Consider the following 144,179-nt stretch of genomic DNA (forward strand, 5'->3'; position numbering starts at 1 on the left):
TCCCAAAAAGTTGGGACAAGTAGCAATAAGTGTCTGGAAAAAGGAAATGGAACATATAACAGCTGGAAGACCAATTAACACTAATTAGGTCAATTGACAACATGATTGGGTATAAAAAGAATTTCTCAGAGTGTCAGTGTCTCTCTGAAGCCAAGATGGTAAGAGGATCACCAATTTCACTGTTGTTGGGCAGAAAGATAGTGCAGCAATACCACAATGGTGTTACCCAGCGTAAAATAGCAAAGACTTTTAAGTTCTCATCATCAACCGCGCATAACATCATCAAAAGATTCATAGAACAATTGCTGTGCGTAAGGGTCAAGGCCGTAAAACTCTACTGGATGCTCCGAGCCATTAAATGTCACTGCACCTCAAACAGGAATGCCACTGTCAAGGAAATAACAGAATGGGCTCAGGAATACTTCCAGAAAGCATTGTCAGTGAACACAATCCACCGTGCCATCCACTGTTGCCAGCTGAAACTCTACAGTGCAAAGAGGAAGCCATTTCTAAGCAAGCTCCACAAGCTCAGAAGTTTGCACTGGGCCAGGGGTCTTTTAAAATGGAGTGTGGCAAAATGGAAGACTGTTATGTGGTCAGATGAGTCACGATTTGAAGTTTGTATGGAACACTGGGACGCCATGTCATCCGGACCAGAGAGGACAAGGATAACCCAAGTTGTTATCAATGCTCCGTTCAGAAGCCTGCATCACTGATGGTATGGGGATGCATGAGTGCTTGTGGCATAGGTAGCTTGCATGTCTGGAAAGACACCATTAATGCAGAGAACTATGTTCAGGTTCTAGAACAACATATGCTCCCATCTAGACGTCATCGCTTTCAGGGAAGACCCTGCATTTTTCAACTAGATAATGCCAGACCACATTCTGCAGCAATCACAACATCATGGCTACGTAGGAGAAGGATCCGGGTACTGAAATGGCCAGCTTGCAGTCCAGATCTTTCACCTATAGAGAACTGTTAGAAGCCTGTATTAGACATAAATGGGAGAGCATTCCTATTTCTAAACTTGAGAAACTGGTCTCCTCTGTCCCCAGACGTCTGTTGAGTGTTGTAAGAAGAAGGTGGGATGCCACACGGTGGTAAAAAATGGCCTTGTCCCAACTTTTTGGGATTTGTTGACACCATGAAATTTTGAAACAACATATTTTTCCCTTAAAATGATACATTCTCTCAGTTTAGACTTTTGATCTGTGATTTGTTTTCTATTCTGAATATAATATTAGATGTTGGCACCTCCACATCATTGCATTCAGTTTTTATTCACAATTTATTTAGTGTCCCAACTTTTTTGGAATCCGGTTTGTATTTAACAGATTCTTATTTAAGTTTCTATTTCAACTTTTAAATGTTTCACTAAGTTGATGTTATCTTACTTTTTTCAATTTTATGAATAAATGCCATTACTTATTCCAAATTGTCATATTCAATCATTTAAGTTCCATATTAAATGAGTCAGTTTACAAGGCTAATACTAATCCACCAGCTACTTATTTAAATTTTCTGTTCCACATATTACACACTTTTTTTTTACACACAAACCATGGCATTTACATCTTTTACCCATTCATTGGACTCTGTACTGTAATAGTCTTTTGAAGATTACTTTTGACCTGTTCAGGACAAAACAGGTACATTTTCTTGTAGTCCTGTTGACTAAACTGTCTTCATCTTTCAAATGCATCACCAATATTTATTCTCGCTTCAGTACATCTCTGGTCATGGGGCTTTTTAGAAGGATGCTGAAACTGTCCAAGTCCGGTAGAATCTCACTATCTCTGCTCACTTGCTCTCTTCCATGGCTACAGCATGCTGTTTATTTCGGCTGCTACTGTGTTTCATACCTGGCAACCCGGAGTGTGAAAACGGTACTGATATACAAATATCTACTCAGGAGACACCAGTGCTTCAACTTTGCATGTTTCCTCAATCTCTGATGACACACAATTGTCATTTTATGATTTAGTACAGTAAATATATTGAAGATTACTGCTTTTACTCATCCATGGCAGAGAACACACACACACACAAGGAGCAGCAGGCAGCCACCTTGGCACATGGGGAGCATTTTGGGAGTTAGGTGCCTTGCTCAAGGGCACCTCAGCTGTTGGTGTGAAGACTGCTTCTCTGAACATTAGGCCACAGTTGCCTCCATGGGGTGGGATCAGAGAGGGCAAAGAATACATAAAAGAATACGTTTCCTGGGAGGCTGGCTCCCCCTTAAAGCTGAGAGGTTCTAGCATTGACCCGTCACTCTTCAAATACACACAGCTGGATAGGGTGGAGTTTGACCTTCTCTCAGTTCCACTAAATCCAGACAGAGAAGTGTGTTAGTCATCATATCAGATAAAAAGTATTTATTCTCATCATAAGATGCTTGTGTAAATGTTTAACACTGTGTAAAAACTGTGGTTCCAATATTTTCTGAAAAGCTCCATAAAAGTAAATGACGCCTAATTGTGTGTCTGTAGACAGGCATTTCACTTTTGTCCCTTTCCCACATTCACAGTGATCCAGAACTGTTCCCGAGTTTACCTGCAGGAGCTGTGTGTGTGAGTGCGACCACCTGCAACATTCATTGCGAAAATTACCCGGACTTTATCCTAGTAGCACCCTGGTAAAGACTCACGGTAAAGTCAGAGTCAGTGCATTTGAGAACGGTGTGAGAAATCTTCCGGAGTTTCTCCTGCACACACTGCACAGGCTCCGCCCCCACGCCTAAATCCCATGTTTCATTTCCTGCTGTGAGAGCACGCCTGACTCAGAAAATCTCCCGCTGTGAGTTGCATGTGAGAACCACCGCTCCGGGACATCTCCAGACCTGATGCTCCAGAGTTTTTCTAGAAATACTCCTGAGATCATGTGTGAAAGAGGCATTTGTTTCACATTGGTGTATTTTTGGTGCAGCACAGTATTAACATCTGTTCTTATGTTCATGTCCCTGTTTGGACAAAGCAGGCCTTTCTTGTCCAAGCTGAATGACAAGACCTTAGATTTCTAACAACTTTCAGGAAAGAACAGACAACAAAAGGGATGTTTTTATATGTATGTGCATCTTTGGATGGGATAAAGACATAAGTAAAATATAATAAATACCTTTCTTGAGAATCTGGTTCCCTCTTAAACATGAGAGGTTCATGCATTGACCGATCACTCTTGAAAGACACACAGCTGGATGGAGGGGAGTTTGGCCTTCTCTCTGTAAAACTAAAATCAGATAGAGGAGTGTTCTAGACATAATGTATAACACAAAGCTATTTTCCTGTCTCAAGATAATTCTCAAACTTAGAATTATCATCTAAAACATTCATATTTTAAAAACTATATATCATACATAAAAATGCTAAATGCTAATTACATTCAAAAGTTGTGTGCTCTACATTCAACAACAGCAATGAGTACTTTACTCTCTGAGAAAAAAGATTAACTGGATTGAAAAAAAGACTGCTACCTTCATGGCTGTGGTTTAAATATTTAAATATATCTGAAGCCAATAAAAAACAAATGACACATCCACATCATTGTGTGTTTGTAGACAGACGATACATTTCTTCTCATGGTGTAACATGTACTCAGTTCTGTTCACTGTCTTGAATTGGTTTATGGTTGTTCCCTTTATGGGACCTCCCTAGTCATGTGATCTTCCTGCCCTGGTGCTCCATAGTCATGTGATCTTCCTGCCCTGGTGCTCCATTGTCATGTGATCTTCCTGCCCTTGTGTGTCACATATCTTGACTGCAGTCCAGGTGTGTCTTGTATTGTGTGTCTTTTTATAGTCTGTGTTGTAGCTGTTTGGTTGTCTGACAATCAAGGTTGATTTGTGTTTTTCTAGTCTGGTTTGTCTCTTGTGAAAAGTTGTTCTTTAATAGTTTTATGTTAGTCTTTCTTGTTTAAGGTATCTTCTGTGTCTCTTGTGTTTTAGTGTTTTTATCTTCCTTTGTGTAGTTTTGCTCAGTGTGTTCCTTTGGTTGGTCTTCTGATATAACCTTAAGTTTCCCTAGTGTTTAGTGGTTTGTCTCTGTTTTGTTGTTGTAGCGGTATCTAAGTTCTTAGGCTGTGTCTGATACAATTCCTTTGTATTTAGATTCCCTATTTTTTTACTAAAGCTCCCTTTAGTATGTGTAACATTTTGTCCTCTGTCACTTAATCTCTAGTTTGTTGTCAGTGTATCTCTAGCATTTATTACTTTTGTCTGTCACTATTATTCATTCATTCATTATCTGTAACCGCTTATCCAATTCAGGGTCGCGGGAGTCCAGAGCCTACCTGGAATCATTGGGCGCAAGTCGGGAATACACCCTGGAGGGGGCGCCAGTCCTTCACAGGGCAACACAGACACACACACACACATTCACTCACACCTACGGACACTTTTTTTGAGTCGCCAATCCACCTAACAACGTGTGTTTTTGGACTGTGGGAGGAAACCGGCGCACCCGGAGGAAACCCACGCGGACACGGGGAGAACACACCAACTCCTCACAGACAGTCACCCGGAGCAGGAATCGAACCCACAACCTCCAGGTCCCTGGAGCTGTGTGACTGCGACACTACCTGCTGCACCACCATGCCGCCCTCTGTCACTATTAAGTATTTTTTATTTTATTTTATTTTATTTTTTGCTTGCTCTGTTTCATCTGTGGGGTAGCACGGTGGCGCAGCAGATAGTGTCACAGTCACACAGCTCCAGGGACCTGGAGGTTGTGGGTTCGATTCCCACTCCTGGTGACTGTCTGTGAGGAGTTGGTGTGTTCTCCCCGTGTCCGCGTGGGTTTCCTCTGGGTGCTCCGGTTTCCTCCCACAGTCCAAAAACACACGTTGGTAGGTGGATTGGCGACTCAAAACTGTCCGTAGGTGTGAGTGAATGTGTATGTGTGTCTGTGTCGCCCTGTGAAGGACTGGCGCCCCCTCCAGAGTGTATTCCCGCCTTGCACCCAATGATTCCAGGTAGGCTCTGGACCCCCGCGACCCTGAATTGGATAAGCGGTTACAGATAATGAATGAATGAATGAATGTTTCATCTGTAGCCTGTGTCCTGTTGTGTATGGTCCATGTATATGTTTCTTTGTGAGGGTTAATAATTAGTTATTCTTGTCTGTTCTAGGTTACTGTCTTATCTCTGCCAATGTTACTGTCTTGGTTTGTCTCTGGATGTATTAATTTGGCTAGTGGTTTTGTCTTTGCTTAGCTGATATTTTTTGTTTATTTCCTGGTATGTATATTTTTGTTAATGATAAATACTGCATCTCTGCATTTAATTCCATCTCCTCAGTTCCTCACACCACACCCATGTGTCACATGGGTGTATTTGAGGTTTGTTTCATATTAATTTGTGCTTTATCGTTAATGTACAGCAGTACAATAAAATCAAATCTCTGCATGTACAGGAGCAGATTGTAATACTGGTAACAAATGTGTAATTCGTCCAAATTAAATTCCTTCCCTTCCTCCCCAGACGTAAAACTCATGTGGGTTGCCTGGTTGAGAGGACAAACTACATGAGCAGTTGCAAGACATTTGGATATATTTGGCTAAACAGAATATGCAATAATCAACCTCTTTACACAGAACAGTGCACATAATTTCACTAAAGTTTCTCCTTACACCACAAATGAACAAGTCTCTACCATTGTTCTTGTATTGTACAATGCCACAAACCGTGGCATTTACATCTTTTACCCATTCATTGGCCTCTGTACTGTAATAATTTTTTGGACAAAACAGGTACATTTTCTTGTAGTCCTGTTGGATAAACTCTTCATATTTCAAACTCATTGCCAATATTTACTCTCACTTTAGTTCATCTCTGGTCATGGGGCTTTTTAGAAGGATGCTGAAACTGTCCAAGTCCGGTAGAATCTCACTATCTCTGTTCACTTTCTCTCTTCCATGGCTACAGCATGCCGTTTATTTCGGCTGCTACTGTGTTTCATACCTGGCAACTTGGAGTGTGGAAATGAAACTGATATACAAATATCTACTCTGGAGACACCAGTGCTTCAACTTCACATGTTTCCTCAATCTCTGAAGACACACCATGGTCATTTTATGATTTAGTACAGTAAATATATTGAAGATTACTGCTTTAACTCATCCATAGCAAAGAACACACACACACACACCAGGAGCAGCAGGCAGCCACCTTGGCGCATGGGGAGCATTTTGGGGGTTAGATGCCTTGCTCAAGGGCACCTCAGATGTTGGTGTCTGCTTCTCTAAACATAAGGCCACAGTTGCCTCCATGGGGTTTTTGGTGTAGCACTGTTGAGTAGAGATGAGGAGGCTGAGATGCATGTGCGAAGTGATGTAACTTTACTGTGCTGTAATATTTGAAGAAGCAGCTTATCATAATCCAGAAGCACAGAGAATTGCCCAGAGTTGCTCAAAACAGTCTGACAGGTTTGTGACAATGATCGTGGTGAAAATTCTATATTTATTTTACACACATTACAGTCTATGTCTGGCTCAAAAAACTAATTTAAGAAAGTTCCTAAATGCTGTGAGAATGAAATAAAATAAAATATAGCTTACTTTATCACATATATAATTATAAAGCTCAAACATCTACGTTCTAAGCAAGACTTTATTTTTATTTATTAATGTACGTATGTATGTATGAATGTATGTATTTATTTATTTATATGTTTGTGAGGAGGGGGGTGAGGTTTAACAGCGCAGCTCCTACAGACAATACAGTTGTTTGAACGGCACGCAAGAGATTTGCATCATGTGAATGACTGCGCAGTCTCTCACATTCCCAGGATTCATTGCGCGAGAGGCTGATGAGGAAGCAGCACAACTGACCACATGTTTCCCCATTGAAAACAGTGGGATCACTGGGTGCAGTTTATATATACTGTCAATGACCAAAACACACAGGACAACAACTAACTATGACTACTGTATTGACACCCGTTCTTATGTTAATGTCTCTGTCCTGTCAATGTATGCAGTTCCTAGCCACACTGATACCACTTACAAGTTGAAAGCTTCGGCCATTGTCACTAGGTGTAGGGGTACATGATACAGGATTTAGGGCACTAAACGACTGGCAGAAGAACACCTGGTATGATGTGATGGATGCTGAGGTGAGAGAGAAATATAAGAATAATTTGTGTCTCCTTTGTACTCCCAAATCCACATGACTAGGTATTGACCATGGGCCAGGACTTGATTCAAACCATTAACGAATGTTGTAGAGTGTAGATTGTAAAAGATATAACCACTGTGTTCTGTGAGCTCTGAAATAAATATTTTATTGTAAAATCACTTTGGATGTTTGTAAAAAAAATGTAATCACATTGTTACTCTGCAAAACCTCATCAATTTATTGAAGGTGTTTCATCGTTATAGAGCAGGAAAAAAAGTGTAATATAAACTGCTTCTGAAAACTTCACCATCACACAGTAAACACAGTAACCTTACACGTGTTGTGTAATGTCAGTAGATCCTGTATCACTGCTGCGGTCCTTACTTCTCTTTTTGGTTCTGATTCTATGTGGAGCGCATCACGTCTACAGATGGTTTGTAGTTTGTAAAAAGAAAAATGAACTCATTTTTTAAAACAAACAAAAAAACAAGCAAACCCCAGCAGACTCTAATTCGAGGCTGGACTTCCACCATACTACTCTACCTTCACTCTTTCAGTTTTGTTTTCTCACAAAGCACATCTCAGCAGTCCCTCCCCCACTTCCTCACTTGCAGGGTTCTATAATAGGTTTTCACTGGTCCACCTCAGCCAACATGGTACTAGCAAGTTTTTATATCGGTTAAATATTAGCACCACATTTACAAGCATACAGTCCTCCAGGATCAGTGAGTGGATGTGGATAAAAGTGCATCTGAGATGTACAACCCACTAGGATTTAAATTGATGAAGTCATTGAAAAGTTATAAGTAATTTTTTTTCTATGATATAGAGTGAGTTCTCCCTCACACTCAGAATAAAATATGAAAAACAACCAAATTGGGAGGTTTCTTGTGTTAGGATAAAACTGTTGTTGACATTCTACAAGCATCAATAAGAAGACCTCGGACCCAATAAAGCACAGATTATACAGAGGTTCCTGTTACTAGCGTCCTCATCATGTTACATATTAAATTCTTTAGAAAAAAAAGTCAATCCAGGTGACATAGTATTTTTTACTGTTGTAAAAAAAAGAATGTTCTATACTCATCCACTGCCAGGTTTTTATTAAACAAAATTATAATTGAAGTTATACTATAACAGAATTTTGGGAGTTGGGCCACGCCCACGCTCCTCCCCCCAGGCCTATTTATACCCTTCAACCTCACGTAATCTCCGTGACAATCAAGTCGCTAGTCTTGCGCTTCCTGCTTGCGTCACTGAGTTGCCAACTGCTACCATGGATCTCGACCTGCTCGCTTCTGACCACGAGCTCTTCTCTCCTTCCCCTACTCGATCGCCCAAACGCCACCCCTGTCATCAGCACTAAGAGACTGCGTTCGGCAGTCGTCGTGCCTGCCTCACCTGCCACTTCAGCTGCTCCTTCCCGCTCCACACTCGCGGGTTCTGCGCGCGGACGCCGCTCCTCTCCGATTTCTCCTCCTCCCCAGCGACCTCATCGCCGCGATCATTGCGCTCGGCAGCCCTCCTTCACCGTCGGACGAGTACAGCCCGATCCGGCTTCACGGTCCAGTCGGAGATGGACGGAGGCGGCCCCCAGAGAGTGCTCCGAGAGCGCGGTATCCCCTTCGCTCGTTCAGCCAACAAGGGGACCCCTTTTTTCCCTGTTTTCGGCTTCTACCCCGGAGGATGGGGTCTTTCCCGCTCAACCTACGCCATCGCGCCATGACGTCACTGCACCTGCGACGCGGCGCCGAGGACGCCCCGTAAGGGCCCCCCTCACCAGCTCAGTGCCCCCTGCTGGTGCCACAGATCTGGCTCCTGTCTGCACTACTGGGCCCGACCCTGCCCCGACTTCCGTTTTTTTTTTTTCGTTTGTCTCCCCTTTTACGTGCTTCTGATCTTCCTGCTCTCTCTCTCCCTGCTACTTCTTCCACCTACCCTGTTTTTCCCTTATCCCAACCCCTTTCCCTTATCATCCCAACCCCTTTCCCTTATCATCCCAACCCCCTACCCTTATCATCCCAACCCCCTTCCCCTCAGGGGCACGCAGTATCCCGTTGTTTATCATAATGATTCTCTCTCCGCAGGTTTTGCAAGTCAACCTCTCGCTCCGGTGCCCTGAGCTCCTGACATCACATTCTCTATCTTCATCACTGCTCCAGCTCCTCCTCCTCCCAATGCTCGTGTCTTCAATCCACCCCTGGTGCAGCCTACCCTTCGTCAGCGGATTCTCCAAGGTGCAGACGTTGACCTGTCCTCTCTTGCTTCCCTCAGCTTCCTGTACAGCACCTCGCTCCATTGACGTGGAGGATGTGACCCTTTCATTGAAGACTTAAGAGCACAGAGCTTCCAAGCTCCTCACAACTTCCGAATTCGCACTCGCATTTTCCGTCTATCGCGACGTGGTGTACTCCTCCTTCCCTGCCCGCAGGCAGGAATTGGACAATTACCTCTCCACCATCCTCGACCTCTCAGTCCGCTTCGGAGGCTCTGGTTTTTACGACTACCATCGGCTCTTCTCCGCACAGGCCGCCGCCTGCTTGCAACAGTGGAATATTCCATCCTACTGGGGTGCACTCGACTTGGAGCTCTACTGCCGCATTTTCGCTGGCCGAACTGTACTTTCCTGCGGGTTGTGCGGCAACCCTACTCATTCCACTTCTGCGTGCTCCCAGGTCACCCCGGTGCCCACTCCGGGCCCTAATTTTTCTTTCATCCCTGACCAGGCCCCCAATCAGTGTATCACCTGTTCTAGCTCCCGTGATGCCCGCGGTACACGCTTGTTCTTTCTTAATGGCTCTATGATCTGCAATAATTTCAATTCCGCTGGCTGCTTTGTGTCTTCCTGCAGGTTCCTTCATGTATGCACCTCCTGCGCTCAAGCGCACGCTCGGCCAAGCTGCACCAAGCGGCCGCCTAAGTTCGGTAACAGCTGACTGATCCGTTTTCTCTCCACCCCTGTCAACGTTCCTGAGCTCGCAAGCTGCCTCTCGCACCACCCTGACCCCGCATTCGTATGTTATCTCCTTGATGGTCTATTGTTTGTTTTCTCCCCAGGTTTGGTGGTTTTGCCCGTCTCCTCGTTCCATGCCTCTAACCTTCTCTCTGCTGAATCAGAGCCTGATGTGGTTACGCTTTCCATCGCCTGGGCATTCCCTTGTTTTCCGAGAAAACTATTGGCCCTGCTACCTCACTTGAGTTCTTGGGCATCTTTCTGGATTCAGTTTCTTTTCGTGCTTCACTCCCACACGACAAGCTGGCCCGCATTACTGAATTCCTCCCTGAATTTCTTACTTTTCAACGTGTCCCCAAACGACAACTCCTCTCCCTTTTAGGGCATCTTAATTTCGCCATGAGTGTTGTCCCACAAGGTCGTTCCTTCATCTCTCATTTGCTGCACCTAGCCTCTTCTCTCTCTCAGTTAATCTCCCTGGACCAAGCCTGCGCTTCAGAGCTACAATTCTGGTTGCTCCTCCTCCACAGATGGAATGGCATCTTTCTTTTATAATGACGCACTAGCTAACCCAGAGGACGTTTATTTGTTCGTCGACGCAGCCCCGTCCGTGGGGTGTGGAGGTTTTTACAAGGGACACTGGTTCGCATCTTCCTGGCCTGATCAATTCACCCATCTAGTGCTAGACTGCGGTGACTCCATTGCGCTCTGCGAACTCTTTCCCGCTGTCATTGCTGCAGTTCTTTGGGGACATGAATGGACTGGCCGAGTCATCCTTCTCCAGCCAGATAATGAATCAGTCGTTCATATTATTAATAAAGAACGCTCCAGTTCACCCAGTCTCATGCCATTCGTCCACCACCTCACTTGGCACTCAGTCGACTCTGTCTCGTTTCCAATTTCACAATTCTTCTCAAATATTTCTCTTTAAACTCCCTTCCCCTATAGGCCCCTATGAACCTTACACGCTAACTCCAGCTTAGATTATCTCAAGGTACCTCCCAATCCGATCCATTGTTTACAACTGAATCAGGTTCGGTCGCCACTCGCCACTGGTTTCAGTCCCACTTACGACGAATCCTTTCACGTAGTAATCTTAACCCATCACATTTTCCGCTCACTCTTTCAGGATCGGTGCTGCCTCTACAGCTTACCACCAAGGCCTTTCAGATCGTACCATTCAGACACTCGGCCGATGGACCTCCCAAGCACATCATTTATACATCTGCACCCATATCCGTGATCTCTTCGAAACTCACCAACGTATCGCTTTCCTGTAACTTTTGGGGGCCTGGTTCTACACACGCTCAAAACTGCTCCGAACTCCATCCCAAATTCCTCTGAGTTCGCCCCCCCCACCCGTTCCAAACTATAGGGCGTGGCCCATACTAGCAAAATAACTCTTAAAATCTACACTTGGCTTCTTCGCTAATTGTTATTTCAGCCACTTGACTTTAGGTAATGGAAATGATTTGCCTTCAGTGTTTTTGCCTTCGTATTTGGAAATGTTTCTGTGTCACACGAGCCTTTCACTTTCTGCTCTACATTTAAAAAAAACCTGAAAGTACTCATGAATGAACAAATGGCGTTCAAAAGGATTGGCTTTCAGGACCAGCAGGTGGAGCTCATTATCTTATTTTAAAACACCGCCGGTTTGGCTTTGGAACGGCATAAAATACGGCGTTCTGGAGGTCCAAAACCATTTTTTTAACTGCGTTTTGAACCTTAGTATTTTAACGGCGTAAAAAAACGTCTGTATTTATACTTTTACGGCGTACTTAACGGCGCCATGCCGAGAGAATATTAACGAAATTAACGGCGCTATGCCGAGAGAGCGTATTTTTCATCGTTTTATAAAGTAAACGCGTCTTTTAGATGCCCTCGCGTTTTTTGCACAATCGTACAGCGTTCAAAAGCCACACTGACAGCGTTATAAATGGCGTTTCGAAATAATGTAAATCTAATAAGATTTGAGATCTCATTACAAAAATGAACATGCAGTGGCTTGAAAAAATATGTGCTGATTCCACATGTACCAAGACAACACACTTGTTATTCAACTTGAACAACTAATCTTATTAATATTAACTATATTTACACAATGATTCTGCTATCGTTACTATAGCTTATGATCTTTGTATAACTAATGGTAACTATACAATAATCCAGTCATGTTTTTACTGTAGTTTATATTAACGATGTAAAGTTAACCTTGGCCGTGTCTGAAACAGTGCCCTATTCACTATATATATTGCACTATTTTTGGTCCTGCCATTTTGTAGTACTGTCTGAAAGCATGCACAGATTTAAGACATTTTACAAATGGTGTAACCTAGCAGGTAGTGGATGTAAGTATCCTATATGTCATACGTACTCTTATAATACCTTTCACAATGGATGTTTTCGCAAATCATTATATATATATATATCTCACTGTGAATGATCCACCGCCAACTCATACCTGCTCTGCGGGGGACCTGACCATTGAGGATCAGAGAGAAAGGGAGCTAACAAAGTATGCAGAGCAACAGATGGACTACAGTCTGTAATTGTACAACTACAAAAGGCTCCATTGTGGTCAGTAGAGCTGAGAGAGTGTACAGTAAATGAACATGACGGTCATATTATGAGATGACTGTGTATATACATGCACTGTAATCAGGGTTGGGCCTTGAGTCAGTTTCACATACAGTTGTTGTTGCAGATTTGTAATAGATTGAGCCCAATAAAAAATTCTAGGAGTGTATTTAGAAACGGACCATGTTTTCTGGCCTACTTAAAGCTCCAAGCTGGGGATATCACACATAAACATAAACAACTAAACATATATTTAGTTTAAAATCAAACTTGTCTGAAAAAGTCTGGTCATTCTGTTATTGGAGCAGAAGGTTAAAAATAAACTTGTATATTTTCTCTCTGTCAGATCATATATGTTTCATAAGCAAGAATATTACAATAAATAAATAATTGTCAGCAACAGATGTGCATGTTCAGGTGACATTTATATTAAACTTGAACACTGAATACAACATTGACGGTAAAGAGAATGTTATACATTACAAAATCTACATCTATATTTACATATACGCTTAGTTATTCACCTCAATTTAAACACAGTTCTACACATTCCTGTATGAACAGTGTAAACAGAGATTTAGATTCAATAGGATAAAATTCCATAATTATGTCATCTTTTCTTTCTCCTTTGTGAACTGCTCTTCATCATTTCCTTTTTACTGGAGTTTCCTTTCTCAGTCTTGTCTGATTTTCCTCCAGTCTGACCCACTGCACTTCTCTGTCTCTGTTCAGCCCTTGGCTCATATCCCGAATATCCACTTCTCGGACCCTCTGCACCTGGGGTTGCTGGCTCATATCCCGAATTTCCACTTCTCGGACCCTCTGCACCTGGGGTTGCTGGCTCATATCCCGAATTTCCTCTTTTCGGACCCTCTGCACCCGGGGTTGCTTGCCCATATCCCGAATGTCCTCTTCTCTGTCCCTTATCACCTGGGGTTACAGGCCCATATCCCATATTTCCTATTCTCAGTCCCTCTGCACCCTGGGTTGCTGGCCCATATCCCAAATTACCTATTCTCAGTCCCTCTGCACCCTGGGTTGCTGGCCCATATCCCATATTTCCTATTCTCAGTCCCTCTGCACCCTGGGTTGCTGGCCCATATCCCAAATTTCCTATTCTCAGTCCCTCTGCACCCTGGGTTGCTGGCCCATATCCTGAATTTCCACTTCTCGGACCCTCTGCACCTGGGGTTGCTGGCTCATATCCCGAATTTCCTCTTTTCGGACCCTCTGCACCCGGGGTTGCTTGCCCATATCCCGAATGTCCTCTTCTCTGTCCCTTATCACCCAGGGTTACAGGCCCATATCCCATATTTCCTATTCTCAGCCCCTCTGCACCCTGGGTTGCTGGCCCATATCCCAAATTTCCTATTCTCAGTCCCTCTGCACCCTGGGTTGCTGGCCCATATCCCAAATTTCCTATTCTCAGTCCCTCTGCACCCTGGGTTGCTGACCCATATCCCGAATGTCCTATTCTCAGTCCCTCTGCACCCTGGGTTGCTGGCCCATATACCAAATTTCCTATTCTCAGTCCCTCTGCATCCTGGGTTCCTGGCCCATATCCCAAATTTCCTATTCTCAGTCCCTCTGCACCCTGGGTTGCTGGCCCATATCCCAAATTTCCTATTCTCAGTCCCTCTGCACCATGGGTTGCTGGCCCATATCCCGAATTTCCTATTCTCAGTCCCTCTGCACCCTGGGTTGCTGGCCCATATCCCAAATTTCCTATTTTCAGTCCCTCTCCACCCTGGGTTACTGGCCCATATCCCGAATGTACTCTTCTCTTTTCCTCTTCACCATGAGTTACTGGCCCATCACCCAAATTTTCTGTAGTCAGTCCATCATTCCCATATTTCTGAGTTGTATCTGACCTTCCCCGAGAAAATAATGACTTTCCCCAAGACAACCAAGACTCATCAAATCTGCAAGAAAAAAGATAATATATTACGTATGTTATTTGATGCTTAATTATGAAAATCAGATGGGGTGACTGACAACCAAACCACAAAATGTTGTTTTGCATCTATTTGTAGTGCAAACAGCAGATAACAGTGACTGTACATTTATATTGTGATAAGGTTACATACTTCAGTTTGCATTCTGATGTTTTCAGCAGATCTGAAAGTGCTTTCACTGACTCTCCTAGTTTATTCTCACGGAGATCCAGCTCTCTCAGGTGTGAAAGGTTTGAAGTTAGAGCTGAAGTCAGAGCAGTAGTATCTGTTATACTGCATTTCTTCAGCCTGCAAAGAGACATTTCTTAATTCCAGATCACTACATAAATCACTCAGCATCAATTGTCATGTTATGTGATGTTACAGTTACTTACAGTAGTTTCTGAAGTTTGCACTGAGAAGTCTTAATAAAACTACAGAGCTGTTTCAATCCTGAATCTCCTAGTGTATTGTCACTCAGATTCAGCTCTCTTAGGTGTGAGGGATTAGTACACAGAGCTGAGGTCAGATCAACACAGGATTCCTCCATTAATGTCTTAGCTAGGCTGCACAGAGTGAGGAATAAGGCAGAGGGATTAGAAAAACAAAACTAAATATGGTGTATGAGATTTAAAAAAAATATGTACTAGAACATGTACAATATCAATGAATAATATTACAAATGTATGTATATACATCTCAATGGCATTTATTTATTCAAATAACATTAAGCATAATGTTATTACAAATAGCCACATTGACTGTAATCATACATGAACATCTTACAATAAATGTTTGAGAAATTAATATTAATAATGAATATACTATTTGAGCCCCATTCCAGGTGACCTGCCAATGTGTGTTTTGGATAGTGTTAGGAAACCTAAGCACCCGGAGGACACGGGGAGACCACACCAATGTCCCCACAGACACCCGGAGCAGGGCTCAAACCCACAACCCCAGGACCCTGGAGCTATGTAAAAGCGACGCTACTTGTTGTGCCACCATGCCACCCTTATATAAAACGTGTTGTTAATTCCTTTAATGAGAGAGTATTACTCACTTCAGTTTCTCCAGTTTACTGAGAGGATTCTTCAGTAAATTGCAGAGCTCTTGCAGTCCTAATTTGTCTACTTTATTCTTGTTCAGATCCAGCTCTTTCAGTTGTGAGGGGTTTAAATTCAGTGCAGAAACCAGAGCTGCGCAGTCTTCAGCTTTAATACTGCCTGATTTATACAGCCTAAATGGGGCAAATAAAAAAAGAGGACATCAGGAGTACTGCCATGTAAAATGGCTCAAACATATTTTTAAAATGACTCACAACTCAAGACTTTTGCTCACTGATCCAAGGCGGCCAGAACCAGAGGAGTGAGCTGTTATGCTTTGTCTCTCTGTCCTTGTCTTATGCTTTGTCTTTGTTCTTTCCCCCATGTGCTCTGTGTTTATGTCAACCATGTTCTTTTTACTCATGTGATCTCTTGCCAAAGCCCCTTCTGTGTCATGACTGGTGTTCATAACTGTCTCTCCTTTCCCTTTATGTATAAGCCCTGTTCCTTTTTTTGTCTTGTTCAATGTTTATTCTCTGTCTTAGTTCTGTGTTAGTTTTGTAGATTCTCCTCTGTCTCTATTTAGTCTATAGGTCTTTGGCTATCTCTGTCTAAGGGGGGGACTCTAGGCTTTGCATCTCTCATCAGTAATTATTGCATAGGCATGAGCAGGTCAATGTAGATGTGGTCGATTTGGAGCCCCATGTCTTCTTAGAATCCCCACATAGACTAGGGGTAGCCACTGCTTTAAATGCTTTAAAAGCTATTTTCTCAAAAGTATTTTTTTCTCACACTGAGGCAAAAATGTCCACTTCTGTAGCACTTACAAACTAATTTTCAGTTGTATCCATATCTATATTCTGAAGGGTTTCAGAGTGGGGATTGATCATGTTATTCTTTGCCTGAGTTGTTTAACATTTTACATATAAAACATGGCTTAAGGCTTAAGATCTGAGGTTTAACAATGTAGATGGATGTGGGTTCACTAATTGACAAACAGGTCATTGTTGCCCTTTCTACCTATGTGTTGTAAATGATTATTAATGAATTTTAATGTGTTTACAACCTAATTAATAACAATTAATACACAATTTGTAAACCATTTACAGACCTTTATGAGTGTAGTCTTATTGTAAAGTGGTACCCTAATATGCCAACAAAATAATACAAGAGTTTATCCATAGTTCAGATTGACATTTTTAAGATTTATACAAATTAGCAGATATTTCAGTAGACGATACTTCATTTGCACATTTAAACATAAAATTTGAGAACATGTAATACTAAAAAAAAGACCTTAATCCAAGTAATCCACTAAGGAAATTTCATTGTGGCGGCTAGAAGTTAAAATTGACCTTATTCACATTTAGGCTTTTGCCTTAAGGAAAATGGAACTGATGTTTCAAAATTTCTGCAAAATTCAATTACTGAGTAAATAGACATGTCATCTAGAGTGGTTTTGTGTAAGATAGTTGATTGCAGAGAGTGAAATCTCTTTACAGCTGTGGTGATTGGAACCAGGGCTCATCATGTCTTCAACATAAATACAGCCATTTTATTTGTTGTCCAAATACATCAGTGTTTTTTGAGCTGAAAATCTAGTAATTACATTTCAAAATGAGATATGAAAATGAAATGTAAACAACTCGTTTCAAACTACTCATGCCACAGGGACATGAGTTCAAATTTCAGTAGCATACATTTTGTACCCATGTGTGGAGTAATGGTGCCACCCCTGCATTAACCTGAGAGTCACTCTGTGTTCATTTGAGTGTCCAAAAATAAAATTTTATATTTGATGATACTACTAGGATCTTTGAATGCCTTTGGGGCATTACATACTTAAGAGTATGTATTTGATAAAAAAGAAACTTACGCAAACTTTTCTATTCTGTAGTGTGGATCCTTCAGTAGAGCTGAAAGCTGCGTCACTTCAATATCTTTTGTTTGTTTTTCACTGAGATCCAACTCCCTCTGTAGTAAGGGATTTTTGCATAAAATGCGTTCAAGACATCTACAGGCTTCCTGTGCTTTATCTTCCAACAGCCTATAGTATGAAAAAGAGAACATTAATGACTGTATAGTGTTTGTATAACATGAAAAATTACTTCCTCAGTTTTAGGATAGTTGCTTTGCCTTTGTCTAACCACAAGAAAACTAACACCTCTTCTATCATAGTACAAGAATGTATATAGCATTCCTCCACTTATATGTTAAATAATGTCATCAAATAATTTCAGTTAAAAGATTCAATACAACTACATAATTCAAGAACAGTATATGTGATGGGTGAGCGAATAAATATTTGTCAGAATAGAATTAATGTGTACTTTTAATTTCTCACCTCAGAGATTTCAATTGTTCCCTAAATACATCAGTGAGCTCCTTCACTCCTGTGTCTCCAGGATCGTTTCCTCTGAGATCCAGTTCTAATAATTTTGATGAGGGTTTTGATTTTAGAGCTGAAGCCAGAGCAGCATATCCTTTCTCTGTTATACTGCAGTACGAAAGTCTAGGAGAAAAAAAGTTTGTTGCATTCAATGTAAGGTTATTTTGCTTTATCAAATAAAATTCTTACATTGGAATTTTGTATTAGATGCATCAGGTGTGTCATGAAATTCTGTAAAATGTCCATATTGTACCCATATTAATAAGTTTTGTTTTCTTAAATTGGGTCTCACCTCAATGCTTTGAGTTTAACATATCTTATTAGAGAACAAAGCTGCTGTACTCCAGCGTTTCCTAGTTTATTTTTACTCAGATCTAGTTCTTCCAAATGTGAAGGATTAGAGCACAATGCCTTTGAGAGAGCAGCACAGCTTTCCTTTGTAATATTGTTGCCATGTAACCTGTAAATAGAAAGAAGTATTTGAGTTAAAACTTACTAAATGCAGGACCCTGAAGCTGTGTGACAGTGACAGTACCTGTTGTGCTAGTGTGCCTCCCCAGTTTTTCAATATGCCAATATGTTTTAAGAATATAAAAAAATACAGTAAACAAAAAAATGACAAAATGTGTCATTGCATACATAAGTTTCTTAATTCTGCAGTGGGAATCTTCCAGTAGTGCAGAGAGCTTATTCACTTCTGAGTTTCCTTTTATTTTTCCACTTAGATCCATTTCTTTCAGCAGTAAGGGGTTTGTTCCTAGAGTGTTAGTCAGATAACCACAGAATTCCTCTCCAGCAGAATCTTTTAGCAGCCTACAAAGACGGAAAACATAGACATGTCTAAAAATTTTAATCAAGATAGTTTTAAGTTTAACTCTTTGAATTGAGGCAGGTGAAGGTCTGTCCTGGGACAAATTCAGGAAAAAGTCAGATTTTTCATTTATTCATATTTTTGATACATTTTTGTTACTTTTTGTTAGATTTCTTCAGGATAATTTCAGAAATAATACAAACTTACTACAATTCTTTAGTTTTTAACATGTGTATGTGTATGCGACGATGGCGCTAATAACCTGCTGCAGTTGCATCTGTTGCACACACCTGTGAGTGAATGGAAGCCAATTTCGCTGCAATGTATAACTTTGTATGTGACAATATAAATCCTATCATATCATTGTATAAACACTGAAAAATGTGACTTTTCATTAGTTACACCATATGATCTATACTTTCACACTACCTCAGAGTCTTCAACTTATATGATGAACTGTTCTGTATTTCTTTGAGACGTCTGACTCCTGATTCTCCAGGATCATTTCCTCTGAGATCCAGTTCAGTCATGGGTGATGATGGGTTTGATTTCAGAGCTGAAGACAAGGTTTCATATTCTTTCTCTGTTAACCTACAGAATGAAAGACTGGAGAAAACAAAGACATGAAAAAATGAATTCAGAACGTACACTGATGCATGGTTATGTTTAAGTACTAACTTTAATTTTGCAAGTTTGCTGGGTTGCATTTTTAGTAGCTCAGACAGCTGTTGAATTCCAGAGTTTCCAGGTTCATTCTCACTCAGATCCAGTTCTATCAGATGTGAAGGGTTTGAATGTAGAGCTGAAGCCAGAGCAGCACAACCGATCTTTGTAATACCCCCTTTATTTAGCCTGCCGAAAGAGAACACATTTTTATATTATGTAATCTCTTTTGCATATTGATGAATTTCAGTGTATAACAGACTTCCATTGCATTCAATACACTAAAGATAATTTGGATTGGCTCCAATACTAGATATTTTAAACCTGTTGTATAAAATATAATGACAACAATTGTCATGTTTTGTTTTTTTAACCTTTAATTTAACCAGGCAAGTAATTGAGAACAGATTCTAATTTACAATGGTAACCTGGCAAGCAGCAAGGGCTACTTGAGTAAAGAAGGTTTAAAAGAAGATAAAAATAAAGGGAAAGGAAAACAAATTATAAAACATTTGCTTACATGATTAGATGCACAGGAGTGTAAAAAATAAAAATTAACGTATTCAAATAGTTCAATAATTTGCCTGTCATGTGTGCCTTGTCTCCTAGCCACACCCTGTACCTGTGAGCCCTGAGCATGTCAGGGTTCATAGGTGTTCCTAATGTGTTATGCTATATAAGCTTTTTTTGTGTCCTTTATCTGTTCATTGTTGTTTGTCATATCATGTTCCAGTGTGTCTGTTTTTAATAAAGGTCCACTTCTGCATATGCCTCCACATTTCAATCTCCTTCATTTGGTAAACATGACTGCAACGGACATTTAAAATATGTTCTTCAAGCATCACACTATATAGGACATAGAAATAAACAAAAAATCGAATAACTTACTTAAGTACTTTCAATATACAATGGGAATCTTTCATGAAATCAGAGAGTTGTATTACTGCTGAGTCTCCTTGTATTTTTCCACTCAGATCCATTTCTCTCAGAAGTAATGGGTTGGTTCCTAGCCTTTCACTCAAAGATTCGCATGCTTTCTCTGCAGCACTGTTCAGCAGTCTGCAGAGAAAACAATAAACATTATTTATTTATGTCTCAGTCTTACATCTATTTTACATCATTTCAATTTCAAATTTTAAACTATTCAAGTAAAATGAGGAGTTACTTTATTACATTTAACTTTTTTTAATGAACATCTATATTTAGGAGTATAATTATCTATTCATACACTTGATACATTTATTAACAATGAAAACATGTATATATATTTATGAAACATATATAAAGGATGGTACATAAAATGTTTTAAAAATATAAAACTTCTGTTTGTTTCTTATAATTATGGATTAATAAATCATTCTAGCTCAATTTAACTGCTTTAAACACAACTAATGTTGTAAAAGATTAAAAAGTTCACCTCAGTGAGAGTTTGCAGTCTTGTTCATTCTTTAAATCAATAAATAATTCCACTCCTTTATCTCCAGGATTGTTCCCTCTGAGATCCAGCTCTTTCAGGCACGATGCTGAGTTTGATTTCAGAGCTGAAGCAAGAGCATCATATCCTTCTTCTGAGAAGCAGCAAGCGCTGAGACTGAACATAGAAAAGTTTTCAGATAATATTCTGAACCAGAAGTGAACACAGTCATACTTCAGAATCAAAATTGGGAGCTAAAATATCAGATCAAACATACCTCTGTTAAAGGCACTTAAAAGAACACTGTGTAGTATTTATACCTTAAAATTACAGCCGCTAAATAATTGTCATGTTTCCTGGAGCTGTAATAGGGAGAATAAAGCCTCTGTGGCTGCTACGAGAGGAGGACTCTAACGAGGATCTTTTAATGCTTTACGGCACATATCTCCTAGCTAGAAGAAGAATCTAACTTGGTATTCCCAGACATTTTATAGCAGAGAGAGAGCAAGGAGGAGAAAGAGAGAGAGAGAGAGAGAGAGAGAGAGAGAGAGAGAGAGGGAGAATGTACAAGAGTTAATACTGGACTGAATTTACACAGTAGAGTGATCTGAAACAGACAAGGACACAAGTTGGAACAGGAAGTATTTGTTGCCCTTTTTTCATGTGTTGTGGTATTGATGGAACACTTTGTATTGATGGAACACAAGCTTTGTTGACGACACAGTGTTAGAATCAGGTTCTTGAGAGTTACAGATGAACTGAATGAGACACAGAGAGAGAGGTGCCTGTGTGTTTGTCTGTGAGAGAGAAACTCTCAGGTAGAAGCCCTGAGAGCTGCTCATGTTTATGTGAGAGAGAGGTGTGCGAGACTTGATTTCACAACAGTATTGTAGACGTGAATTACACTCAGCAGCAGGTAGATGGTAGATGGTGCTCAAGAGACAAAAAGCCAATTCTTACATTGTATTCCTTTAAGTTCATACTCAGGGTCTTAATTGTACAGAAAAAGTTACAACAATTGAAATAAATAAGAAACATTTCACTCACTTCAATTTTTCTACTTTGCAGAGTGCGTTATTTAGTAGTTCAGAAAGTGGTTTCACACCAAAGTTTCCTACTTTATTTCCACTCAGGTCCAGGACTCTCAGATGTGAAGGGTTTGTTTTCAGGGCTGAGGCCAGTGCAGAACAGCCTTCCCCTGTTACACTGCAATTACTCAGTCTGCAGACAAAAGAGCAGTTTCCTCATTTATTTTACTAGGTAATACTAATATAATATAATATAATATAATATAATATAATATATATGTTTAATGCTTTTGATCATGTTGCTCTTTTAAATCTCAACTTACTTCAGGGCCCACAGCTTGAATTGTGTATTTTCCAGCACATCACAGAGATGCCTAATTCCTGACTCCCCTAAATTATTGTCACTCAAATCCAGCTCTGTCAGGTGTGAAGGGTTTGATTTAAGAGCTGAAGCCAGATCAGCACACCCACTTTCAGTAATACAGCTGTTATTCAGCCTGCAAACATAAAGGTAATAATTTAATGATTGAGAAACACATGTTTTAAATTTTATACAAAAAATGGAAGGCAACATTTCATATAATTTTTGTCTTGCCTAATGCATTTACATAATATTGAGTTATATTTTTTGCATATATGCTTTCAATAAAGATAATTCAAGCACTTAAGTGATTACGTATATTATGGAAATACTAACTTGAGTTTCTTAGGTCTGCAGTGTGAATCCTCCAATAGAGCAGAGAGCTGCTTCACTTCTGCATCTCCTCTTATGTTCCTGCTCAGATCCAAGTCTTTTAGTAGTAAGGGGTTTGTTTTTAGATTTTTAATCAGAGAACCATAGATTTTCTCTGCATAAGGACTTTTCAACAACCTGTAAGAGAAAGAATACACATTTTCAATTTCCTATAAAATCATGTCAGATATAGGTCAAAATGAAAAAGCAGGCAATTATATAATTTTATATAATGCCCAGGAAAATTTTTGTTTTTCAGAAATTTTATAGTAAACTCACTTTTAATTTCTCTCGACACTGTTAAAGCCTGAGCCATCAGTCAATGAAAGCCAAAACAGAAAATAATGTGCTTTTTGTAGATTTTGTAGTTTTTATGGATCTTTTAAAAAAAATTACTTATCATAATTATATTTGCTACAGAAAATATAACATTTCAATGAGAATCTCAGCAGAAATTGCAACATATCCTTTTGGAGTATGCAATTATAAAGCTAATTTCAGCAGTATTACTCAAATGTATTATGTATCTAACTTATTTTTCATTTATCAGGCTTTATCATATCAAATATTCTTCTAGTTTAAAAGTCTAGAATTTAAACTATTGGCATAAATAAACTTCACCTCAGTGTCTTCAGATTACAATGTAAATCCTCTAGTTGGTCAATAAGCAGTTTGACTCCAGATTCTCCAGGATCATTTCCCCTGAGATCTAGCTCTACCAATTCTGATAATTTCAGAGCAGAAGCCAAAGCAACATATCCTTCCTCTGTGTTGTTACAGTCCATGATTCTTGAAAAAACAGAACAAATACTCTTGCATATATTTGAAATTGTATTTTTCATCCATACACTGTAGTGTATAGTCTAATCTAATTTTTCCATTAACTACTACTGCGGTCAAGACCAGGCAAGTGTTATGTTTATTTCCTACTTCATCCATGCAGTCTTTAATTACTGCAATATATTTATTAAAATTCATACATTTTCACACCTATGTAGATGCAGTGTACTGTACACAAAAAAAAATCATTTAATTTAACAATGAAAAAGGTAATAAAACATCTAATAGAAAATGTCACTGGAATTTCATAGTATTGCAAAAGGCATATGAGAAAATGTCTTTTAAACTGGTTGATTTGAGTAATAATAGGGTGGCTTCCCAGACAGGGATTAAGCCTAGTCCTGGACTACACGGCATTTTGAATGATGATTTACCATTGAATGGATGATATAGTCCAGGACTAGGCTTAATCCCTGTGTTTAACCATGCCATTATATTTTTATGCAGTTCCAGTTGAGATTAATAACATGTATTTGTCAGGAGAAATGCTTACTTCAGTTTTTGTAGCTTACAGTTTGAATTTTTTAGTAGTTCAGAAAGCTGATTTACTCCAGAGGGTCCTATATTATTTCCACTCAAATCTAGCTCTATTAAGTTTGAGGGGTGTGTTCCCAGAACAGAAGCCAGAGCTGAAGATCCTTCCTCTGTTATACTGCAGTTACTCAGGCTACAGAAAAAATCAAAAGATATTAGTTCAAATATTCCACAGAAAATTGTACTGAAGAGTATACTTTGTCTATATCTAAACCCAATTTAAGGAATATTTGAATTGTTTTACATATGTATTGGAGTAATGTAGTAATTTGCTAGTACAGACGATGCCCATAGAGGGTGAAACAAGGAGGTGAACTCAGAAGTTTTCCAGAATCTCTTAGTGGCTGCCTGGAAGTCATTCTGCATGGCTTATGTAAACTCATCCCATGCTCTAGATTTAATTTCTGCAACTGGCTAATAAGGATTATTTTTGACCAGCTGACCCTATTAGCTTATGGGACAATACAGTGTAACTGCAATGTGTAAATAAAAGAGCTTTTCGCATTTGTGTAATTTTGTTACTGTGTCATCCTATCCCGTTTCATGGTAAAAGACATTACACTATCTCCCAAATAAAAGGAATTCAGTTTTTGTAAGGTGTTCTACCTTATGTTACTTATGTATTAAAAAATCATACTTTAATAAGCTTATAAACGGAAACAATAACCAGTACCATGATACAAATATTAATATAATTATAAGGAACTTTAAACAGAAAAATATTCACCTTATTTTACTGAGTGTAGACTCTGGATTATTCATTCCAGAAGATAGTTGCACTACTCCAGAGTCCTGAAGATTATTGTTGCTCAGATCCAGCTCTTTCAGTTTTGAGTGCTTTGAGCTGAGAACTTCAGCTACAGATGAACAGCTATCCTTCGTTAATTCACATGTACTAAGCCTAAATATAAAATCAGATAAACATTCGTTCACATTTACATACTGAACTGTAAAAGGAAAAAAAAAACTAAAAAGAAATAATTTAGCATATGCAAATGATGCCTTAAAAACTGTATTACATCAGAATCTCCAGTTTACACTTTTGATTCTTCAGTCCAGTGGCTAATTTCTGCAGTCCTGAATCCTGCAGACTGTTGTTACTGAGGTCCATCTTTCTCAAACTGGAGGAATTGAAAACTTTGGCTAGAGCTTTGCAGCTTTCCATAGTTATATTACAGTTGCTCAGCCTAAAAGAAAATATGAAAAAAATAATAATAAAAGATAGCAGTAGCTTGTTTATTGGTCATTTGTTATTATGTGAATGTCAGTGAATGCTAATATTCCTGGTATTAACAGTAACCTGTGTATCAGTGCTCTTTTCTGGTCTGCTGCCTTCTGAATCACATATGTTCAAACAGGATCATGTGCAAAATGTTCAAAAGGTTTGATATATTATTGATCTCTTACACAAAATGTTGCATTTTGCCTGCATCAGTTCATGAAATACCTGAATGTGTTAACTATTAAATAAAAACTATATGCTATAACAGATGTTCACAGATGTTTAACAATATGAGCAGTTACAAATTGATGACATTGTGTTCAGCATCTATCAATAAACTTAGAGAGTATTTTAAACATAAATATACTTTTGTAATGCTGATACCCTTAATCTTAGCCTGTAACATGAAAATATTTTATACAATAACATTAAAATAAGAATAATACTAACCTAAGCTCCTTTATTTTGATGTGTGAATCTTGCAGTAAAGAACATAGCTGCTTAATGTCTGTATCACCTTGCATTTTTCCACTCAGATCAAGCTCTTTCAGTAGTAAGGGATTTTTATTCAGAATATTTTTTAGGGAAGCACAGGCTTCCTCTGCAGCAGGAGTCTTTAACAGCCTTCAGAGACAAAAATAACATTTTCCTTAATGTACATATTCAAAGTAAATATTTTTGTGAAACTAAATGTATATACAAATCTTGGCACAACAAATGAGGCATTAACCATGAAGATATGTGCAAAATATATATATATATATATATATATAGGTAGCTTCAGTGCTGGTAGAAATAAGTCTGTGATGGCCAGATGGGAGAAGTTGTGGAAAAACCCAACAGAAGAAAGCAAGGGTGTGATTATATACATGCTTCAAATGAGTGAAAGATAATTTTATGAGCTTAGTAATTAATTTAAAGGGAACCACTGGCTGAGTATAGAAAGTAATTAATTTTATAAAGTAATAACTTACTTAAGTTCTTTCAGGTTACAGCATGGATTATCTAAGACATGTGTGAGTTTCTCCACTCCTGATTCTCCAGGATCATTCCCTCTGAGATCCAGTTCTCTCAGTTGTGATGAGCGGTTTGATTTCAGAGCTAAGGCCAGATTGGCATATCCTTCTTCTTTTACACTGCAGGATGAAAGTCTTCATGGAAAACAAAATTAGTTCTGTTGAATTTAAACAGTCAAAAATTATACAAACATGTATGATGAAACATAATATATCCCACTTTTAAAGACTCACCTTAGTGTTTGCAATTTACAAAGCGTTAGTAGAGGACAAAGTTGGTTCACTCCAGAATTCCCAAGGTTATTATGACTCAGATCAAGCTCTATCAATGATGATGAATTTGACTGAAGTGCTGAAACCAGAGCAGTGCAGCTTTCCGCTGTAATTTTGGTGTTGTTTATTCTGCAAACAAAATAATTGCATTTATTTTAAGAATGAAATAATTTCAAGAATATTATCACAAATGTTATCATAGTAAAAGGAATCACAATGTGCAAAACTGATATATTTACATTAGATAGCATTTTAACATTTCATATTTCACTTTTAAAACAATAGCTCAAATTTAAATACATTTGTATACACACTTAAGTTTAATAGGCCTGCAATGTAAATCCTCCAGTAGAGCAGTGAGCTGCTTCATTCCAAAATCTCCTTGTATTTTACCACTTAGATCCAGCTCTCTCAGAAGAAGGGGGTTTGATCCTAGAGCTTTAGTCAGATGAGAACAGACTTCCTCTGCAGCAGGATTTTTCAACAGTCTGTAGAAAATAAGATGAAAGCCATCAATATCAGTTTTAAATTTCTCCAACTCATTAAGTTTCTACTCCATTGTAAGAGTATTGCAAACACACAATATATGACCATAGGTGTGTGTGTGTGTGTGTGTGTGTGTGTGTGTGTGTTCTAAATAATCACTACAATTACACAATCTCAAAGTTATTTTATTTTCTGATTTAGTAAACAATTCACCTAATTGTTTCCAGTTTACAATTTGAATCCTCTTGTAGATCAATAAGCAGCTGCACTCCTGATTCTCCAGGATCATTTCCTCTGAGATCCAACTCTTTCAGGTTAGATGAGTTTGATTTCAGAGCTGAAGCTAGAGTAGCATAATCTTCCTCTTTTAGACTGCAGAATGAAAGTCTGGAGAGAAAACAAATGCTGAATACAGTTTAAAAAAGCTTATTCTCTAGGTTCATTCATATCATGTACATAAACATGTATTTGTTAATGTTTCATCTACAGTCCCATCATTACAAAATAATAAAACATGCAAATAATAAAACATGCATAACTCACCCCAGTTTCTGCAGTTTACAATCCTGATTGACAAACAGATCACAAAGCTTCTGCACTCCGGAGTTACTTAGATTATTCTTACTCAGATCCAGCTCTAACAAGTGTGTAGGATTCGAACGAAAGGCTAAAGCCAGAGCACCACAACCTCTCTCTGTAACACTGCTCTTAACCAACCTGCAGCCAAAAATAGTGGAAAATTTATTTAATTAAATTTCCTTCAAAACAAATGTTAAAATAATTTAAAACTACAGTATGGGAGAAACTGTAATTTATTGTGCTTGCATTAAAACTAGGTAATACACATTAAAAACTACACACTTAAGTGTATTTGGTCTGCAGTGTAAATCCCCTAGCAGGGCAGAGATTTCATTCAATCCAGATGCTCCTTGTATTTTCTCACTCAGATCCAGCTCTTTCAGCAGTAATGGGTTTGTTTCCAAAGCTATAGTCAAAACATCAAAGGCTTTCTCTGCATCCTTACTTTTCAAAAGTCTGCCAAAAATGAAAAGATACATGCTAATTACTGACGAATTAAACACACTGATATTTAAGAGTAATTCAAAAAATAAGAAACCATCACAATTGTATTCAGCAAATTATTCTGTAAGCAATTAATTCCAAATTTGAATAGTTTGCTTATTGTTTTTGTATAATCTCTGTTTTAAAATATACATATATATAAAATAATCAAATATGTACCTTAGTGTCCTCAGTTTGCATTTTTGATCCATTTGTAGATTGGTGAGAAGCTTCACTCCTGTTTCTCCAGGATCATTTCCTCTGAGATCCAATTCTACTAGGTTTGATGAAGAGTTTGATTTCAGAGCTGAAGCCAGAGCAGCATATCCTTCCTCTGTTACACCACAGTATGAAAGCCTAAAGAAAGAACAAACATTTATACCTCGTTGCATACTGCACATTTGAACAGTTTCCTCTATAAAACCTGCACTATTTCTAAACTTGTGATGTATATTTGGAGACATCATTTTTAAAAAATATTGCTGACCATATAATGCCAACTACTAAAGGGTTTCTAAACATTTTCATTACACATAAGTGCAAACACTGTAAAATATCAAAATGTAGCCTTCTTAAATTATTTGTTTGGTCTTAAGCTGTGGACCAGGTATGCACATATCCTGTCCTGGAGTTGTTCTAGTTTCCAGCAGTATTTCAAAGCTAATTAAATATATATACACTGTATTTTTAAATATTCATAAACTTGATGAACTCACCTCAGTGTCTCCAGTTTGCATTTTGAACTCTGAAGTCCTGCAGACAGCAGCTGCACTCCCTTGTCATGTAAAGTATTACCACTTATATCCAGCAGAGTCAGCATGCAGGAGTCTGAGCTGAGAGTTTTAAACAGATTTGAGCAGCTTCTCTCTGTCAGGTTACAGTCACAGAGCCTGAAAGTAAAAAAAAATGTAAGACAGGAATGTTCAATAAACAAAATATCAATCCTAAAAAACATGCTAAAAGGAAAAGTAGAACACCTGCTTTAGTTTTCCAACTGTGGGATAAGACGTTTTCAATACATAATTATATTTTACAGGCTTCAATTTCTCATTTAAATTAAATACTCTCATTTAAATTAAATAATTATTTAAATACTCAAACAATGATTTGAATTTCGGTTCTCTTTTCCATTTTACCAACAACTATATTAGTATGTTATTATTATAATGTGCTTGTATAACATAATTGAAATAGGTTCTGACAACCTATGATTTGATGGATGTCTGAATGATTAATTAGTTAATTATATAAAATCCTAACCTGCCCTCTGTACTAACAGACAAGCCCCCAGCTTTAGAAGGCACTACAAAACGTGAATGGGTGGCAAAACACATTTCTGTTTTACATGAATCACAAAAGGCTTTTACAGAAACGGAATGTTCAGAAAGAATAAGGAGAGCACTGCAGAAACAGATGTCAAACAGATGAGAAGTATGAAATAGATGATAAAATGTACTACAAACGAGTGGATTTTCCAGAGTAGAAAGGACCAGGAGTTGTCATTGGTCAGGATGGTGCAGTGGTGTTTGTTAGACATGGAGGTACATGTATTAGGGTACATCACCTCAAACTAAGGAAAGCAAATATGGAGTGTGTAGTGGAGGATGGATCTAGATCATGAAATGAAAAATTAAGACTCTGACTCTCCATTTTCTTTTATATAAAAGGAGAAAACGGAACACTGCATTCCACAGAGTGTGCGTGCTGAAAGACTACGCACCCCCCCCCCCCCCACACACACACTCATGCACACACATATATCTGATAGCCAGAAGGCTAAGCAGAACACTTTTCAGTGACCCCCAGGATGACACTGAGTGGTCCTCTTCAAACTTTATGATGACTGGATGACCAATAAACCAAAAAATCACTCACCAGAGTCTTGGGAACTGGATTATAAAACTCAACCAGATGGAAGACCCCAGAAACCCCGAGCATTTTATCACCCTCCGTGTCGAACTGTCGGACTCTTATCTTATCGCAAGATCGGCAGATGGCCCCAGGACTGCGCTAATGGTGACTTCTCAACCCAAGTTCAAACCAGACAAACAGCATGGACCAACAGTGCCCCCAAGTGGATATTTGCGAAATCATATGCCACCCTAATCATTTCTCTCTTTCTCAAAAGGGAATTATCTTGGACGCATATGTTTCTGCTGAATCTAAGCATGTATTATGCAATGTGTTATTAATGTTATCCTCTGTTATTCTCAGGTGACTGTCTACTAACTAATCGAGTGATGTAAATTAATGTTTTAATCACAAAGAATGATTCCTATCAAGTTAAAAGAATGTTAATTAATCTCTAGTAACTATTATAGTTGATGTAATTGCATCAGTATACTCATTATGCTATATTCAAGTATATACGAAGTATTAATTCTAGGATGTTCTATTTTCGCCAAACCATAAGTGATTTTTATTTCTCTGGAACTTGAGACGGTCACGTGGGTTCCCCAAACCCAGGAACCAATCAGAGAACAGTGACCTCCCAAGTGGGCATGACTACGCCACCTATGAAAAAGGAGTCCCTCAGTTCTACACTCTCTGCTTTTTGTTTTCTCTCTCTGCTTTTTGTTTCTCAATGCTGCTTTTTGATTCACTCTCTGCTTTTTGCTTCTCAGCTTTTTTCTACGCTTCTACGCTCTTTCCTTTCTGAAGCTGACAGAGCCGACTCTCCCAAAAGACTATTAAAAGACAGATCTTCATGTGAACTAACAGGGGATGCCTTGTGTCAGTTAGCATTGCAATACAGAAGTTAAAACAGTGAAAAGGTCAATTAGCTCTGTCAGTAACTTTCAACATATCTTTTATTTTGTGTTCATCGTTTTGTAGCCCAATCGAAGTTTAATTTTATGACTGATCAAAGCAGGTGAAACTTATTTTGGCCAGAATAAGAGCCACCGCTGAAATTAGTTGAAAATTTGAAATTAGTTTTAGTTATTTACTTCGGAGAACATCGCTTCTGTGAATTAAGGAAACAGAGAGCTTTTATTCTGATGTCTCTTCCTTCTGGAAGTGAATCCCAATCAGGACAGCGAGCCAGAGGAGCCCTTCAACTGATGTCACAATGCTCTGAGGGCGCCTGAAGCAGCCTGCCTCGTAAGTGACAACTTCTAAGCTAACCCAGCCTCAACGCTCCCACTAAAAAAACTGCAGAATCCAGGCTGGCCTCTCTACAATCACCTCAACGCGCTGCTGTACCCATCGATTGGGTGAGTTTGAAGCTGATGTCTAATGAAGTTTCTTGATAAATTTACATACTAATTAAATCTCATTTAGCAACACATATTATTCACAAGTCATATAGCCTAGCCAATTATTAAATTCGGAATGGTCTCACCTGCATTGATTCCATTGAGATTTTGATGATTATGCTATGTTTATCAACTTATTATCATTCCTCTTAATAAAGTATTTCTATTATTTGAAATAATACAGTGTGTGGAGTCTATTTCTAAGAGTCAGAAATTCCTGAAAACTCACAGCTAGCGTTGAACGTTATTTATCTAAGATTTCAATCTTAGATAAATTTTAATGTTGTTATCTAAATTCAGTAATAATAATAATAATAATTATTATTATTATTAATTTATTATTATTATTATTATTATTATTATTATTATTATAAGTGATAATCACCATTACCTATTTCAAATACTGTTACTACACTACAAGTGCGAGGATCAACATGTCATACAGGAAGATGCAGAAAAGGACACAAATATTGTGCAACGACAGGAGATGACAGAAAATACTTACAGAACACACAGATGTTTTGAGGAGTTAGAAGTGTCAGAGCTGCAAAAGGATTCACCTACATGTGCTTCGGAGTCACTTCGGCTACTTTTGGCAGTTATTTGTCAAAAAAGATGGACACTTAATTCTATCGATATAAAAGCTGCATTTCTATAGGGAACAGCACTGTCACTTGATATTTATATGAAGCCTCCCCCCGAGGTTGATTGTGAAAAAATATGGAAGCTCAAAAAGTGTGTGCATGGTCTGGCAGATGCCCCATTGTACTGGTACAACAGAGTTAAGGAAATAGTGCTGGGAACAGGAGGAAAATTGTCTAAGGTTGATCCAGCTGTTTTCTATTGGCTAGATCATGACTACACCGTAACTGGGGTACTTGCCTGTCACATGGATTACTTTATTTGGGGATGTACACTGTAGTGGAGTATGGACCAGATCAAGAAATGAAAAGTTTAAGACTCTCCACTCTGATAAGGATTTTTGGAACAGAACCCCACATTCCACAGAATGTGTGTGTGTTGAAAGACTCTGCACACCCCCACACACACACAAGCTCACGCACACACATATGTCTAAACCCAAAGACTAAGCAGAACACACTTCAGTGACCCCAGGATGAATGAGTCACCACCTTCAACCCAGATGACTCCTAACCCAGGGTTATTAATATTGGAAATTTTATCTTCAAAGAAGTGTAAGAAGGAGTTACAGAGTTCAGAGGAGGGTATCATGTTGCTGCCAGGGGCTTTGAAAAGTTTAGAGATTGTTGTAAAGAGATTACGGGGGTTAGCATTAGGCCTATTAATAAGACCTGAGAGATACCTAGACTTGGCGGTGTGTAAGGAATCTCTGTATTTGCGCATGTGTTGCAGATAAGCATCAGCATGCACTGTTAATTTGTTTTTTTTTTGTATAGCCTTTCAAGCTGACGACCGGCTTGCTTCATAGTGTGCAGCTCAGTGGTGAACCAGGGAGCAGAAGTGGTGAAAGAGACCAATTTGGTTTTCACAGGAGCAGATGCATTGAGGGACGCGGAATGAGCAGAGTTAAGCATTGTGGCATGTACCTCAGGAGAGGATGGAGCAGTGAGAACAGGAAAGCTCATATTGATGGACTGAGCGAAGGAACAGGGATCAATAGATTTAATATTACGGAAAGAGATAAGTCTTTTAACAGATTGGTGAGCTACATTCATAGGGACAGAGAATAGAAGGAGCTTATGGCCAGAGAGTGGGAACAGGAGAGGATGAATGTTGTGAACAAGGACAGAAGAAGAACAGACTAGGTCAAGTGTGTGACCTTTGTCATGAGTAGGAAAATCTACATGTTGAGTGAAGGAAAAGCAGTCAAGGAGAGCTAAAAAATCAGTCACAAACTTGTTGTCAGGAGTGTTAACATGTATAATTGAAGTCACCTAGTAGCAACAGTCGAGAAGAAGAAGAGTTAGCGAGAATGAGTAGCTCAGATAGTTCAGAGAAAAAGGATGAATTAGATTTGGGGGGGGGCGATAGATGAGGAGTACAGTAATAGAGCCAGGTGTTTTGACTGCAAGATACTCAAAAGATGATGGTGATGAGAAAACAAGTTCAGTAATTCTGAGATTGTTTTTAAAGATCACTGCCAGACCGCCCCACGGCCTGAGGAACGTGGTTTTTGCACATAATTAAAGTTGGGTGGGGTTGCTTGGTTGAGAGAATAGTAATCACCTGGTTGTTGCCATGTTTCTGTTAGGAAAAGGAGATCAAGTGAATTGTCCAATATTAATTTTTGCAACAGATAAGAGTTGTTAGTGAGTGAGCGATTTAGCCTTGAGCCATGGTGAAGATAGCGTCGCCGGTTGAGTATACCAGCTCTGCAGGCAGCAACAGCAGAATGTTTGGAAAGAAAGTTAGAATACCTATATTTACGTAGTTCATCAGCCGTATCACTAACAAACAGTGAGTTGAACAGGGGGTCGGGGTTCATGTGGGGGCAATCAAGGACGGGAAAAAGTGGAATAGCCAGCAATAGAGTCATAGCAGATAGCAGGTGCATTGTCAGTGGGTTGGAACAAAGTAATTGCAGAGCCGCAGAGCTAGCAGACATTGTAGGCGGGAACCGCAGATTTGGGGCAGGACAGCAGCGAGGGCAGCTGGAACAGAAGCCGAGATCCGCGAAGTTAGAGCAGGACAGCGGCGAGGCCAGCTGGAACAGCAGTCGAGATCCACAAAGTTGGAGCAGGACAGCGGCGAAGCCAACTGGAACAGCAGCCGGGAACTACAGATTTGGGCAGGACAGCAGCAAAGCTAACCGGCCGGAATCCACAGAGCTAGGGCAGGACAGCCTCGGTGCGAACCGGCCTGAATCCGCAGGGTTGGGGAAGACAGTCAAATAACCGCGAAGATTACAACCGGGCTCTCTTCTTTTCGCTCGTTTGTCTCCTCTCTACGCCGACAAGACGACTCTTCAAAAGAAATCTCTAAGAAAAGGACTTCACGCAACTCCCAAGGGATGCCTTGTGTCAGTTAGCAGTGCGATACAGAAACTACAGAGTAACGTCGAGTAATTGTCAGTAATCTTTTCTTTGTTTATTTGTGTTTGTGTTTGTAGCCCAATCCAAGTATTTAATTTTACGACTGATCAAAGCAGGTGAAACTTATTCGTGGTCAGAATAAAAGACACTTTTATTCTGGGATTTTATTCTAGAATTAGTTCTGGGAATTGGAGGAAAACAGCAAGCTTTTACCTATCGGGAAGTGGAAAGTCCAGCCAAGCCAGCAGCTCTCTGTGAAGGGAATCCCCGACTGATGTCACACCGTCCGAAGGACGTCGAAAAGTGGCTGACTCACCCGGGAGGGAATCTCCCCACTGATCAGACTAACTTCAGCCGTGACAAGTCAAGCCCCAGAGAAACAACAGAGCAAAGATCTGCGGGACATCAGCGGCTGTGATCATAAAACCCGAAATCGGCAGAAAAGTAAGCTAAATTCCTCATTTTCAGAGCTGAAATTGAATTAAATCTCTTGATAAAATCATATCTTGATCAGATTAGATCATAACAAGCCTCACTCCCAAGCCATATCGCCTATCCTATATCTAAATTCAAACCGGTTTCACCTGCATTGATTCCGTGAGATTTTGATGATTGTGCTATGTTTATCAAATATTATCTTTCCTCTTAATAAAGTATTTTCATTGTTTGAAATAAGTGTTTGGAGTTTGTTCATTAAGAGTCTGAAAATCCTGAAGAACTCACGTAGCGGTGACAGTATTCCCTCTCTAATTAATTGTTAATATTTTTGTCATTTAAGTCAATAATAATAATAATTATTATTATAAGTTATAATCACTATCAAGCTCGAATACGGTCACTCCCCTACAACACAAAGTTTTGCTACAACTGTACTTCCACATCTCAGATCTATTTTTCAAGTTGGATGTGAAGCCCATGATAACTTCTGTTATGTGGGTATAGACCTTGTAACTGTTGACGAAAAGGTACAAGTACACCAGGAAAACTACATTCAGCACATGCAACCCATACATATAAACCCCTCACGAGCAACATGATTCACCACTCTATGGGGAGGAAAAAGACCTGCTTAGATTGATGATAGGCCAGATTCTCTGGATTGCAAGACAGAGCAGACCAGCTGTTATGTTTGATGCCAGCAGCCTTGTATCAAGCTTCAAAACAGCAACTGTCCAAACACTCAATGAAGCAAACGGAATAGTATGCAAACTTAAGTCCAAGAACATAGTTCTGAACTTTCAACACTTTCAAAAACTTTATGTTCAGCGATGCCTTGTTTGGAAATCTTTCAGATGGTGGCACTCAAGGAGGGCACTTGATTGTTCTAATGGGAGAATGTGGAAAGTTCTCACCCCTTTCCTGGCAGTCAAAAGAGTTAAGAGGATTGTACAGAGCACTCTTGCTGGAGAAACATAGGCAATGTCGGAAGGAATTGATAATGCTATTTTTCTGGCAACACTATACTCAGAACTAACTAAGGGTGATGCTGAACATGCCCTACCAGTAATTTGCGTCAGGGATAATCATTCACTTGCTGATTCGCTGAAGTCCACAAAATAAGTCTCTGAGAAGAGACTCTGTCTGGAAATAAGCAGCATTAAAGAACTTTTGCAAACAAGGAAGGTTGAGCGGGCACTATGTACAGCACAAAAGAACAACTTGCAGACTTACAAAAAATGGGGCATCATCTTACAAGTTACTTGAAGCACTGAATGTAGGACAATGGAATCTGGATTAAAATAACAACATCAAAGTGCTGTTGAGACATACCAAGTAATGTTCAGTATCTTCTGTTAACAGTAATCGTTTTTTTTTTAAGAAGTAAGGGAGTTTGATAATGTTCATATATGTTTAGTTATATAATTAGTTAATACTGTGTATATACTTAAACTGCAGTACAAAAGGAGGACTTTTATTCTGGAGGGAGTGTTGTTTCAAAAGTTCATCTTTTCTTGTGTTAACACATCCATGTCTTACAGTGTGTTCTCCGAACTTTACATAGTACTACATATGATTGGTGTTGCTCAACATGGCCAATGAAAGTACCTACAAAGGTATTTTTCATTCAAGTTAGTACCATACTATGATTTATTTCAGATCAATTTTAGCAAAAGGATTATAGTGCCTAATCAATTTAAGGGACAGATTGAGAAAGTGTAAAGCTGTATTTGGCACACATTTTGACAGCTGCACAATTCCATATAATACTATTTTAAAACCTGAATTAATTAACCTTTAATTAAAAAATATATATTTTTTATAATCATCTGCTATTTTTATATTAAAATCTTAATTAACTGATCCTGTTTGAACTATGATTTAAAATACGGGAACACCTGATGAAAAATAGTTCAGATTTTTAATTGCTATTAAAAAAATGCATTAATAACTAGTTTGGAGTAATAAGTCTCACTTACAAAGCAGTTGTGGCATCTTTGACCACTGGCATTAGTCTGTGAAGACACTCGTCTGATTTGATGAACTTCTGTAAATCAAATATTTCCAGCTTTTCTTTCGATGTCCGCAGCACAAAGACCAGAGCTGACCACTGCGCAGGTGAGAGTTCAGCTTCAGAGAGACTTCCTGAGCCCATAAGATTCTGGACCTCTTTAACTAGAGAGTCATCATTTAGCTCATTCAGGCAGTAGAACAGATTGATTGATCTCTCTGGACAAAGATTGTTTTTAAATGAAGATTTGATGTACTCGACTATGCCTTTCTGGGAGTCAGTCTTATCTCTTGTGTGTTTCAACAGACCTCGGATAATTGTCTCATTAGACTCCAGCGAGAGACCCAGAAGAAAGCGAAGGAAAAGGTCCAGGTGTCCATGTTCACTCTCCAAAGCCTTGTCCACTGCAGCCTTGAGCAAATCAATGACTTTCGGTTTTTCATTTTCTTGTGATGTGGACTCAGATTCAAAAACATTTTTGTCATCATTTCTGAGGCATGTGTATGTAAATAAGGCAGCAAGAAACTCTTGAATACTCAGATGCACAAAGCTGAAAACGGTGCCAAGAAACTGGACTGTCTCCTGAGTGCACAATCCTGAGTACACCGATATCTTACTGAGGTCAATTTCACATTCTTCTAGATCTTCTGTGTAGAAAATCAGGCTGTTGTTTTTCAAGTGCTGAAAAGCCAACTTTCCCAGAGAAAGAATGCCCTTTTTATCCCAGGGTACATCCAAGGTATTCTTTCCAGAGTACTTCAGGTTCCCCTGTATGGTCTGAAAGATCAGAAAGTACATGTACATTTCCGTCAGTGTCTTTGGTGTTTCTCCACCCTCTGGTGCTTCTAAAATTTTCTGAAGTACTGTGACTGAGATCCAGCAGAAGACAGGGATATGGCACATGATGTGGAGGCTTCTTGATTCTTTAATGTGGTCAACTACTTTGTTGGCCACTGTCTGATCACTGATTCTTTTTCTGAAGTATTCCTCTTTCTGCTCATCATCGAAGCCACGCAACTCTGTCACCTGGTCAATAAACTCAGCAGGGATCTTACTGGCTGCTGCTGGTCTAGTGGTTATCCATAAAAGAGCAGACGGAAGCAGATTTCCCTTGATGAGGTTTGTCATTAGAACGTCCAGTGAGGCTGAGGTTGAGACATTACTCAACGTCTCATTTTCATGGAAATTCAGAGGAAGCTGACATTCATCCAAACCATCAAAGATAAACATGACTTTAAACCTATCTGTGAATCTCATGCCTTTGGTCTCTGGGAAGAAAAAGTAGATGATATCCATCAAACTATGATTTCCCTTCTTCAGATTCAGTTCTCGGAAAGGTAGTGGGAATATGAACTTGATTTCTTCATAAGTTTTACCTTCAGCCCAGTCCAAAATAAATTTCTGCAAACAAATCGATTTTCCAATCCCTGCAATCCCTTGGGTCATCACAGTTCTGATGGGTTTGTCTTGGTCAGGTCGAGGTTCAAACATGTTGCTGATTTTGATTGGTGTGTCTTCATCAATTTGATTTGCATTTTTTTCAACATTTCTCATTTCATGTTCTTTGTTTCCCTGTCCTTCAGTGATGTACAGATCTGTGTAGATGTTGTTTAGTATGTTGGACTCTCCTTGTTTTGCAATTCCTTCATGCACACGTTGGCACTTTTTAGTTAGTTTCCTTTTGAGTTTACGTTGTTGAAATCCAATCAGGGCATCTACAAAAAGAATTTTAAAATTAAATTAACTAGTGTGAAACAGAATAGAGACCATGTATAATAATCTTACATCACATTTAAAACTATTAAAATCCATTTCGCAGTTAGGAAACACACTATAGGGCCATATATTAGCGGAAAACATGTCATTTAACATTCTTCCTTAAATCAAGAGTGCTAATATAGAATTTGTTCCATTTTTGCTTCAGTAACAATAAATATAACTTAATATGTTCTATTTTTTTGGAACTATCTATGATGAGAATACTACTGAAGCTGATTTTTGATGTGATGATTAGATCTAGAACTGGATAGATCTTGATCCCACAGATACTTCAGTGAAGGTACATTGCACCTTCACTCCAGTTAACAGTTCCACTGTTTCAGTCTAGTTAAAAGATGGTAAATTCATCATTATAAGGAGTGGCTTCAGTCCTTATTCAATCTGAACATTCTGTGAATGTATTGACATCTGTGGCCCTCTCACCTTGCAGGGCTTCCGCAAGGTCCTCATGGTTCATCATCTTCAGGAAGAAGAGCCCCATATTAAGAACACCCTCTCGCAGGTCCCACATCTCTTCCTTCATATCCCCGTAATAATTAGTGTTCTCTTTTCTCAGAAGTTTCTTGTACATTTCCAATTCATGTTGTACAAACACAAAGATTTTTTTCCGAAGATCCTTAAAAAATGATAATTAGGTAAAAACATTATATATGTTTACATTACATTATATATATATATATATATATATATATATATATATATATATATATATATATATATATACACACAATACAATATATATATACAAACCGGATTCCAAAAAAGTTGGGACGCTAAACAAATTGTGAATAAAAACTGAATGCAATGATGTGAAGATGGCAAATGTCAACATTTTATTCGTAATAGAACATAGATGACAGATCAAATGTTTAATCTGAGTAAATGTAACATTTTAAAGGAAAAATATGTTGATTCAAAATTTCACAGTGTCAACAAATCCCAAAAAAGTTGGGACAAGTAGCAATAAATGGCTGAAAAAAGAAATTGAGCATATAATGAACAGCTGGAAGACCAATTAACACTAATTAGGTCAATTGACAACATGATTGTGTATAAAAAGAGCTTCTCAGAGTGTCAGTGTCTCTCTGAAGCTAAGATGGTAAGAGGATTACCAATTCCACCATTGTTGCGCAGAAAGATAGTGCAGCAATACCAGAATGGTGTTACCCAGCGTAAAATAGCAAAGACTTTTAAGTTATCATCATCAACCGTGCATAACATCATCAAAAGATTCAGAGAATCTGGAACAATTGCTGTGCATAAGGGTCAAGGCCGTAAAACTCTACTGGATGCTCGTGATCTCCAGGCCCTTAAATGTCACTGTTTGCACTGGGCCAGGGGTCTTGCAAAATGGAAGACTGTTCTGTGGTCAAATGAGTCACGATTTGAAGTTCTTTATGGAACACTGGGACGCCATGTCATCCGGACCAGAGAGGACAAGGATAACCCAAGTTGTTATCAACGCTCCTTCAGAAGCCTGCATCACTGATGGTATGGGATTGCCTGAGTGCTAGTGGCATGGGCAGCTTGCATGTCTGGAAAGGCACCATTAATGCAGAGAACTATGTTCAGGTTCTAGAACAACATATGCTCCCATCTAGACGTCATCTCTTTCAGGGAAGACCCTGCATTTTTCAACAAGATAATGCCAGACCACATTCTGCAGCAATCACAACATCATGGCTACGTAGGAGAAGGATCTGGGTACTGAAATGGCCAGCCTGCAGTCCAGATCTTTCACCTATAGAGAACATTTGGCGCATCATAAAGAGGAAGGTGCGACAAAGAAGGCCCAAGACGATTGAACAGTTAGAGGCCTGTATTAGACATGAATGGGAGAGCATTCCTACTTCTAAACTTGAGAAACTGGTCTCCTCTGTCCCCAGACGTCTGTTGAGTGTTGTAAGAAGAAGGGGGGATGCCACACAGTGGTAAAAAATGGCCTTGTCCCAACTTTTTTGGGATTTGTTGACACCATGAAATTTTGAAACAACATATTTTTCCCTTAAAATGATACATTCTCTCAGTTTAAACTTTTGATCTGTGATTTGTTTTCTATTCTGAATAAAATATTAGATGTTGGCACCTCCACATCATTGCATTCCGTTTTTATTCACAATTTGTTTAGTGTCCCAACTTTTTTGGAATCCGGTTTGTATATATATATATATATATATATAGCTATCTTGTGCTGGAAGAATAATATCTAGTAATATATTTTAAAAAATATTGCAGGGCATACATATATTAATGACACATATCTTTTTATTTATATTTAAAATCAAAAATACTTACATCAAAGATATTGAACAGATAGTCTGTACGCTTTTTTTGCAGCTTGTCACCAGTCACTGGAGAGTTTGAATCTTTATGGTCTCTGCAATCACAAAACAATTATATTTGTTATGTACAGCCCCTATGGGGGTTGATCTGTCGATAAAATGTTTCAAATAAAATTCAAGAGATCATTAAGAAACTTCTTTACTGCTTTTCTTTAGGTGGGTGTTTTTTTTCTAAGTATTGACTTATTCAATAGCTCATTCAATTTGTTCACAATAACGACAAGAGCAGATTATTGGCTCTACCTCAGAATAAGATCAACAAGACCTTTATCAGCAGACTCAGTGCTACTTGTGTTTAGTTGTGGTCTAGGTGATTACTGTTCCTCATGGGAATAGCCATATTATGTCTGTATTTGGGCAGTTTATGGGAGAGTATCTTACTCTCTATGGAAGTTGAAGTAACTATGGGAGTTAAAGTAACTATCCATCCATTATCTGTAACCGCTTATCCAATTTAGGGTCGCGGGGGGTCCAGAGCCTACCTGGAATCATTGGGCGCAAGGCGGGAATACACCCTGGAGGGGACGCCAGTCCTTCACAGGGCAACACAGACACACACACATTCACAGACACTTTCGAGTCGCCAATCCACCTGCAACGTGTGTTTTTGGACTGTGGGAGGAAACCGGAGCACCAGGAAACCCACGCGGACACGGGGAGAACACACCAACTCCTCACAGACAGTCACCCGGAGTGGGAATCGAACCCACAACCTCCAGGCCCCTGGAGCTGTGTGACTGCGACACTACCTGCTGCGCCACCGTGCCGCCCTTAAAGTAACTAATATACCAAAAATGTCCATATACTCATGCTAATTTTTTGTTATGGAAAGAGCCAGCATCACACACAGAACTAATCGTTCTTAATAGAATGATGGATGGTAATTCTTATGGCAAATAAAATACAAATGTTAAGTTCATATTTGGACAGAGGAATAATGAGCTCCATTAGTACTGTGACATCATTACACCAGCCTTTGCTGTTATTAAAGCAGATTCTGCCACCACACAATTACTCCAAAAAGTTGCAGGTCGAAATTTAGAGATAAAGCCAAAATATTGGACAGAATTTCCAATGACTAGAATTGATTAACTAAGCTTATTGTGAATGAAGCTGCTTGTGATATTTTGAGCAAGGTTAATATATTCAATTTAAATTTAAGACATATTTTAGGCATATATAGTGATTGTATAAAGAAACAGTTTGTGGAGCTGCGTGGTTGTTCCTTGTGTTTTGAATTAGCCTAATATAATTTGCACATTTGACGATTTTAGTAAAAACACGGCATTGTCATCTAAGATATTAAAGACTGGCAGAAAGTGGATATAACTTGAGAACTTCTGAGGCAATGTACCATACTAAGAGCAATACGAGTAATCCTTCCCTCTTTAGATAGGGTGACCAGACGTCTCCTTTTACCCGGACATGTCCTCTTTTTTAGACTTAAAAAAATGTCCGGGAGGAATTTCACAAACGTCCGTTTCTAGAGCTTACATAGAACTTTGAGAAGCATTTCGTTCACAAACTAGTCCTACCCTCCCCTACTCCGTTTGGTTCGCTTCAGCGAGAAGGGGTCGTGGTGAAGTAGCCTAAAATCTTCAGATTGGACGGTCTGACTGTAGAGGTACCGTTATTGGTCGATAACCTTCTCTGTAAACATTCAATTGGTCAGTCTGCACGTCAGTAGTCGTCCACCCCCACCCCCCGGAGACGTGTCCTCTTTTTCACCATCTCAAATCTGGTCACCCTACTTTAGAGTGTAAATATTCTCAATCAAATATTCTCAACCCATTTCTAAGCCTGCATCTGAAGAAGAGATAAGTAAGAGCAATGAAATGAAAGCAATACCTTGTCTGACATAATGATCCTCTTCTGATGGAGTCTGTCTTTGACTGGTCAGTTTTCAAGGACCAAGTGCTGGATGCAAGGGAGGGTAAAATTTTCTCAATTCTACCAGGGAAATTGTAAAAAAAAGTGTTTGAAAGTGTATGTAACAAAAAGGACTCAATGAAAGCATTAAAAGTAGCTGTATTTTCTGAACTCTTATTTAACATCATCTATTTACAAACTAAATTACAAACATGATAACTGAACCAAAATTGCTGTTTTAAATCAGTCTTAAAATAATATGAATTCTAACAGGAAAATCAAGGGCAACATACACTTATTACATACATATAATTATAGTTTCATTCAGCACAAAATGGAACTTTTACATTTGTGCTAACACACAATATCTGAGTTTGTTTATACAGATCTTCTCTGAACAAAAGTCGTTAACATGCATTTACGTTAAGACTGTAATCAGAAAATATGTAGTGTAGTGTTGCCAATTGTCAAAATTTTCCCGTATTTGGACACTAAAAATGCGTTCTGTTTTGAACTGATACGGGACATGTTTTGTTACGTATTTTTGAGGTCACACTTTTATATTTGAGACAGAAACATGCAGCTTTCTCTCAGCCAGAGCGAGGGGCAGATTCTCCCTGGCTCCCAAACAGAGAACACGCTTTTTATTTGTCGTCACCTTTATTTAGCCAATCAGCAGTGAGTTATCATTCAGTGTGCAGCCAATGGAGACACAGTCCCTGCTACAGCGATTTGTTTTGCTGTGGCGCTGAGAGCTGAAACACTGGGAACTATGGCTCTGCTTTAGATAGAACTAATGTTATTTTAGCTCCTTGTGGCCTTGCTTAATGTGTACCTCGTCAAAGAAATTAGCTGCTATGAGGCAATTACCCCAGACTCCACTGGTTAAATCTTAGCCCCTTAATCATTCATCTCTAGTGATGGCCCTGGACAAGAGCAGGTTTTCCAATGACTTACAACTTAGGACACAAACTGTTGTGAACATGGAATTCTTTCCTGTTCTTACTTGATTTAACTCTTCTGCTTTTCATCAGTCTGAGGTTCCAGATGACCCAGCATATATTGCACTACACATTTTCAAGAGGAGTAGGATCTAGACAGCAGGAAGCCAACGTCCCACCTGTACAACCTTAAGCCACACTCTTGAAATGTGAAGACTGTGGCTTAGTGTTGTTTTACTGAAACAAGGGAATTCCCTGATGTATTAACTCATTCATTCATTGTCTGTAACAGCTTATTATGTATTCAAATATTTGATGTACACATTAGCATTAATGCTGCCTTTCTCAAGATATCCATGCCTCTAATACATGCTGATACATGACAGACGCTGGCTTTCCTATTAGACTTTGGCTGAGGGAACACGATATCCTTGATATGTCCCGTTACAACATTTCTGAGACCTTCTGCAAGTAGAAAAATTAAATATAATCATTTTTGCTAATACATAATGTGTTCTAGGATGAGTAAGGAGAAAAAATGTATACCTTTCCTGAGGGGTTGGTTTCACCTTCAGGGTGAGAGGTTCTGCCATTGACTGGTTACTCTTCAAAGACTGCTGTGAAAGAGTGCTGTGAACAGGGGAGCCTGTTCTTTTCTCCAGTCCACTAAAATCAGACAGAGAAGTATGTTAGGCTTTGTGTCCAAAAAGTCTGAACGTACTCCCATTGCATGATACATTAGAAACAGAAAATTGTCATCTGCAATAACTATAAAAAGGCTGAAAAACTTTTAATACTGATCTACAGAGATTGAAACTAGTCATTCTGACACGAAAAGCAAAGAATTTTCCACCTACAGATGCCTTCTATACCTAACAGTACATTAATTAATCTGCAAATTAATTTCACCAGATTAAAAAGGGCTGTGACATTCATGGCATTCAATTTTTAAGTTTTAGTTTTTATTTATAAGTTTGAAAAATAATCTGAAAAGATTAGTAGCAAATAAATAGACCATTGTGTATTTGTAAGCATGCATATAAATGTGTTAACCTGTTTTTTTTCTTTAGTGTAGCAAAGTTTTGCCAGTTCTTGTTATTATATGATTGACACAGACCAGGCTGAATGACAAGATTCACAGACTTTCTAGCAATATCTCATAAAGAAGGAAAAAGAGTCAAGACTAAGGAATTTTTAATATGCATTTTTGGATGGAAATGGGACGAGCAAAAAACATATAGGAATACCTTTCCTGCGGGGCTGATCCCCCCGTCAATGTGAGAGGTTCTGCCATTGACTGGTTACTTTTTAAAGACACACAGCTAGACACAGGGGAGTTTGACCTTTTCTTAGTTCCACTAAAATCAGACAGACATGTGTTAGGCCTATTATTCAATAAAAGCAATTAATCCCATTGCAAGTTACTTTTATAAACCCATTACATTGTGTAATTATTATAATCCAAAAAGAAAAAAAATCTTAACCAGTTAGTTGCAAGTAAATAACAAATTGTTTCACACTGGTGTATTTTTGGGGCAGAACTGTTTTGACAGCTGATATGTTACTCTCTCTGTCCTGTTCTAGCAACATCCAAGAAAGATCAGACAAGACAAGATTGGATGATAGAAGGACAAGCAAGTAAAAAATAATTGAATACCTTTCCTGAGGGACTGGTTTCCCCTTCAAGGTGAGAGGTTCTGCCATTGACTGGTCGCTCTTTAAAGATACACAGCTGGATACAGGTGAATTTGACCTTTTCTCAGTTCCACTAAAATAAGACAGGATACTGTTTCAGGAATTATCATTGAAAATCATTTAAAATAAATGTGTGACAAAAACATTCAGTAGCGTACTTTAAAATAGTTCTACTAGTTGCTAGTTACTGTTCACATTTGCCTTATCTGCCAATTGCCAATTTGCTTATAGATCCAAATACAATCACTGATTGGGGATAGTTTTTTAAACTGTTTGGCAACATACTCAACCATGTACTTAAAGAATTATTGCTCTCTTGAACTCTCCCATCACACGTCATCACTAGGAATCAAACTTGTAATAGATGCAATATATCTAAGAACCTGAGAAAGAAATTTGAAGACGTGAAGGGAATACCTTTCCTGGGGTTCTGTTTTCAAAGTGAGAGGTTCTGCCATTGACTGGTCGCTCTTTAAAGACACACAACTGGATACAGGAGAGTTTGACCTTTTCTCAGTTCTAAACATAATCACACAGAAAATTGTTCCATACTAAGAATATTTCAGAAGCATTCATAACAGACAAGGCAGGAGTTTTGAATATGCATTTTGGGATTGGATCAAGACAAGCTAGAATAACATAAAGGAATACCTTTCCTGAGGGACTGGTTCCCCCTTCAAGGTGAGAGGTTCTGCCATTGACTGGTCACTCTTTAAAGATACACAGCTGGATACAGGGGAGTTTGACCTTTTTTCAGTTCCACTAAAATCAGAAAAGTGTTTTAGGCATAATATCTAATAAAAATGTGTTATACTATTCCCAAGATATTTTTATAAACACATAACACTGCATAATATTTACTGTTCATTTCAGTTAAATATAGACTGCCAACAGGATTATTATGACCACAATCCAAAGAACAATAACCAAGTCTGAGGCTGCCTTATGTTTGGGGCATTGGAAATGTTACATTAAATATTGTTTTTATAAGAGTGTAATTCATTATGCTATTGCTATTGTAGGTTTGCTGCTCATTGTTTAATACATGGTTCTTGAATAAGCACTGTTCCTGTAATCTGTAAAATTACTGATTGTGTTGGTACCAGTGGTATGTTTAGCATTTAAATGATACAGGATATAACAGTGAAACAAATGGAATTTTGAATATCATCACTGTCCAATGAAAAACGTCCCAAAATACTAACTTTACAGGAGAAGGAATAAACCTTCTTAGTTTTCAATGGAAGTCAAAGTAAAAAAAAACATATCTTTATAAGTAATTCTGGAGCATTCCTATTGGTCCATTCATCATAAAATTTTCACACAGCTGTTGTGCTCAAATGATGCAGTAAACTAAATATCCACAAACATGGACATACATGTTTTTAATTGGACAGTGACAATATCCATTTTTGGAAGGATAAAGACAAGCAAGGAAGCATATAGGAATACCTTTCCTGAGGGGCTGATCCCCCCTTCAAGGTGAGAGGTTCTGCCATTGACTGGTCACTCTTTAAAGATACACAGCTGGATACAGGTGCGTTTGACCTTTTCTCAGTTCCACTAAAATAAGACAGGATTGTGTATTAGGAATTATATTAAATAAAAATCAGTTATTAACATCACAAGCTATTTTTACTAGTAGTCACCTGTTAACATTTACCTGCTTGCATGGCCAATTTGCTTTCAAATTAAAAACTATTTGTTTTAATTGTTGTACTTTTAAGAAAAGAAACTCATACCTTTCCTGAGGGTTTTGAGGTTCTGTCATTAAATGATCACTTTTCATGGATACACAGCTGGACACAGGTGAATGAGACCTTGCATCTGTTCCACTAAAAATCAAAGAGGCATGTTCAAAATGTGCAGGGATCATAAAATGTTTCATAAAGCAATAGCAATCAACTTGGAAATGTTCCCAGGAGAAATTAATATGTTCATAAAGCAACTAGAACACCAAGAGAACTTTGACCTGATAAATGAAGTTTGGCAACAACTACTACACAACTAACTGCATTCAGCAACAAAGATCATGAAAGTTTTTCATGAAACATTTCAGTATGGTCGTGGATCTATAATGGACTGGAATATTCAATTATAACCCAACTAAGCATCCCTCTGAATCCAGACAATTGAGTATCTCCAGTTTCGATAGCATTCAGCTGACTTACACTTTATTAAAACCCTTGGAGCAGGGCTAAAGTGGAAATTAGACACTGAATGGAACAAACACTGAAGTTGGAAAACTTTCTTTACAGGATTTTTAAAAACAAATTATATATATATATATATATATATATATATATATATATATAATGCATAAATACAGTAGAATAGTACTAAACTATCTAAAATTACAGGTGTGTGAAAAAGGTTCTCATACTTCATATTTGAAACTATTTTTAAAGTTTTTGATTGAAGGATCCCTACAATTCTGGTCAATGTACAAGTGTTCTAGTGGTATAATGCTAACATAAAATATAAATGTTCTAAACAATATTCCCTATAAAGAATATAAGCATGCTTTTGGAATCCACAATACCTTTCCTGATGGGCTGATCCCACTTTAAAACAGTCATCTTCTGGCACTGACTGGTCATTCTTGTCGAACACATGGCTGGATACAGGATAAGTGGACCTTTTCTCATTTCCACTAATATCAGGAAAAAAGCACATTTATCAAAAAATGTGTCGTACAAGAATACAGGCACGCAGAGGGATGAGTTTTAACTTTAATTAGTTGCCTCAAGAAAATGTCTAGTATTTCTGTGTGCAATAGTGTGTTAGATCTGTTATAGCAAATATTTTATTCTGACTGACTGCTGAAGAGATATATTATAACCAACATTAAACCCAAATATATAAAAAAGAGGACAGAAGTTTTTAGCATTCACCATACTTACCTTTGACCTTGAGGACAGTGCTCCTCTTGGAGACTCATATCAGAGTGTTTAATCTTCCCAGACTCCCCCGACATTATTTTAGAGAGAAGAGTGTATGCAAGAACAACACATCAGCACCAGGTCCACTGGTACTAACTTTCAGCTTCATCTGGAGGGAAAGATAGTTTTGATTACTATTGATACTCTGAAGTATTTTTTTAAATTTCTCTTATTAAAAAACTTGATCTGACAAGGCTAAGTTGTTTCTTAAAAATGTCCTGGATGTAGCTCCATCCCTCTAGAGTACACAGTGCCAGGGTGTTTTATGGCCCTGTAGCCCATGCTTGGCATTGGACCTTAGACTCATATGCATTATTATGCTCATGCTATATTGATTTTTATGGAAATAATACAAGCTTTGTGTGACTGAGCATTAGTGTTTAAAACACCATTGAGAGGGATGTCTGGATACTTTTGGACATAATATACTTTTAGTAATCTCTGGGAAATGTGTTGCCAAGTTCTTGAAGAGGAAATGATTACTCTTCTTGTTCACAAGATTCAGATATTTTTAGGAGAAAATAAATGCATTTATGAACGTAGTTGACGCTGCATTTTTTACTTCTCGTGCTGAACTAAAGGTAAGGAAATGCAGTTTAAAAACCCCAGATTACGACAGGAAAAAAGACGGATTACCAAAATTAGGGGATTACCAGAGAATGTGACAGACTTCAATTAAAAAAAAAACACTTATGTGAAACGAAAGCATGGCTAAGAAACAGGAACAGTGTCTTTTTTGTTGTTTTTGTTTTCTCACTGATTAGTTTAAATGTGTCTTTTGCCATTTTAATTCCGTTAGTGTTTTTTTTTTTTACTTTTTGCCATTTCTAACTCCACATTTTTTGTTTAAAATTTTCAGTACCTTGTTTTTGTTCAAAGTAGTGGTCCATTATGAATAAAGAAAAATTCTAGTTTTAAAAATTGGAAACAAAAACGTTAACAACGAAAAGTAACCACAAAACCATGCTTTGTAGTATAACCTTTGCACAACGCACATTTTACGTTTCATTATTTTGTCAAACCTTAGAAGTCCAGCAAAAGCTAATCTGATTTATGCTCAACTGCTAATTAGCATGAAAACACGACTCCACCTGCAATTTTCAGTTCAGACTTCAACACAGTATCAGTGGGAGCGTACTGGGACGTCTTAGTCAGTAATTGTAGCCTCGTTGTCGCTGTTCTTACCTTTTTTTCTCGTGGTTCTGCGTGGAGCACATCGCGTCTAGAGAGATGTCCATTTGAGTTCGTACAAAACAAGCAGACGCCTCTAAGCTTCTCGCTCCGCTTAGCTGCCTCTCTGTGCCGCTCAGGGACCGTTAACCCTGCTTTCACTCTTTCAGTTTCTTTTTCTCATAAAGCACTTGAACATTCATGTATCCCCCTCCCCCTCCCACTCCTCCATCCCCTACTAACTGCTTATGGGTTTACATTTCGAAACCCTGCCCATCACAGTTCAACACACCAATGAGGGACACAAACGTGCTGCTCAACATGTTTAGTCTACAGTTTAAATATTGAATTTCATCCATGGGCAGTTATGGGACCAGGATGTGTTAAACATAGGATCCATTTTGGCTGTACATTCCAGTATGGATTTAATCTACAACCATAGCAGGATTTTAATACAGAAAAAAAGGTTTCATTCTAAAGTATGCATTGCACCTTCATTTTTTACCAAACCATATTAGACAGTTCTATATACATATTATTCCCTCAGATAAAACTGTTGTTTGCCCTTCTCCAAGCTCAAACCAAGACTGGACCTTGGACCCAATAAAGCAGTTTTAACAGTGGTTCCTGTAATCATTGTCATAATTCTCCTTTGTTCTGTTAAACATTACAGATTACAACACTATGTCACATTTTTACATTAAATTCACATCTTAAAAATCTGTGTGTTGCTCCACTGAGCTGTAACAGGTAGAATAGGTCCTCTGCCATTGCTACTCTGGGCTCAGAACTGCAGAAACTGAACTATGTAAATTTGGAGGTGGGTAGGAAATGGGCTGTCTATACTGTGATATTAAAGGCATAGACATCATAGATGATCACAAGAACTGAACATTGAATATGTTTGTAACATTATATTACGTTTGTTATATTACATAGTTTGTAACAATACATGACATGTTCTTTGACATTAAAAGTGCTTTACGTTTATAAACTGCTCTGTCTGTCATTTGTTTTTGCTGTTGTTATGGAAATTGCATCACGTCACAATGCATTTTGGATTAGTTCTGCTTCTGAGGTCGACATAAGTGTGGACTCATTCGCTCACGTTCCACACAGTGTATTTAACACACTTCACTTAATGTGGAAGTGGAATGACCCTTAAGACCATGTCAGGGATGAGTTAAAACCAGAACTGAAACTCAGGGCCAGTGTTCATTTAAGTTTAGGAAAAAGAATAAGTACACCCCAGATGACACAGTAAACATTTAACTCTCGACACCAAAGCAACCACAATCAGTACAAAGGTAGCTTTATTAGAAAATAAAAAAAAATCAAAGAGAAAATGAAACTCCATATAAAATACACTGCCTAAAATTTGTAAAATTATAAGTGTTTGAATCTGTTGGTCATTGACATCAGTTGCCTCTCTGTGATCCTTGGAAATGCCTGGCTCAGATCGGCATAGATTAATTTTCCATTACAAAGTTCCATTTAACTTTGCAATTTTTGTAGTTCAAAGACAATAGAGCTCTGTACAATACCTCTGGATTTTCAGATGTTTCTGCAAAGTTCCTGTTTGTGCAGCTCACCAAAATGTGTCCCCCGTCATTGTTGTACACATTATATAGTTTTTTCTCAAAGTAATGGATAATTAAAGCAGCTTTCATGCTTGAACAGTAACCTAGATCTAGATTTTGCATAATTTAAAAAGGCTGTAAGAGTGAACAAAAATGTCCGTAACATTTGTCTTGGATATTACCAGGAATTTATCCTGCTGGTCTCCTAATACACACCCTGGGTATAGTCAGAGTGAGCCACCATGTGAATGAAGCCGCTAATGTTCCAGAGTACTACGCTGTATCTCCTGCACACACTGCACAGGCACCGCCCCCTGCCTAAAGCACTCTGAATAAGTAAAAATGGCTTAAGAGTTTTCATGTGTTACCCCATAATTTTACCCGAGTCAAATAGACATTCAGGTGCACACTTTTCTTTGAACTCTTAACAGGTGTTGCTCTGTGTGTGGGAGGAGTCAGAAGTGTAGGTGGTGCTCTGAGAGTGGGCGGAATCAGAAGTGTATGTGCTGCTAGTCTTGGAGAATTTCAAAGCACTGAAGGAAACCTTCATCCTCTTGGCTGTGCGTTCACTCCGACACATCAGTGTATTTTTTACATTCTGTCTGAACTCCTCAGAGATAAAATAATACACAAACGGATCCAGGCAGCTGTTGAGACTGGACAGGCACAGAGTGATGATGTAGAAGCCATAGCCATTGTTGGGAATGTTCGCAGCCAAGAGAGAGTAGTGCACAATAAGCATGATATTACTGGGAGTGAAACACACCAGGAACATCACCAGCACCGTGATCATGAGGACTATAGCCCTCTTTTTCTTCTTCATATTGCCAGCATCTGTTATAGATCTCCCGAGGGAGCGAAATATCAACAAATACGCTACTATACACACCGCACAGGGTATTATATATCCCACAATGCCCATAGTCAGGAAATATCCAATGGGAATATTTGATTGACTTGGGCGTGTCACGTCGTGGCAAGTGATGATGCCAGTATTAAGGACTTTAACAGTCTGGTCATAGAGATACAGAGGGGTAGTAACAAGCCACACCACAATCCACACACTAACACACACACACACAGTCATCCGGTTACTGATCTTTTCAGACAGTGGATGGACAAGGGCCCAGTATCGCTGCACACTGATCAACGTGATGAAGATTGTGGAGCAGTACATATTCCCATAGAAAAATCCCACTAGGACTTTACACAGCTCCTCTCCGAAGATCCAGTTGTTCCCATTGAAGTGGTAGGAGATCTTCAGTGGGAGCCAGATGATGAAGAGCAGGTCAGCCAGGGCGAGGTTGGCCATCAGGATGGACGCTGGATGCTTCTTCTTCGTCCTGAAGAGGAAGACCCAGATGGCCATGGCGTTGGTGGGTAAACCCACTATGAAGATAATGATGTAAACCACAGGGAGGAAGACACTGCTGAGACTGCCTTTTAAAACATTTATGGAGGCGCTGTTCACACTCACACCCTGTTTATTCTCTGCCAGCACATGGAATCCATACAGGCTCCAGGATTCTTGATTGTCTGAGAGTGACAGAAGGATAAATGAGGTCTTACACAGGGTTGTATATGTAGACTTACTGCTACTCAAAAACACAGTGAATAATGGAATAACATCGCGGTGGGTCCAAAGCCTACCTGGATTCACTGGCCGCAAGGCAGGAACCCACCCTGAGTGCCAGTCCTTCACAGGGCAACACACACTTACACATTCCCTCACATGCTCACACCAAACTCTTCACAGACAGTCTCCCAGAGCGAGGCTCGAACCCACAACCCCAGGACCCTGTGTGACAGCGACACTTCCTGCAGCACTACTGTGCCACCCGTACATGAATATATTTTTGTGTATTTTCATGTAGAATTATTTCTATTGGGTCCTTCTTCATGACATTTTCACACAGTGTGAAGGACAGCAACTGTGTTCAAATGACGTAGTAAACTAAACATTCACATATATGGACAAAAAGTATTTTTCTTTGGAAAGTGAATATATAATGAAAGACCCAACCAACATAATGAAATAACATGAAAAATAATGCAGAATTAAATACAACGCACAAACGTAAGACACATTTATTATGATAAAAATAACATTTTATGCCACACAACCCCCAGAAGCAAAACAGACCCAGATCTATGTGTAGTAATTTTCAAATCCAGATCTTGTTTTTCTCCAAACATACCTTAGGTGCCTGTGGCGTAAAAGTTTAATTTTTAATTCCTTAGTCTACTGTAACTCTACAGAACAGTGCTCCACCTCTACTATGTCAATAACGCCTCCATATGAGAGTAAATAATGGGCAGGAGAGTTTGGCTGAGAAAGAGGTGAGGGGTGGTACATCTTTGTAAAGTGCTGCACCGATCTCAAAAGCCTGAGGCTCATGAAAATGGGAGATCTAACTCACAATCTAATCATAAGAGCCTTCATCTGGAGTATTCAAGTCAGTGATCATAATCATCAGTACTGTGCAAAGTCTTAGGAACCTGAGAAAATGATATTTAAAAAGCTATTTATCTGAAGAGTAAGAGTTTATTTCTTCAAGAAACAAACTCTAATATGAATTATTACAGGAAGTATGATATATGTGTATGAATGTGTCCATTTAACCCTTTCTACATCTTTCTTTACTTAGTTGTCATCTGGTTTATCAGTGTCATCTGGAATCAAATGAATGAACATGCAAGAAAAAACAAAAAAATGTAAAAACAAACAAACAAACAAACAAACAAAAAAAAAACAGGCTAGTTCCAGTTTTGGATCTGTTCACTGGTTATAAAGAAAATAAAGTAACAGACCTTGCAAAGATTGATCTGAGCTCTCTAATGAATCCATAATCTTCAGAGATGAACAGAGACCTGATAAATATAAAGATGTTTCCTTGAATTCTTTTCTGGAATCGAAGTTTGAGTGGTGATCTCGAGTGTTAGGGAACAGTGTACGGGAGCTTGGGTAGGGTTTCCTGTTCCTGAGAGGATTTTTCACCTTTAGCCACAGGTGAGCACACACACACACACACACACAGAGTCTTATCTCCATGGTTTGTGATTACACAGAGGAAGATTCATCTGCTTTCATTGAAATGTGAAGCATGCTGAATTTTTCATTTTCTCACTGATTTTTTCAGGGTAGAAATGATAAAAGTGAGAGTAAACAGACAGTGGTTGTGTGTGAACAGAAAATCCAACACACACCATGGAGTAAATATAGACTTTGGTATAAACATGACTTCCTGTCCTCAGGTTTTGCACAGTTTCCTCCACTTACACAGTTTCCTGTTGAAGAGAAAGATTTTTCTGTCATATGTCTACTATTATAATAATGACTACTCATTATTATGTTTATTACTATTTCTATTGCTTTTTGTTTTTGTTTATTGCTTTTGTGTACAGTGGATACTCTTGAATGATCACGCTGAACTGTTTTGTTAGTGCCTTTTTTCAGAGTAGTTCCTCCTCTGTAGCATCTCATTAATATCTCTGTAGTTCCACTTTAATATCTCATTAGTGTCTCCTCAATGTCTGTAGTTCCACGTTAATATCTCATTAGTGTCTCCTTAATATCTCTGTAGTTCTTCTTTAATATCTCATTAGTGTCTCCTCAATATCCCTGTAGTTCCACTTTAAAATCTCATTAGTGTCTCCTCAATATCTCTGTAGTTCCACTTTAATTTCTCATTAGTGTCTCCTCAATATCTCTGTAGTTCCACTGCTGTACTGTCTCCATAATATCTCTGTAGTTCCACATTAATATCTCATTAGTGTCTCTTTAATATCTCAGTAGTTCCACTTTAATATCTCATTAGTATCTCCTTAATATTTCTGTAGTTCCACATCAATATCTCATTAGTGTCGCCTTAATATCTCTGTAGTTCCACATTAATATCTTTTCAGTGTCTCCTTAATATCTCTGTAATGTCTCCTTATTATCTCTGTAGTGTATTCTTATTATCTCTGTTATGTCCCCTTAATATCTCTGTATTTTCTCTTTTGTAATCACATGTCACTGTCTCTAGAGTGTCTCTTGGACAGATGGAGATAATATTGGAGACATTAGATTTGTCTCCTGCTGCTCAAGTGAAACAAACTCCTGATTCCCTTCATTTCCAAAACAAATGCTGGATTGCTACCCTGTGTTAAAATAAAGCTCTGATTCCTAAATACAAATACATTCTTCAGCTGGCCCAGAGAAACGGTCACTGCCCACTTGCAGATCAGAGGGTCCATGTGTGACATAATCAGATAGGAATGTACTTCCTCCAGTGTGAGACTCCCACCGCTGTCTAGCGACGACAGAGAGACCACATAGCGCATAGCCACTACCACACTGTAAAACCTTTAACAGCTTTTCCTTATTAAGCTACTCTTACTTTAATTAAATAGGCTTCATAGGAAAGTGCAGTATTACGATGGATGTCCAAGTTGTTCTGGTTTTTATTACAGCCCTTCCAGCCGTTTGTGCCATTTCCAACAACGGTATGTATTTTCAAACATGGCTTTCTTAACAGTAATGACACTGAATAGGCATCGAGAAAGTGATTAGGCCTTCACCCAGAGTGACGTCAGCAATAATCCGTTTTAGGGCTATGTTTTAGTGGTCAACCTTGGCTCTGATGTACTTTTCATGATCATAATTTTTGTTGAGGATGTATTAACAGTAGATGTTTGATCCCAGATCTGTTCGGGGGTGAGGTTTGGGAGGAGTTCTACCAACATGACGTAGTGTTTTGCAGCTGTCGAAAACCAATCCTCCAGTCAGGGATATTAAATTCTATTTCTGAGAGACAATCTGATCTCTGTCTGACATGTCTTTTCATTTAATAATTTCTCTGGAAAAGTGGGGATGTTAATTTGAGGTGTTGATTTTCTAAGTAATAAGTGACACATCCTGTATTCACAGATCTAACACATCATAGATAGATAGATAGATAATATTTTATTTTCAGATCCAAGATCTGAATTTTTCAGACAATGTGTAGTGTGTTCAGACAAATCATTAGACAATGTTGCTGTTTATTTACTCAAAACATATGATGTGGCATGGGTTTAAAAGCTATGGTACTCCTAATATATTAATTTCAAGGCCACAATTGATCTTGTTCAGTTTAAAGTATGTGTTAACATATTTATACTTTCTAAAAACTACATTTCACATTTAACAGATAGATGTAAATATTGCACATGATAGTAGCGCTGTTATATCCTGTTTCTGAAAAAAGACCCACTCCTAAAAATAATGATATAATGTTAAAGGAGCAATCTGTAATACTGACAGTAAGTGTTTAATGGCTACCACAGTCCTAACTCAAAATAATGGAGAGATATTTCTGCCCCCTTATCTTCCTTATTGATTTTTCCTTCCACCTTAAAGTCAGATTATGTGACAGACATTTGATATTTATTCTCAATTTAGCATTCAAACATTTATTCCCATCTTAAATGTGATCTGTTTACAAGGCTAATATTGGGCGTGATTCACCAGCTTCTTCATTGAGCTCAAGAAATCCAAATGTTGACAAGCATGAACTGAGATGAGACTATTACTCTATTCCAGGTCCATACGTGGATAATATGGGTAAACTGATAGCTGACAACTGAGCATTCCCGGAGCATATACATTCATGTGTACCAGGGTGATAAATAATTTGAGAAAAATGTTATAGCAGATCACAACCATGTTTAATTTTCTTATTATAACAGATGAAATTATATGTTTTATTTTTCAAAAGCCTACAAAAGGCAATGCTATTAAAATAATATTATTAGGCCTCAAAGTGCCCCCTGTCAGTGCAAGGCCCTTAGAATTGTCCTAACACACACACACACACACACACACACATACACATCTGTACTTTTATAGTTTTTCAGAAATAAATTTCAGCAGAAAACCAATGAATTAGGGATGAAAACAATTTCAGGTTCAGGTCATGATTCAGGTCATGGTTATTTCCAGACCAGGCCTGGGAAAATATTTGCTACTGTGTGAACCCTTCACCAAATGCTTCTTTACTTTGTTGCTGTAGGCACTGGCCCACGTGGTTTTGCTCTCTCCAAGCACACAGAGACCTTCACCTATGAACCCTTTGACTACCCATTTCCTGAAGAGAGAACAAGGAAAAGTCAAGCTAGCATTCCCCACCTAAGGAACATTAACGTCAGTATTCGACATGGTGACCTCTGCAACAGCTCTTCGAAGATCTGCATCAGAACTGTGTTCAACGTCTCGGAGCAGGCGGAAAAATTCCTCCAGGGAGCTCTGGCCACACGCTTCATCCCTACCATCTATGCGCTAGTTTTTGCTGTTAGCGTGCCGCTAAACAGCATAGCACTGGTGGCTTTCTGTTGGAGGATTGGCCAGAAGAAGTCGGTGGTGGTGTACATGACCCACCTGGCTCTGGCGGATGTCCTGTTTGGCGCCCTGCTGCCATTAAAGGTGCAATACTACGTCCGGGGCTCAGACTGGGTGTTCGGAGAGGCAGCCTGCCGTTTCATCACCGCAGCATTTTACTGCTATATGTACTGCTCTGTGCTGCTGGTGATGTGCATGAGTATAGACCGCATGCTGGCTGTGGCAATGCCCATTGCGTCATCGTGTTGGCGCAGGCCCCACAATGCTGCACGGCTGTGCGCTGGGGCCTGGATCCTGGCACTAGTGGGTGCCACACCTTTACTGACCATACAGCAAACCATGGAGATCGAAGAGGTGTGTGAACATGTGCAATATCTTACAGTATTCAATATACAGTACTGTGAAAACTCTTAGGAACCTACAATTATTATTATTTATAATGATTAATCATCTCAATAGGCCTGGTGCTAGTATACATTTATATATAATTACAACAAATACAAAAAAAACAGTAAAAGTGTTTTACAGTGTGTTTTGTGTCGAAATGTTTGTAGAAAACCTCAATAATCAGTGATTACCTCTACGTTCAGCTCACTATCTTCATGTAACTTTGTGTTGTGCCCACTCTTACAGATTGGCACCACCTGCCATGACGTGCTGGACAACCCTCTCTACCAGCAGCTCTTCGCCTACATCATCTGTATCCTGTTCATCCTGCCACTGGTTGTCACCATGTCCTGCTATGGGGTCATCTTCCACTTACTCAGGCCCAGCAGGTTGCTCCAGAGGGCTGTGGCATCTTCACTGCTCGCAAGAAAGAGGAGGAGGAGGGCTGCTGTCATGGTGGCCGCCGTGGTGCTGGAGTTTGTGGTGTGCTTTGCTCCGACTAATGCCCTCCTCTTGCTGCACTGTGCTCAGCTTATGATGAGGAGGGATGCTGACAGGAGGGATGCTGACGGGATGTACGCTGCGTACATGGTCTCCGTTTGTGTGGGCAGCATCAGCACCTGTCTGGACCCTCTGATTTATTACTTCGGCTCCTCGCAGTGCAGAGAGCAGATTAAAAGCACGTTTTGTTTGAAAAAGAAAAAGCAAACAGACAGTAATTCACACTGCAGTTCATCACTGGGAATCTGTCAGTACGGCAAGCAATGCAGGACACGAACCCCACTCATCAGCTAGAGGACGGACACACAGGTATCGGTGCTATGAAAATCAGTGTTATTACTTTATATCACATAGACATACTATGTAAATCTCATTTATTTGAACAGCAGTTAAGCGCAAGGAATCTAGAGGGGGTGTTGAGAGGACTGGTCCATGGGAAATGTGTTCTTGGGAGTGATGGAGCTCCATCCAATGCCTTTAGGACAAGCTGGAGTGGTGTTTGTGACTCAGAAATAATTCTCCAGCATCAGTCCCTGACCTCACTAAGGTTTATGTGGCTGAATACCATTAAATCCTCATAGACATATTCTAATATCTACTGTAAATCATGCTATCATTGGCTGTTGTTATTTTTATTCATCCAGAATATAGCTCAGGTTTATAACTTCAATATAACTTTTGTTTATTTGTGCGGCTTAGTTAGCACGTATGGACAATTCAGACTTTGGAGTGAATAGCGAGTTTTACCAAACATTAACAGCGTTTATACTGCTGCTGTCTGAACAAAACCTCCCAAATGAACATTTTATTAGAGAAGGGAAAATAAACACTCTTCAGTGTAATGGACGTTCATGTTATACATTCAGAAATGTTTAAAATTATTTAAAAGAGTTAAAAAGATCATTTTTTTATGACAGCAACATTTCCACAATATTTACATATTCACTCAACATTTATACAACATTCTTCTGAGTATAATATGTTTACAGTGAGGAGCAGCTCTTGGACTGAGGTGAATTTCACTGTTCTGTGTGATGCTCAGTGTCCGTTCAGTAGTATTATAAGGGATATATATATATATATAGTATTTTAATATATGTGGATGTTGTATGTGAATCCCCAGCCTTTATACTTGGATAATTATATATGTATAAATTTGTGAAGTGTATAAATTTGCAGATTGAATTTTGATACATTGTTGTTGTTTTGCTATTGCTATATGTATGTGAATGTTCATATATTTGTGTATTTGCCTGAAAAATAAATATACCCATTATTACACTCTTACTTTATTATTAGATTCTATTCTTCATTTTTTTTTAAATTGCAGGATATGTTTTTTTTTTCTAAATTCAGTCTTAACCAAAATCCAGTTTATTGATCCTTTAACGTCTGCTGGTGGTAATTCTACATTCGTCCAGCAAGTGGCGCTCTCGTCAAACATTTACACGAGGCAACTAACGACAATACAGTGTGTCTTATAGCTGTAGTTTACCGTTAGTGATTTCTTTAAGAGAATATAAGGGACACATCCTCAAATGAAACCACACGCACACTTTAATGCACAATCACGGGTTTATTTACATAGTTTAACATGATATAAAGGACAAGATAAAAGCTTGTGCAAAGTTATGAGAGGTTTTAAATGTTGGTCTATGTATAATGTCAATGTAAATATCAGTCAAAGAAATTGCATTGAAAGATAATGGTGCGTTTACTGTTATTTTTCCCCTTAACCACAGCTATGTTGGGTTCATAAAGGGAACCAGCAAGTGCACAGGTTAAATACTGGCCCCAAAAGAGGATGCTCTCCATGGTCAGTGATAGGACCAAGATGGGTTAAAAATAGGGAACATTTGGACCCCATAAAAGTCGCTCTACCATGGCTGCTCATAGCCCTCCCTCAGACTCATACGAAGAGCTGCTGAGCGGGAAATGATTTCCGTTAGGAAACCAGTCAGACCTGTTGTTTAATGCAGGTGGCTGTTCCACAAAGCCTGGTTTCTAAAATGTATCCACACAAATTATGCCCAAAGTCAAACCTGTCCAATACTTAAAGACCTTGGGACACGACAGTCAACACTGGACTCAGGTAGTCCGACTAACTGAATCCTACACTGTAATTAGTGTGACGCTGTTACAATATGACCGTGACGCAGAAACACCTTGACGCTGAAGAATGAGGTGGGGATTCACGTACCACAACACACTCCACACACCTGTAGGGTCTGAACCAGTCTCTGTCTCTCTCCCTGTTTCTGTGGAGGATCAATATGACGAGCAAATCACTCTACATTCGCGTCCTAATCGCATTGTTTTGCGTCGATGTGTCGTTACAAGGTAAGTTTAGGAATCCTAAATAAACCGATAGCCTGCTTTTGGCTCGAATCACCACCGAGTCCATCTACTCTACATATTCAGATATTACGGCGTCTGGCCTGAAAATGTCACGTACATTGTTGTGTAGTTTAGCGGTTTCTCAGTTAAACTAACCAAGGCGACCTGTGGTTATTTTTAAGCCTGACTTTCACTGTCCTAGGGGAAAGATTTGTCATGAGCCTGTTTTTAAAGGAGTCCTGCCAGGTCTCATCTCTTATGGTTTGGTAAATAAACAGCAAAGTTCTCACACAACAGGACATTCCAGAGAAGCGTCATCTCTCCTTGACATAAATTACCTTCTTATCATTAAATATAGTGACGTAATACAGTGATATTTTTTAAATCACTTAAGCTGTGCCAACACAAGTTGTGACGGAACCGTGTTGTGGAAAAGGGTTTAAGCGGGAAATGTGCTAATCAAAATCACAACCAAATAAATAATGTTTAAAAAAGGAATTTCCATGTTATTGGTTGAAGTTCACTGAAATTCAGCCGAAATAGAGCTAACTATTAATGAACCTAGAGTTTTAAAAACATGTATTGTAATGGTCTAAATGTGTGTTTATAAATTGTTTGTCTTACAGAATGAGGTTAGAATCAGGGTTGCCATCAGTCTTGACTGTTTTGAATGTGATTAATTGAATTTCCATTTAACAGTATATGCTCGGACTTTGGTCATGACCCGTGTGACATTTCAAAGTGGCTCATAAAATGGCGTTAGTGTTTATTCTGGATGCCTGTTTTCCCACTTAAATATGTAGGCATGCGGAATAAGGATTAGGCCTATTTATAAAACTCTTTCCCACATTTAGGGTTTCTATTTCATACTGTTATAACTAATAGCAATTATTATTATTATTATTATTATTATTATTATTATTAATTGAAACATACTGTGGCTGTCCAAATAAAAACATGTATCATAATGTTTGTGGATGTTTAGTTACTGTTTGACTGTGTGTAAATTTCATGATAAGGGACCAATAGAAATGCTCCAAAATTACTTGGAATAAAATCTTTTTACATTAACTTCCAGTGATTTGGACATTAACTTCCAGTATTTTCCTTCTCCTGTAAAGTTACTGTTTTGTAGATGCACGTTTCTTTGGACAGTGACGAAACAATTATTGAATTATATAATGTCTTTTATATATATATATATATAGTGTGTCTTTTTCTATGTCTGTGAGAGAGAGAGAGAGAGAGAGAGAGAGAGAGAGAGAATGTAGCCTAAATGTGCAGAAGGTTTGAACATCCCGCCTACAAAAATATTCAGCTAAATAAAATATCTGTTGGACTCGTGTTCCTGAGTGATTTAATTCATTGTACAAATAGCTCCTTATATTAGCTTATGATATGACGTTCCTTTTGATGTGATAACTAAAACATGACAACCCAAACATTCAAACACATACAAGCCTTTAAGAAACATTTTGAACATAAATGGTGTTTAGATAATACATATCCGGCATTATAAATTATATTCAGTTTGACAGAATTCACAAATCATTTCCTTTTTTTTTTGGGGTGGGGGGGGCACTTAACTACAATACATTATCCAACCTGCATTATCCAAAAGCAGAATTCAACAAATGGTATTCCCCTGATGATGTAGGTTTTGTGATTGTTTTCATTTTGAATAGATGAATCAGAAGTCTCTAAGACTGCTGCCAAAAATGGAAACAGGATTCTCTCTTTCAAGTGTGTCGTTGTAAATCTGATGCAAATATGACAAGTAAAAAAGCTTACAGTTTTGCATATAATCAACAGTATAAAAGAATTTACAGAAAAGGTTCTGGCAAGTAAACCTGTTTCAGTATGTTATGTGAACATGCCTCACTCAACACACCTCAGATCTCCAGGAAGTGAGATTTTCAAGCTTTCAATGTTATCAACTAAGTGATTCCTTGTTAAAACACTGTTTTCAGAGTAAATACATGATTATAGGGAATTCAAAAAGAAGCCAGCTGACTGTTTATTAACTATTCTAACACACTGTTTTATGGGCTACCAGTTAAACTAATCAGGCGCGTCCAGTACATCCAAAATTCAGCAGCCAGGGCTTTTACTTTTACCAAGTGTAGAGCTCATATCATTCCTGTTCTTTAGTAATTGCACCGGATTCCTTTTAAGTCTAGGATTGATAGATTTTCCACTCTGGGTGGGAGATCTTTTATTGTCGCTGCCCAACAAATTTTGGAACTCTCTTCCTGCTGTTCTTCCTAACTGTTCGACCACGTCTCACTTCAAATCTCTGCTCAAAATATTTGTCAAGTCCTTAAACTAGTTTTTTTCTCCCCTAGAATTTTAAAGTGTCATTGGGTTTGTAAAAGGCACTGAATTGAACTAAAGTTTATTACTTACTATAGGTTTTAAAGTGATCCTCAATAGCTGTACCATGCAAAATATGATGATGGGTGAAAACTCTTAAAGACAAACCAAACACTCCTAACTTACCTCAAAACAAAAAGGCTAAGGGATGAAGCACAGTATTTTCACAGAGAAATACATAACTTGACATTACTATGGTCATTTTATTAACATTTTATAAACAAAAATGGAGGCCTTTGGATGTGATTTTATGTAAATCTGACTGAATGTTCTATGAAATTATATTTTTCTATATTTTTTCCACCCCAGGATCAAAGGTTACTATTAATGCCCGAGGGTTTGATGGTGTAGAGACTCCAGAAGGTGTAAGCGTGAGCGTTACTGCCCAGAATGTTCTGAACAGCAATCTCACCACAGTCTTCCTCCCTGTGGTTTACATCATCATCTTCATAGTGGGTTTACCCACCAACGCCATGGCCATCTGGGTCTTCCTCTTCAGGACGAAGAAGAAGCATCCAGCGTCCATCCTGATGGCCAACCTCGCCCTGGCTGACCTGCTCTTCATCATCTGGCTCCCACTGAAGATCTCCTACCACTTCAATGGGAACAACTGGATCTTCGGAGAGGAGCTGTGTAAAGTTCTAGTTGGATTTTTCTATGGGAATATGTACTGCTCCACCATCTTCATTGCATGCATCAGTGTGCAGCGATACTGGGCCATTGTCCATCCACTGTCTGAAAAGATCAATAACCGGATGACGGTGCGTGTGTGTGTTTGTGTGTGGATTGTGGTGTGGCTCGTTACTACCCCTCTGTATCTCTATGACCAGACTGTTAAAGTCCTTAATATTGGCATCGTCACTTGCCACGACGTGACACGCCCAAGTCAATCAAATATTCCCATTGGATATTTCCTGACTATGGGCATTATGGGATTTGTTATTCCCTGTGCGGTGTGTACTGTGGCGTATGTGCTGATGTTTCGCTTTCTCAAGAGATCCATTATAGATGTCAATATTGGTAAAAAGAGGAAGAAGGCTATCATCCTCATCATCACAGTGCTGGTGATGTTCCTGGTGTGTTTCACTCCCAGTAACATCATGCTGATTGTACACTACTCTCTCTTGGCTGCTAACATTCCCAACAATGGCTATGGCTTCTACATCATCACTCTGTGCCTGTCCAGTCTCAACAGCTGCCTGGATCCGTTTGTGTATTATTTTATCTCTGAGGAGTTCAGAGAGAATGTGAAAAATACACTCATATGTCGTAGTGAACGCACAGCCAAGAGGATGAAGGTTTCCTTCAATGCTCTGAAATTCTCAAAAACCAGCAGCACCTATGCCTCAGACTCCACCCATGCTCAAAGCTCCACCTACACTTCTGACTCCACCCACTCTCAGAGCAACACCTGCTGAGAATATAGTAAGCATATCAATATAATATATCATATACTGTCTTAACCAACTACTTAACTTAGGCCCTCTAATGGGAGTATGGATCTTCAGTTTCAGGAAATCTCCACTGGAAAGTTACTGAAACCCTGCGGTAGTTTCCTTTTGAAACAGACAGGGCAGCACAACTAAATACTGAATGATTTTGAAAGCACTTGAGCAAGTTTATGTCTTTAACGTGGTCCTGAATGGTGGGTACCTCATGTCACTGTCCTGCATTTAACTATGAACTAATGGTGCTTTTCCACCACATGGAACCAACACAACTCAGCTCTTTTGCTTTTCCACTGGCCGTTTTTTTTTTATTTAGTTATTTATTTTTTTTGTGTCCCTGCTCACTTACGGTTCCAATCGATTATATGTCTTTTACAAACCCTTGAAAAAGTATCTTAAGGACTATGTTTCTCTGTTGCTGTGAAAACTTGGTAGATGAGGTTGCCATGGCAACAAGAAAACATGACCATAAGCACATTCTGCAGGTTGTGTCCTGCTGTCTTATTTATTTTCCACAGTTTTAATGAATGCTGCTCAGGGTTGGGCGATAAGGCACTAAAAAAATATCGCAATATTTCAGGGTTTTTTTTTAAGCACCACTGATATTCTTGGTGCTGAAAAAATATTTTATTAATTGACTATAAAATAAATATTAGTGTTATTCTTGTTTAATGTAACAGTTTCAAATATTCAGTAGAAAAATAACATTTGTTAAAACCTGTAAATATTTGGTTATTATTTTAACAAAAATAACTTAAGTGCAGAAAATTTTATTCATAATAATGAAAACAATTTCCAGTGTACATGCATTTGCTGTACCAAATAATATATAATGTATTAACAAATAATGTACCAAAGTGACTAACTTATATAATGCTATTATATGAACAAATCAGAATATCACTATTACTACGCTATTTTTTAAACACTTTTTTAAATGATATATTATTGCCAGTGATATGATATGGCACAGCCTTACTACTGTTAATATTATATAATATAAAGTACATTGAGAATTTCTGATTCTTGAAAATGCATTTATCTGTTAAAGCACTGAAATGGGGGGTGGGGGGGTTCTTTTTGCACTGTCCAAATACTTGCCAAGAAGCTTGTGTTGTCTGCAAAATTCATCACAATGTGAAGTTAGTTTACTTGCTTCATAAACACTATCTAGGCAACAGACTGTAGATCAACTGCTCATTCAGAATGTCCTCTGATCTCAATTTTAAGAATGGTCTCCATTCTTTTAAGAAGGTTATATTGGATGTTGAAATATTGTTATGAGGATTCAAAAACATTAGTGAGGAATGGAGTCCACCACTCATAACCCAGTGCTGTGGGCATATTAATACCTCTCTAGCCAAGACATGGCACAGGGCATGGCGCCTTTCTAATAACACAGAATTTCTGTGGTGATTATAAAAGCCTTATGGTGATCTCCTTTAGCAATGAGATCAACTTAAATGAACAAATGACTGTTTAAATAAGTGTCCACAAATGTTTGGACATATAGTGTAAGTATTTAGTGTATGTTTTAGATACACACATTCTGGGAGCAAAAGCTATGGCGTATTTTGTATTGTTTTATTAAAATAAAGCGCTGCACACTGCTTTCAGGTCAGTTAATAGAAATATGTATTTATGAGAGGCATTAAGATAACCACTGAGAGGCATTAAGATAACCATTAAAAGTGTGCTGCCTTGTGAATCATACTGTTTTATGTTTACAGGACTACAGTGCCTTAGACTGACTATTTACTTATCATATATTTGCTGTATTATTTACTCAGGTCTGTTATCCTCTAATATCTCAAATGTGAATTATTATTTTTTTTAAATAAATGTGGTTTCCATGATAAAATGCCTTGTTCTTGTGTTCTTAAACTTACAAAGGCCTAAAATTTCAGTTAGAACCAGACATAGGTGGAAAAACTAGAGGTTTGGTAAGGAATGTGCTCCATGTGACCATGACACCAAAACACAGAAGACGAAGATCAACAAATTGTTCCAACCTGCACTGTGCCTTTTCTTTTTTTCTGGAGTGTAACCACTTGAAGACAGCAGCATGGCACATCTCCCAACAATAGTTTTGAAGACGTGTTCATATTTGTATACAAATGCAAATGTGAACATATGCACTAGGAGGCAGCACGCACACCAAAGTATAAAATTAAGCAATGTCATTTCTCTCTTCACCATCCTGATCACACATTGTTTGTCCTCTCTCTGCCAGAATCTGTTGAATTAATCTAATATTCTTGTAAAATAAAGGCAAAGTCCTAAAATATCATAAAATATTAGGACGAACAATCCAACAATCCTGAAAGTGCTCTATTTTGTTCACGGTAGTTCCTATCAATTACTGTTGGGGTGTGATGGGGCACAGTACTGCATCATCAGACGATATAAACTTGATCCACAGCTTCACAGTATCAGCGTATCTGTGAGCCTCTACAGTGTGCAGTCACCCTTGATTATGATGCAGAATATTTGTGTGGAGTTTCACAGAAATGCAAACAAAACTGAAATTGACTGATGGTTCATTCAAACAGTTTGCATTAAGAACCAGCTTAAATACTCAAGGATCAATTGAGCTGTTGCCAAGAACAGTGGAAAGCTGGCAGATTTCCTCCTGATGACATACCACAGACTTTCTGTTTCCTAACCTAAAATGGAACCATGTAACATAGAATCATAACATCAGGAAAGAACATAAACATCAATTCAGGCTGCCTTAAATACTGCAGTGATATATGAATAAATATTTTAATTGGCTTTTTCTGCAGGCTTACTTTACCTTCATAAATAATCAGGTTCCTTCTGTTAGCATGTGCTAATGCTATTTCAACTAGTGGCTTTCCAGTTAGATTAATCAAAGATTGTAACAGGCATTCAATTAATGTTTTTTCTTTATTTTTGTTTTGTCTTGAAAAGGGAAAAAGAAATTCCGTCGCCACATCTTCTCCCAGCATACACTGTGTGCATAGGGTTGCCAACTTTCTTACATCAAAATAAGGAATGCAGGGGACAGGGGATAAGTATGCACTTGTAAATCCTTCTGGACTGTAGTCTATCAGACAAAGCATCTTTGTCGTCAGACTGTTCTCAAACATTTTTGTTAAGCCAACTGCCATCAGGACAGTCAGTGCCTGTCCACTAGCCTTTTTAAATAATGGCAAAGCAGAGTCAAAATATTGTAGAATTAATTGCTTATTTAAGACTCTTATTTGTCTTCCACTTTAATAAAAAAAAAATAAGCACACAGCATCATAAATATAGCCAATTATCTTCTTCAAATCTGAGGCCTCATGGACTTCATCTCTTGCCCCAAGCAGAGTCAGTCAATTGTGGTGTAAAGACTTGATGGTTATTGTAGATAATTCATGGCACAGGATTCCAACACACACACACACACACACATTATATGGCACATGAGAAATTCCTCATGTTAATATATCTGTAGGTTTCTGAACTGCTCTGTAATGTAATGATTAATATTATGCAATGTGCCTTGTGTCTGAACACATTAGAGCTGCAATTTATGATTATTTTGATAATTATTAGCATGCTAATATGTTTTTAATACCAATTAAAAATGACTGATTGTTACAGAGTGTCTGTGTTGTGCAGTGTGTGTTTAACTGTACTGGGAAACTTAATTTGAAACTGATAATGTGGCAAAAATAGTCCCAGCAACATTATCTCTTTGTCGTATCTCAAGGCATTCCTTAATTGCATGATAGTCTGTTTATAATTATCTACAACTTCCAAGGTCAGAAGACCCCAGACATGTAAGCAGTTTTAAATTGCCCAAGAAGCAATTATCTTGGGACCCTGTGGTTCCAGGTGGACTCCGGACCCATAGTGCCCCTGAAGTGGATAAGCGGTTATAAACAATGAATGAATCAATAAAACATGGCCATTTATTAAAGTGTTTGAGTGGGTTTTCACACCCTCTTACATTATTTTTTACATTGCAAGTGATGCATAGAGAGGAATGTTTTTGAGGATTACTTTGAGGATATCTTTGAGTCTGTTTTGAAAAAGCAGTCTCCTGACTACAGTTCTGAATATGCTCTTCAGATGATCGTTATTTGTGGTTCTTGTTTGATGTGTTGTTTGGAAAAAGCTGTTGATGTTGTCCCTGTGTTTGGTTATTTTGTTGTTTTTGTCCACATCTGGGACTTATTCAGTCAGCCTCGGGTGTCTCAGAAAGACTCAGAGTCAGAGCCAGGTTGATGACCTATATTTCACTTGAAAAACAGAGGTTAACAAAATAAATATAATAATAATAGTATATACATTTAAAGGCAAGAACTATGAAAAAATGTTTTGCACTTTTCATCAACAAAATTAACTAAAAAACTAAACCAAAATATCTATTATTTCTGATCAGAAAACCACAATATCACAAGGAAATTGGTTCTGTGCATTACAAACTGTGACGTGTTTCCGTTTGGGATTATACCGGCATCGTCGCTTCCTTTCTAGGTTTTTAGCGATTCTTTTAATGGTGTGTCTAGAGTTTAGCGGGTGTTTTGGAAGATGAATATCGGCAAGAGTGCTTTTCAGAAGCAGGAAGAGAGTGCTTCGGAGCATTGTTCAGTGCCACTGCTCTGTTTCGTCAAGGTATAATTCAGTGCTGAGTTTTCATTCTTTCCCTGAGGATGAGGTGCTTCCGAAGAAATGGCTGGTCAAGATACGGTGCGAAAACTTCACTGTTACAAAGAACACCAAAGTGTGCAGCACTCACTTTAAAGAGAGTGATTTTGCTGTGGACACTCAGCGAAGACGTCTTAAAAAAGGCTCAGTTCTGACCATTTTCGAATGGAATCGACATACCATAACCGAGTCGTGACTCTCTGTTTGGGAAAGAAGAGAAAGACCCCCCGCCCCCCCAAAAAAACCCCACAAACAAATAACCCCTCAAAACACAGTCCTTTATTTTGTCCCCTTTTCTTTTTTGTTCCCAGCCTATAGGAGCATGGGCTTAGGTTTGGGGAGATCCTTAACATAATAGGAGATAATTAGTCCCACCAGTTGTACTGCAGTCCAGCATGTGGAAGACATAAAACTGAAGGAATTTGGGTACAGCTAAGCCTCCAAGCAGTTCTCAGTCCAAGCCACCAGCACATTAAGAACCTCCGTAATGAGCCTGAAACTCAAAGTTTCTCAACTAGGAGGTCTTCCAAGCAGAGAGTAAATGTGCCTGTAGGTCAACTCTCTCTCTTACCTGGCTTCACCTATTTATACCCCTAGGCATGATAACCTCCCTCCCCCTAGAGTATAGGAGGTATATCATAGCTAGTGACGCGGTTGGTTACAACAAGGTGAGTTATCTAACCTAGCTAACAAAGTTTGTGTTTCTCAGTCCATTTATTATGGTACAGCTGAATTTTTGCTTTAACCCAGGACACATGTATTAGATATTCAGTGTATGAATAGATTGGCCGTCTTTGTTATGAGCTGGGATAGAGACAAAATATGTATTATATGAACACTTGCAAATCCTTTACCTTCAAGGGTATATTAACATGCATATTTGAGTTTGTTCTGTTTTAAAACAAGAAAATGCTCCGTTTACTGTTGAGTTGACTTCCAAAGAAATTATTCTTTGAGCGTCTGAGAGTCACTGGTATGAACTGTTGGCCAAAGATTCAGAGAGTTCAGACGCATCAGTTCATGACTTGCTAAACAATATCCCATCATTCACTGCAGCATCATAAATTAGCTTTTTAGTGACTCCTTAAGAAAGTCCTTCCAGATTCAGAAGTCAGATTCAGAAGCACTGTTGCGTTTTGTTTGTTGTGTACCTTTTATGGACAAAAAATACAATAAATTGAGGGCACTTGAGTACCACCTTCTTTACTTTAAATATATGTTTTTTTTTCTGAAATCATAAGCTATTTATTTGAGATTTGAGTATGTTAGATATGTAAAAATAAATGTAAATACAAATGTTTATATATAACATGCAGATTCCTTTAAATTCCACTTATTACTGGGTTATGTTTCCATTGGGTGTGCTTTTATCTCTCTCGTTGTGCCTTCTGTTTTGATTTTCATCTTGTCCCGTCTTGTGATGCAAGTTAGCTGTCCTGCCTGGCGTCTAGTGCCTGGTTCTGTCTTAGCCTCCCCTTTTTTCTCTATTTTGAGCGTTTACGTTTGTGTGCCTCTGATTTTGCACTCCTAGAAAAGGGTCACTGTCTGTTCTGATTGGTATTGTTTTTGTTTCCCGGCCATGTGCTTGTTCTTTTGGGTATTCTGGTGTGTGACTACATTCCTTGTTTTTTTTTCTTTCTTTGTTCCTGCCTTTGTCCTGACCATGCATTTCCCTTTTCACTATTTTCCTTGGTATTTAATGTGTTTGCCTGTTCCTCACAGGTCTTGTTTGGGTACATATTCTCTGTCTTCCTTTGTGCTTGTGTTCAGTGTTGCCTTTCTCTGTGAAGCGCTGTAGTGGGTGTTTTTGTGACATGACAGTAATAAAAAAAATTGAGCCCCTTTATGCAGGGGACCTTAAGAATTCATTCCGTTTTGTCCTGCAATAACCATACAACTGCTTATGTTTGATGATCCAATATAGCAACAAGTATTTTATAAAGCTTTAATCCATATGCCCAATAACAAGGCACCAGAGCCTGATGGTTTCCCTGCCGAGTTCTACAAACACTTTTGGTCAAACTTAGCCCCAATGTTTAATAGACTGATATTAGAAATTAAACAAAATATAGAAACTGCCAAGAAATATGAATACTGCAACCACCTTCCTTCATCTTAAACCAAACAAAGATGCTACTTTCTTTTAGGATTACAAGCAAAGCTCTAGCCAAAAAAATGTAAACCTGTATCCTTGATACATCTTGACCAAACAAGTTTTCTCAAAGGCTGACAATCATTCATTCATTCATTCATTATCTATAACCGCTTATCCAATTCAGGGTCGCGGTGGGTCCAGAGCCTACCTGGAATCATTGGGCGCAAGGCGGGAATACACCCTGGAGGGGGCAGGCTGACAATCTTTCTCTTATAATCAGCAGGATGCTGTATATATCAATTACACCACTCATCAAAAAATACCAATGACAATTGTCACCTTAGATGCAATAAAAGCTTTTGACAGTTAGCTGAAAATTTGTATTCACCACATTACATAGATTTGGATTTGGAGAATAATTTATTAAATGTATTCCAATTTTATATACTACACCTAAGGCCACAGTTAACACTAACGGATTAATATCACAACCTTTCACATTACACTGAGGCACTAGGCAAAGATGTCCACTCTCTTCCTATCTCTTCAATATCTTCACTGTACTATAAACAGAATAGACACATTATATGGCACATAAAATTAGTCTATATGCAGATTATATTTTTCTTTTCTTAAAAGAACCATTAATTACAATAACAGCAACCACTAAAACCTATCGAAATTTACTAAAAAATATCGGATTAATCGATAAATTGGACTTAAATATGAACAATTTTTATGATACAATTAGCACATTACCTATTCCTCTGAACACTAATCACATCTATGTCCCAAAACCCAGTGAGCTGCCTGAGTAGGCACTGACTGCATAGACAGCCGTTTAAGCAGATAGCGTTCTAGCGGTCGTCTGTCCTCATAAGGTAGATTATTGAGATGCTGTAGTTAGACAGCGATTGCATCACGGCTTGTTCTCGCCCACTGCACACAACCGAGGTTTACTTACCTCAGCCGCTGTAAATCGCACATCGCGATAACATTCTGCCAAAATAAGATATCATAGTATCCTTTAGTATCCAGTCCTTTCCAGCAGGCCATAATGGCCTCTTCAAAAATCCATTAGTGCGCTATAGCTTCCCCAAAGGCTGCTGCCAGAATATTAATTAGGACAAAGATAACTAAGATAAGTGTAAGTTGGCCTTAACGGAAATGGAAGGATTTGTGTGCCATAAAAGCTACACTTTCCATTACAGCACAATTAAGAGAAACCCACAACAGTGGGATAAATGTTCCTGGAATCAGGCGTGGCGTAAATACAATAACAATGATGTAAATGCAGCTTCATGCAAAGATATAAGAAGTATGAATACAGCAGGATCACCACCCTTCAGACTTTACTAAACAAGACCAGAGTCTTGGGCTTGGAAACAATAGCTGGGATCTAATGGATGCTTTGTTTAAAGGTAAGCAGTGATATATTTCTCTTCGCGACTGTATATTATACAATATATGCATATTATACAGTATATCCATATTCAGAGATGTAACATTTATCAGAAGTTATAATTATTACATTATGATGTTGAAATCAGATCTAGATCTTCTTTCTCTCCAAACAGATACATTTACTGGTGATGATATGGACACAATATCTAATGTGTCCCTTCCTAAATTTTCACAGAACCCCTTTTTAAATCCTGGCCCTGGTAAGTTCTCACTCTATTTATACTCAACAGCATATGGAAGCCACTCAGAACTGAACGCATCAGCAATGTACCTAATAATAATCCAAAATAAATAAATAACAAACAAAGCTACTGATTAATTCCTAAACCTGTTCAATTAATTGGACTTGAGAAGCTAGACCATTTGTAAAAATGTCAAAGTCAGAGAATGTAGGAAAAACATTATCTAGGAAAATGAATGTCATATTTGTTTATATTTAGTTTGTATTGCCATACACAGGCATATACCTGCATAAAGATATGCTACATTTTAGCATCAGGAATGGTGAATATGGCCTTCTAATGAATAGTGTATGTTTTAAGATTTATTTTTGTAATTTTCTTTATTTAACAGTGGTCTATTTCTAGCAGAGAATTCTGAGAAGGTTTGATTCCCAGTTTGGGAACACAATGCTATACCAGAGACATTATTAGCCTACCCCTGTTACAAATCACACAGGATGCGTCTACATTCTAAACAGCAATTATCGGGTCCAAGCCCTATGCCCAATTATGGAACAAAAAAGGATATTACTGATTGTCTGCAATTAATAACCTGTCAAAATTGTACATGTGGTCCATTGGTATAGTAGGCAGTAAACACATTTATTTTTTGACAAATAGGATGATTGGTTTACATACACTTTATTAATCCCACATTCATTTATTCGTTCATTCATTCATTCATTGTCTGTAACCGCTTATCCAGTTAAGCGTTGCGATGGGGCCGGAGCCTACCCAGAATCACTGGGCGCAAGGCACACAGAAAATTCACCAGTGTTAATCAACACTAATAGTATATCAACACAATAATATTAATCAACACTGATTTAAATTCTCTTCTGTGAACAATGTCGTTGTACTTTTTCACTACCTTCGGTAGCCAGCAGCATTCTGTGCTGAGGAATCTCACCACACTCCCTTCCTCGCCACACTTCCTTTATTTAGGGAAGAGCATGCTGGAAAAGGGATGGACACGAGAGTTGCTGCTGTTTACAACAACAAGCAGTCCCTCACTCTTTTATATGGGGAAAGGAGCCAGTCACACTGGACATTTTTTTAAATGCCCTGATAGTGATCCCCATAGTGATCCCCATTTTAGATTGCACAGTTCAGACTAATACATGTTCATAACAACTTCATATTTTCCAATAAATAAATAAATCAATTAAAAGGTATAATGTTACTTTTGGGCGGCATAGTGGCGCAGCAGGTAGTGTCGCTCTCACAAGGTTGTGGGTTTGAGTCCCGCTCCGGGTGACTGTCTGTGAGGAGTTGGTGTGTTCTCCCCGTGTCCGTGTGGGTTTCCTCTGGGTGCTCCAGTTTCCTCCCACAGTCCAAAGACACACGTTAGTAGGTGTATTGGTGATTTAAAAAGTGTCCATAGGTGTGAGTGTGTGAGTGAATGTGTGAGTGTGTGTGTTACCCAGTGAAGGACTAGCGCCCCCTCCAGGGTGTGTTCCCACCTTGCACCCAATGATTCCAGGTAGGCTCTGGACCCACTGCGACCCTGAACAGAATAAGCGGGTACAGATAATGAATGAATGTGACTTCTCCACCTAATGGAGAACATGCTTGACTCTGCTCGACTCTACTCAGCTTTTCTGCTTTTCCATTAGGTAAATTTGGTCCCTGGTGCCTGGAACCAGGTTCTTTCTAGTCCCTCCAATAGGAACTAAATCGTGACATGTAAAGTTGCAGAGCACTCGACGCTGCACAAACACTTCATCTGTAATATATCCACCTACAGCAGAGATCACATTATTTTACCCACAACAGCAGCTTGTATAATTACTCTATTTGATCTGTCTGATGACAGAGCTGTGTTCAGTCCCAACAACCACATGAGAAAGGGTTTTGAGACAATACTGGGCACAAGCCGGGGGGGGGGGGGGTTGGGGGTGTTAGTGGTGGAAATGTGACCAGTGACCAGGGATAAAAATGTGAGTTGAGCCGAGCCAAGCTAGGAAGGTACCATACGGTGGAAAGCATCATAATAGTGCCATGAAATGTTGATAAATAAATGCTTGGGATAAATTTGGCAGGGGATGCAGATCAGGTAATGCCGGACCCAGCTAATGTGTACATCATTTTCACTATTCATGAGTTGTCAGCTCTGATATTTTTAACTTCTTGATTTGGATTATATTTGGTCTAGTGCTACAACATCACGTTCCAAATAGTCAATGGTTCATTCACTCAGACTTAATTTTAACAGGTGGATTTTACGTGGTGGAGGATACTGATGAGGGAGCAAGGGTTAACCGTATTACCCAGGAAGTTCTCCAAAGCTACCTCACTACAGTCTTCCTTCCTGTGGTTTACATCATCATCTTCATAGTGGGTTTACCCACCAACGCCATGGCCATCTGGGTCTTCCTCTTCAGGACGAAGGAGAAGCATCCAGCGTCCATCCTGATGGCCAACCTCGCCCTGGCTGACCTGCTCTTCATCATCTGGCTCCCACTGAAGATCTCCTACCACTTCAATGGGAACAACTGGATCTTCGGAGATGCACTGTGTAAAGTCCTAGTGGGATTTTTCTATGGAAATATGTACTGCTCCACAATATTCATCGCGTGCATCAGTGTGCAGCGATACTGGACAGTAGCTCACCCACTTTCACGAAAACAAAAACTCAGAACAACGGTGTGTGTATGTGTTTGTGTGTGGATTGTGGTCTGGCTCATCACAGCTCCTCTCTACATGTATGAACAAGCTGTTAATGTCCTGAATATGAATTTAACCACCTGCCATGACGTGACACGCCCCAGCCAATCAAGTATTCCTTCTCTATATTTCCTGACTATGGGCACAGTGGGATATATAATTCCCTGTGTGGTGTGTATAGTAGCGTATGTGTTCACATTTCAGTCCCTCGGGAAATCTGTATCAGAATCTGGCAGCAATAAGAAGAAAAAGAAGGCTATGGTCCTCATGATCACAGTGCTGGTGATGTTCCTGGTGTGTTTCACTCCCAGTAACATCATGCTGATGGTCCACTACTCTCTGCTGAATGCAGGAATTCAGAACAATGTATATGGGTTCTACATTGTGGCGCTGTGTCTGTGCAGTCTCAACAGCTGCCTGGATCCATTTGTGTATTATTTTATCTCGGAGGAGTTCAGACAGAATGTGAAAAATACACTGATATGTCGAAGTGAACGCACAGCCAAGAGGATGGAGGTGTCTTCCACACCTCTGAAGTCTTCCAGAGAAACCACAACACTTTCAGAAACTTAAATGTGGTACTTCAACAGATTGCAGAGTCTCTTAAGACAAAAGCCTAAACCACAGAATTATTGGATATACAAATGATTCCTTAATAAGAAAGCTTAATTACATTACTTTTGAGTAAACTGTAATTTCTTTCCTGATTTACACTGAAAATATATGCTGTGGTATTAAACAGTTGACATACCAGAGACACATATTTAGAGTGACTTGTTAAAGCACTTTGTTATCTACTCAGAGAATGCATTCCAGAGTTTTGAAAAAGGAAGTTACCTTTATTAGTTTCAAATATGCTTGTAAGCCACACTTTTGCAGGTCCTACACCTTTGGCTAGGTGAATCAGGAGAGAAAAGGTGTGTGGCCATCACAGTTGAAAAAATTAACTTCTGATGTAATCCTTCAGATTGTTTAAAATGTCTATTCAATTGGTGCAACACCAAAAACTGATATACGACCGTGGTTCCTACATTTTTCTGCCTACCCGGAATCATTGGGCACAAGGCAGGAACACACCCTTGAGGGTGCACCAGTCCTTCACAGGGCAACACACTCATACCTATGGACACTTTTTTGAGTTGCCAATCTACCTACTAACATGTGTTTTTGGACAAAACCGGAGCACCCTGAGGAAACCCACACAGACACAAGGAGAACACACCAAACTCTTCACAGACAGTCACCTGGAGCGGGACTCAAACCCACAACCTACTCAACCCCCACAAACCCCTACCTGCTGCGCCAGCTTTGCGTAAATCAGCTACATCTTGATATAAAATCTGAGTAACATGTATTAAGATTCAAATTATATCTCTGGATAGACATTATTTAATTCCATGCTACCCTTTGACATAAAAAATATTGAAGTATGTTCAAAATTATTGTCAGTGTGTAACTTGAACAAAACAATATAGCTGTGTGCTGCATAAGTGAACAACCGTTCCGGGATATCTCTGCATTCTGAAATACTTCATGTGTGAAAGAGGCATGATGGTCCAATGCCAAGCTCTGAAAAACAAACCCATAGCATTATCCCGCCACACAGTGACGTCATGATTTACTGGCATTCATCAAGCCCAGACTTGTCCAACCATCTGCCAGACAGATAAGTGTGATTTTTACTGCTAGATTCCAGTAGTAGCATACTTTAAAACATTCAGCGTGACACTCTGCATTGTGTTTGAAGTTTTAAGGCTTGCATGCAGTTACTCGGCCATGGAAACCCATGCCATAACGCTCTCCATGAATCAGTATTTGTGCTAATGTTAATGTCAGAGGATGTCTAAAACTCTAGTCATTGAGTCAGCATGGCGTTGTTGGCAGAGCGTTGGTTACTTTTATGAGCTGTATGCGTCAGCTGACATCCTCTGTAAATTTATCTGGTCTGCCATTTTGTTGCTGAGTTGCTGTGGTTCCTAAACACTTCCTCATTTCAGTAATACCACTCACAGTTGATTGTGGAATATCTAGGAGATGAACCTAACTTTTTGCAAAAGTAGCATCTTATTACAACACCATGCTTGAACGCAGAATGTTATTTCACAAAGGTTTGCAAACACAAACTGCAGAGCAAGGGGCTTGATTTATCTTGATCTTTGGCAGTGAAACTAAATAGAACAGCTCAATTCAATGATAAATTTGTGACCTAATTATTTTAACAATATGATTTATGCGTGGATTTTAAAAGTCTAAAAACATATTTTACTTAGGTGTATGTTAACTGACTTAAATGTAAAAGTATATACACTAGTGTCCAAGTGAATGTAAGAAGCTAGTAGGCATGTGCTCGTATAAATTCAAAGAATTAAAAAATTAAATAAATTTAGGTTTATGTGAAACTTTATTACACATTTGAAAATATATGGACTAGATTCCCCAGTGAGTATCAAGCCTAGTCCTCATCTACAATGTACTTTCCATTGGTTAATCTCCATTAAGAATTCAGTGTATTCCAAGACTAAGTTTAATCCTTGTCCAGGAAATCAGCCCAACAGGTTTATGATTAAAAATACTATGTTCTGAATGTCCTTGTTAAACTGTACTGTTTGTGTTTAAACACACACACACACACATATATAATGTATATATTACCTTTAACATTATGACCACCTCTGTTTTCTACATTTACTGTCTATTCCCCCAGCCCCACTGACTAAATAGGAGCATGCAGGAGTTCTACAGTTCTACAGTTACTTGAGTGTAGTCCACTTGTTGCTCTACATATATTTTTTGCCTCTTTCACTCTGTTCTTTAATGGTCAGGACCCCCACAGACCAGGTATGATTTGGGTGGTGGATCAAAGTATACAGAGCAACAGATGGACTACAGTCTGTAATTGTAGGACTACAGAGTGCAGCTGAAAGTCTAATTGGCCTTTTCTAGAGCTCTGTGCAGCAGTGTCAGTGAGATCATGTTTGTGGTACTGTGGAGTGACAGGGCACATTATGAACAAAATGTGCATTACCAATCTTCCTTTAAAGCTCCATTAGTAGCAATCAGGGTTAATATCTTGCTCCCTCCATTTCCTGTCTCATTCTTATTCAGACCACACACCCACAGCTGGGAAATCAGTTGTTAACTTGGAAAAGGTGTGGCAACCACACTCCTGCATTTCTCAGATTTTACACCACTAAAGCCTTTTTTTGTGGAGGTGAGCACCATCTGAATACAACTTAGAAATGAAGCCTTTTCTCTGAGGACCTGGAGGGGGCTTCTGATGTGTCCTTCATGTATTTTGGTTACCCACAAATCACTGCATATTTATAATATTGAGAAATAAAAAACAAATCAAACTGGAGGAAACATCTACAGGCTGGAGTGTGATTGTTTCTTTACTACTTTGAATACTTTCTTTCAGTAAAAAGCATTAAAATGTCATTGCAAGAAATTGTATACTCTCTCTCCCTTTTTTTTTTAGCAGAATTTACATTAAATGTCATTGACATTCATTTATTCATTCATTCATTCATTCATTGTCTGTAAGTGATTATCCAGTTCAGGGTCATGGTGGGTCCGGCCCCTACCCAGAATCACTAGGCACAAGGTGGGAACACACCCTGGAGTGTGTCCTTCACCCACCAACCACCTACCAATGTGTGTTTTTGGACCATGGAAGGAAACCGGAAAACCCGGAGGAAACCCACACAGACACGGGGAGAACACACCAAACTCCTCACAAACAGCGGGGCTCGCACCCACAACCCTAGGACCATGGATCTGTGACAGAGACACTACCTAAGATAAAAATATATATAAAAATGAAAATGGAACAGAAATGATCAATGTTCCATGTTGTGGTTTTACTGTCAGTGTACAATTTTTAAAAGATAATAATTAAAATATTAATCATTTGTATTTTTTTTACTTTTCATATACATAATGCCTTACAGAAATTCATAAAAATAAAAATAAAAATGAATAAATATGAAAAAGCAAACAGTGTAACCTCAATTAAAGTCATGATTGAAATAATAAAAGCATTAATACATACCTTAAGATCCTACACCTCAGAAAGGCTTTGTCTGAATAGTTACACTTAAAATAATGATTAAAATAAAGATACTTTATAAAGATGGACTTTCCCTGCACCTTGAGTGAGGAAGAGCACTTCCAAGCTCTTAAACAGGTCTTGGGATTGTAGAGAATTTAATAATCAATGCATTTATATTCGTAAAAATAACATCAGATATTCAATAATTCATTAAAAACATATTCAGGCGTCCTAAGTACGCAGATGGTTTGCTATTGGCTTAATAGCATGTGGTAAAACAATGATCTAGTATCACATTGTCTGCGGTCGAAAATAAAACGCGGTTGTCCCGCCCACAGACTCCTCCCACTCCGGAGGACCGTATTTTAAAGCCCGCGTCCTGTGTCTGCAGCCCGGAGTTCGATACAGAAGCGTGAAGACACAACCCAGAAAAAAACAGGATACCTGAAAAAATACATCATGAAAGCTTGTTATGAGGTGCAATTCCTATTCTTTCTTTTTGCTGAATAAAACTTAGGTCCGATTTTTTTATGATTAGGTATGATGTGATATTCTGAATGGAGATGATACGATAATAGTCGAACTTAACATCTCAATCTTTCTCTCCAAACAGATCACTGACAATGCTGTTGACGATATCGGTGAAGACTGGGACATTATACCTGGTGAGTCTCATTACATTTCCTATAAATGTAACTAGAGCTGTTACTGCTTTGAAGATGCTGTAAAGAGGAAATCGTGATTAATAATACCCTTCATTTCAGAAGAAGTGCTGGTTGATTAGGTTTAGCCCTAATTTACAGGGTCCCGGCCATTCACACTGTGTGAAAAGTTTATGATGAACTGACCAATAGAAATGCTCCTTTGAACAAAATATTCTTACTTCGATTATACTGAAAGTTAAGATGATTTTTTCCATTCTGTAAAGTTAGTAACTACTTGGATTGAAAGCAGAAACTGTAACCAACTTCAACTTCTACTCCAACTTCTCCAACTTCTCTGTGGTGGTACCTTCAAGGGTGCATATTTGTACCTTTAATTAGGGAACATAATTGTACCTTATTTTATTATAATTGTAGATTTTAAAATTGTGTTGATTTCATACGCTCCATTTCTTCTTCAATACTTTTATTTACTTTTATTTTTTTTACATGACACAGTTCTATAATAAAAGATTACGAATATGTATCACTCCTTCTGAAGAAGAGAATGTAATGTACTACAGAATTGGACTTTAAAACACTGCTGTACCTTTAAAGGTACATTTACACAGTTGGTACCGTTAGTGATCAACATTGTACCTCTACCGTACCCTTTTTTCTGAGATTGTAGGAGGAACTGAAAGTGAGGATCTCTCTTTAAAAGGCAAAAATATCAACCCAGTTAATGCCGAAATGGTTGATGATATTGTTAGTTTTTGAAGCTAACTTTCTTGTGGCCATTTTGACTGAAAATGAAGAGTGGACAGACTCTTCATTGGATATATATATAATACATATTTACAAACATACCAGAATGCCAGAATAGAGAAAATATAATGGCAATGACTTTAAATTAAAAGACAGTGATGTTTAGTTTTGTATTAGCTAATCTGACAGTGCCCTCCTCAGGACAAAACTTATATTGACACAAACATAAGAGGATTTTGGTTAAAGTAAATAATGATAAATAGCCACATGGAAGTATTTTATTGACACAAGTTTTTGAAATTAAAGAAAAGATTGAATAAATAAATTAAATCGTATGGAATTACAAATGGCTTACATTTATTTTGTGCAGTTTAACAAGAAAAGGGTAAAACATTTATCTGAAATTTCTATCCCTGTCAATATTATCACCACTCGGGAAAATGTAATTAGAAGTATTCTGTAACACAAAATTAACAACAGTCTGTTAAGCTGGGCATACACTGATGTGATTTTAAAAATCTTGTCCCTTTGGTGATGATTACACTGTACGGACAAGACCTGTGATTTATATTATCACACTGTTTGAAAGTAATCAGTTCAAGTAAAATACTGCAATGCATGTGCTCACAAACTCTGCGTTAAACACAGCCCTCCTGAGTTTGTCTATATACAAACACTCAGGTAGTGCATAGCTTTCTTGTGCCAAGCTGCGCACTGAAATTGCACAGTTCACTCTGTGTATTCCATGACCGTGATGTTGGGGAATTGGCTTAAACTGCAAGACAAGCCTACATTTCCAGACGTCTGACTGCTCACTTAAAGTTCGTTTGGGCAATTAATCAGCTGTCGCATCTCCCCTCAAACATCAGCTGATGGAGATATCATTCAAACCGATCCTGAAATTCTGTTGGCTACGATCAAATCTGGCTTAAAATCTGGCCCACAACACAGTGTATCCCTGGTTTTAGGGACATTTCAGAGGATAAAGTACATGTAATGAAGGAATATAATAACATGCATGATATGTACATGAATATGACCTCTGAGTAAATCACTATATTCTTTCATTTACTGCAGACTGTACCTCTCAACCTCAGTTTGCTGGATTTGCAGTAATAAATGAGAATGTATACGGAGTTGATGTGAGTGAAACTGCCCAGAATGTTCTGAACAGCAATCTCACCACAGTCTTCCTCCCTGTGGTTTACATCATCATCTTCATAGTGGGTTTACCCACCAACGCCATGGCCATCTGGGTCTTCCTCTTCAGGACGAAGAAGAAGCATCCAGCGTCCATCCTTATGGCCAACCTCGCCCTGGCTGACCTGCTCTTCATCATCTGGCTCCCACTGAAGATCTCCTACCACTTCAATGGGAACAACTGGATCTTCGGAGAGGCGCTGTGTAAAGTCCTAGTGGGATTTTTCTATGGGAATATGTACTGCTCCACAATATTCATCACGTTGATCAGTGTGCAGCGATACTGGACAGTAGCTCACCCACTTTCACGAAAACAAAAACTCAGAACAACGGTGTGTGTATGTGTGTGTGTGTGGATTGTGGTCTGGCTCATCACAGCTCCACTCTACATGTATGAACAAGCTGTTAATGTCCAGAATATGAATATAATCACCTGCCATGATGTGGCACGCCCCAGCCAATCAAGTATTCCTTCTAAATATTTCCTGGCTATGGGCACAGTGGGATATATAATTCCCTGTGTGGTGTGTACAGTAGCGTATGTGTTCACGTTTCGCTCCCTCAGGAAGTCTGTATCAGAATCTGGCAGCAGTAAGAAGAAAAAGAAGGCTATAGTCCTCATGATCACGGTGCTGGTGATGTTCCTGGTGTGTTTCACTCCCAGTAACATCATGCTGATGATCCACTACTCTCTGCTGAATGAAAAGATCCAGAACAATGCTTATGGGTTCTACATTGTGGCGCTGTGTCTGTCCAGTCTCAACAGCTGCCTGGATCCATTTGTGTATTATTTTATCTCGGAGGAGTTCAGGGAAAATGTGAAAAATACACTGATATGTCGAAGTGAACGCACAGCCAAGAGGATGGAGGTGTCCTTCAAACCTGTGAAGTCCACCACAGAATCCCCATTACCTTCAACACAAACATCTTCAGCGGAATAATAGATTGTCAGCTGAAGACCTTACATCAGCATAAGAACCGATGGAGAGTTCAATTTGTTCAGAAAATGAAAATGTGTAAATAATGTGATGAGCTGAAAGAGTCCTTAGAGTATTTGCAGTTTCTTATCACTGTTGCCAGTTTCTAAACTCTCCTTATTGGTGTCCAAATAAGGGAAGGAATGATAGCACTTGGTAGTCAGTGCCATGTTGTGCTTAATACACAGTTTAAATGTTTTACCAGCGCTCACTGACATGATTGTTCTCTGTGCTTTGTTTTTTTTTCTTTGCTCCATCATATGGTAGCCATATGGATGTGTCTGCTGTTGTGTGTCAGTGTATGTTGTGAGTTCTTGGACTACAGATGAGGCAAACTCAAGTAAAGCCGCTAGGAACGGAAGGTTTAACTGATCAGAGGCCACCTCAAAAATAAATGCTATGAAAATGCTTGACCAGCCACATTTCCATTGAAGTTTACAGGGTTTTAACTGTTAACAGTTTACTGTAAAATGTGTCTCATCATCTGTGACTACTTGGGTGCACTTATATTTAAAATGCACTAAGGGACTAAATGTAAACAGGGTCTAAAGCTTTTCTTTATAAACAGGATGAGTTTTATATTAGAAAGTGAGATGAGGATATGTAATTTCTCCCTGAGGATTTGCATGGGGTAAGAGATATTTGTATAGATAAGACATGAAAGTGGCTATTCTGGGTGTGCGATGTGGCCCTAAATTAATATTGTGACATTTCTGGGTAATTCTGTCATAATGATATTATTCACGTTAGGGTTTTGTGAAAAACAGTAAATGAACAAGATTCTGATTTTGTATAAATAAATAATGTAAAAAATAAATCTACCCCAAAACTAAAGTATTAGCTATCGCTGGAATTGGCAACAACTAATGACTGGGGTGAAAAGTCTGCATCAAATACGTTGCTTTTGTTGTACTCTTCTCATCAAGTGTAAAAACATGATAATGAGCTTTTGCACTGTTATTATGTAATAGCTATTGTCCTAATTTCTCCTGACTGTTATGATTCTATATCTGAGCAGAGGCTGGACATGTATTCCAGTACAAATTACAGTGTAGAAATGTGTTTTCAAAATAAATGTATCTTTAATTTAACGCATAGTGAAATACATAGTGAAACTGAATTCAGAATAAAAGACAGGCTGAATGGAAAGTAAATGCCCTCAAGTTTCATTGCCAGGCACGAGGACATGTTTTTCACATGTGGAATTTTCCAAATGTGGGTTTCAAACGTTTGAAGGCTACAGAAATAGTTTTCCAGCTGTTGTGGTTTCTCCCTGTAAAATATAGCATGGTTTCCTGTTAGACCTCATTTTAACTTGTGATTTATTTATAAAGTTGTATACAAGTTTGTGAAATGTAAAAAATGTAAACCTACCTGTTTCTACCAGTGGAAATACATCAGGAAAATGGTTTTGTCCACCACAAAGAGCAGATTAAATTCACTTGGCATAATAACGTAATGGCATAATACCAGCACAGTTTCAGTTGCTAAGTTAATGCTACAATAAATAATTATTTAAAGCAGGGGTCTTTATTCAGTCCAGGAGCAGGAGCCTTAGAAGAGCTCTGTAGCAGCAGATTGCTATTTTGCTTCTTGAGGATATATTAATATATAGTTAAGCTAAAAATTATATCTGCATCTTTTAAAAAGACCATTACACAACATCACACACTGAACCCAAAATAAATCTTCTATATCCATTACAACAGGTATAGCATTACAAAATGTCTTTATATCTTCTTGTTTTACTAACTGTAGTTGTATATATCATGTTGATATATTTGTGTGTTGTTTCCAAATGTTTGGCTTATGCAGTATGCCCTTTAACTTGTGACTTTGTATTGTTTTTGTATATAATTGTCATAATTCAATAAATGACAATTTGTTGTACAGGTTGTTTTTAGTGGATTGTTGTTGGTGCTAATAACTGGTTTTTGAAATCTTGATTACTGATGATGTTTACCAGAGGGCCCTGGCTCTGAAGTATCCAATGTGCATAATACAGTATCTGTTATACCTTCATACTGACACGGTGATGTAAGTTCTCTCAACACAAGAACATTTGGATTGAATGAACTCCATGCTAAGTAGCCTAACAAGAGTTGCTTGTTAAAGAAAAGAAACATCTTAAAGTGGCGTGAAAGTGACCATGGAATTTACATTTTAAGGTAACAGTCTTTTCAGTCTAATTCTGACAGCTGTGCATTTAAAATGTTACCATCAAATAATGTTATCACCTAAACTTGTTAGGTAGCTGATCACATAAAGGATGCCTTGTAGTAAAGTATTTTTGTGTTACACTCCTGAAAATGATGGGCCAACTCATCTACGGTGCAACATATTTATTTATTTTATGCACTGCAAAACACAGAAAATAGCAGGTTACAGGAGCCACTCCTCTGCTAAACAGAAAATATATATTGTAGCTTTAAACCAAAAATTGTTGTAGGACTTAAACAGACTTTAATCCCAGCCGACTACCCTGACTGGTACAGGTATAAGACCACGTGTGCTAGACACTTAGTGTCTATCTCTAAACTTACAGACCTAAACAGCTCTGCAGCACATTACCACAACCCCTCGAACACGAGTCCACCATTTTCACCACACAATGTACTTATGAGTCACTACTTCTGTGTATTCTCACTTATATATGATTTAACACCCAGCTTACCTGCAAAACACAGAAAATAGCAGGTTACAGGAGCTACTCGGTGTGCTATCTGCTAACCACTACACCAAGTACTGACCGACTCATTTTGCCGGTTGGAGGAGAAGGGTATCTCTGCAGGCCGGAGGCAGCTCCAAGTGGGAGGTACAGGTCCAAGTGGGTGGTACAGCTCCAAGTGAGCGCAGAAGAACATTTTAAGCAGGACTCAAGCACGTCGCTGGCTTCGAGATATGTAGTTGTCGTAAAAGCTCTGGAAACGACCCAGATGCTTAAGAACCCTTTTTATTTGTTTTTGAAAACAGGGCTGATATGGAGCTGTTTCTAAAAGCTTGTGTTGATGAGCAGCGTCTCAGGGTCAATGTGATGTTTGTGGTTACGCCATGCCCCTCACCCCAGAATTTTTAAGGCATGTAAACTGGACTGTAGGGCCCTCACCTCAATTCTTAAAGCACAGATACTAGACTGCAGGGCACCTTATACACCACAGTTCAGACAGTGTGTATAGTTTGATACTTTTAGAAACCTAGGCTGTCTGTTAACTGTGATGTCCTGCTTTGTGTAAAATGCCCTGCACAAAATAGGGACCCTAGTTGTTTTCTTTCTTCTAACAAATTTCTATAACTAATGCAGCTCAGATTGCTCTGTTTGAGCATTGTTTGGAAGTGTAAGAGAATGTCAGTGAGTTCTTTGGGATATTGTGTTAGATTATTGTGTATTTTGTCGTACAGCTGTACGCCTGGTGACCATGTAATAACTGTTTTGTTTTCAGTGTTAATATTGTACCTTGTAAACATTGAGTACATTATATGGAGTACATTTTCAGCATCATGTGATTTACAGACTTGTTTGTGGTTGGATTAATATGTGAAATTCTTGCAATAAATAAAGAGAATAACCATTTAACTGATACCACCTGTACTGAGAATGTTAATGTTTACTCACATAGAGGCTACTACTCACTTCCTAACAAGAGACATGACAGTAAATATGGGTTCATCAGCACAGCTCAGTGCTGGGGGGCTATATATTCCTCGCCTGGTGTTAGGTTCATGTTTCTCTACTCCAGAGAATCCAATTCTATTGTCAGTGTTTCTCTACAGGGATTAGAGAGGCAGTGTGTGCACATCTGTGTTAGTAACGGTTGCAATTTAATGTAGAATACATTCATTACAACTTTGTCCTCAAATATTTGTACATATGGTGTATTTCTGAAATAAATTAAACTGAATAAATGAACTATATTAAAATAAATTGATAGCCCTTCTGGCAGCACGGTAGTGCAACAGGTAATGATGCAGTCACACAGCTCCAGGTTGTGGGTTTGAGCCACACTCCATGTGACCGTCTGTGAGGAGTTGAATTAGATCAGCAGTTTCAGACAATGAATGAATGACTGAGAGTCCTTCTACAAATTCACATGCACAATCCAGGTAATAATAAAGGGAGGCTTTCTGACAGTCTAAGCCAGTGTTATCCAATTCTGATCCTATTCTACCTGTTCAAACAAACTTGATTCAACTAATTTTGTGAGTAGGATGTTCCAGGACCTGGTTCTGATACCAAATCAAAGCATATGTGATCATCTGAATGCAAAGAGTAATTCATAATACTCTACAACAAGGACATACTTCTATAAAGAATCATTTAAAACCACGCAAAGGAACAAAATGAAGTACAGTGAACTTTTCTGAATGTCTATTTATATTCTTAATTGAGCCAAATTTCCTGAAAGATTGCACCACTATCTTGGAATTCATTAAACCATAACTACATTGCAGTGAATTTCCATCTTATTAAGTTCACCTCACTTGTAGCTTCATGCACTGACTCTAGGCCTCCGGCCTGCAGAGATATGTACTTGGGGGTTGCAGCGTCAGCCACTGGTGCATATCGCACCGAGCGCCTTCTACTGGCAAAACTATATATTGCACAGTTAAATAATAAAAGACACATTAACAGTACTTTATCCAGTGAAAGTGAGCTTAGATATAAAAATAAAATGGGGGGGGGGGGGGGGGGTACTATTTTCATTTATTTAACTATAACTATTTCAACACAATCATCCCCCAACAGCTCATTCAGAAACTGGACAGACTGGGACTGAACACATCATTGTGCAACTGGCTCCTTGACTTTCTGACTGGAAGACCACAGGCAGTACGGGTTGGCAGTAACTCGTCCAGCACCATCACTCTGAACACGTGGGCTCCCCAAGGATGTGTGCTGAGCCCCCTTCTGTTCACTCTGCTAACCCACGACTGCTCTTCATCACACACCTCCAACCTCTTCATCAAGTTTCAATCTCTCTCTGAACACTGAAAAGACCAAGGAGATTGTTGTGGACTTCAGGAGAACACGCACACAACATGCCCCTCTATACATCAATGGGGCTGCTGTGGAGAGGGTGAGCAGCACCAAGTTCCTGGGTGTGCACATCACAGAAGACATCTCCTGGACCATCAACACCGCATCACCTGCCAAGAAGGCTCACCAACGGCTCTACTTTCTCCGCAAGCTAAGAAGAGCAAGAGTTCCCACCACCATCATGATCACCTTCTACAGCGGGGCCATCGAGAGTATCCTGACTAGCTGTTTCACTGTGTGGTATGGGGCCTGCAGAACCCTCCAGCGTATTGTGAGAACTGCTGAGAAGATCATTGGTACCTCTCTCCCCTGCCTTTAGGACTTATACAGCTCTCCTACGAAAAGCCCTCTGCTTGACAGGTGATCCCACCCACCCGCTACACAGCTTCTTCAGCCTGCTGCCATCAGGGCGGAGACTGCGTAGTCTCAGGGCTAGGACCAGCAGACTGAGGGATAGCTCCATCCATCAGTCTGTGAGAATGCTGAACTCTCTCCCTGCTCTGCCCCCCCTCCCACTTCTGCCCCCCACACACACTACTCAGCAACCTCATCAATTACCACCAATACCCAACTGTGACTTTGAAAATCAGGGAGGCACTGAATCACTTTAACCAGCCTCCAGGCTTCATATCCCTGTATTTCCACTACTGTCGACACCGGGTCTGTTTATATTGGTACTGTCATTTAAGCTCCTCATCAAACCTAACTGTGACTTCTTCAATAGGTATGTACTTGTTCACTTTATTTAGTTGTTATACGATTATCTTGCACTATTTGTTTACACTGCCTTGTGTATCCAGTATCCTACCTCCTTCTATTACAATTTTATTTTGCACTATTGTTTACACTGCCTTGTACATTCATTATCCTACCTCCAAATCAGGTTATTGTCTTCAGTCTGGTATCGTATGTCCTGCACTTGTCCTCTGTTGTCCTGCACTTGTCTTCTGTTTGTTCACTTTCATATATTTATATATGTAGCTTAATTGAATTTAGTCTATTTTTGTTACTGCATCTTGGAGAGGAGAGTAACATAATTTCAATACTTTGTATGTCCTGTATATATGCAGAATTGACAATAAAACTCTCTTGACTCTTGGCTTGACTATTCCATAGTGCAGGGGTCGGCAACCCACGGCTCCTGAGCTGCATGCGGCTCTTTGATCCCTTTGATGCAGCTCAGCTTTTGAAAATAATTAATGAGTATTTAATTGAAATGTATTTTATTTTAGTTTGTTCATTTTCAAAATGTAATTCTATGTAGATCTGGTAACATCTAAAATAATTTAATATTTAATATTTAAAATATTTTTGTCGATCTTAAAACACGTCACAACTTCCAATGTGTGACACCTGCCAGTGTGCGGTTTCTTGAACTTTTTGATTGCTGACTTCAGTTTCCTGCCCACAGACCCCTCCCACTCCAGAGTACTATATTTCAAAGCCCCCGTCCTTCAGTGGCTGCAGCCCAGAGTTTGAGACAGAAGAGCGAGGACAAAAACCATAAAACCCCAAGAAACAAGAGGAAAAACTGTATACACATACACCAGAGTATTCAGGTGTAATCTTGGAAACAGAGTTGTCTGAAGGTAAGAAACTTGCTCTTTCATTTTGCTGAATAAAACTTTGGATTGATTTTTTTATGTTTAGGTATGGTGTGATATTCTGAATGGAGATCATATAACAACAGTCGAACTAAAAGTCTCAGTCTTTCTCTCCAAACAGATCCTTGACATGGCTGATGACAGTATCGCTGTACCCTGGCCTCGTAAACCTGGTGAGTCTCATTAAATTTCTAATAAATGTAACTAGAGCTGTTACTGCTATAAAGATGCTGAAAAGAAGAAATCCTTATTAATAATAGCCTTCATTTCATAAGAAGTTCTGGTTGATTAGGTTTAGGCTTAATTTACAGGGTCCATTCACCACTGTGTGAAAAGTTCATGATGAAATGACCATTAGAAATGCTCCTAAATTACTTGGCATAAATTCTTCTTGCATCAATTCTACTGAAAGTTAAGTTTTTCCTTTCTCTTGTAAAATTACTAGGCTTTTTGCATTAAACAGACTGGTTTAAATTCACATTTGGAACTGCTTGGATTGAAAGCAGAAACTGTAACCGATCTCTAGCTCCAATTTATTTGAGAAACTGAAAGTGAGGTTCTCTCTTTAAAAGGCAAAATATCAACCCAATTAATGCAGAAATGGTTGATGATGTTGTTAGTTGTTTAAGCTATTTTTTTTCTGGCAATTTTGATTGAAAATGAAGAATGGCCAGACTCTTCATTAGATATATAATACAGGGTGGGCCATTTATATGGATACACCTTAATAAAAAGGGAATGGTTGGCGATATTAACTTCCTGTATGTGGCACATTAGTATATGGGAGGGGGGAAACTTTTCAAGATGGGTGGTGACCATGGTGGCCATTTTGGATCCAACTTTTGCTTTTTCAATGGGAAGAGGGTCAAATGACACATCAAACTTATTGACCCTCTTCCCATTGAAAAAACAAAAGTTGGATCCAAAATGGCCGACTTCAAAATGGCCACCATGGTCACCACCCATCTTGAAAATTATCCCCCTCCCACATACTAATGGGCCACAAACAGGAAGTTAATATCACCAACCACTCCCATTTTATTAAGGTGTATCAATATAAATGGCCCACCCTGTACATATTTACAAACATATCAGAATGCCAGAATTGAGAAAATGGTATTCATTATTTAAATAATAACACAACAGGGGAAAAAATTATTAAAAGAATTCAGTAACCCAAATTTAACAACCGTCTGTTAAGCTGGACATACACTGTGCAATTTTGGAAATCTTGTTGTGATAACGTACACTGTACGGAAAAGGCCTTTATATTATCACACTGTGCAAAAGTAAGCTGACAATAATGCGGCACACATGCTCACAAACTGCATCAAACACAGCCCTCTTGAGTGTGTCTACATACATACACACTCAGCTAAGCCAAACACAGTGCCCTATAAATGCTGAGAAAGTGCATAGCTTTCTTGTGCTAAGCTGCGAACTGAAATTCAATGAAATAGGAGAAGCGACATGGACCCGCAAGTATCTGGGATGATATGGACAATACATTTTTTCCACTTTGGAGAGAGAATTTAACTGTTCACAGGTGTAGCAGTCTCCAAAGCATTTTCAACTCACTCTGTGTATTCTGTGACTGTGATGTTTTGAGAAATCATCATAAACTGCAAGAAAAGCCAACGTTGCTGCTGTTCACTCAAAGCTCATTTGGGCAATTAATCAGTCACTTCTCCACTCAAATACCAGCTGATCGAGGAATCATTTGGATTGATCTTAAAATTCTGTCGGCTAGGACCAAATCTGGTTTAAAACAGACCAAAATACAGTATCTCTGGTTTTAGGGACATATCAGGGGATAAAGTACATGTAATGAAGGAATATAATAACATATCTGCATGATATGTACATGAATATGACCTTTGAGTAAATCACTATATTCTTTCATTCACTGCAGACAGTGGCCCTCAACCTGAGTTTGCTGGACTTCCAGTAAAATGGGTAAATAAAGATGGAGTTGTTGTGAGCGTTACTGCCCAGAATATTCTAAACAGTAATCTCACCACAGTCTTCCTCCCTGTGGTTTACACCATCACTTCATAGTGGGTTTACCCACCAACGCCATGGCCATCTGGGTCTTCCTCTTCAGAACGAAGAAGAAGCATCCAGCGTCCATCCTGATGGCCAACCTCGCCTTGGCTGACATGCTCTTCATCATCTGGCTCCCACTGAAGATCTCCTACCACTTCAATGGGAACAACTGGATTTTTGGAGAGGTGCTGTGTAAAGTCCTAGTGGGATTTTTCTATGGGAATATGTACTGCTCCACAATCTTCATCACGTTGATCAGTGTGCAAAATTACCTGACAGTAGCTCACCCACTTTCACAAAGACAAAAACTCAGAACAACGGTGTGTGTATGTGTGTGTGTGTGGATTGTGGTCTGGCTCATCACAGCTCCACTCTACATGTATGAACAAGCTGTTAATGTCCAGAATATGAATATAATCACCTGCCATGATGTGACACGCCCCAGCCAATCAAGTATTCCTTCTAAATATTTCCTGACTATGGGCACAGTGGGATATATAATTCCCTGTGTGGTGTGTGTAGTAGCGTATGTGTTCACGTTTCGCTCCCTCAGGAAATCTGTATCAGAATCTGGCAGCAGTAAGAAGAAAAAGAAGGCTATAGTCCTCATGATCACGGTGCTTGTGATGTTCCTGGTGTGTTTCACTCCCAGTAACATCATGCTGATGATCCACTACTCTCTGCTGAATGCAGGAATTCAGAACGATGTATATGGGTTCTACATTGTGGTGCTGTGTCTGTCCAGTCTCAACAGCTGCCTGGATCCATTTGTGTATTATTTTATCTCTGAGGAGTTCAGGGAAAATGTGAAAAATACACTGATATGTCGAAGTGAACGCACAGCCAAGAGGATGGAGGTGTCCTTCAAACCTGTGAAGTCCACCACAGAATCCCCATTACCTTCAACACAAACATCTTCAGCGGAATAATAGATTGTCAGCTGAAGACCTTACATCAGCATAAGAACCGATGGAGAGTTGAATTTGATCAGAAAATGAAAATGTGTACATAATATGATGAGCTGAATGAGTCCTTAGAGTATTTCTTATCAATGTTGCCAGTTTCTGTACTTCTTTGGTGCACTAACAGGCTGATTTCTTATGTGGGTATCCAGATCAGAGCCTGATATTTAAAATACACTAAGAGACTAAATGTAAACAGGTTTTTTTTTTTTATACAGGATGAGTTTTAGATGAGAAAGTGAGGCGAGGTCATGTAATATCACTCCAAGACTTGCTTGGGTAAGAAATATTTGCATAGATAAGAGATGGGAGTTCTACTATGGGTGTGCGATATGGCCCTAAATTAATATCATGATATTTCTGGGTATTTCTGTCATAATAATATTCTTCGCGTTAGGATTTTTTTGAACAACTGTAAATGACCAAGATTCTGAAAATATTTGTATGAAATGTATAATGTAAAAAATAAATCTATCTCAAAATTAAAGTATTAGCTATCAGTGGAATTAGCAACAACTAATGATTGGGGTGAAAATTATGCAAAAATATATCAAAAAAGTTACGATGCTTTTGTTGTAGTCTTCTCATCAAGTGTAAGGACTTGATAATGAGCTTTTGCACTGTTATTATGTAATAGCCATAGTCTTAATTTCTCCTGACTGTTATGATTCTGTGTCTGAGAAGAGGCTGGACGGGACCCCAATATTTGTGTGTGTATTCCAGTACAACTTACAGTGTAGAAATGTGTTTTCAAAAGAAATGTACCTTGGACTTATGACAAGCTGAATACAAAATACAGAAAGGTTTTCCACATGTCGGATCTACAAATGTGGATTTGGAACGTTTGAAGTCTGCAGGAAGTGTTTTCCGTCTGTTGTGATTTCTCCCTGTAAATTATAGTGCAGCTTCCTGTTAGACCTTATTTTAGCTTATAATTTATTTATTCAGTTCTATACAAGTTTGTGAAATGTAATAAAATGTAAACCTACCTGTTTCTGCCAATGGAGATACTCCAGGGAAATGACTTTCTCCACCAGAAGCAGAGAGGATTAATTGCACTTGGCATAGTGTACTGGTATAATATCTGCACACTTTATGCTTGTGTTGTTTCAAAAAAGGTTTTATATATATATATATATTAGTGGAATGTTGTTTTTGCATACTAGTAATAAAATACAATAAGAATAGCAGAGGGGACAGGTCCGATTCTGGCTGGCTGTTTGGTAATTGACCATGGCTCTGAATTGAAAAATATTAAAAAAATAATAATAATAATATTTAAAACATTAATAATCACAATTTTTATAGCATTTTACATACATAAATTCTTTAAACTTCTAATAAAGATATTATAGTGTGAAAAGATAAACCGTGTAGCCTCAGTCGTAATTGTCACAATATCATAATTAAAATAAGGGAAAAAAAAGTAAAAAAAAAAAAAATACTATAATGTAATTATAAATAAAAAGTTTAATAATTAAAGTAGTGCTATGAAAGAAAATGCATGATAAAATAAATTCTTTTATAATTGCTATAATGAAATAAAACAAATATAAATGACATAGAAACATGAAAAATAAAAGCATTATTATTTAACTTACAGGGCATGCTGTGCATTTACAAAATAATCACAACCTTGATCAGACTTTTTATCTTTTATCAGAGCTTCATTTTATAATAAAAAAAACCCTGAAATTACAAACGTACAGCTATGTTTATTTTGTTTATGTAACAATAACTGAACAATAATTTTTATTCAAATTTCAGCTGTAATATGGGCATAATGTAATTTATCAAAAATGTTGCTCTACTTAAACATTCAAAGTAAATATTATTTACAATTTCAGTTTCAATAAATAACAAAGCATACTGTATACTTGAACTCTAAACAAGTCCGGACGCAGTAAGGAACATTTTGAGAAAGGAACAAATCTTCAGTAGGAACCAAAGTGAGTGGAGTGGTTCTGAGGGAATGTGAAGACGGCTTTCTGATTGGTAGCTGCCACCACACGTCACTGCTAATTTGCCGAATTCCATCACATTGCTGAATTCGCCCAGTTCACTTCGCTCAACGTAGCCCACTATTGACAGCCATTTTAACATTAAATTATGCGACTGGATTTACATTATAGATATCTGCAATTCATTTATAACTAGACAGAATTCTACATTTTTAAAGATATCTCTAATTATATTTTGACTAGGCAAAATAACAATTTTAAATATCTTTAATTGCATTTTGACTAGTGTAAATGACTTCAAATGCGTTCAATGAAAGCTCCGATTCAAGATATCTGACTATCTTATATTTTCATTTCAGATATCTACAATTAAATTATGACTAGTCAAAAAGTAAATTAGAGATATCTTGCCTTTTGTTCTGCTTAGTCATAATTCCAATTAAAGATCTTCAAGATATTCCCTCTATATGAAGGATATCTTAAGTATATTTTAAGATATCTGAAACTAAATTGTACATATCTGAAATTAAATCCTAGATATCTTGAATGAAAGTAATGACTAGTCTAAACTAAGTTAGAGATATCCAAAATTACATTTTTGACTAGTGAAAGAAACTTTTTGTTATCCCCTTCATAGTCCCATCCCCCATTCCCACCAATCATTCCCCCACTTACATCAAACCCCTCCTTTCTCACCTCTTCCTCTATCTTATCTCTTTCTTTCTTTGATCATCTTCATCTGTCACGGGGGCGTGATGAGTGGATTTACGGAAGCGGACACACTCGCTACAACACAGACCATTTAATAAAGAGAAAACACAACAAACGAACTTGACAAGAAACACGAAATAGCATGACTAATAAACATAGGGAAGAGCAGGAAATAGGGCAAGCTAGAGATCAAAGGCGAAACGAGAAAACAAGCTAGAGAAACACAAACGAACTAAACAGTATCAGATTTTCTGTAGTCGAAAATAACACGCAGTTGTCCCACCCAAAGACCCCTCCCATTCCGTGGGACCGTACTTCAAAGCCTCCGTCCTGTGTCTGCAGCCTGGAGTTTGATACAGAAGCATGAAGGCAGAACCTAGAAAACTCCCAGGAAACCAGAAAAAATACATTATTCTCATGCACCAGTGTGTTTACTTCCTTTTTCCTGTAAAGTTACTGGGCTTATTGCATTAAAGAGACTGGTCTAAAGTCACATTTGGAATTGCTTTGATTGAAATCAGAAACTGTAACTAATTTCTAGCTCCAATTTCTTGGAGAAACTGAGTGAGGTTCTCTCTTTAAAAGGCAAAAATATCAACCCAGTTAATGCTGAAATGGTTGATGATATTGTTAGTTTTGAAGCTAATTGTTTTGTGGCCATTTTGATTGAAAATGAAGAGTGGCCGGACTCTTCGTTAGATATAAACATAGCACAAAAATTAAGGAAATTTGTGATTGGTAGATTATCTCTTTGTTGTAACAATGCTTCTTGGCAATAAACCTTATACCATGAGAAAGCCTGTTAATTTTCCTTTTAAATGGTGCCACATTTGTAAGGAGCATGCATTTGTGGGATGAGCAGTAGAGCTGAGTATGTGGGTTGTGCCCATGAAATGTTTGACAAATCCTCTCTGCCAAAGCCAAACAGCTTCATTCTGCCATTGACTTGTTTGGTGTTTGGTGACTGGATGATTGAAGTTTGAAGAAACAAGACGTATTGGCAATTGAACAATATATTCATTTAACATACAGGAGCCTCTGTAGTGTATGGAAAAACCATACACAGCCACAACAGCCTGGCACCTCCTCCTCATGCTGGGCACCAGCCTGGTCACACACTGCTGTGGGATGGCATCACATGCTTCAATCAGCATTTGTCAAAAGTCAGCCAACGTGGTTGTGTTGGTCACTCTGGCATGAACAGCACTCCCAAGGTGATCCCACATGTGTTCAATGGTGTTGATATGGAAGTGTTTTATTGACAAAAGTTTTTGAAATTAAAGAAAAGTTTGAATACATAGAAACGTTCATTTGAACTCTCTACCCATTTAAATAATGTCACCATTGGGATAAAATGTCATTAAAGTATTCAGTAACACAAACTTAACAACAGTCTGTTAAGCTTGGCATGCACTGTGTAATTTGGGAAATCTTGTATCACAAGGCCTTCGATTTATAATATCACACTGCGAAAAAATTGGCCCGACTGACAAACTGCGATTCATGTGCCCACAAACTGTGCATTAAATGTCAATATACAAACAGCTGAGTAAAATAAGGTGCCCTGTAAAGTGCATACCTTTCTTGGGCCAAGATGCGCACTGAAATTCCATGAAAAACAGACATGGAACCACAGGTTCCTGGGAAGATGTAGTCAATATACTTTTTTCTACTGTACATGGGTAGCAGTGTCCAAAGCATTTTCAGCTCATTCTCTGTATTCTGTGATTTTGATGTTGTGAAATCAACTCATACTGCAAGACAAGCCAAACTTTCTGGTGTCAGAAATCCATCCAGACGTCTGACTGCTCACTCAAAGGTCATTTGGGCAATTAATCAGACGGTGCATCTCCCCTCAAACATCAACTAATGGAGATATCATGTAGACCAATCTTGAAATACATTCAGCTTTGACCAAATCACGTGAAAATCACACAACATATCCCTGGTTTTAGAGACATATCAGGAGATAAAGTACATGTAATGAAGGAATATAATAACATATCTGCATGATATGTACATGAATATGACCTTTGAGTAAATCACTATATTCTTTCATTCACTGCAGACTGTAGCTCTCAACCTGAGTTTGCTGGACTTCCAGTGACATGGGAGACTAAAGATGGAGTTAATGTGAACGTTACTGCCCAGAATGTTCTGAAAAGCAACCTCACCACGGTCTTCCTCCCTGTGGTTTACATCATCATCTTCATAGTGGGTTTACCCACCAACGCCATGGCCATCTGGGTCTTCCTCTTCAGGACAAAGAAGAAGCATCCAGCATCCATCCTGATGGCCAACCTCGCCCTGGCTGACCTGCTCTTCATCATCTGGCTCCCACTGCAGATCTCCTACCACTTCAATGGGAACAACTGGATCTTCGGAGAGGCGCTGTGTAAAGTCCTAGTGGGATTTTTCTATGGGAATATGTACTGCTCCACAATCTTCATCAAGTTGATCAGTGTGCAGCGATACTGGACAGTAGCTCACCCACTTTCACAAAAACAAAAACTCAGAACAACGGTGTGTGTATGTGTTTGTGTGTGGATTGTGGTCTGGCTCATCACAGCTCCTCTCTACATGTATGAACAAGCTGTTAAAGTCCAGAATATGAATATAATCACCTGCCATGATGTGGCACGCCCGAGCCAATCAAGTATTCCTTCTAAATATTTCCTGACTATGGGCACAGTGGGATATATAATTCCCTGTGTGGTGTGTACAGTAGCGTATGTGTTCACGTTTCGCTCCCTCAGGAAATCTGTATCAGAATCTGGCAGCAGTAAGAAGAAAAAGAAGGCTATAGTCCTCATGATCACGGTGCTGGTGATGTTCCTGGTGTGTTTCACTCCCAGTAACATCATGCTGATGATCCACTACTCTCTGCTGAATGAAAAGATCCAGAACAATGCTTATGGGTTCTACATTGTGGCGCTGTGTCTGTCCAGTCTCAACAGCTGCCTGGATCCATTTGTGTATTATTTTATCTCTGAGGAGTTCAGGGAAAATGTGAAAAATACACTGATATGTCGAAGTGAACGCACAGCCAAGAGGATGGAGGTTTCCTTCAAACCTGTGAAGTCCACCACAGAATCCCCATTACCTTCAACACAAACATCTTCAGCGGAATAATAGATTGTCAGCTGAAGACCTTATATCAGCATAAGAACCGATGGAGAGTTCAATTTGTTCAGAAAATGAAAATGTGTAAATAATGTGATGAGCTGAAAGAGTCCTTAGAGTATTTGCAGTTTCTTATCACTGTTGCCAGTTTCTAAACTCTCCTTATTGGTGTCCAAATAAGGGAAGGAATGATAGCACTTGGTAGTCAGTGCCATGTTGTGCTTAATACACAGTTTAAATGTTTTACCAGCGCTCACTGACATGATTGTTCTCTGTGCTTTGTTTTTTTTTCTTTGCTCCATCATATGGTAGCCATATGGATGTGTCTGCTGTTGTGTGTCAGTGTATCTTGTGAGTTCTTGGACTACAGATGAGGCAAACTCAAGTAAAGCCGCTAGGAACGGAAGGTTTAACTGATCAGAGGCCACCTCAAAAATAAATGCTATGAAAATGCTTGACCAGCCACATTTCCATTGAAGTTTACAGGGTTTTAACTGTTAACAGTTTACTGTAAAATGTGTCTCATCATCTGTGACTACTTGGGTGCACTTATATTTAAAATGCACTAAGGGACTAAATGTAAACAGGGTCTAAAGCTTTTCTTTATAAACAGGATGAGTTTTATATTAGAAAGTGAGATGAGGATATGTAATTTCTCCCTGAGGATTTGCATGGGGTAAGAGATATTTGTATAGATAAGACATGAAAGTGGCTATTCTGGGTGTGCGATGTGGCCCTAAATTAATATTGTGACATTTCTGGGTAATTCTGTCATAATGATATTATTCACGTTAGGGTTTTGTGAAAAACAGTAAATGAACAAGATTCTGATTTTGTATAAATAAATAATGTAAAAAATAAATCTACCCCAAAACTAAAGTATTAGCTATCGCTGGAATTGGCAACAACTAATGACTGGGGTGAAAAGTCTGCATCAAATACGTTGCTTTTGTTGTACTCTTCTCATCAAGTGTAAAAACATGATAATGAGCTTTTGCACTGTTATTATGTAATAGCTATTGTCCTAATTTCTCCTGACTGTTATGATTCTATATCTGAGCAGAGGCTGGACATGTATTCCAGTACAAATTACAGTGTAGAAATGTGTTTTCAAAATAAATGTATCTTTAATTTAACGCATAGTGAAATACATAGTGAAACTGAATTCAGAATAAAAGACAGGCTGAATGGAAAGTAAATGCCCTCAAGTTTCATTGCCAGGCACGAGGACATGTTTTTCACATGTGGAATTTTCCAAATGTGGGTTTCAAACGTTTGAAGGCTACAGAAATAGTTTTCCAGCTGTTGTGGTTTCTCCCTGTAAAATATAGCATGGTTTCCTGTTAGACCTCATTTTAACTTGTGATTTATTTATAAAGTTGTATACAAGTTTGTGAAATGTAAAAAATGTAAACCTACCTGTTTCTACCAGTGGAAATACATCAGGAAAATGGTTTTGTCCACCACAAAGAGCAGATTAAATTCACTTGGCATAATAACGTAATGGCATAATACCAGCACAGTTTCAGTTGCTAAGTTAATGCTACAATAAATAATTATTTAAAGCAGGGGTCTTTATTCAGTCCAGGAGCAGGAGCCTTAGAAGAGCTCTGTAGCAGCAGATTGCTATTTTGCTTCTTGAGGATATATTAATATATAGTTAAGCTAAAAATTATATCTGCATCTTTTAAAAAGACCATTACACAACATCACACACTGATCCCAAAATAAATCTTCTATATCCATTACAACAGGTATAGCATTACAAAATGTCTTTATATCTTCTTGTTTTACTAACTGTAGTTGTATATATCATGTTGATATATTTGTGTGTTGTTTCCAAATGTTTGGCTTATGCAGTATGCCCTTTAACTTGTGACTTTGTATTGTTTTTGTATATAATTGTCATAATTCAATAAATGACAATTTGTTGTACAGGTTGTTTTTTAGTGGAATGTTGTTGGTGCTAATAACTGGTTTTTGAAATCTTGATTACTGATGATGTTTACCAGAGGGCCCTGGCTCTGAAGTATCCAATGTGCATAATACAGTATCTGTTATACCTCCATACTGACACGGTGATGTAAGTTCTCTCAACACAAGAACATTTGGATTGAATCAACTCCATGCTAAGTAGCCTAACAAGAGTTGCTTGTTAAAGAAAAGAAATATCTTAAAGTGGCGTGAATGTGACCATGGAATTTACATTTTAAGGTAACAGTCTTTTCAGTCTAATTCTGACAGCTGTGCATTTAAAATGTTACCATCAAATAATGTTATCACCTAAACTTGTTAGGTAGCTGATCACGTACAGCATGCCTTGTAGTAAAATATTTTTGTGTTACACTCCTGAAAATGATGGGCCAACTCATCTACGGTGCAACATATTTATTTATTTTATGCACTGCAAAACACAGAAAATAGCAGGTTACAGGAGCCACTCCTCTGCTAAACAGAAAATATATATTGTAGCTTTAAACCAAAAATTGTTGTAGGACTTAAACAGACTTTAATCCCAGCCGACTACCCTGACTGGTACAGGTATAAGACCACGTGTGCTAGACACTTAGTGTCTATCTCTAAACTTACAGACCTAAACAGCTCTGCAGCACATTACCACAACCCCTCGAACACGAGTCCACCATTTTCACCACACAATGTACTTATGAGTCACTACTTCTGTGTATTCTCACTTATATATGATTTAACACCCAGCTTACCTGCAAAACACAGAAAATAGCAGGTTACAGGAGCTACTCGGTGTGCTATCTGCTAACCACTACACCAAGTACTGACCGACTCATTTTGCCGGTTGGAGGAGAAGGGTATCTCTGCAGGCCGGAGGCAGCTCCAAGTGGGAGGTACAGGTCCAAGTGGGTGGTACAGCTCCAAGTGAGCGCAGAAGAACATTTTAAGCAGGACTCAAGCACGTCGCTGGCTTCGAGATATGTAGTTGTCGTAAAAGCTCTGGAAACGACCCAGATGCTTAAGAACCCTTTTTATTTGTTTTTGAAAACAGGGCTGATATGGAGCTGTTTCTAAAATATTGTGTTGATGAGCAGCGTCTCAGGGTCAATGTGATGTTTGTGGTTACGCCATGCCCCTCACCCCAGAATTTTTAAGGCATGTAAACTGGACTGTAGGGCCCTCACCTCAATTCTTAAAGCACAGATACTAGACTGCAGGGCACCTTATACACCACAGTTCAGACAGTGTGTATAGTTTGATACTTTTAGAAACCTAGGCTGTCTGTTAACTGTGATGTCCCGCTTTGTGTAAAATGCCCTGCACAAAATAGGGACCCTAGTTATTTTCTTTCTTCTAACAAATTTCTATAACTAATGCGGCTCAGATTGCTCTGTTTGAGCATTGTTTGGAAGTGTAAGAGAATGTCAGTGAGTTCTTTGGGATATTGTGTTAGATTATTGTGTATTTTGTCGTACAGCTGTACGCCTGGTGACCATGTAATAACTGTTTTGTTTTCAGTGTTAATATTGTACCTTGTAAACATTGAGTACATTATATGGAGTACATTTTCAGCATCATGTGATTTACAGACTTGTTTGTGGTTGGATTAATATGTGAAATTCTTGCAATAAATAAAGCGAATAACCATTTAACTGAGACCACACTGAGAATGATAATGTTTGCTCACATATAGGCTACTACTCACTTCCTCACAAGAAACATGACAGTAAATATGGGTTCATCAGCACAGCTCAGTGCTGGGGTGCTATATATTCCTTGCCTGGTGTTAGGTTCATGTTTCTCTACTCCAGAGAATCCAGTTCTATTGTCACTGTTTCTCTACAGGGATTAGAGAGGCAGTGTGTGCACGTCTGTGTTAGTGACGGTTGCAACTTAATGTAGAATATATTCAATACAAATTTGTCCTCAAATTTTTTTACATGTGGTGTATTTCTGAAATAAATTAAACTGAATAAATGAACTATATTAAAATAAATTGATAGCCCTTCTGGCAGCACGGTAGTGCAGCAGGTAGTGATGCAGTCACACAGCTCCAGGTTGTGGGTTTGAGCCACACTCCATGTGACCGTCTGTGAGGAGTTGAATTAGATCAGCAGTTTCAGACAATGAATGAATGACTGAGAGTCCTTCTACAAATTCACATGCACAATCCAGGTAATAATAAAGGGAGGCTTTCTGACAGTCTAAGCCAGTGTTATCCAATTCTGATCCTATTCTACCTGTTCAAACAAACTTGATTCAACTAATTTTGTGAGTAGGATGTTCCAGGACCTGGTTCTGATACCAAATCAAAGCATATGTGATCATCTGAATGCAAAGAGTAAATCATAATACTCTACAACAAGGACATACTTCTATAAAGAATCATTTAAAACCACGCAAAGGAACAAAATGAAGTACAGTGAACTTTTCTGAATGTCTATTTATATTCTTAATTGAGCCAAATTTCCTGAAAGATTGCACCACTATCTTGGAATTCATTAAACCATAACTACATTGCAGTGAATTTCCATCTTATTAAGTTCACCTCACTTGTAGCTTCATGCACTGACTCTAGGCCTCCGGCCTGCAGAGATATGTACTTGGGGGTTGCAGCGTCAGCCACTGGTGCATATCGCACCGAGCGCCTTCTACTGGCAAAACTATATATTGCACAGTTAAATAATAAAAGACACATTAACAGTACTTTATCCAGTGAAAGTGAGCTTAGATATAAAAATAAAATGGGGGGGGGGGGTACTATTTTCATTTATTTAATTCTAAAAACTATTTCAACACAATCATCCCCCAACAGCTCATTCAGAAACTGGACAGACTGGGACTGAACACATCATTGTGCAACTGGCTCCTTGACTTTCTGACTGGAAGACCACAGGCAGTACGGGTTGGCAGTAACTCGTCCAGCACCATCACTCTGAACACGTGGGCTCCCCAAGGATGTGTGCTGAGCCCCCTTCTGTTCACTCTGCTAACCCACGACTGCTCTTCATCACACACCTCCAACCTCTTCATCAAGTTTGCGGATGACACGACTGTGGGAGGCCTCATCAGCAACAACGATGAATCACACTACAGGAGCGAGGTGAGCCGGCTGGCCTCTTGGTGCAAACACAACAATCTCTCTCTGAACACTGAAAAGACCAAGGAGATTGTTGTGGACTTCAGGAGAACACGCACACAACATGCCCCTCTATACATCAATGGGGCTGCTGTGGAGAGGGTGAGCAGCACCAAGTTCCTGGGTGTGCACATCACAGAAGACATCTCCTGGACCATCAACACCGCATCACCTGCCAAGAAGGCTCACCAACGGCTCTACTTTCTCCGCAAGCTAAGAAGAGCAAGAGTTCCCACCACCATCATGATCACCTTCTACAGCGGGGCCATCGAGAGTATCCTGACTAGCTGTTTCACTGTGTGGTATGGGGCCTGCAGAACCCTCCAGCGTATTGTGAGAACTGCTGAGAAGATCATTGGTACCTCTCTCCCCTGCCTTTAGGACTTATACAGCTCTCCTACGAAAAGCCCTCTGCTTGACAGGTGATCCCACCCACCCGCTACACAGCTTCTTCAGCCTGCTGCCATCAGGACGGAGACTGCGTAGTCTCAGGGCTAGGACCAGCAGACTGAGGGATAGCTCCATCCATCAGTCTGTGAGAATGCTGAACTCTCTCCCTGCTCTGCCCCCCCTCCCACTTCTGCCCCCCACACACACTACTCAGCAACCTCATCAATTACCACCAATACCCAACTGTGACTTTGAAAATCAGGGAGGCACTGAATCACTTTAACCAGCCTCCAGGCTTCATATCCCTGTATTTCCACTACTGTCGACACTGGGTCTGTTTATATTGGTACTGTCATTTAAGCTCCTCATCAAACCTAACTGTGACTTCTTCAATAGGTATGTACTTGTTCACTTTATTTAGTTGTTATACGATTATCTTGCACTATTTGTTTACACTGCCTTGTGTATCCAGTATCCTACCTCCTTCTATTACAATTTTATTTTGCACTATTGTTTACACTGCCTTGTACATTCATTATCCTACCTCCAAATCAGGTTATTGTCTTCAGTCTGGTATCGTATGTCCTGCACTTGTCCTCTGTTGTCCTGCACTTGTCTTCTGTTTGTTCACTTTCATATATTTATATATGTAGCTTAATTGAATTTAGTCTATTTTTGTTACTGCATCTTGGAGAGGAGAGTAACATAATTTCAATACTTTGTATGTCCTGTATATATGCAGAATTGACAATAAAACTCTCTTGACTCTTGGCTTGACTATTCCATAGTGCAGGGGTCGGCAACCCACGGCTCCTGAGCTGCATGCGGCTCTTTGATCCCTCTGATGCAGCTCAGCTTTTGAAAATAATTAATGAGTATTTAAATGAAATGTATTTTATTTTAGTTTGTTCATTTTCAAAATGTAATTCTATGTAGATCTGGTAACATCTAAAATAATTTAATATTTAATATTTAAAATATTTTTGTCGATCTTAAAACACGTCACAACTTCCAATGTGTGACACCTGCCAGTGTGCGGTTTCTTGAACTTTTTGACTGCTGACTTCAGTTTCCTGCCCACAGACCCCTCCCACTCCAGAGTACTATATTTCAAAGCCCCCGTCCTTCAGTGGCTGCAGCCCAGAGTTTGAGACAGAAGAGCGAGGACAAAAACCATAAAACCCCAAGAAACAAGAGGAAAAACTGTAAACACATACACCAGAGTATTCAGGTGTAATCTTGGAAACAGAGTTGTCTGAAGGTAAGAAACTTGCTCTTTCATTTTGCTGAATAAAACTTTGGATTGATTTTTTTATGTTTAGGTATGGTGTGATATTCTGAATGGAGATCATATAACAACAGTCGAACTAAAAGTCTCAGTCTTTCTCTCCAAACAGATCCTTGACATGGCTGATGACAGTATCGTTGTACCCTGGCCTCGTAAACCTGGTGAGTCTCATTAAATTTCTAATAAATGTAACTAGAGCTGTTACTGCTCTAAAGATGCTGAAAAGAAGAAATCCTTATTAATAATAGCCTTCATTTCATAAGAAGTTCTGGTTGATTAGGTATAGGCTTAATTTACAGGGTCCATTCACCACTGTGTGAAAAGTTCATGATGAAATGACCATTAGAAATGCTCCTAAATTACTTGGCATAAATTCTTCTTGCATCAATTCTACTGAAAGTTAAGTTTTTCCTTTCTCTTGTAAAATTACTAGGCTTTTTGCATTAAACAGACTGGTTTAAATTCACATTTGGAACTGCTTGGATTGAAAGCAGAAACTGTAACCGATCTCTAGCTCCAATTTATTTGAGAAACTGAAAGTGAGGTTCTCTCTTTAAAAGGCAAAATATCAACCCAATTAATGCAGAAATGGTTGATGATGTTGTTAGTTGTTTAAGCTATTTTTTTTCTGGCAATTTTGATTGAAAATGAAGAATGGCCAGACTCTTCATTAGATATATAATACAGGGTGGGCCATTTATATGGATACACCTTAATAAAAAGGGAATGGTTGGCGATATTAACTTCCTGTATGTGGCACATTAGTATATGGGAGGGGGGAAACTTTTCAAGATGGGTGGTGACCATGGTGGCCATTTTGGATCCAACTTTTGCTTTTTCAATGGGAAGAGGGTCAAATGACACATCAAACTTATTGACCCTCTTCCCATTGAAAAAACAAAAGTTGGATCCAAAATGGCCGACTTCAAAATGGCCACCATGGTCACCACCCATCTTGAAAATTATCCCCCTCCCACATACTAATGGGCCACAAACAGGAAGTTAATATCACCAACCACTTCCATTTTATTAAGGTGTATCAATATAAATGGCCCACCCTGTACATATTTACAAACATATCAGAATGCCAGAATTGAGAAAATGGTATTCATTATTTAAATAATAACACAACAGGGGAAAAAATTATTAAAAGAATTCAGTAACCCAAATTTAACAACCGTCTGTTAAGCTGGACATACACTGTGCAATTTTGGAAGTCTTGTTGTGATAACGTACACTGTACGGAAAAGGCCTTTATATTATCACACTGTGCAAAAGTAAGCTGACAATAATGCGGCACACATGCTCACAAACTGCATCAAACACAGCCCTCTTGAGTGTGTCTACATACATACACACTCAGCTAAGCCAAACACAGTGCCCTATAAATGCTGAGAAAGTGCATAGCTTTCTTGTGCTAAGCTGCGAACTGAAATTCAATGAAATAGGAGAAGCGACATGGACCCGCAAGTATCTGGGATGATATGGACAATACATTTTTTCCACTTTGGAGAGAGAATTTAACTGTTCACAAGTGTAGCAGTCTCCAAAGCATTTTCAACTCACTCTGTGTAATCTGTGACTGTGATGTTTTGAGAAATCATCATAAACTGCAAGAAAAGCCAACGTTGCTGCTGTTCACTCAAAGCTCATTTGGGCAATTAATCAGTCACTTCTCCACTCAAATACCAGCTGATCGAGGAATCATTTGGATTGATCTTAAAATTCTGTCGGCTAGGACCAGATCTGGTTTAAAACAGACCAAAATACAGTATCTCTGGTTTTAGGGACATATCAGGGGATAAAGTACATGTAATGAAGGAATATAATAACATATCTGCATGATATGTACATGAATATGACCTTTGAGTAAATCACTATATTCTTTCATTCACTGCAGACAGTGGCCCTCAACCTGAGTTTGCTGGACTTCCAGTAAAATGGGTAAATAAAGATGGAGTTGTTGTGAGCGTTACTGCCCAGAATATTCTAAACAGTAATCTCACCACAGTCTTCCTCCCTGTGGTTTACACCATCACTTCATAGTGGGTTTACCCACCAACGCCATGGCCATCTGGGTCTTCCTCTTCAGAACGAAGAAGAAGCATCCAGCGTCCATCCTGATGGCCAACCTCGCCCTGGCTGACATGCTCTTCATCATCTGGCTCCCACTGAAGATCTCCTACCACTTCAATGGGAACAACTGGATTTTTGGAGAGGTGCTGTGTAAAGTCCTAGTGGGATTTTTCTATGGGAATATGTACTGCTCCACAATCTTCATCACGTTGATCAGTGTGCAAAATTACCTGACAGTAGCTCACCCACTTTCACAAAGACAAAAACTCAGAACAACGGTGTGTGTATGTGTGTGTGTGTGGATTGTGGTCTGGCTCATCACAGCTCCACTCTACATGTATGAACAAGCTGTTAAAGTCCTGAATATGAATATAATCACCTGCCATGATGTGACACGCCCCAGCCAATCAAGTATTCCTTCTAAATATTTCCTGACTATGGGCACAGTGGGATATATAATTCCCTGTGTGGTGTGTATAGTAGCGTATGTGTTCACGTTTCGCTCCCTCAGGAAGTCTGTATCAGAATCTGGCAGCAGTAAGAAGAAAAAGAAGGCTATAGTCTTCATGATCACGGTGCTGGTGATGTTCCTGGTGTGTTTCACTCCCAGTAACATCATGCTGATGATCCACTACTCTCTGCTGAATGCAGGAATTCAGAACGATGTATATGGGTTCTACATTGTGGTGCTGTGTCTGTCCAGTCTCAACAGCTGCCTGGATCCATTTGTGTATTATTTAATCTCGGAGGAGTTCCGAGAAAATCTGAAAAATACACTGATATGTCGAAGTGAACGCACAGCCAAGAGGATGGAGGTGTCCTTCAAACCTGTGAAGTCCACCACAGAATCCCCATTACCTTCAACACAAACATCTTCAGCGGAATAATAGATTGTCAGCTGAAGACCTTACATCAGCATAAGAACCGATGGAGAGTTCAATTTGATCAGAGAATGAAAATGTGTAAATAATATGATGAGCTGAATGAGTCCTTAGAGTATTTCTTATCAATGTTGCCAGTGTCTGTACTTCTTTGGTGCACTAACAGGCTGAATTCTTATGTGGGTATCCAGATCAGAACCTGATATTTAAAATACACTAAGAGACTAAATGTAAACAGGTTTTTTTTTTTTATACAGGATGAGTTTTAGATGAGAAAGTGAGGCGAGGTCATGTAATATCACTCCAAGACTTGCTTGGGTAAGAAATATTTGCATAGATAAGAGATGGGAGTTCTACTATGGGTGTGCGATATGGCCCTAAATTAATATCATGATATTTCTGGGTATTTCTGTCATAATAATATTCTTCGTGTTAGGATTTTTTTGAACAACTGTAAATGACCAAGATTCTGAAAATATTTGTATGAAATGTATAATGTAAAAAATAAATCTATCTCAAAATTAAAGTATTAGCTATCAGTGGAATTAGCAACAACTAATGATTGGGGTGAAAATTATGCAAAAATATATCAAATAAGTTACGATGCTTTTGTTGTAGTCTTCTCATCAAGTGTAAGGACTTGATAATGAGCTTTTGCACTGTTATTATGTAATAGCCATAGTCTTAATTTATCCTGACTGTTATGATTCTGTGTCTGAGAAGAGGCTGGACGGGACCCCAATATTTGTGTGTGTATTCCAGTACAACTTACAGTGTAGAAATGTGTTTTCAAAAGAAATGTACCTTGGACTTATGACAAGCTGAATACAAAATACAGAAAGGTTTTCCACATGTCGGATCTACAAATGTGGATTTGGAACGTTTGAAGTCTGCAGGAAGTGTTTTCCGTCTGTTGTGATTTCTCCCTGTAAATTATAGTGCAGTTTCCTGTTAGACCTTATTTTAGCTTATAATTTATTTATTCAGTTCTATACAAGTTTGTGAAATGTAATAAAATGTAAACCTACCTGTTTCTGCCAATGGAGATACTCCAGGGAAATTACTTTCTCCACCAGAAGCAGAGCGGATTAATTGCACTTGGCATAGTGTACTGGTATAATATCTGCACACTTTATGCTTGTGTTGTTTCAAAAAAGGTTTTTTATATATATATATATTAGTGGAATGTTGTTTTTGCATACTAGTAATAAAATACAATAAGAATAGCAGAGGGGACAGGTCCGATTCTGGCTGGCTGTTTGGTAATTGACCATGGCTCTGAATTGAAAAATATTTAAAAAAAAATAATAATAATAATTAAAACATTAATAATCACAATTTTTATAGCATTTTACATACATAAATTCTTTAAACTTCTAATAAAGATATTATAGTGTGAAAAGATAAACCGTGTAGCCTCAGTCGTAATTGTCACAATATCATAATTAAAATAAGGGAAAAAAAAGTAAAAAAAAAAAAATACTATAATGTAATTATAAATAAAAAGTTTAATAATTAAAGTAGTGCTATGAAAGAAAATGCATGATAAAATAAATTCTTTTATAATTGCTATAATGAAATAAAACAAATATAAATGACATAGAAACATGAAAAATAAAAGCATTATTATTTAACTTACAGGGCATGCTGTGCATTTACAAAATATTCACAACCTTGATCAGACTTTTTATCTTTTATCAGAGCTTCATTTTATAATAAAAAAAACCCTGAAATTACAAACGTACAGCTATGTTTATTTTGTTTATGTAACAATAACTGAACAATAATTTTTATTCAAATTTCAGCTGTAATATGGGCATAATGTAATTTATCAAAAATGTTGCTCTACTTAAACATTCAAAGTAAATATTATTTACAATTTCAGTTTCAATAAATAACAAAGCATACTGTATACTTGAACTCTAAACAAGTCCGGACGCAGTAAGGAACATTTTGAGAAAGGAACAAATCTTCAGTAGGAACCAAAGTGAGTGGAGTGGTTCTGAGGGAATGTGAAGACGGCTTTCTGATTGGTAGCTGCCACCACACGTCACTGCTAATTTGCCGAATTCCACCACATCGCTGAATTCGCCCAGTTCACTTCGCTCAACGTAGCCCACTATTGAAAGCCGTTTTAACATTAAATTATGCGACTGGATTTACATTATAGATATCTGCAATTCATTTATAACTAGACAGAATTCTACATTTTTAAAGATATCTCTAATTATATTTTGACTAGGCAAAATAACAATTTTAAATATCTTTAATTGCATTTTGACTAGTGTAAATGACTTCAAATGCGTTCAATGAAAGCTCCGATTCAAGATATCTGACTATCTTATATTTTCATTTCAGATATCTACAATTAAATTATGACTAGTCAAAAAGTAAATTAGAGATATCTTGCCTTTTGTTCTGCTTAGTCATAATTCCAATTAAAGATCTTCAAGATATTCCCTCTATATGAAGGATATCTTAAGTATATTTTAAGATATCTGAAACTAAATTGTACATATCTGAAATTAAATCCTAGATATCTTGAATTAAAGTAATGACTAGTCTAAACTAAGTTAGAGATATCCAAAATTACATTTTTGACTAGTGAAAGAAACTTTTTGTTATCCCCTTCATAGTCCCATCCCCCATTCCCACCAATCATTCCCCCACTTACATCAAACCCCTCCTTTCTCACCTCTTCCTCTATCTTATCTCTTTCTTTCTTTGATCATCTTCATCTGTCACGGGGGCGTGATGAGTGGATTTACGGAAGCGGACACACTCGCTACAACACAGACCATTTAATAAAGAGAAAACACAACAAACGAACTTGACAAGAAACACGAAATAGCATGACTAATAAACATAGGGAAGAGCAGGAAATAGGGCAAGCTAGAGATCAAAGGCGAAACGAGAAAACAAGCTAGAGAAACACAAACGAACTAAACAGTATCAGATTTTCTGTAGTCGAAAATAACACGCAGTTGTCCCACCCAAAGACCCCTCCCATTCCGTGGGACCGTACTTCAAAGCCTCCGTCCTGTGTCTGCAGCCTGGAGTTTGATACAGAAGCATGAAGGCAGAACCTAGAAAACTCCCAGGAAACCAGAAAAAATACATTATTCTCATGCACCAGTGTGTTTACTTCCTTTTTCCTGTAAAGTTACTGGGCTTATTGCATTAAAGAGACTGGTCTAAAGTCACATTTGGAATTGCTTTGATTGAAATCAGAAACTGTAACTAATTTCTAGCTCCAATTTCTTGGAGAAACTGAAAGTGAGGTTCTCTCTTTAAAAGGCAAAAATATCAACCCAGTTAATGCTGAAATGGTTGATGATATTGTTAGTTTTGAAGCTAATTGTTTTGTGGCCATTTTGATTGAAAATGAAGAGTGGCCGGACTCTTCGTTAGATATAAACATAGCACAAAAATTAAGGAAATTTGTGATTGGTAGATTATCTCTTTGTTGTAACAATGCTTCTTGGCAATAAACCTTATACCATGAGAAAGCCTGTTAATTTTCCTTTTAAATGGTGCCACATTTGTAAGGAGCATGCATTTGTGGGATGAGCAGTAGAGCTGAGTATGTGGGTTGTGCCCATGAAATGTTTGACAAATCCTCTCTGCCAAAGCCAAACAGCTTCATTCTGCCATTGACTTGTTTGGTGTTTGGTGACTGGATGATTGAAGTTTGAAGAAACAAGACGTATTGGCAATTGAACAATATATTCATTTAACATACAGGAGCCTCTGTAGTGTATGGAAAAACCATACACAGCCACAACAGCCTGGCACCTCCTCCTCATGCTGGGCACCAGCCTGGTCACACACTGCTGTGGGATGGCATCACATGCTTCAATCAGCATTTGTCAAAAGTCAGCCAACGTGGTTGTGTTGGTCACTCTGGCATGAACAGCACTCCCAAGGTGATCCCACATGTGTTCAATGGTGTTGATATGGAAGTGTTTTATTGACAAAAGTTTTTGAAATTAAAGAAAAGTTTGAATACATAGAAACGTTCATTTGAACTCTCTACCCATTTAAATAATGTCACCATTGGGATAAAATGTCATTAAAGTATTCAGTAACACAAACTTAACAACAGTCTGTTAAGCTTGGCATGCACTGTGTAATTTGGGAAATCTTGTATCACAAGGCCTTCGATTTATAATATCACACTGCGAAAAAATTGGCCCGACTGACAAACGGCGATTCATGTGCCCACAAACTGTGCATTAAATGTCAATATACAAACAGCTGAGTAAAATAAGGTGCCCTGTAAAGTGCATACCTTTCTTGGGCCAAGATGCGCACTGAAATTCCATGAAAAACAGACATGGAACCACAGGTTCCTGGGAAGATGTAGTCAATATACTTTTTTCTACTGTACATGGGTAGCAGTGTCCAAAGCATTTTCAGCTCATTCTCTGTATTCTGTGATTTTGATGTTGTGAAATCAACTCATACTGCAAGACAAGCCAAACTTTCTGGTGTCAGAAATCCATCCAGACGTCTGACTGCTCACTCAAAGGTCATTTGGGCAATTAATCAGACGGTGCATCTCCCCTCAAACATCAACTAATGGAGATATCATGTAGACCAATCTTGAAATACATTCAGCTTTGACCAAATCACGTGAAAATCACACAACATATCCCTGGTTTTAGAGACATATCAGGAGATAAAGTACATGTAATGAAGGAATATAATAACATATCTGCATGATATGTACATGAATATGACCTTTGAGTAAATCACTATATTCTTTCATTCACTGCAGACTGTAGCTCTCAACCTGAGTTTGCTGGACTTCCAGTGACATGGGAGACTAAAGATGGAGTTAATGTGAACGTTACTGCCCAGAATGTTCTGAAAAGCAACCCCACCACGGTCTTCCTCCCTGTGGTTTACATCATCATCTTCATAGTGGGTTTACCCACCAACGCCATGGCCATCTGGGTCTTCCTCTTCAGGACGAAGAAGAAGCATCCAGCGTCCATCCTGATGGCCAACCTCGCCCTGGCTGACCTGCTCTTCATCATCTGGCTCCCACTGCAGATCTCCTACCACTTCAATGGGAACAACTGGATCTTCGGAGAGGCGCTGTGTAAAGTCCTAGTGGGATTTTTCTATGGGAATATGTACTGCTCCACAATCTTCATCACGTTGATCAGTGTGCAGCGATACTGGACACTAGCTCACCCACTTTCACAAAAACCAAAACTCAGAACAATGGTGTGTGTATGTGTTTGTGTGTGGATTGTGGTCTGGCTCATCACAGCTCCACTCTACATGTATGAACAAGCTGTTAAAGTCCTGAATATGAATATAACCACCTGCCATGATGTGACACGCCCCAGCCAATCAAGTATTCCTTCTAAATATTTCCTGACTATGGGCACAGTGGGATATATAATTCCCTGTGTGGTGTGTACAGTAGCGTATGTGTTCACATTTCGATCCCTCAGGAAGTCTGTATCAGAATCTGGCAGCAGTAAGAAGAAAAAGAAGGCTATAGTCTTCATGATCACGGTGCTGGTGATGTTCCTGGTGTGTTTCACTCCCAGTAACATCATGCTGAAGATCCACTACTCTCTGCTGAATGCAAAGATTCAGAATGATGTATATGGGTTCTACATTGTGGCGCTGTGTCTGTCCAGTCTCAACAGCTGCCTGGATCCATTTGTGTATTATTTTATCTCTGAGGAGTTCAGGGAAAATCTGAAAAATACACTGATATGTCGAAGTGAACGCACAGCCAAGAGGATGGAGGTGTTCTTCAAACCTGTGAAGTCCACCACAGAATCCCCATTACCTTCAACACAAACATCTTCAGCGGAATAATAGATTGTCAGCTGAAGACCTTACATCAGCATAAGAACCAATGGAGAGTTCAATTTGATCAGAAAATGAAAATGTGTAAATAATATGATGAGCTGAATGAGTCCTTAGAGTATTTCTTATCAATGTTGCCAGTGTCTGTACTTCTTTGGTGCACTAACAGGTTGAATTCTAATGTGGGTATCCAGATCAGAACCTGATATTGAAAATACACTAAGAGATTAAATGTAAACAGTGTCTAAAGCTTTTTTATTTTATACAGGATGAGTTTTAGATGAGAAAGTGAGGTGAGGTCATGTAATATCACTCCAAGACTTGCATGGGGTAAGAAATATTTGCATAGATAAGAGATGGGAGTTCTGCTATGGGTGTGGGATATGGCCCTAAATTAATACCATGATATTTCTGGGTAATTCTGTCATAATGATTTTATTGGCAATAAGAGAAAACACTGAAAAACATTATTTAAATTTCAAGCAGATACAGGCCTTGTGTCAGGTGATTCGTGGAAAGCTTTTAGTAAGGCCACATCACCAGAGAGAAGGCAAATGATGACAAGGTTTATTTGCGATCTGGAAGAGGAGGCATGGTGCACAACATCAGCGTCACAGTCAGAACAAGCAAACACTTAAAGGTAAATGCATCGATGAGTTGTTGTAGTAATAAAGTAATTAGGTTTGTGAGTTGGGGTGAACTTATTTGAGAGCATGCACAGGCTATAAACATTGCTATATGGGGCAAAGCACGAGATTGGAAATTGCTAGTGGACGTAGGTAAAAAAAATTCAGATCCCAAAGTGCGTTGCATTAACTACACTGAAGCCAGATATGGTGAAGTACTCTGAAAGTAATCAGTTTATTTCATAGAGTTACCAGTTCTGTTTGAGGATGCAGCAGACGAAGCTTTAGAAAGGAAGAAGCTGAAGTACACAGACTTGGCGGCTGAGGTGAGGGAATGTGAGTGGCAGGAAGATGTTAGACCAGTGGAGATTGCTGTTAGGGGATTTGTAGCCAAGTCAGCTACATCCCTGCTTGTGCAGTTCAGCATCAGGGCCCGGAAATTAAGGGCAGCTGTGAAGGAGTTATCAGAAACAGCTGAAAGGTATAGTCAGTGGATGTGGATAAGAACCCAGACTAGTTGGGGAAATGCACTGTAGAAGTGCTGTTGTGGTGGTTGGTGATGTAGCATGTAAAGATCACATGGAACTGGTGGTACTGAGCATACATTAACGGTGCCAGTGGGGCTAGGTACAGCCTTAGTCACCATGGAGGCCAGTGTGGATTTACGTTGAAGCTTAAGGGTAAGGAAGGACTATAAAGCTAGCTCGGTGGGGGGTGGGTCTGGGACGCCAAACTTCACTATTGAACCTACTGGAGGTGTCATGGGCTTAAATCGGTGAAACACTGACGAGGGGATGTGCTTACCTGATGACCCCTGTGAAGAGCTAATGATGCAGTGGCTGATTTGTGTACTTATGTGATGGGCTCAGGGAGTAACCGTGGATGTTAAGGGTAGCTGGTTACTGCTCGGATCATAAACGGCCACAGTAACCTTAGAGTGTAGTTGTAGGATTGGAACAGTAGAAATTGTGTGACTTTGCATAGGATGTTTTACATCTTATCTTGGGCGGCACGGTGGCGCAGCAGGTAGTGTCGCAGTCACACAGCTCCAGGAACCTGGAGGTTGTGGGTTTGATTCCCGCTCCGGGTGACTGTCTGTGAGGAGGTGGTGTGTTCTCCCAGTGTCCGCGTGGGTTTCCTCTGGGTGCTCCGGTTTCCTGCCACAGTCCAAAGACACATGTTGGTAGGTGGATTGGCGACTCAAAAGTGTGAGTGAATGTGTGTGTGTCTGTGTTGCCCTGTGAAGGACTGGTGCCCCCTCCAGGGTGTATTCCCTGTGATTCCAGGTAGGCTCGGGACCCACCGCGACCCTGACTTGGATAAGCGGTTACAGATAATGATGATGATGACATCTTATCTTGTGTATGATTATAATTATTGCAACAAAATAAAAACAAATATCACGCTTCAAACATTCCTTAGGTATTAAAACAAATATATAAATATTTGGTTATTTGGGAACAAAAGTAAATGACCAAGATTCTGATTTTGTATTAAATATATAATGTAAACATTAAATATCTCCAGCCAACAGAAATGTCTCCCTCTAAAATATAGCATGGTTTCCTGTTAGACCTCATTTTAACATGTAATTTATTTATACATTTGTATACAAGTTTGTGAAATGTGAAAAAATATAAACCTACCTGTTTCTACCAGTGGAAATACTCCAAGAAAATGACTTTATCAACCACAAATAGCAGATTAATTGCTCTTGGCATAATAACGCAATAGCAAAATACCAGCACAGTTTCCTTTGATAAATTAATGCTACAATAAATAGTTATTTAAACCAGGCATCTTTATTCAGTTCAGGGGCAGGAGCCTTAAAAGAGCTCTGCAGCAGCAGATTGCTATTTTGCTTCTTGAGGATATATTAATATATATTTAAGCCAAAAATTATATCTGCATCTTTTAAAAATACCACTACACAACATCACACACTGAACCCAAAATAAATCTTCTATATCCATTACAACAGGTATCGTATTTCAAAATGTCTTTATATTTTATTGTTTTACTGAACACAGTTGTATGTATCACGTTGCTATCTTTGTGTGTTCTTCTTATGCACTCTGCCTTTTAACTTGTGACTTTATATTTTTTCTGTACACACACACACACACACACATATAAATATATATACAAAATTCTGTGCATTGTTCACTGATTTTTTTGCATAAAATTTATAAAATACAGATCATGAAAGCAGAAGGGATGGGTCAGATTACTGGAACATGCTACATGATACTACCAGTACTTCAGTATTTTATGATGCTGGCTGTTCGTTAATTGACCATGGCTGTGAGTGGTGTGTGGGGGGTTATTTTTAGTTAGATTTTACATGATTGTAGCATCGTTGTCTTTCACACCCTTCATACCAAAGGTATGGAGATGGTTTGGTGCTTCATATCAATGTCTTTATTTACATGTGGTTTCTACTACTTGATTGTGTTGTACAGAAAATATGGAGGTCAGGACTATAGCAGAAATTAAAACAGGAGCACAAAAATTGTTCATAATATATAACACCTGTATCAGTGTTTTTTCTTGTTCATTTTATTTCAAAATAAATACTGGATGATCTACCACCAAAGAACAAAGAAGACCAAGAACATTTAGAACATTTGATTTTAAGAATTACCATCACTTATTCATTCAATGTAACAGGTTAAGGCACGTGAACTTTAATGAGGCTGTGCACAGCTATATGGAGCTTTATAAACAAACTAATGCTGTAAAATATCCCCCCACCATTTCTCTTTACAATATTTCTGGCAAAGCCACACACTCACACGAAATAAGACAAATTCAGCAGTCCTTCTTCTCTGTGAGATATAATACATGTGTAAATGTTGTAGAGTTCTGCGCCGTCCTGCTGAGGTTGTGTACTAACGAACACAGAACCTAGGCTCTGGCCAATGTGCATGGTGTCGCACCAAACACAGCCCCAGAAACACACACAAACAGAGAGTGTTCCTGTCTTATTTCCTATTATGCAGCCACAGTTTACGCTGAAGAACCTACTCTTCTTTGGTTCCAGCTGGGAACTGTTTTCTGATTTGCAAACATTTCCAAATTTAGTTAATGAACTGGAATGAGAAATATGGCCAAACTAACGACAGACTGTGTAGGAATACCATCTTAAGTTCTCTCTGAAATATACAGCTGAACTAACAGTTCCTACTCGCGCATGTGCGTTTCAACATCAGTAGTAGTCAGTCAGCAAGCGAAAATTCTAGGCTGGCCCAGTAGGTGGTCTGGCAATTAAAGCATTAACACACACCTTATCTCCTGCACCTCAGAAAGGCTTTTGACTGGAAAGTTACAATTAAAAGAAGATAATAAATATAAAGATTGTATTTATAGATTATACTTTATAAAGATGGAGTTTCCCTGCACCCTGAGTGAAGAAGAGCACTTCAAAGCTGGTAAATAATTATTGGGATTTTAGAGCATTTAATTAATGAATTTATATGCATAAAAATAACATCAGATAATTCAATATTTCATTAAAGACATATACATTCCTCCTAAGTAAGCAGATGGTTGGCTTTTGGCTTAATAACAAGTGATATAACAATAATCTACTTTCTCTGTTCAATCCTTCTTTATTGAACAATGTATAACACACACAGGGACAATTTAACAAAATAAAAAGAGAGCACAAGAAATATTATAATCAGTTTATAAGTTTTATAGTGTTCAAGAGTTATAATTGCTAAAGGGTTTTTTAATGAATGAAGGAGTGTATATACATTTCAATGTCCTTTAAAAAAATAAAAAATAAAAATGCAGGGGTTATTTTAGAAGATTTACATTTGTGTTTATAGAACTTTGCTAAAGATAATAAGGCTTTATTTTCTAGTGGATACACCAAAAAGAACTGTTTTCTGAGTAAGGTTGTCACAAAAGTCACAAGTTACTATTCTAGCAGTCTGACATTACAGCAGGTTTAAAATGATCTATTATCAGGTTAGATAGATCAGTCTATAGTCGAAAATAACACGCAGTTGTCCCGCCCACAGACTCCTCCCACTCCGGAGGACCGTACTTCAAAGCCCCCGTCCTGTGTCTGCAGCCCGGAGTTCGATACAGAAGCGTGAAGACAGAACCCAGAAAAAAACCAGGAAACAAGAAAAAATACATCATTTTCATGCACCAGTGTGTTCAAGTGTAATCTTGAAAACAGAGTTGTCTGAAGGTAAGAAACTTCCTCTTTCTGTTTGCTGAATAAAAACATTGGACCGATTTTTTATGTTTGGGTACGGTGTGATATTCTGAATGGTGATGATACGATAACAGTCGAACTCAGACTCAGTGTCTCTCTCCAAACAGACCCGTCAGATGGCTGATGACGGTATTGGTGTACCCTGGCCCCATAAACCTGGTGAGTCTCCTTACATTTCCAATAAATGTAACTAGAGCTGTTACTGCTGTAAAAATGCTGTAAAAAAGGAAATCCCGATTAATAATACCCTTCATTTCAGACGCTTGTTAATCGGGTTTAGACTTTCACACTGTGTAAACACTTCATGCATATATTGACCATTAGAAATGCTCCTAAATTACTTGAAATAAATCCTTCTTACATCGATTCTACTGAATGTTAAGAAGGATTTTTTCCATTTCTCTGGTAAAGGTAGTAGAATTTGGCATTAAACAGACTGGTCTAAATGCGCATTTGGAATTGCTCGGATTAAAAACAGAAACCAATTCTATTTCTAGCTACAATTTCTTGGAGAACCTGAAAGTGAGGTTGTCTCTATAGAAGGCAAGAATATCAACCCATTGAAGCTAATTTTCTTGTGGCCGGACTCTTCGTTAGATATATAATACCCATTTACAAACATAACAGAATGTCAGAATGGAGAAAATATAATAGTAAAGTCTTTCAATAAAAACACAGCAATATTTCATTTTGACTTTACTAATCTGGTAGTGACCTCCTCAGGACAAAATATATATTGACACAAGCATACAAGGTTTTTGGTCAATGTTAATAATAATAAATAACAATATTGAAGTATTTATTGAATAAATAAATTGTATGGAATTAGAAATGGCTTACATTTTTTGTGAAATCTAATCAGTTTGTGATTTCTAACAATGAAACTTTCATTTGAACACACTACCCACAACTTTCTCTATATACGAACATTAACCTAAGTCAAATACAGTGCCCTGAAAATGTAGAGAAAGTTCATAAATGTCTTGTGCCGAGCTGCGTACATAAATACCCTGAAAAGGACACCGCAGGTGTCTGGGAAGACATGGACAATGTTTTTTTTCCACTTGGCTGACTGAACTGTTCACGTGCAGCAGTGTCCAAAACATTGTTCTACGCTCTGTGTATTCTGTGATTTTGATGGTGAGAAATTGCCTTGAACTGTGAGACAAGCCAAATTTTCTGCCGCTCGCTCAAACCTCATTTGGGCAATTAATCAGTCATCACTTCTCCCCTCAATCATCAGCTGAAATCTGAAATTTTGTCAACTACGAGCAAATCTGGCTTAAAACAGGCCAGAATCACACAGCGTATCCTTGGCTTTAGGGACATATCAGGAGTGGAAAATACATGTAATGACTGAATATAATAACATATATGAATGATATATACACAAATATGACCTTTAAGTAAATAACAATATTCCTTTTTTCACTGTAGATTTAAGCAGTCCACCTGAGTTTGCTGGACTTCCAGTGACATGGGAGACTAAAGATGGAGTTAATGTGAACGTTACTGCCCAGAATGTTCTGAACAGCAATCTCACCACGGTCTTCCTCCCTGTGGTTTACATCATCATCTTCATAGTGGGTTTACCCACCAACGCCATGGCCATCTGGGTCTTCCTCTTCAGGACGAAGAAGAAGCATCCAGCGTCCATCCTGATGATCAACCTCGCCCTGGCTGACCTGCTCTTCATCATCTGGCTCCCCCTAAAGATCTCCTACCACTTCAATGGGAACAACTGGATCTTTGGAGAGGCGCTGTGTAAAGTCCTAGTGGGATTTTTCTATGGGAATATGTACTGCTCCACAATCTTCATCACGTTGATCAGTGTGCAGCGATACTGGACAGTAGCTCACCCACTTTCACGAAAACAAAAACTCAGAACAACGGTGTGTGTATGTGTTTGTGTGTGGATTGTGGTCTGGCTCATCACAACTCCACTCTACATGTATGAACAAGCTGTTAAAGTCCTGAATATGAATATAACCACTTGCCATGATGTGACACGCCCGAGCCAATCAAGTATTCCTTCTAAATATTTCCTGACTATGGGCACAGTGGGATATATAATTCCCTGTGTGGTGTGTACAGTAGCGTATGTGTTCACGTTTCGCTCCCTCAGGAAATCTGTATCAGAATCTGGCAGCAGTAAGAAGAAAAAGAAGGCTATAGTCTTCATGATCACGGTGCTGGTGATGTTCCTGGTGTGTTTCACTCCCAGTAACATCATGCTGATGATCCACTACTCTCTGCTGAATGCAGAGATTCAGAATGATGTATATGGGTTCTACATTGTGGCGCTGTGTCTGTCCAGTCTCAACAGCTGCCTGGATCCATTTGTGTATTATTTTATCTCTGAGGAGTTCAGGGAAAATGTGAAAAATACACTGATATGTCGAAGTGAACGCACAGCCAAGAGGATGGAGGTGTCCTTCAAACCTGTGAAGTCCACCACAGAATCCCCATTACCTTCAACACAAACATCTTCAGCGGATTAATAGATTGTCAGCTGAAGACCTTACATCAGCATAAGAACCGATGGAGAGTTCAATTTGATCAGAGAATGAAAATGTGTAAATAATGTGATGAGCTTAGAGTGAGTCCTTAGAGTATTTCAGTGATTCCTAGAGCACACATTTGCAGTTTCTTATCACTGTTGCCAGTGTCTAATCTCTCCTTATTGGTGTCCAAATAAGGGAAGGAATGATAGCTCTTGGTAGTCAGTGTCATGTTGTGCTTAATACATAGTTAAAAATGTTTTACCAGCGCTCACTGACATGATTGTGCTCTTTGATTAGTGTTTTTCTTTGCTCCATCATGTGGTAGCCATATGGATGTGTCTGCTGTTGTGTGTCAGTGTATGTTGTGAATTCTTGGACTACTGATGAGGCAAACTCAAGTAAAGCCGCTAGGAACGGAAGGTTTAACTGATCAGAGGCCACCTTTTCCATTGAAGTTTATAGGGGTTTAACTGTTAACAGTTTACTGTAAAATGTGTCTCATCACCTGTGACTACTTTGGTACACTTATATTTAAAATGCACTAAGGGACTAAATGTAAACAGGGTTTTTTTTTTTTATACAGGATGGGTTTTAGATGAAAAAGTGAGGTGGGGCCCCTTGATCAAGGGGGGGGGGCTCGTCTATCACTGGGGCTGAAGTGGCCAAGGTGGTAGGGAAACTCCTTGGCGGTAGGGCCCCGGGGGTGGTTGAGGTTCACCCCGGGTTCCTCAAGGCTCTGGATGTTGTGGGGCTGTCCTGGTTGACACGTCTTTGCAACATCGCGTGGACATCGGGGGCAGTGCCTCTGGACTGGCAGACTGGGGTGGTGGTTCCCCTTTTTAAAAAGGGGGATCGGAGGGTGTGTTCCAACTATAGGGGGATCACACTCCTCAGCCTCCCCAGTAAGGTCTACTGCGGGGGTACTGGAGAAGAGAGTCCGACTGATAGTTGAACCTCGGATCCAGGAGGAACAATGCGGATTCCGCCCTGGTCGTGGAACACAGGACCAACTCTTTACCCTCGCTAGGATCCTGGAGGGTGCATGGGAGTTTGCTCAACCAGTCTACATGTGTTTTGTGGATCTGGAGAAGGCATTCGACCGTGTCCCTCGGGGTATTCTGTGGGGGGTGCTCAGGGAGTATGGGGTACTGGGCTCTTTGTTATGAGCTATCCAGTCCCTGTACAAACAGAGCAGGGGTTCGTATAGCTGGCAGTAAGTCCGACTGGTTTCCAGTCGGAGTTGGACTCCGTCAGGGCTGCCCGTTGTCACCGGTTCTGTTCACAATTTTTATGGACAGAATTTCTCAGCGTAGCCAAGTGGCGGAGGGTGTCCGGTTTGGTGGTCTCAGGATTCCATGTCTGCTTTTTGCAGATGATGTGGTCTTGTTGGCTTCATCGAGCCAGGACCTCCAGCTCTTGCTGGACCAGTTTGCAGCCGAGTGTGAAGCGGTAGGGATGAGGATCAGCACCTCCAAGTCCGAGTCCATGGTACTCAGTCGGAAAAGGGTGGAGTGCTCTCTCCAGGTTGGAAGTGAGATCCTGCCTCAAGTGGAGGAGTTTAAATACCTCGGGGTCTTGTTCACGAGTGAGGCAAACATGGAGCGTGAGATTGACAGGCGGATCGGTGCAGCGTTAGCAGTAATGCGGGCTCTGTACCGGTCCGTTGTGGTGAAGAGAGAGCTGAGCAGAAAAGCAAGGTCCCAACCCTCACCTATGGTCACGAGCTTTGGGTAGTGACCGAAAGAACGAGATCGCGGATACAAGTGGCTGAAATTAGTTTTCTCCGCAGAATGTCTGGACTCTCCCTCAGAGACAGGGTTAGGAGCTCGGACATCCGGGAGAGACTCGGAGTGGAGCCGCTGCTCCTCCACGTCGAGAGGAGCCAGTTGAGGTGATTCGGGCATCTGGTTCGGATGCCTCCTGGACGCCTTCCTGGAGAGGTGTTCCAGGCATGTCCAACAGGGAGGAGGCCCTGGGGCAGACCAAGAACACGCTGGAGAGACTACATGTCTCGACTGGCCTGGGAACGCCTCGGTATACCCCCGGAGGAGCTGGAATCGGTGGCTGCGGAGAGGGAGGTCTGGGTTTCTTTGCTCCGACTGCTTCCCCCGCGGCCCGGACCCGGATAAGCGGTGGATAATGGATGGATGGATGGATGGATGATGCTGGCTGTTTGGTAATTGACCATGGCTCTGAACTGAAAGATGTAATAGAAAAAAAATGTAATAATAATAATTAAAACATTAATAATCACTATTTTTTATGGCATTTTACATACATATATTCTTTATGGACTAAATTTAATATTATAATGTGAAAAGGTAAACCGTGTAGCCTCAGTCGTAATTGTCACAATATCATAATTAAAATAAGGGAAAAAAAGTAAAAAAAAAAATACTGTAATGTAATTATAAATAAAAAGTTTAATAATTAAAGTAGTGCTATGAAAGAAAATGCATGATAAAATAAATTCTTTTATAATTGCTATAATGAAATAAAACAAATATAAATGACATAGAAACATGAAAAATAAAAGCATTATTATTTAACTTACAGGGCATGCTGTGCATTTACAAAATAATCACAACCTTGATCTGACTTTTTATCTTTTATCAGAGCCTCATTTTATGATAAAAACATACAGCTATGTTTATTTTGTTTATGTAACAATAACTGAACAATAATTTTTATTCAAATTTCAGCTGTAATATGGGCATAATGTAATTTATCAAAAATGTTGCTCTACTTAAACATTCAAAGTAAATGTTATTTACAATTTCAGTTACAATAAACAACAAAGCATAGTGTATACTTGAACTCTAAACAGTAAGGAACATTTTGAGAAAGGAACAAATCTTCAGTAGGAACCAAAGTGAGTGGAATGGTTCTGAGGGAATGTGAAGGCGGCTTTCTGATTGGTAGTTGCCGCCGGGTGTCACTGCTAATTTGTCGAATTCCATCACATCGCTGAATTCACCCAGTTCACTTCGCTCAACGTAGCCCACTATTGACAGCCATTTTAACATTAAATTATGCAACTAGATTTACATTACACATATCTGCAATTCATTTATAACTAGACAGAATTCTAAATTTCCAAAGATATCTCTAATTATATTTTGAATAGGCAAAATAACAATTTTAGATTTCTTTAATTACATTTTGACTAGTGTAAATGACTTCAAATGCGTTCAATGAAAGCTCCAATTCAAGATATCTGAAATTAATTGCTGACTATCTTATATTTTCATTTCAGATATCTACAATTAAATTATGACTAGTCAACGAGTAAATTAGAGATATCTTGCCTTTTGTTCTGCTTAGTCATAATTCCAATTAAAGATCTTAAGATATTAAATTCCCTCTATATTAAGGATATCTTAAGTATATTTTAAGATATCTGAAACTAAATTGTACATATCTGAAATTAAATCCTAGATATCTTGTATGAAAGTAATGACTAGTCTAAACTAAGTTAGAGATATCCAAAATTACATTTTTGACTAGTCAGAATTCTTTTTAAGATATATTCAAATAAATTACAGATATCTTGAACTAATTCACCTTTAGTACTTCTGATATCTTAAATGATAATTCTGAATAGTCAGAATGTGATTGTAGATATCATAAATATTTTTTCTGACTAGTCAAAATTTACTTTCATAGCACATTTTCGCGCCATGTAAAAGTTACCAAGTCTGCATATTATAGGGGATTTTTAAGGGGGTTTTATGTTTTCCGTATAGTCACTTACACACATTGGTAGTCATGGGTTGCTTTTTGAGCTTGTTTCTAAAGTGTAGTTTCCTTTTTTGGGCTTGCTTCCTCTATAGAGTTAATGTTCAAGAAAATAAGCCAAATGTGTAATATCTCCACGGTATGGAAGTCATGTTCATACACATCTATTGGCGAATGCAATTCCTGCACCATGGAACAGATGGAACAGAAAATCCAAATAAGAAGCCAACTTCAGTTTTGTAGATTTTTTCTGTATTTCCCCCGGTCCCTGACATGTAAATAAACCTAGGAACATTTCTCATTGATGGAGCATCGGCTGGTGTTATTGCAATTAGTTTTGATGTATGTGGGGAAGGGTAGGAGGGAAAACACAACCTGCAACTAATATTGGTAAGAGACATGACAGAAAAAATAAGCCCAAAATCGGATAAAATTAACACACCTGGCAACTGTGGCAGCACATGGGCAACTAATGCACACAATGAATAGAATTCAGATATCTGAAGAAGTCTTTTTGACTAGTCAAATCTGAATTTAAGACATATTTAATAATGATTCAAATAATTTATGACTCATCAGATGATGAATACGCTGATGTCATTGGAGATATCTTAAAAGACATTTTGACTAGTCAAAATATAATTTTAGATTTCGTAAATCACTGTTCTTACTAGTCAGACTGTAAATGCAGTCAAAATATAATTGTTACTAGTCAAAACTCTGTTGTAGATATCCAGTGTTTAATTAAAGATAGTCAGACAAAAACAATTTAACGTTACCTTGTCATACGCCCACTGTTGCTGGCTCTCATTGAAAATGAATGAATTCTGGTCGCCATGTCGCTTTGGGTGTGCACACACAGTTAGATCCTCAGGAAGGGTTTTGTCAGTATATTTACAATTAAAAGAATGGGATTGTAGAGAATGGAATCAATTTTATTTTAATTTATAGTTACACTTTTGGGGCCTTTCTAGGTACCCAAGGGTGCTTTACAATAAGCATCATTCAGAACTGTAGGAAAAATGGGACGTCTCTCAAAATTGATGAGAAATGGAAAACCTTTAGTACAGCAAGCAGTTGCAAGATACAAAGATGTACCGTGGATTCAGCGGAGCTGGACTGAATATTGAGTAGTAGCAAAACACAGCATATATACTTTGAAAATATCGCCTTCCCCTAAGCTCCCCCTGAAGGATGTGATGTCAGTTGTGTCTGAATACAGTCTATGTGTATACTATTTAAGTTCTAACTGGAAATTGCGTTCTGTCATCTTCATGTTTAGACTAGTTCCCTTTGTCTGTGGTGGTTGTTGATTACTCAGTAATACATTTCCTTTGATATTGATTATGTCTTCTGGTCCCACAGTGAGAGCTGTTGTGGCTCTTCCTGCTTTGCCTGTTCATATGCTAAATATGTCAAATGGTCAACCTATCTCTAGGAAGACACATTGCTTTGGAACATTTATTATGATATTAATACTGTTGATTGCAGCAAGGTAAGCCAGTCACATTTGGGTCCATGCTGTAATTTCTTACAGAACACTATTCCATTCAACACTTAATACACACATACTGGCGTGAAGAGGCAGCCAGATGCGAACAGCATACTCTCGACCAGGAATGACTGTCCACCTGGAATACTGCATTGGGCACTAGTGTTTCACCCAGGACAGAGCGCCAGTCCACTCACTCCAGGATGGTTATTAGGGAAGGCGATTCACCTAACCTCCATGTTTTTTGACTGTTTGAGGAAACCAGAGACCCCAGAGGAAACCCATGCAGATAAGGGAAGAACATGGAAACTCCACCCAGATAGGACTTGAACCCAAGATCCCAGTGCTGGGAGGCGAACATGCCAACCGTGCTGCCCAATTAATTAATTTATATGCATTATAAATAACATCAGATATTTCATTAAAAACATGTACAGTCATCCTAATTAAGCAAATGGTTCGCTAGTTATTACAACATACTACCGAATGATAGACCAGCAGATTTCGTATGGTTGGATTATCAAGATAACAATTCACAATAAGCAGTGCAGTGTCATTTTATTTAAATACTCCACCTTTATTGCCACCGGACATCAGATGAACGTAATGTAGAAGGCCTGCACAGAACTAGCTGAACATGTGCGATAAACTACTAGGCTAATACGCAAGATAAAGTATTAGCCTACATGATGGTGGTGCTAATAACTGGTTTTTGAAACAAAGTATCCAATGAGTAAAATACAGAATCTGTTACACATCCATACTGACACAGTGATGTAAGTTCCCTCAACACATGAACATTTGGATTGAATGAACTCCATACTAAGTAGCTTAACAAGAGTTGCTCATAAAAGAAAAGAAATATCTTAAAATGGTGTGAAAGTGACCATGGAATTTGCTTTTTAAGGTAACAGTCGTTTTAGTCTAATTCAGATTCAGATTCAATTTATTTGTCACATACAATGTTATACAAGTACAACATTGCAGCAAAATTAATTCTAATTAAGCGAATCTAATTCTGACAGTTGTGCATTTAAAATGTTACCATCAAATAATGTTATCACCTAAACTTGCTAGGTAACTGATCACATACAGCAACTCAAAGTCTCAGTGTTTCTCTCCAAACAGATCCGTGACATGGCTGATGACAGTATCGGTGTACCCTGGCCCAATAAAACTGGTGAGTTTCATTACATTACTAGGATTTTGCATTAAACAGACTGGTCTAAATTCACATTTGGAATTGCTTGGATTGAAAGCAGAAACTGTAACCAATTTCTTGGAGAAACTGTATGTGAGGTTCTCTATGGTGTCCAAATAGGTTCTACATTTCTGAGAACAAAAAAACAGGTTTGTAATCCAAATATTTCTGTATATAATCATCTATTTTGAGTGTAATATTCTTGAAGAATACGTCTTTGTTTTAATTCCGCCTTTTCTCGGTTGCGTTTCTCTCAGTTTCACTTTCTCCCCCAGAAGTTTCTTGCTTTTGAATTTTATCAGGTGTCGGGATCTAGACAGTCATTGGCTGCTTAAGTTAAGCCCCGCTTACTTAAACATACAAGGTTTTTGGTCAAACTAAATAACAATAAATAAAAATTTTGAAGTAATTTATTGACAAAATTTTTTGAAATTAAACATAAGTTGTATTTACAAATGTCTTTTTTGTGCAATTTAACTAGTTTGTGCTTTCTAACAATAAAATGTTTTGAACATTTGTACTCTCTACCCATTTAAATAATATTGGCCACTGGGGAAATATGTCATTAAAAGTATTCTGTAACACAAACTTAACAAAAGGCTATTAAGATAGGCATACCAAGCTGGGCACTAACTTCCCATTAAAAAATTAAGAGAAGTGACATGGACCTGCAGGTGTCTGGGAAGACATGGACAATATGTTTATTTCCACTTTGCAGAGAGAATTGGATGTGGGCTATGACTGAACTGTCCACGTCTGTAGCAGTGTCCAAAGCATTTTCAGCTCGCTCTGTGTATTCTGTGACCGTGATGTTGAAAAATCGGCTCAAACTGCTGCTCACTTAAAGCTCATTTGAGAAATTAATCAGGCTTCTCTTCTCCCCTCAAACATCAGCTGATGGAGATATCATGTGGGCTGATCCTGAAATTCTGTTGGATATGACCAAATCTGGCTTACAACAGGCCAAAATTACACAGCGTATTTCTGGCTTCAGGAATATACCAGGGGTGAAAGCACAAGGAATTAAGGAATATAATAACATAGCAGTATGATATATACATGAATATGACCTTTAAGTAAATCACTATTCTTTATTTTCACTGCAGACTTTAATGGTCGGATTATGATGGCTGGATTTCCAGGAATACAGAAGAATAAAGATGTTGTTGATGTGAGTTTTACTGCCCAGAATGTTCTGAACAGCAATCTCACCACTACTCTGTGCTGAATGCAAGAATTCAGAACGATGTATATGGGTTCTACATTGTGGTGCTGTGTCTGTCCAGTCTCAACAGCTGCCTGGATCCATTTGTGTATTATTTTATCTCGGAGGAGTTCAGGGAAAATGTGAAAAATACACTGATATGTCGAAGTGAACGCACAGCCAAGAGGATGGAGGTGTCCTTCAAACCTGTGAAGTCCACCACAGAATCCCCATTACCTTCAACACAAACATCTTCAGCGGATTAATAGATTGTCAGCTGAAGACCTTACATCAGCATAAGAACCGATGAAGAGTTGAATTTGATCAGAGAATGAAAATGTGTAAATAATGTGATGAGCTGAATGCGTTCTTAGAATATTTCAGTGGTTCCTAGAGCACACATTTGCAGTTTCTTATCACTGTTGCCAGTTTCTAAACTCTCCTTATTGGTGTCCAAATAAGGGAAGGAATGATAGCACTTGGTAGTCAGTGCCATGTTGTGCTTAATACATAGTTAAAAATGTTTTACCAGCGCTCACTACTATCTATTGTTACACTTATATAGCGCCTTTCTAAATACCCAAGAATGCTTTACAATCCACACTGCTCAGAACGCTCAGAACACTCAATCCACACACATTGGCGAGAAGCGGCAGCCAAACGTACACAGCGTACTCTCGACCAGGAACGACCGTCCACCTGGAGGACTGCATCAGGCACTAGGATTTCACCCAGGACAGAGCGCCAATCCATATCTGGGCTCACACTCATTCACTCACACAAACAGACATTCATTCACATTCACACTCATTCACTCACACACCAGGACAGTTATTACAGAAGCCAATTCACCTACCCTCCATGTTTTTGGACTGTGGGAGGAAACCGGAGCCCCCGGAGGAAACCCACGCAGACACAGGGAGAACATGGAAATTCCACCCAGATGGGACTTGAACCCAACATGGAGGCAAACGTGCTAACCACTAAGCCACCATGCCACCCACTGACATGATTGTACTCTTTACTTTGTTTTAACTTTGGTCCATCATCTGATAGCCATATGGATGTGTCTGCTGTTGTGTGAAAGTGAGATGAGCTTAGGTAATTTCACCCCAGAAGTTGCATAGGGTAAGAAATCTTTGTATAGTGGCTACTATGGGTGTGAGCGATATGGCCCTAAATAAATATCATGATATTTCTGGGTAATTCTGTCATAATGGTATTCTTGGGGATAGGATAAAAGACTGAAAAAATGTTATATAAATTTCAAGCACATACTATTGCAACAAAATAAAACAAATGTTAAGGTTCAAACATTCTGTAGATATAAAAACATATATGTAAATATTTGTTAAGTTGGGAACAACTGTAAATGACCAAGATGCTGATTTTGTAAAAAAAAAAATATATATAATGTAAAAAATAAATCTATCCTAAAAGTATTTTGGGAATAAAAGTATTAGCTATCTTTGGTATTGGTAACAACTAATGACTGGGGTGAAAATTTGCAAAAATAAATCAAATAATTTAGGATGCTTCTGTTGTAGTCTTCTCATCAAGTGTAAGGACATGATAATGAGCTTTTGCATATTGCTATTGTCATAATTTCTCCTGACTCTATGAGAAGAGGCTGGAGGGAACCCCAATATTTCTGTGTGTATTCCAGTACAACTTACATTATAGAAATGTGTTTTTAAAATAAATATATCATGGATAAATGACAAATTGAATACATAGTGAAACTGAATACAGAATAAAAGACAGGCTGAATGGAAAGTTAATGCCCACAAGGTTCAGTGCTAGGACACAAGGACATGTTTTTCACATGTGGAATTTTCCAAATGTGGATTTGAAACGTTGAAGGCCGCAGAAATAGTTTTCTGGCCATTGTGTTTTCTCCCTGTAAATTACAGAGCGGTTTCCTGTTAGACTTAATTTGAAACAGTGAACTCCAGGAAAATGACTTTTTCCCCCACAAGCAGAGCAGATTAATTGCACTTGGCATTGTAGTGTAATGGTATAATATATGTAGTTTCAGTTGCTAAGTTAATGCTACAATAAAGCATAATTTAATCCAGATGTCTTCATTCGGTTCTGGAGCAGGAGCCTTAGAAGAGCTCTGGAGCAGCAGATTGCTTCTTGAAGATATATTAAAGTATAGTTAAACCAAAAATTATATCTGCATTGTTTCAAAACACCACTACACAACATCACACACGGAACCTAAACGAATCTGCTATATCCATTGCAACAGGTATAGCATTATAAAATGTCTGTTTGTTGTTTTACTAAACCATAGCTGTATATGTAATGTTGCTATGTTTGTGTGTTGTTTCCAAAAGTGTTTGCTTTATGTACTATGACACTTGTGACTTTATATTGTTTATATATATAGAAATACTGAATTCAGTAAATGTCAGTTTTACAGGTTTATGTTGGTGGGATGTTGTTAAATACTTTGTTCATTGTTCACTGCTTTTTTGCATAATTGTTATAAAATACAGATAAGAAAATCAGAGGGGGCAGGTTATATATCTGATTACTGGAACTTTGCTGTTTACATGACTATATTACTTCAGGATTTTACGATGCTGGTGTTCATTAATTGACCATGACTCTGAGAGATGTGAGTTTTTATAGTCAGCTATTTACATCATTGGCTTTCACCACAACATTCATATTCCCATAATAGGCATAAAACAATGATTACTCCCACTGGGATATTTTTACATAAGCCAGTCAGTTTCTCTGTCAATATTTTTTTCATATTCTCTCTCTCTCTCTCTCTCTCTCTCTCTCTCCTCCCTTAAGTGGTATTGGCATTGACATGCTTATATAATTAAATGGTAGTAAACAACGTGACTGAGGGTCGTCTGGTTTATAACCAATTTAACCCTAGGCAATGTTTATTTATAGAGCACCTTTCATACACAAGGGTAATTCGAAGAACTTAAACTAATTAAATTGTTACAGAAACACTGAGTAAACAAGGTTATATGAACTTAGAAACTATTGTGTATTCTTTCCAAAAAGGTTCATACTCGACTCTTCAAGTTTTTGAGTCGATTCCGACTCTCGACTGATTCTGATGGAGTCGACTCACCGACTTAACTTGATTTTAACACAGCCCGTAAATATTCGACTCCAAAAAATTCGACAGTGTTTATTTTCTCACTTGTCCACCGAAACCAGAGAGAGAGAGAGAGAGAGAGAGAGAGAGAGGTGGGCGGAAGTGGGGGTATCTCCTCTGACGTATTCGTGCACCTGTTTTAAGGTGTGTCTTACATTCACAGCAGTGCTCAGACAATAGTGCTTTTTGCAGGGAACGCGTACACAAGGAGAAATAAACAGTGTACCATACTATATTTTTAGCAGAGGTAGTACTTTACCTGTAACTTACCTGTCCTGGAGATGGCGGGAGCTGCGGCGCGCGGTCTGTTGACTCTTTTGTGTTCCGTTGCTGTGGCTGGAGCTCAGCCAGGAGGAAACAATACAAGTGAGTTTCGACCCTTACTTTGCCCGTTTCCTCCATTTGTTTAAGCTGTAATTCTTTTGTTTTTTAAGGTTACCACTCTCGCAATTAAACTGATGCCAAAGGTTTGTTAATTTCTACTGTCTCAGAAAAAAAAACATCTTTTTAATTTATTCTTGTTCGGTTAAAGGAAAAAAACAGGTGTGAAATTGTTTTTAGCGCCTAAAATAGCTTGATTTTCTAATCTGAAATATCTTAAATCTAATATAAATCTTTAATCAAAATGTCTTAACTTGTTAAAAAGTTTTTTAAAACAGCTTCAACTAGCTGAAAATTTAGCAACTAATTTACTTATAAATGTGGTGGATTAGCATCGATGCTAACTGATTTATTTGTGAATTTAATATTTTAATTAGGGTGGCCATATTTTGGTGTCCAAAAGGACAATTAATGTTCATTTCCATTCAACTTAAACAATAATAACAAACTATCAAAATAGTTTATCTTGTCATTCACAGCCTCGTTTATATTGAGTAACACCTGGTGTTATGGGTTTACTAATCCATATATTTTGCCGGTTTTCGTGTAAAGTTTAAAAAATAATAATAATAAAGCTGTGCAGATTAAATGTACTCGTCAGAAAGTCAGTAACGGTCCGTGTATTTGTGTCGTTATTGGGACAGACGAGATCGCTTTCTCTTTGTTAAATATACAATAAAAAAAACAAATGGCTGGGTCACAGACACGACTCCAGACATAAAGGAGAAACTATGATAAATATTTCCTCAACAACGTTCAACACATTTCTCCAGTAACACACTGAGCTGCTTCCCGCGGTGGACGGTGGAACTACAGCGGCGAAGCGGCGCGACTGAGCTCTCAACTCTCAACCAAAAACTGTTACATTTGTGACGTGTGAAATATTAGATTTTACATAAATGTAAATAGAATAAGTGAAATGAATATTAAGGCACTAAAGTTTCATATATATTTTAAAGGGGATCACATACAAATTCTAAACAGTGTTTCTAACTGGTGCAGAAAGTTTTTATACTTATTATTATTATTATTTTGTTTATTATCTGAAGTAGGCTTGTAGTGATTAGGACACACAAGACCTACCAATGACATACAAAAACCAATAAAAATAGTTCATAATAACAAAAATGGTAAACATGTTTATACATATACCATGTAAATTAGCTCCACATTGTGATATGTGCTGAAGTCTTATTTACGGATGTAGTGAAAATTATTGCCGCTACAAAGGTCAAACCAATAAAACCAAACTAGGCCTAAAAATATTTAACTGAAACAAGAGAGCAGGCTTTTCTTTGCCTGACTGCACATGTGGATTTCTCGGTAATAGCAAAGGTTACATTCCTAAAGAATGACTTATCCTTACAATTGTTATTTTAGGCAGACAAGCACCTTTTACCTTTGAATGTGAGTTATTGTAACAGCACTTTATTAAGGGAAGCGATTGTTTAAAAATGTATTTGTAACAACAACATAAAGCCTAGTGCTGGGTATTATTTAGAAAAATTAAATATCTAATTTCCCCCATAGATTTGACTTCAGGTGAATATTCATTGTTTTTCTTTCCTTTGGGGAAAAAAACCTGAACCAGTGTTCTGAACATTCACAGAACTGAACTCAGATTTACAGACAGGTCACAAACTTCCTTTCCTAAATTACAGCTACCCAATTGAATTGTTACATCTCTTCAGTTGAAAGTGAATTGTAGAAATGTTGTAAAAATGGGTCAAATACATTTCGTGTTGTTAAAGAACGACTGAATTATTTAACTTGTGTTCATTTTCTAAAATAATAATAATAATAATACAATACACCAGTAAAGGCATAGTTAGCATCCAGTGTTTAATCGTGTTTCTATTCAGGGAGATTAAAACATTATCAGGCAGTCAGAACATACTTTCCACGGTTATAACGGCCTGACCTTTTCTGCTGTAAAGTCGACTGATAACATGAATTATTATAAGGTTCTCTGTACTGTTCAATCTTTTTATATTTTCATATCTAGGTTTGTGAATGGATTTGCTTTTATTTATCTGTAGGATGGAGTGTAAGTGCGACTGTTCTACACTGTTGTGCCATCTCTAAACATTATAGTATTATTAGTGAATTACTGGAAGATCCTATGCAAGTAAAGATTTAATAATTGTAATTATTTACTGTTCATTTCAGAATTAGAAGGACGAGGTTTTGCCGGTCTTTTAGATGCAGACACAGTCTACATTGATGATGTTGCAGCCAACACCTTAAAGAGCAGCATAACCACCGTCTTCCTGCCTCTCCTCTACATCCTGGTGTTTGTTATTGGATTGCCGACCAATGCCATGGCGATATATGTGCTGCTCTTCAGGTCGAAGAAGATTCACCCAGCTACGATTTTCATGGGCAACATGGCTCTAGCGGACCTGCTGTTTGTCATCTGGATCCCGCTGAAGATCGCCTACCACTTAAATGGCAACAACTGGACGTTTGGAGAGGGGTTATGCAAAGTTCTGGTTGGCTTCTTCTATGGGAACATGTACGGCTCCATCCTGTTTATTGCCTGTTTGAGCGTCCAAAGGTATTGGGTGATCGCTCATCCTCTCACCCAGCAGAGGACAGACACAAGAATGGCTATTTGCGTGTCCTTGGCTATTTGGGTTTTTATTTGGACCAGCAGTACACCACTGTACCTGTACCAACAGACGGCCAAACTGGCCAATCCCAACATCACTACCTGCCACGACGTCAACATCATCAAACGGGAGAACTTCGGGACTCAGAAGTCATTTCAGGATGTCAAGGAACCGTACTACTACTTCATGGTGATGGCAGTGTTGGGCTTCTTCGTGCCTTGTGTGGTCATCATAGTCGCGTACGTCCTGATGCTGAGAAAACTGGGGAGCTCCCCCATGGACGGAAGCAGCGCTGGAAAGAACCGTCACAAAGCTAAAGTCCTCATCATTACAGTTCTCGTAACGTTCTTGGTGTGTTTCATCCCCAGCAACTTCATGTTGGTCATACATTATGCTCTGCTTGGGCAAGGGGACACTAACAATGGGTACACATTCTACATCGTCTCTCTCTGCTTGGCCAGCCTCAACAGCTGTCTGGACCCGTTCATTTACTACTACGTGTCCGACGAGTTCAGGGAGCACGTGAAGAACACGCTCCTCTGCCGAAGCAGCCGAACGGTGGAGAGGATGAGGGTTTCCTTCAGTTCCATGAAATACTCCAAGAAGAGCAACATCTACACATCCAGCTCTGGCCACACAGACAGCAGCACATGTTAAATACACACCTGAAAATTAGGGACTCACTGTGAAACTCTGAGCTTCGACTGGAACATTCTCAGACTTTAATTAATTTCTGTCCTACCTTCAGGGAAAAAGAAAATCCAGTTTGGTGACTGAATGCATGCCTACACTTGAAATGTTAGTAGGCATAGTTGCTTTACCTCTAAAATATCAGGATCAGACACAGAGATTTTAAGCAGATATTTGATTATATATTTATTGTATGAAAGAGCAGAAAGTTCCAGCAGCACACTGGGTTACTGCTGTGAATTTCTGCATTATTTTCTATATTTTGTTTGTGTGTGTAATCCTGCATAAGTAATAGTCTCTAGGCAGCATGGGGGGCTGCAGGTAGTGCCACTGTCACAGCTTTCGCCACTTAGGGTTCAAACCCCACCTTGGGTCACTGTGAGGAATTTGGTGTGTTCTCTCTGAGTCTGCATGGGTTTACTCCCACAGTCTAAAAACACAAAATGGTAATTGGATTGGCCATGCAAAAGTGAGGGTGTGGTGCCTTGTAATGGACGAACACACTGTCCAGGGTGTATACCTGCCTTGCACCTTCCGGGCAACCCTTAACGGGATAAAGAGGTTACAGACATTGTGTTTCTGCCTAGTGCCCAATGAATCTGGGTGGACTCTGGACCCATTGGGACCCTGATCATTATGAAGCAGTTACAGAATGTGAATGAATGAATTTTGCCACATAAACAGAATAATGCACTGAAGGTTTCTGTTACAAGCTAACATTTAAAAAGTGCACTAATCCATGGCTGCCACTCTTGTTTTCTTTACATAAGTCACTGATCTTTTGTATCTTCTCTTACTTACAGACCTGAGTTGGGTTTTCTGAAAGTGCCTTGCAATTAAAGCAGCACTAGGTAGACTTTTTACCTTCAAATTACAGCTTCAAAATCATTGGGAAGTTCCACTGAGCTGTAATAGGGAGAACAGAGCCTCTGTCATTGCCTCTGCAGGCTCAGCACTGCAGAAACTGCATTATGTAATGTTTGAAGGAGGGTAGGAAACCACCATCTCAAATGGAGGTGCATGAACTTTCTGGGGTGATTAATTATTTTGATTTCTGATTTTCTGTTGAAAGGAGGATGTAGCTAAGGATTAGGACTAATCCCTGCCGGGGAAACCACCCCCATGTCTATTGCTTAAGATGATCTTAACACTATGAAGCAGTCAGAAATCTGAGCCAATTGATTGATTTGAGTTAGGATTGTTTTCTTGCTCCAGGGTAAACATCTTAGTACTTTTAAGTTTTATTATTATTTTTAAATATCTTTTTAGGAGCTGAGTTGGTTTATTTCCATTCTTTTTTAATCTCTTGCAGATAATCACCAACATTCCATGGCCTCTTTTACAAACACAGTCTGTTTGAGGTTACAAGAATAGAATTAATTAATTTATATAGGTTTTGAAAGATTGTACGTTGTATGCTAACAAATTGCAGCCCCTCCTTATATTGGAGCAATAAGGTGCACACAAATTCAGTAGCACGTGAAGTGAAATAGGATATAAATGAACCATGATCAATGCCTATTGTGGGCTAGAAGAGTATAAAGCCCCCCCAGCTTTGGACTGTGAGCATTGGATCTATGTTTTCTGGAGTGAAAAAGTTCCATCCAATACCTTTTGGATGAATTGGAGTGGTGTTTGTGACCCAGAACTAATCACCTCACGTTAGGGATGGTCAATAATTCAATATCATTATGTATCACAATTATAAAACGTTTCAATAATGATACTTTTTAAACCCATTTTTCAATATTTCAGTATCATACATTATTTATCGCATCATCAAAGTTAGTTTAAAGATATTGATATTGAAAAAGTGAAAAAAGGTTTATGTTTGATGATGCTGTGGTTTTGTTTATTTGATCTTGGCAGTTTTTTATTGTTTATATGAATTCTGAATATATATTGTATCGACTGATTAAGAGATATATTGTGAAATAAATTTTGACTCTATCGTCCAGCCCTTATCGTACATCAATGCCTGGTTTCACTTTACGTGTGTGCATCTACGTGTACGAAGACTTCAGATTCCCACTGCATTCTTAACATTTAGATGAGTGAGTGAACACAATCCCAGAAACCAAAGCCGATGTGAACATGAAGGGCAGCTACTGGAATCTCAGTGCATGTGGAATGTTTTATTCCCTGGTTAAAAATTAAGTCCTGACTTCACTTGATGTACAAGTGACTCGAGCTGTGACTCAAGAATAACAAATAAACTGTACCGTGTCTTTTAATAGCCCCTGATTATCTGATGACAGCGGACAACAACTTTGTGTCCTACATTCTGCAGTGAGTCATGAACTTTTAAGGAAGTCTAAGCTGGATTTTCACAGATATCGGCTTGTTTTATCAAGGCTTCTTCTGAAATACAAGGTCATTAGGAGTTTGGTTATGTTCTAATCATCGTGGTTAATCATCACATGAGCCTGAAGATACAAAACAGAAAAACTCCCTCTGTGTAGGAGAAAGATGACAACTAATAACCAAAACAGCATTAAAATAAACTGATAGAGATGATTTATAGATAAAATGAAGGTAAAATATAAGTTATGAATGCGTGTGAGAGGGAACAGGATGTGGTCAGTTCGGTGGGGATTCACAGTTAACACCTCGGTAAAGTCCATTTGGGATAAAACAAGTCCTTGCGGGACCATGCATGACGCTGTAGGTGAACAGAATGCACAAAGGCAGGGCTACACTAGGGCGTCTCGATACATGCGTGAGAAACAGAAGAAGCAAAGCCAGAAAACGGGTCAAATAAGCAGGTTTACGGAATACTTGGCAAAACAAGGGGAAAATCACCCTGCACTGGCCCCTTGAGAGAACCCAGCAATAAACGAGGGTGAGAGAGAAGAGCTGTAATGAAGGTAGTAAAACAGGCTTAAATAAAATTAAAGTAGTGGTAATATGTAAAACCTGCAGAGAAACAGGAACCTGAAAGTGGATGATTAACCAAAAGCCTGCGTGAAAATGTTTTTCAGTCTAGATTTAAAGACTGACACAGTGTCTGAGCACCAAACATTATCAGAAAGGCTACTTCAGAGGTGAAAAGCTTTGTGATAATAGGCTCTCCCTCCTGCGGGAAATGTACCAAGTTTCTGAACGAAACTGCACGTGTCGTGGTTAATTCTTTCCCTGGGTGTGAAACGTGCTGTCTGCCACTCACACATATCTGACAACCTATATGTTTCCTGAATTTTTTGTTTTTTTGTGTTTGTTTTTCATAAAAGCCATTGTTTGTGAAGCCACCCCACCATTCCTCTTATTTGCTTTAAAAAAACTATAGAATCCATTTAAAAAACGTCCAACTAATTAACTACGATGCTATATTTCTGTGAGAAGAAAAACTCTAGGCTACCTACTGTGTTTGTTTTCATTGCTATGGTTACGCCACAGCACATCACAGCTTTAATCATCAGTACACTTTTGGTTAGGTGTCTTTACTGTTCTCCAGAGTGTTCAGTGTTTGTAGTAAATGTACTAAAGACAGATTATGTATTCATTCTTTCCTTTCTCCTTCCTGGGAAGTCGTCCAGGCCTGTTTAACCGGACTGGTGAGCTGGCCTCCAACATGCTCTGAGAGACTGGGACTTCATTTTGAGGTTTTAAACACCACACTGCATTGTATTTCTTTATTCTGTATTATTTGCGTATTAGTGTCGTAGCGTCTAGAGTAGGTCCAGTGTCTGTACTGTCTGTACATCCCAGACAGCCATGAAAAAGATATGTCAAGGTAGTTCAATTAAATAGTTAAGATTATGATAAAGGTTTAAAAGAATGTGTTGTTTAAACATTTTATAGTTTACAATGTATTCTTTTTTTATTATTAAGCTCCAGCCATTACTTTACTGTTTAATCAGTTTCTCCATTCAAGTGCATACACAGTAACACACACACACAAATACACTGAATGATCACTGGATTAGGAACACCTACCTCGTTTCTACACTCACTGTCCATTCGCTCAGCTCCACTGACCACAGGAGCCGACTTTTATGGCTCTACAAATCATACCTGCTCTGTGGGGTTCCTGATCATTGAAGAACAGGGTGAAAGGGGGCTAACGCCGTATGTAGAGCAACAGATGGACCACAGTCCATCTAGATAAAATGGACAATGAGCGTAGAAACAAGATAGGCTTTGGGTAATCCAGTGATCGATATATTTCCATTATACAGACTTCTGTTTTAAATGAGCCATTAATTACACTAAATTCAAATGAAGGAAGCTGAAACAAAAAGAGCTGTCTGACTGAAGTTAAAGAAGAAGTAACCACTTTTACTACACTGTATTTGCTTTAATAAAGAGTAGATGCAACTGATGAAGCATGAACTAAAAATAAACTGATGAACTGAACCGTGTGAAGGATGAAATGACCCAGCTGCATGAAGGACGGGTGGTCTGATTTAACCATGGAATAATCACATTTAAACCTAAAGATGGGTTGATTTCACGGATTGTAATCTTAGGAAAGATTGCTTAAACTGATGTAATTCTACTGAAGGATTGGTTCAAGTTTTTTAAACCTCATTATTTACTATTATTTCTTTATCCTTCAGGTAAGAGAGCTGTAATAAATTATTAAGATTACATTACTTAAATATGTGTCTATTTTTAGGTTCTGTTGTATTAGTAGATTGCATCATGGAGAATGACAATGATACACGTAACACATTTTCACTTGGTTTCGATCAGTGTTTCTGTGACATTCAGGTCACATTCAAGTATGTAAACATGTGTGTGTGTGTGTGTGTGTGAGCGAGAGAGAGAGAGAGTTATCTCTTTACTAGATCTCTGTGTGCAGGTAAAGGCAGGTTGAGTCTGGATTGAACTGCCTGAGCAAGTATTCCTGTATGTAGTCCTGTGTGTGGGTGTGTGCTGAGTATTTCCCAGTTTTTCCCAATTCGGGAATCCATTCTCATGACTAAGGAAGCAGTAGCACCAAGTTGAAGTAGAAGCATTCCTAGCAGTTCCCCAAAAAATACATTGTTTTTAACATTAAGTTGAATCTGCTTTTATAAATTCATGGACACCTGCTCCTCTTGTAACTGCCATATTGGGGACCTACTCATTACCCAACCACAGAATTCAAAATAAAGCTGATGAAACCTCACACTTTCAGACAAGGTGAACTACGTTTTTAAACTTTAAGCCAAGCCATAAAATAATTTAGACGGACAATCGTGATAAAAAAAATGATCAGTTTCTCTCTCAGAGCACAGGGAGTAAGGGATCAGATTATGTATTTATTCATTCATTGTTTGTAACCGCTTATGAAATTCCCATAAACACTGGGCACATGGAGCCTGGAGGGGGCGCCAGTCTTTCGCAGGGTGACGGGATCAAATTATTTACCTGTAAACGGGGGAAAGAATGAGGCAAAAGAATACATGAGTAAAACAAAACTCAGATTACTGATTACCAGATTTAGATTACTGAATTTTGTAATCTCACTCAGATTTGGTCCCAAGGACAGGGAACACAATGGAGTCAAGCATGCTAAGAGTTTTCCATGACATCCTACAAGGAAACAGAGGCTATGACTATGGTCAACCAAGGGTATCAGTCTTTTTCTCCTCATTATGCAACTCTGTGGGATCCCTTACCCCCCTGGATACAAAATTGGCAGTGGGCTACTGTGCTTCTGAATGCTGTGAGACTCTCTCCAGTGCAGGGAAAGGACCACTGAGAGGCCAAACGGTTCTGAGCTTGGATGGTAACCGTTCTGGTGGCTTCTCCAAATGGACACAGTTCAGCACGGAACACTCACACACAAACATGAGCCTAGTTTTCTCAGCACGGTTTGCAGAGCCACAGAACCGTTCTGTGGGAGGGGTTTAATGATATAGGGATGTGCGGCAACAGTGTTTTCACAGTTGATTAAAAAGAACAACCTCTCTCCAGGTTTTTTAAATGTGTTTTATATGACGTATTAGTAGCTGTAACACACTTTATTGGACACAGTGGAACAGAGGCTAATCTTTCTTATTAGTTTACATTAGTGCTGTGCTCTGAAACCAGACAATCGGTCCCCAACATGGCACCAACAGCAAAAACCCTGGGTCCACTGTGGGGGCAGCTTAAAGCTCACTCATTCATTACATATTGAGCACATCAGCTGCTGAGTATCAGATGTGACTAAGACTGACACTGTGTAGTAAGAGATGAGTGTACGCTGTACTCAGGTCTGTTTGAGGGTTATTTTCTGATGCGGTTTCTATAGAAACTGCAAAGATTTGTCAGTATTTCTGGTAATGATAATATCTCCAACACAGACTCAAGTTACATTTTGGCTTTGTTCCATTTCTGTCTCTGAGATAATGACACGTCAAGTGGCTTCTCACGGTTTGGACTTCCGAAGTCTGTCTAGAAACAGGGACAAAGTTGTTTAGACACGTCAACAGAGTGAATATTTATCTAAACAGGAACTGCATAACATACTTATTAAGCCCATAACAATTTATCCACAAATCTATCTATGTGACTGTGTTTATTTTATAAGAGAACATTATAGTCTCAGAAAATGTAACCCACTGTGGCGGGTTTGATTCCAAGACCGACAGGAAAATTGAGGGCGGTGGGAATGAAGGAACATCACCGTTCTCCTTCCTCAGTCCATGTCTGAGGTGCCTGCACCCTGGGTGCTGGGGATGGATGACCAGATCTCTGGGTGTGTGGTCACTGCCATAGATGGGTTTAGTGTGGAATACACATTTCGATTCACTTTGTACAATGACAATTAATTGTACATTATTATTATTATTATTATTATTATAAAGAGGTACTGTACAGGTACTTTACTGTCACTAAAAGTACAAAGAGTGTAACTGTACCTTTAAAGACACACCTTTGATGTTCCCTAAAGTTACATTACATTCTCGATTCCAGAAGTAGAGGTGTAAATTTTAGAGAACTGTGTAAAATAAAAGAACGTAATATAAGTCCTGGAGGTGAAATGGGACGTATGAAATCAACACAGTTTGAAAATCTACAATTAGAATAGAATAAGGTACTGTATATTAAAGGTACGGTATATTAACTCTTCAGGGTACCACCATGATGACAGTTTTCAGAGAGTGTATACAGTACATGGAACATATCTTATTATTCATCTGATTATCAATAACAATATATAATACTAATACCAATAATAATAATGATAACTACTGTTACTTCTGCTGCTGCTACTACTACAAGTGTGTGTGTGTGTGTGGCCGCTGTCGTGGGCAGGGCAGTATCCACTGTCAGGAGGATTGTGTGACGGTGGATAAAAGCTCTGCCAAACCCGCCATACACCAAACCCAAATACTGCTTTGTTTACATGCACCTTTTCTTCACTAGTGCTCTGTTAAGGGCCCCTTATAAAGTCACATGTTTTCAGTTTGGCGGTGTCTAAACAACATTATTATTGTTATTTTTAATATTATTCTATACACTGGCAAACCAGAACTCCTCCTAAGCCCCAGGCTTCTAAAACTTGGAATAATCAAATGCACTCCAAGTTTAGTATTACAAATACAACACCCATTTCTCTCTCTCTCTCTCTCTCTCTCTCTCTCTCTCTCTCTCTCTCTCTCTCTCTCTCTCTCTCTTCTTTGAGCTGTAACGGCATGACCATGTTTAGATATAGCTCTGCTAAAGCTCATCAGACAATAAATTCTGAGTTGCAACAGACACTGTTGTGCTTTGAGTTTCATGTGGGTTTAGGCTCAGTCACAATGTGTGTGTGTGTGTGTGTGTGTGTTTGTGAGAGATAGAAATAAAGATAGAGAGAGAGAGACAGAGGACAGTGAGAGAGAGAGAGAGAGAGACAGAGGACAGAGAGAGAGAGAGAGTACATGAACTGGTCAGACCGGTTGGTGTTGAAATAACCAAACCCGCCGAATAACATCCCCACCCAACTCACCTCTCTTGTTCCACTGTCTGTTTTGTGTTAGTGTCTGAGTCTGTGTCTGTGTGTGTGTGTGTGTGTATGTATAACACAAGGATGACATCTAGTGTTGGAGGTTAATATTTTCTTTTTTCTTCAAATGTATTCTGTTATTTCTTCATTTGTTAAATAATTGAT

At 38.7% G+C, this 144,179-nt stretch overlaps 10 protein-coding genes and 2 pseudogenes across 12 annotated transcripts; 10 read left to right on the top strand and 2 right to left on the bottom strand.

The window, feature by feature from the left end:
- Positions 1–13,064: 13,064 nt before the first annotated feature.
- Positions 13,065–49,695, bottom strand: LOC136668788 (protein NLRC5-like). Its single transcript, XM_066646491.1, has 42 exons — positions 49,566–49,695; positions 48,342–48,489; positions 47,981–48,091; positions 47,181–47,273; positions 46,891–47,001; positions 46,090–46,200; positions 45,856–45,957; positions 45,401–45,511; positions 44,991–45,101; positions 44,290–44,409; positions 42,782–42,883; positions 40,887–40,968; positions 39,015–39,207; positions 36,781–38,527; positions 28,809–28,982; positions 28,273–28,449; positions 27,892–28,065; positions 27,574–27,747; positions 27,244–27,417; positions 26,859–27,032; positions 26,506–26,673; positions 26,230–26,406; positions 25,706–25,879; positions 25,053–25,220; positions 24,761–24,934; positions 23,993–24,166; positions 23,281–23,448; positions 22,624–22,797; positions 22,250–22,423; positions 21,946–22,119; positions 20,902–21,075; positions 20,373–20,543; positions 19,500–19,673; positions 19,251–19,427; positions 18,650–18,823; positions 18,303–18,470; positions 17,966–18,133; positions 17,498–17,668; positions 15,639–15,815; positions 14,971–15,141; positions 14,729–14,884; positions 13,065–14,563 (listed from the first exon to the last, which is right to left on the bottom strand). The coding sequence occupies exons 2-42, from the start codon at positions 48,413–48,415 to the stop codon at positions 13,252–13,254; spliced, it is 9,033 nt and encodes a 3,010-aa protein (XP_066502588.1). The 5' UTR covers positions 48,416–48,489; positions 49,566–49,695; the 3' UTR covers positions 13,065–13,251.
- A 1,859-nt stretch (positions 49,696–51,554) lies between these two features.
- LOC136668075 (proteinase-activated receptor 2-like) lies at positions 51,555–55,456 on the bottom strand. Its single transcript, XM_066645320.1, has 3 exons — positions 55,313–55,456; positions 53,942–54,128; positions 51,555–52,666 (listed from the first exon to the last, which is right to left on the bottom strand). The coding sequence occupies exons 1-3, from the start codon at positions 55,454–55,456 to the stop codon at positions 51,555–51,557; spliced, it is 1,443 nt and encodes a 480-aa protein (XP_066501417.1).
- LOC136668190 (proteinase-activated receptor 1-like) lies at positions 55,439–59,628 on the top strand. Its single transcript, XM_066645545.1, has 3 exons — positions 55,439–55,618; positions 57,166–57,845; positions 58,125–59,628. Exons 1-3 carry the CDS (start codon positions 55,552–55,554, stop codon positions 58,671–58,673), a joined length of 1,296 nt encoding a protein of 431 aa, XP_066501642.1. The 5' UTR covers positions 55,439–55,551; the 3' UTR covers positions 58,674–59,628.
- Positions 59,629–60,606: 978 nt separating this feature from the next.
- Positions 60,607–65,207, top strand: LOC136668826 (proteinase-activated receptor 2-like). Its single transcript, XM_066646545.1, has 2 exons — positions 60,607–60,719; positions 63,399–65,207. Exons 1-2 carry the CDS (start codon positions 60,653–60,655, stop codon positions 64,505–64,507), a joined length of 1,176 nt encoding a protein of 391 aa, XP_066502642.1. The 5' UTR covers positions 60,607–60,652; the 3' UTR covers positions 64,508–65,207.
- Positions 65,208–73,827: 8,620 nt separating this feature from the next.
- LOC136668076 (proteinase-activated receptor 2-like) lies at positions 73,828–76,219 on the top strand. Its single transcript, XM_066645321.1, has 2 exons — positions 73,828–74,017; positions 75,195–76,219. The coding sequence occupies exons 1-2, from the start codon at positions 73,828–73,830 to the stop codon at positions 76,217–76,219; spliced, it is 1,215 nt and encodes a 404-aa protein (XP_066501418.1).
- A 3,881-nt stretch (positions 76,220–80,100) lies between these two features.
- On the top strand, positions 80,101–85,112 carry LOC136668555 (proteinase-activated receptor 2-like). Its single transcript, XM_066646154.1, has 3 exons — positions 80,101–80,174; positions 80,311–80,362; positions 82,184–85,112. The coding sequence occupies exons 1-3, from the start codon at positions 80,157–80,159 to the stop codon at positions 83,245–83,247; spliced, it is 1,134 nt and encodes a 377-aa protein (XP_066502251.1). The 5' UTR covers positions 80,101–80,156; the 3' UTR covers positions 83,248–85,112.
- Positions 85,113–87,806: 2,694 nt separating this feature from the next.
- LOC136668078 (proteinase-activated receptor 2-like) lies at positions 87,807–93,152 on the top strand (annotated as a pseudogene).
- Positions 93,153–96,649: 3,497 nt separating this feature from the next.
- On the top strand, positions 96,650–98,734 carry LOC136668079 (proteinase-activated receptor 2-like). Its single transcript, XM_066645322.1, has 2 exons — positions 96,650–96,725; positions 97,671–98,734. The coding sequence occupies exons 1-2, from the start codon at positions 96,650–96,652 to the stop codon at positions 98,732–98,734; spliced, it is 1,140 nt and encodes a 379-aa protein (XP_066501419.1).
- Positions 98,735–105,372: 6,638 nt separating this feature from the next.
- LOC136668848 (proteinase-activated receptor 2-like) lies at positions 105,373–108,912 on the top strand (annotated as a pseudogene).
- Positions 108,913–112,226: 3,314 nt separating this feature from the next.
- On the top strand, positions 112,227–117,437 carry LOC136668080 (proteinase-activated receptor 2-like). Its single transcript, XM_066645323.1, has 2 exons — positions 112,227–112,302; positions 113,248–117,437. The coding sequence occupies exons 1-2, from the start codon at positions 112,227–112,229 to the stop codon at positions 114,309–114,311; spliced, it is 1,140 nt and encodes a 379-aa protein (XP_066501420.1). The 3' UTR covers positions 114,312–117,437.
- A 1,537-nt stretch (positions 117,438–118,974) lies between these two features.
- LOC136667926 (proteinase-activated receptor 2-like) lies at positions 118,975–132,002 on the top strand. Of its 3 annotated transcripts, XR_010795429.1 has the most exons (6): positions 118,975–119,132; positions 119,267–119,318; positions 120,597–123,839; positions 128,022–128,073; positions 129,201–129,265; positions 129,381–132,002. XR_010795429.1 is itself a non-coding variant. In XM_066645096.1 (3 exons), the coding sequence occupies exons 2-3, from the start codon at positions 119,276–119,278 to the stop codon at positions 121,658–121,660; spliced, it is 1,107 nt and encodes a 368-aa protein (XP_066501193.1). In that variant the 5' UTR covers positions 118,975–119,132; positions 119,267–119,275; the 3' UTR covers positions 121,661–124,033. The 3 variants fall into 3 exon arrangements, 1 of the variants encoding a protein (XP_066501193.1); XR_010795428.1 differs by having other exon boundaries at positions 129,201–132,002; XM_066645096.1 differs by lacking the exons at positions 128,022–128,073; positions 129,201–129,265; positions 129,381–132,002 and having other exon boundaries at positions 120,597–124,033.
- Positions 132,003–132,609: 607 nt separating this feature from the next.
- Positions 132,610–139,258, top strand: f2rl1.2 (coagulation factor II (thrombin) receptor-like 1, tandem duplicate 2). Its single transcript, XM_066646662.1, has 2 exons — positions 132,610–132,794; positions 134,979–139,258. The coding sequence occupies exons 1-2, from the start codon at positions 132,710–132,712 to the stop codon at positions 136,076–136,078; spliced, it is 1,185 nt and encodes a 394-aa protein (XP_066502759.1). The 5' UTR covers positions 132,610–132,709; the 3' UTR covers positions 136,079–139,258.
- Positions 139,259–144,179: the final 4,921 nt, after the last annotated feature.

Source organism: Hoplias malabaricus, chromosome 15, assembly GCF_029633855.1.
Source record: "Hoplias malabaricus isolate fHopMal1 chromosome 15, fHopMal1.hap1, whole genome shotgun sequence".
NCBI classification, from domain to species: domain Eukaryota; kingdom Metazoa; phylum Chordata; class Actinopteri; order Characiformes; family Erythrinidae; genus Hoplias; species Hoplias malabaricus.

Excerpts from the sequence above, each read along its gene's own strand:
- LOC136668788 (XM_066646491.1), bottom strand. The coding sequence starts at position 48,415 with ATGTCGGGGGAGTCTGGGAAGATTAAACACTCTGATATGAGTCTCCAA. Across the intron at positions 24,167-24,760 it reads TCTACACTCAGTAAAATAAG|CCTGAGTAACTGCAGTATAA; the intron begins GTGAATATTTTT and ends TTTTTTCTGTAG. Across the intron at positions 14,885-14,970 it reads TGCAAACTTCAGAAACTACT|GCTGAAGAAATGCAGTATAA; the intron begins GTAAGTAACTGT and ends GTCTCTTTGCAG.
- LOC136668080 (XM_066645323.1), top strand. The coding sequence starts at position 112,227 with ATGGAAAAACCATACACAGCCACAACAGCCTGGCACCTCCTCCTCATG. Across the intron at positions 112,303-113,247 it reads CAGCCTGGTCACACACTGCT|ACTGTAGCTCTCAACCTGAG; the intron begins GTGGGATGGCAT and ends CATTCACTGCAG.
- LOC136668826 (XM_066646545.1), top strand. The coding sequence starts at position 60,653 with ATGACGAGCAAATCACTCTACATTCGCGTCCTAATCGCATTGTTTTGC. Across the intron at positions 60,720-63,398 it reads CGTCGATGTGTCGTTACAAG|GATCAAAGGTTACTATTAAT; the intron begins GTAAGTTTAGGA and ends TTTCCACCCCAG.
- f2rl1.2 (XM_066646662.1), top strand. The coding sequence starts at position 132,710 with ATGGCGGGAGCTGCGGCGCGCGGTCTGTTGACTCTTTTGTGTTCCGTT. Across the intron at positions 132,795-134,978 it reads GCCAGGAGGAAACAATACAA|AATTAGAAGGACGAGGTTTT; the intron begins GTGAGTTTCGAC and ends TGTTCATTTCAG.
- LOC136668076 (XM_066645321.1), top strand. The coding sequence starts at position 73,828 with ATGTCGTTGTACTTTTTCACTACCTTCGGTAGCCAGCAGCATTCTGTG. Across the intron at positions 74,018-75,194 it reads TTATATGGGGAAAGGAGCCA|GTGGATTTTACGTGGTGGAG; the intron begins GTCACACTGGAC and ends TAATTTTAACAG.
- LOC136668190 (XM_066645545.1), top strand. The coding sequence starts at position 55,552 with ATGGATGTCCAAGTTGTTCTGGTTTTTATTACAGCCCTTCCAGCCGTT. Across the intron at positions 55,619-57,165 it reads TTGTGCCATTTCCAACAACG|GCACTGGCCCACGTGGTTTT; the intron begins GTATGTATTTTC and ends TTGTTGCTGTAG. Across the intron at positions 57,846-58,124 it reads AAACCATGGAGATCGAAGAG|ATTGGCACCACCTGCCATGA; the intron begins GTGTGTGAACAT and ends CCACTCTTACAG.
- LOC136668555 (XM_066646154.1), top strand. Across the intron at positions 80,363-82,183 it reads AGACTGGGACATTATACCTG|ACTGTACCTCTCAACCTCAG; the intron begins GTGAGTCTCATT and ends CATTTACTGCAG.
- LOC136668075 (XM_066645320.1), bottom strand. The coding sequence starts at position 55,456 with ATGCGCTATGTGGTCTCTCTGTCGTCGCTAGACAGCGGTGGGAGTCTC. Across the intron at positions 54,129-55,312 it reads CTCTGGGCCAGCTGAAGAAT|GTGAAAAATCCTCTCAGGAA; the intron begins GTATTTGTATTT and ends CTGTGGCTAAAG. Across the intron at positions 52,667-53,941 it reads CTCAGATCAATCTTTGCAAG|ACAATCAAGAATCCTGGAGC; the intron begins GTCTGTTACTTT and ends TGTCACTCTCAG.
- LOC136667926 (XM_066645096.1), top strand. The coding sequence starts at position 119,276 with ATGGCTGATGACGGTATTGGTGTACCCTGGCCCCATAAACCTG. Across the intron at positions 119,319-120,596 it reads ACCCTGGCCCCATAAACCTG|ATTTAAGCAGTCCACCTGAG; the intron begins GTGAGTCTCCTT and ends TTTTCACTGTAG.
- LOC136668079 (XM_066645322.1), top strand. The coding sequence starts at position 96,650 with ATGGAAAAACCATACACAGCCACAACAGCCTGGCACCTCCTCCTCATG. Across the intron at positions 96,726-97,670 it reads CAGCCTGGTCACACACTGCT|ACTGTAGCTCTCAACCTGAG; the intron begins GTGGGATGGCAT and ends CATTCACTGCAG.